A 142,155-nucleotide genomic window follows, 5' to 3' on the forward strand; every position below is an offset into this window, starting at 1 on the left:
CCTTGGCACCCTGATGCACTGCTGCCCTCTGCTGGTTGTTTCTAGGTAGTACTTAAAAATTCATATAAAAAAAGCAACGACCCCAGTGGAGAAATGAGTAAAGGACAAGAACAAGAAAGTCACAAAGAATAAATGCAATGGTATAATCAGCATATGAAAAATAGCCTCACTGGTAATTAAAAAGATGTAAACTACAACATCAAGGAGATAATACTCCCCTCAGTCAGGTAGGTGGCTAATGGAAAAGAATGACAATGTCTATCTAGTGCTATCCAGGGCTGGGAACACATGGTTCGTCACAAGGCACACATAGAAGTGATCACCTCAGCAAGGCACCCTGGGCTCCCCTGAGTCTCAGGGGTGGGAAGCGTTTATGCTCTTGGCACCTGTAACTCACTCGGGCTCTGGCACCCTGGCGCCCTGTTGTGAAGCTCCGGCTTGCACAGGTTGGAGGGATGTAACTGAGCAAAGCTTTCTGGAGGAGTAGCTTGGTTCCCTGTGGCAATGGCCTTTAAAATCCAAACTACTCTGAATCTCAAACATTCCACTTCGAGGAATTTTTCCTAAAGCAGTTATCAGACAATTGAGTGAAGGAATTATAACCAGAAGAGCCAATCTTCATGCCTCCACGTTCTCAGGCAAGGTGCCCCCATTCTCCCAGAAGCCAACCAGGAAGCCATGTCAAAATTCACAACCAGGCATGTGGTTTCTTTAAGGCTGACCTCCGAGAGGCTGTCTTTGCTGCTTGAAACCCTTCCCCAACCTTCCCTCCACGCTCACAGGAATGGGGCCAGTTTTTAGTTATTTTTCTCTTATTTATTGCCCATCTCCCCACAGAACAAAAGCTCTATGAAGTCAGAGATGCAGTCCAGGAGTTCCAAGGGGTGATCAGCAGCGGGATAGTGACCTGAGGCCCCAGGAGCCAAATGAGCGCTGAGGAGCTACAGTGTTAAACTGACCCAGGTGGGTGAAGGACCACGCGCTCGCCTCCCAAACATGCTAGAGGAAGGTGACAACCTGCGAAAACAGAAGCGTGACTTCTGTGTTATGTGTGTGTAAACCCCTGCGTGAACAGGGATTTTTTTCACAGGGTTATTTATAATAAAAGACAATACTGGATGACCCTTTACAAATTGACATCCACAGGTGGAATTCAAAACAAGGGAGTAGCATTATTCTTATTGACAACTATTCCAGGTAGCCAGTGCTGAGTAACAAGCCACTCCCAAGCTTGTAGCTTAGACAACAGCAGCATTTATTTTCCTCACCAATCTGCAGTCTGCAAGGGCTGGGCAGGGAGACCTCGTCTCTGCTCCATTTGGCCCTTGCCTTGAAGGCTGGATGCTGGAATCACCTGAAGGCTCACTCACTCCCAGGTGGCACCTGTACTCTGAAGACCCTTTGGGCATCTCTCTCCCTCCTTCTTTCTCTCCTCTGCTCCAGCCCTTGCCCCTCCAGGCGACGGTCCAGCAGGGTAGCTTCAGCAAAGCCAAGGGACCCCAAGGCATGCATCCCATGAAAGACAGAGCTGCATGGAAGCTGCGTCGCCTTTTCTAATCCAGCTTCAGATGTCATTCAGCATCACTTCTGCCACATCCTATTCAATAGAAGTGTGTCACTGAGACAGGCCCACATTCAAGGGTAAGGGAATTGGGCTCTCTCTTTTGTGGGAGGAGTGTCCAAAAATTTGTAGACATATTTTAAAACCACCACAGCATGGAAAGACGTTCACAATACATTAAGAGAAAAAAGCAAATTACAGAACAGTGTGAACAGCCTGGCAGAGCTAGTAGCCCCTTTGCTGTCCAACCACACCTAGTCCCAGGACCTAAACCCGGCCACCTCAAGCCTCCCTGCCTCCCAGCCTCTGGAGGTGCGGCCATGCCTGAGCTTCAGGCTTAGTCTCGGAGTGGGATCTGGATATAAACCCAGCTCCATCATGTCGTTACTCAGAGCTGTTTCCTTAGGAGTAAAACCAGAGTTATAACAGAACCGACCTTAGAGTTGCTGTGAGGGTCCAGTGAGCTACCCTAAAAGCATTTAACCCAGCACCTGGCACATAACAAGTGCTCAAGTGCTGTGGCTCCACCTACACAAGCCTCGCCTGGTGGAGGCTACACAACTGGAGCCAAGCCCCTGGTGAACAGCTTGCGGCAATGACAGGATGCCGCGCCACTGCTGTAAGCCCCCAAACGGCGAAGTGCGACTCCCACTCCCCGGAGCTCTGGGTAAGCAAAGACGCCACCCTCCATCCACAGCAGGACCAGATTGTGCGTCCGCTAGTTCCCTCCCATAGGACAGGCATTGTTCTGCGTGCTGAGCACCCCACCACGCAACGCAGACAGCAGAGGAGAGCACAGCCCCTGCCCTGGAAGAGTTCACACTCTGGCAGCGGGTGCAGATGACTGAACACAGGGCTATACTGTAGGCAACAGGCGGGGGCACAGAAAACGATGTGGGGCACCAAACGTGCAGAGGGAGGCACTATCCTCGGCAGCGAGAGGTTACAATAGGGCTTCATGGACGAGCATGTGCCAGGTGGACGAGGAGGAGGGGAGGCAGGAAACCCAGGCAGACGGTACAGAGGCACAGAGGTCATACGGGCAGATGGGCACCCAGGCAAACGGTACAGAGGCACAGAGGTCATACGGGCAGACGGCATGGCGCTTCTGAACAACCGTTCAGGGAGACTGGAGACTTGGGGTGAGGAGAAGAGGGACACGTGACACACAGCTCGAGGGATTTCTCAAGCTCTGACAAACTTGGACTTCATGGAGGGGAGGACGCTGGAGGGTGTGCAGCAAGGACTAACACTGAAAGAGGACTTGGGAGGCAGGGGGAGGCTGCACTGTCTGCAGGAGAGGCTGCAGCCATAGACAGGGAAGTACGGAGGGGCTGAGAGACGAGGGAGGCACAGGGGGGAGCGGGGGAAGGGAAAGGCAAGGAGGTGAGGGTGCAGGGCTTGGGGAGGAGGGAGGACCAGCCAGCACAGGGATAGAACACTGGGACGTGGCAGATTTGGGCTTGCAGAGCTATCAGCCTATTTCCTGGGGTCCACGTTGTTGAAAGATCTCCATTTTAACCCGAAAGCATCAAGATAGAGGGTTCTGAAATGAAGTGTGCCAAGATCCTGACCACCAGTGGAACCCAAACATCTACAACAAAAATACGAACATCAGTTAACAACCACTAACACCTGTGCTCATGGCAAGTCTGGCTTTGCCTCCTGTAATCCTCACAATCCCCCTTAGAAGGGGTGTTACTATTGTGCTCCCTTTGCAGAAGAGGGAAGAGGCCAGAGCGGAAGGTCACACTGCCTGCTACAGGTCTCTTTCCCCTAACCATCAGGACACACTGCCTCTCACTGGCTCTGCTTCACCCAAGACTTCAGGTGTTCAAGAAACTTGTCAGGTGACTGAAGGGCGCTTTCCCTGCACCATCAGTCACCATTCAGATTCACAGCTCATTCTGAATGGCCAGCAGCACAGCATGACCACTGCTTTAGTGGGAACACCCTGGTGTATTTACCGAAATGACAATGTGGTCCCTGGACTTACTATACATAGTACTTTATCACGTTAAGGAAGCATCTTTTCCTTAGCTTCCTAAGAGATTTTATTAGGATTGTATATCTAACTTTAGAGAATTCTTTTCATCTATATTCATAAACCAGATTAAGAGAAAAAAACCTATCTTTGTTAGATTTTGGTAATAAGGCTCAACTAGAAACTTTTTTTTTTTTTTTTTGGCCGCATGAGGCAGCTTACAGGATCTTAGTTCCCTGACCAGGGATCAAACAAACCCGGGCCCTCGGCAGAGTCTTAGCCACTGGACCACCAGGGGATTCCCTAGAAACATTTTTGTGTGTGTGTGTGTGGTACGCGGGCCTCTCACTGCTGTGGCCTGTCCCGTTGCGGAGCACGGGTTCCGGACGCGCAGGCTCAGCGGCCATGGCTCACGGGCCCAGCCGCTCCGTGGCACGTGGGATCCCCCCGGACCGGGGCACGAACCCGTGTCCCCTGCATCGGCAGGCGGACTCTCAACCACTGCGCCACCAGGGAAGCCCGAAACATTTTTTTTTAATTGAGTTTTCCATTCCTTCTTTTTTTACAAAAACCTGTTTAGCCTATGATGATGAAAGGAATCACCGAATCCTTTAATAACAAGAATTCCCCCAGCAAACAACATGAACCCAGAGGCTTGTTAGATACATCCTCAGGAGCTTTTACATTTCATTTCTTGATTTTTAGCCAGTTCCAGTATTTTATTTCTTGAGTGAATTACAGTCACTCAATTTTCCAGAAAATTCTTTTTATCATTGAATTTCAGATAGATTGATAGTGGGTAACATCTTACAGTTTTAAAATCCTAACTGTTCCCTTTATTCATTTATTGTCTTTTATTAATTAGATTTTCCAGGTATATATCTTTTTCATTATTTAAAAAACCCCTTAGACTAACTTTTGATCTTGCCGGTTAATTTGTTTCTGCATTTATCTTCATCATTTCCTTCCATATACTTTCCTTAATCTTGTATTTTTTAGCTTTCTTTGGCTGCCTTCCTAGTATATAATGGGTATCCAAAGAGTATACTGAATGAATGAATGAATGTTCAAAGACGTGAAGTGGCAGAAAAATGGGAAAAGGATGGGTTCAAAAAATATAAAAATAGAATTGTCAGGATGTGGTGAATCAGACACAGGGTAGGGAGGAGTTAAGGATGAACCCCAAGTTCTGGCTCAGGTAACTGTTTTATGGACTGAATTATCTTCTCCCCAAACTCATATATGTTGAAGCTCTAACCCCAATGCAACTGTATCTGGGGCTAGGCCTTTAAAGAAGTAATTAAGGTTAAATGAAGTCATAAAGGTGGGGCCCTAATCCAATATGACTGATGTCCTTATAAGAGGAGGAAGAGACACCAGGGATGCACATGCTCAGAGAAAAGACCATGTGAGGACACAGTGAGAAGGTGGCATCTGCACTCAAGGAGAGAGGCCTCAGGAGACACCAAACCTGCCAACACCTTGATCCTGGACTTCCCAGCCTCCAGAACTGTGAGGGAATAAGCTTCTGTTGTTTAAGCCCCCTGGTCTGTGGTGTTTTGTTATGGAAGCCCTATAAAATAATACACTTGGTGAACTGTGGGCACCATTTGCTGACTATGTAAGCAGACCTGGGAGACAGCAAGTAGAAATGCCCAGTTGTCTGTTGACCATACATGTTGGCAGAATGAGCCAGAGATAGAGATTTGGGTGTTATAAATGGAAGTGGAACACCATGGGATGTTTACACAGAAGTAAAATAAGACAGTCACAATGAAACTCCAGCAGACATCTCCACAGGACTCTAAAGGAAGAGACGCCCCTGAAGAAATTTTAGAATAGGCAGAAAAACACATGGAAAACCTAGAGAGATTATTGGGGCCGTGAAAACTAAGAGAAGAACACATAAAGAAGTGGACTCAACATTGCCAATTGTAACGTAAAGATCAAGCCAAATAAAGACCAAAAAGGTTAGCAAGTTGGAGATCTATGGTCTCCTTGACAAGAAAACCATCAGCAGATGGCTGGCAGTAGGAGTCATGTGGCAAAGGGTTCAGGTGTGGATGAGGGAGGAGGTAGAGACAGAAAGGGTAGACAACTCTCAGGAAGCTTGTTTGATAAGAAGAAAAAAAGTGGTGGCTGCAAAGGGACATCAGGCTCAGGGAGGGTCTCCTTAACGTGTAAAGTTCTCCATCACATACAGCCACTAGAGGAGAGGCCAAAGACACGAGTGAAAACCCTTGGGAGAAGAGGTGAGGCAGATCAATACCACACAGGTGGACAAACGACACTCCCATGGAAGGAGGGTTGCCGTTTCCACTGTGATAAGAACAAAAGTGTAAAGGGTGGATGTAGATGATTCTGTAGGTGGAAGACAGAAACTGACAGTTTCCCCACCTAGTGTGATTTTCACTCTGAAGTAGTAATAGTCATCTGCTTAGAGTGAGAGGTATGGAGTAACTGGTTTTAAAAAAACAGGGAGGGCTTCCCTGGTGGCGCAATGGTTAAGAATCCGCCTGCCAATGCAGGGGACACGGGTCTGGGAAGATCCCACATGCCGTGAAGCAACTAAGCCCGTGAGCCACAACTACTGAGCCTGTGCTCTAGAGCCCGCGAGCCACACCTGCTGAGCCCACGCGCCACAACTACTGAGCCCGCGTGCCTAGAGCCCGTGCTCCGCAACAAGAGAAGCCACCGCAATGAGAAGCCCGCACACCGCAACTAAGAGCAGCCCCCGCTCGCCGCAACTAGAGAAAGCCCGCATGCAGCAACGAAGACCCAAGACAGCCAAAAATTAAATAAATTAATTTAAAAAAACAAAAGAACAGTGAAACTTAACAGCTATAGGGAATGAATGAGAGCTGACAAGGGGCATATGACGTGATGGCCCAACAGCTCTGAGGAGCCAGTTTAGAGACGAGTGTAGTGGCACCACCCTGCGGTTGTGTGATTTCTCCAGCGGTTGTATGAGGGTGTTGTATGAGGCCCCAATCTCTTTAGATCTTCCTGTGTTTCTCTGCCTGTTCTAAAATTTCTTCACGGGCATCACTTCCTTTAGAACCCAGCTGAAGGTATTTGCTAGGGTTCTGCTGTGACCTTCTTATTTTACTTCTATACATTCTCCATAGGTTATATGATTCACCCCCATGGTTCCAGCCCATTTCCTATGACTCAAAAGTTTGTAAAGGTAACTAACTGGATGAATCCATAGTAGGGTTTTGCTAGGAAAAAGCAATGTAAAGACAGGCACAAATGACCCCAAGAAGATCTGGGCTGCCTCCTATCTTGGCTCTCCCCATCACTGCATTGTGGGTTTCATCCTTAACCAAAGGACAACAGTTCTCATCCCTAATAGACCCAACATTCTTTTTTTATAATGAACACGCATTATACCCACTTTTATTGCCCTGAGGTCATTATAAATAACCTGCTTAACAGACATAGGTTTAAAAGATCCATTTAATGCCCTCAGGGTAATGTAAAGGAAATGTAAAATGAAATTTATAATAAAAAATATATTTCAGGGCTTCCCTGGTGGCGCAGTGTTAAGAATCTGCCTGCCAATGCAGGGGACACGGGTTCGAGCCCTGGTCCGGGAAGATCCCACATGCCATAGAGCAGCTAAGCCCGTGAGCCACAGCTGCTGAGCCTGCGCTCTAAAGCCCATGAGCCACAACTACTGAGCCCACGTGCTACAACTACTGAAGCCTGCACGCCTAGAGCCTGTGCTCCACAACAAGAGAAGCCACTGCAATGAGAAGCCTGTACACTGCAACAAAGAGTAGCCCCCGCTCGCCCCAACTAGAGAACGCCTATGCGCAGCAACGAAGACCCAATGCAGCCAAAAATAAATTTTTTAAATATATACATATATTTCAATCTGTAAATCTCAAGCATAACTACAAGAAAAGAATTAATAAAGCAGTCAGATGTTCATGGCTGTATACAGATCCCCAGGAAGACAGGTACAATCAAGTACTGAGCAGGGTATGCTATACTTGAAACTCAAACACAGGAGCACTGTGACATTCCATCAGGTCCAGTAAAAATCAGCCAATTGCTACATTAAAAAAACAAAAAGTGGGCTTCCCTGGTGGCACAGTGGTTGAGAGTCCGCCTGCCGATGCAGGGGACGCGGCTTCGTGCCCCGGTCCGGGAAGATCCCACATGCCACGGTGCGGCTGGGCCCGTGAGCCATGGCCGCTGAGCCTGCGCGTCCGGGGCCTGTGCTCCGCAGCGGGAGAGGCCACAGCAGTGAGAGGCCCGCGTACCGCAAAAAAAAAAAAAAAAAAGTTTTGAAGTCTCAAGCTATGAGAATAACGACTTTTAAGTACAAAAACTGGAATGTGGTTTGGTTTCAGGCAACCCAGCACATGAAAGATAGAGCAAACAGCAAATACGTAAAGTATCACAAGCTGTTTGTCATATTAGCTTCTTTGATAACTACCCTTTCCTGCCACTCTAAAGTTTGGGGATGGAAATCCGTGGCCAGTGGTGGTCATCTTGGATTTGGAACACAACAGCCTGTACCTGGGGGCTTTGACCACCTCCCTAATGTTACCCAAGAAGAACCATAAAGCCTCTCATCTGGAAAGAGAGTAAAGAAGGCCAAACAGGCCCTCAGGGAGCAGACAGCTTAGAGTAGCCAGAGCCAGGCGGTAAGCACTGCTACCAAGCAAACTGTTCATACTGCAGTGTCTCCCTCCTGACCTAAGATGCTTCCCTGTTGCTGAGGACACCTCTTCTGAACACTGTATTTTTATGTCAAACACCTATGCACATTTCAGACCCAAGCCCAGCTGTCACAGCATACTAGACGGGAAACTGCAGAGCTCGGAGGCCAGGCCTCCTACCAGAGTCCGACAGAGCAAAGAACATTCCAGCTGTTCCCACAATTCCTGGAGCCCCACTGCCACACTCTCTGCTTCCATATAAAGGGGCTGGGTGGGTTTGGGAAGCAGAGGCTGCGATGTGTTGGGTGTCAGTTAAGAGCAAGATGAGCCCTCAGAGGAATAAGCAGCTAGAAGGGTACCAAGGGTCAGTCTGGGGAGCAAACTCTAAATCAGAATGCAACACAGAGAAGATGGCAGGGCACATAAGTAAGGAGATCCAGGAGGCTTCGTTTTACCACTGAACACCAGGGTACTTCTCACATGTAAAGTGAGGATGACTGTAACAATACTTACCCTTACCAACCTCAGGAGATTGTTTGGTGGAAGGGATTCAATGACTTATTGTAGATGAAGACATTCTGTACAGCACTTTATGAATGTTGTTCTTATTACTGTCATTACTCTTTTTTAAGGAACAGCAGACCCATGGAGAAGGTGAACCTAGAGCTTCCTAGGGCCTGGGGCAGTCAAACAACTAGTGGTCACACATTTCATACCAGTGAGTCACGCTTCCTACCTAGTCCACTCCCCAGTGGGAAAGATAAGGATGGAAGACCACTTGCAAGAGTGAGAGTGACTGTTTTGTGTCTGGAAAGAATAGCTGGAAAAACCTATAAGGCTGGGAGGTGTTTTTGAGAAATACGTTTCCAAAAATTTCCCCAAAATGTGTTCCACTAAATATTACCAAAAAAGGATTTGGTGGTGAAATCAGTGTTGGGAACAGGCTTCCTCCCCCAGGCCTTCTTTGAGACCTTAACAATGAATTTCCAGTGAGGATATGGGATGCAGGATGTGCCGAATTTATTTAACAACAGAACCCCTTTTCCACAGAGCATCTATCAAAGGGTTTCATGAAACATACTTTGGGAATTAAACCCTCCAGCTGGGCATAATGTTATATGGGGACATAAATCATAAAAAGGGAAACAAGAGTATTTTGTTAACATTTGATCAATGGTAGGCAGCTGTTGGACATTTTGGAAAAAGGAGAAATCCATTTTTTAACCATGGCACTGAAACAGTATCACATTTTCCCTGAACCACCCTAATTCTAGCCCCTCAAGATCTACCAGCTATGCAACCTCACATTCCACAGTCACATACATTAAATCTACTTTTATTTTGTTTTCTAAAATGTGCTTTTTCTCTCTTTAATATCAGTCCAGGACCTCCACTTCCCCTTAAAAAAAAAAAAAAACACCACCACACACACACATACACACACCCCACCCTCCAACCAGGTGAAACTCCCCGGCGATTAGTCTATAACAAATATTGACACGAGGGGGGAAAAAAGCATGTTGAAATGTATTAGAATCAGAACCTGTACAAAAAAAAAAAAAAAAAATTAAAATATAACCTGAAACTGTTCAAGTTCAGAAAGGCTAGTCAAGTCCTTTTCTCTTGCCAGGAGAATGCCATCATCAGAGGGCTCTGGGTCACCAGCCAGGGAGGGTGGGAAGAAAGAAACAGAAGCAGCAACAGATCCTTCACCAGATAGAGGGGCCTCAACACCACCATCCCACCACGGATGCAGCCGGGAAGAATTAAAGATCTCGGGAGAACAAGTGTTGGCAGACAACCCCAGTGGGCAGCCGGGGCCTTGACACCAAAAACCAGTCTGAGTAGTCAGAGGCAGCAGGGAGCGAGGCCAGCAGAGAACACCAAGCCGGAAGAAACTTCCGCCACCCAGCAGACCCGCAGTGACCCCTACAGGTGCTCAAATTCCAGAGGTTAATCAGCCCGGTGCTCCCAACTAATGAGAGACTGGAGCTGGGCGTAAGAGGCTGAAAACCCGCAGGTTTAGTAAACATAGCCCAGCATCACATCCCTCCATGGCCTGATCTGAGCTGCCAACAAGGGATAAGGCAGGAGAGGGAGAACAAAGCATTCTGATACCTGGCTAGAGCGCCTGCACCATGGTGGGCACTGTGGCACATGGGGCTGGAGAAGGAGTGCCTCCCGTCACTCAGAGAGGGGCCTCCTTCGCAGTCATCCCTGTGGGCCAGTTAAAGCTGCTTCCAGCTTATGACCAGCCTGACAAAATGACACGAAGCAAAAGAAAAACTGGGAGGGATACAAGCCCTTAGACAGAGACAAGAACCTCCTGGAGGGAAGCTGGGCAGTGTCTGGCCCTGTTGGGATGGCATCCGTGGAGCCCCTGAGTCTGAAGGGAGCAACTGGGGAAGAGGGAGTGGGAGAGGGAAGGGAGTTAACGGTTCTTCTGGAACAGTACCAATGTGGGGGGAGGCGCTGGTGAGGGCATGGGCAGGTCTGGAACTCATGGAAGGTAGACAGGGGAGGAAATAGGCCCTTGGTGTCCCCTCCCCACCTGACCCAGGCCTGGTGAGTGCCAGCTGCCCCAGCCGGCCCTAGTGGCGGCTGGAGACCAGACCTTTCACTTTGGACATCTTCTTAGTGGGCTGCCTCTGCTCAGCATGGGGGGGACACTCTCGTTCAGCCAACTGTTGCTCCATCTCCTGAGCTGAGGAGGACGCAGTAGCTTTGAGTGTCTTCTTGATGTTGGTAACCTGGAGGGAGACACAGAATTGGTGTGGTCAGCTTGTAAGCGCCAGAAACTCACTGCAACTTGTTTTCGCTATAAGGGGGGCCACTCAAGGGAAGAAGCCAGAATCCTCTGCAAGAAAATCTGAGATTATCTTCAGAAACTCAGATGAGGAGAAACAAGCAGGGGCTGCTCATGGAAGATACATGGAAATGAGTCAAGTAAAAAAGTGGAACTAATGCTTTCTTGGTTGAAAATGGGGAATAAGCCAAGTGGTAGTGGACCATTTGGCAAAAAGGTACAACACAGCAAGTGAAAGAAAGCACTGGTTAAAATGGCCATAGAAAAAGAAAGGGTGACACAAGATGCTATACTCAGCTCATTACTGTTCACATATGCAACCACAGATATTTTCACCAGAACTTTGGGAATACAATTCCCGAATTCCCACGAGCCCTTCTTGAATAAGCAACTAGAGGATAAACTTCAGCCAACTAAGTGACAAATGACAAAAAATGTAGTAAAAGAAAAATGCGACCACAGTACTGTTTTCAGCATTCCTTTCTTCGATTAACAGAGAGGCTCCGAAATATTTAAGCAACTCCTAAGCATATCCTATGCAATATCTGTGTACTGCTCTAGGATGAATGTTCTACCATTTTTTAATTAGTTCCCAGTTTGTTTTTCACTTATGTATGGTGCTCCTGTGAACAGCCCCCCATGTTTACCTTTGCATACTTTTGTGAACACCTGTGGAGGACATATTCCTAGAATTGAGCTTTCCACATCAAAGGGTTTACACATTCTACTTTAGTAACGATTGCCATACTGCCTTCTGAAAAATGATTGTACCAACTTGTCCTTCTACCAATCGTGTACTCCTGTGCCCGTATTTATACACATTCCCCAACACCAATTCTAATGGACTGTTCATGCCTTTGCCCTTCATCTAGTTGAGGTGTATTGGTGCAGAGTGAGGTGTATGTTTGTCGGTAAGAAAGTAAAGGCGGGGACTTCCCTAGTGGTGCAGTGGTTAAGAATCTGCCTGCCAGGGCTTCCCTGGTGGCGCAGTGGTTGAGAGTCCGCCTGCCGATGTAGGGGACACGGGTTCGTGCCCCGGTCCGGGAAGATCTCACATGCCGCGGAGCAGCTGGGCCCGTGAGCCATGGCCGCTGAGCCTGCGCGTCCGGAGCCTGTGCTCCGCAACGGAAGAGGCCACAACAGTGAGAGGCCCACGTACCGCAAAAAATTTTAAAATTAAAAAATTTTAAAAATTTAAAAAAAATTTAAAAAATCTGCTTGCCAATGCAGGGGACACAGGTTTGAGCCCTGGTCCGGGAAGATCCCACATGCCGCGGAGCAACTAAGCCCGTGCGCCACAACTACTGAGCCTCCACTCTAGAGCCCGCGAGCCACAACTACTGAAGCCCGCGCGCCTAGAGCCCATGCTCCGCATCAAGAAGCCACCGCAATGAGAAGCCCGCGCACCGCAACGAAGAGTAGCCCCCGCTCACCTCAACTAGAGAAAGCCCGCATGCAGCAATGAAGACCCAACGCAGCCAAAAATAAACAAATAAAAATTTTAAATAAATAAATAAAAGAGATATTTGTTTTTGTTTCACTTCAGTGTATTCTGATGGCCTTGGGGGAAAGGTTAAGAAATGTGATTTCTCCGTTATCACCGCTTTATAAAATAACAAGGTTTGTCCAGTTTGATATGTTTTCTAAGCATTCATTCAAATGCCTATTTACCTCCTCAAGCAGCTTTTTCTTATAGAAACTATCTCCCAGTAAGCTATTATTTCAGGTGCTCAGTGACCCTGGTAAGCCAGAAAAAGAAATGAGACTTACCCCAAGGAAAAACCTAGTTTGTTCTGCACTTCTGACACGCTACTCAAGACCCTGTATCTTCCTTCCCTTCCACAACATGTGCCCTCCACTCGAGCCACGCTAGTCCCCGGCCTCACACCCGGAAGCAGTCATTTCTTCTGCCTTGTTGCCTTTCCTGCACCCTGTTATTCCAGCCTGGGCAAGCCTCCTCCTTCGCTAGCCACCTCTGACCCTACCTCTTCCACAAACCCGTCCTGACCACTAGCCTCCCCTCAACCTATATTGCCTGGCAGCGCCCTCTCACTCTCGGGTGGCGGCATCCTGTGTGCTGTGTCTCCTCTGTGTTTCAGGAGTTCACATCTAGCTTCCAGTAAGACTACGTACTGACAAAGTTGAATCCTCCACAGTCAGGTAAACATGCCATAGGGAAAAAGAGGGCTTCTTGGGCAAGTGTCTCTTAGCCTAGGAAATGAGGCCCTTTATCTTAAACAAGGCCTCAGCCTGGATGGGGGGGATGACATGGCTCACAGGGGCCCTATTATGGATATGTCATGCGCAATCAGTTTGACTGTTAGCATTTTAAACACAGGGAACTCACAAAGTAGACTGCTGAGCCAATAACAGACTCTCATAGTTGAAGGGGAGTTAAGAGTCAACTAGCTTTTTGTAATAGCTGTGCAGGTCTACCTGCAGATAGCTCCTTCCGGGACCCAAGAGTGGCCACTCATGTAGGTCCACCAGTTAAGCCCATCTCAGCTTCAAGAAACAATCCTGAGAAGTCTAACTGCTCTTGCACAGAGCCGCCCTTTAAACGACGACTAGTATCCCGCAGACTTGTCTTCTTTGGCCTAAATGCCCCTGATCCTTCTAATTTTCTTCCTTGAGTAGTCTGGCTTGCAGGCCATCCCCATCCCATTACCCCAGATGACCTAGAGTTTGTCAAGCCCCTCAAATCATGGGCCTCAGGAGTTTTCAGGTGGGACTGCGCCTGCTAACAAAATCACAGCCTAGTTCTACTAGAGACGTTAAATATTCAGGCAAAAGGAGAAAGAAGAGAGTCTTAGGGTAGGAAAACCTCTTTGAGCTATGGGGCAGAGCAAAGGGAGACAACAGAAGTAGAGTGCACAGTGGGGAAAGGGTTACATAGAAAAGAAGAACGGGGAGATGGAGAGAAGCACTCCCGGAAGCACCGAGAAGCACACTCTTGGCGCACCACACAGCCAACAGGCTCAAGATCTGTCACTAACTTAACTCCTGGGGCATTTTCTACATAAAGAAAAACAGGGCTTACTTTGTCCAATTATGCTCTATTACCTACCTGACTGGAACACAGCCTATTTTGTGAATGCAGCAAGAACTACAGACTGACATTCCAGAGAACATCAGACTTATAAGCGCACTGAAATATGAAGAAAAATACACTCCAAAATCAAATGTAAATGAGGAGGTGCTTTGTGGAGGTGATCATTACCTCCCCTCCAGGGTATTTGCTCAGAGGTAATGACACAGCTCATAATGTTATTGTTCTATCTCCTCCAGGTATGCTGGAATTGTAACTAATTATGCGCTATTTCTGTGAAAAACTAAAAGGAGAGAATATTCTTAGGCAGTTTGTGATAGGGCTGACTTCGTTAAGAGGGAAGACTCTTAAAGCTAATACTCAACAGAAGATAGCTGCTGTTATAAGATTTTGGGAGAAAAACGTCAAGATTTCCCCTCTGGGAACAAGCAATCTAACTTAAGGACAAGTAAAGAAAAGATCAACTCAGTTGAGAAAATGACTATAAAAGTTAAGTCAAGGGCTTCCCTGGTAGCGCAGTGGTTGAGAGTCCGCCTGCCGATGCAGGGGATACGGGTTCATGCCCCGGTCTGGGAAGATCCCACATGCCGCGGAGCAGCTGGGCCCGTGAGCCATGGCCGCTGAGCCTGCACGTCCGGAGCCTGTGCTCCGCAACGGGAGAGGCCACAACAGGGAGAGGCCCGGGTACCGCAAAAAAAAAAAAAAAAAAGTTAAGTCAAGAGTAACGGAAGCATAAATACAAGCAGAATAGGACAGAATTACAGCTGTGTTTGTGGTAGATCTGTTTTATTTTCAAGTCAACAAATACTTAGTGAGCACCTTCCATGTGCCTTCAGCTGGGGGACGGTCAGCATCCCTCACATAGTAGCCAGATCATGCATCTGTGAATGGAAAAACTGTCAAGGCTCTGGGCTTTGACCACACTCCCACTCTTCTCATACCTGTCTGTTCTAGATTTCCTAGAAGATTATTAAATTAGTAAACTGTTTTAATTGGTAGTGGAGGTGACCTTGGAGGTTTCCTCAAATTTCTTTCTCTCAAACTTAATCAAATCTTTACTGCCACCTGGTGGCAGCATCAGGCTCTGCCAGCTGTGTTTTCCAGCAGTGGGCCGCCCGAGCTAATCCATGTGTGCTGGCTCTCATTTAATAACCATAACCTAAGGAGCCCACACTGTTGTCTACGTATTGGTCGTGCCTCAACATTAGGCAGTGCCTTCTTTCATCAGATGCCATTTTTTCTGGAAATAAACTTGAGCCATTCAAAATTCTAGAACTAGTATCATTCAGTTTTGCAAATGACCACAGTCAAGCCCACCACCTGCCACACAATTAGCAACAGTCCGAGCACAATGGGGCAGCCAGTAGCGATCAGACTCCTCCTCCTGTGCCACCAACCAGGTTTAAGAGTGTTTCAGGCTATCCCAGGTCAGGTGGGCATTTCGCCTCCAAATCTACTGTTTCCAGGGTCTGATGTACAGGGAAGAATCAGTGAATACTGTCCTACTTTGCTCAGACATCAATCCCAGGTCAGAGAAGAGAGCAAAATATTCAAGAGGGGGATCACAGAGCTTATTAGAGAAGCTGCAGGCTTACTTTCCTAATTGCATCTGTCTTTGACTAATGCTAAATTAAATATAGTTCACACTTCTTTGGCTAGAAGTAGAGTTAAAAATTTACAGTGGATGGAACATTCACAGCGTAGGTATGCATATATATACAGGGATGTGTGTATCTGAAATAAATGCACTCTAGTTCATGGAAGCAGAGTTCAGCAGTCCACTGACACCTATAGGGTGTGCCTGAAATATAAACACTCATTTGAGCACCTATTATGTGCTCATTAGGCATGGGACAAGGAGCTGGGCTTACAAAGACCAGGTTTTATTTTCAAGGAGTACATATAACAGAGCAGGGGAAATCTTCAAATTTTACAAATCCCCCTTAGAAAGGCACAACTACTTATTTCTTATGTTCCTTAGCTGTAACTCTGGGTCCCATTCTGCTACACTCTAGGATACCTGACTTCTAAAATTCATTAAATACCATTAATGCTTCAAGCTCCATCACGCTAGAAAAGGACTTTCAGCGCTAAAATTCTGGTCTTCAGGGCTCCAAACAAATTGGGAGATGGCGCCACAGGTGTCCAGGCTATAGGCAGACAAACACCCACTAACTCAAGGGCTGGAGCCTGCGTCTCTCCCAGAGGCTAAAAATGTCCTGAACAACCAGGCATCTAACACCACAATCACACACTTTTATCTTCACCTGCATTTCATCCACCAAATCTTTTCCCTTTTTTCTTTTTTCAAGATGAAACATATCATGCATTTTAAATGGTTACAACATACACATACAGATTAGAGAAGAATACAATGAACACTGTGCACCCACCACACAACCTAAGAGGCAGAGCAGCACCGGGGCCTTGAAGCCCCATGTGCCCCAGCCCAGCCGCACCCCGCCCTCTGCCCCGCCTGGTAACCACCATCCCTCCATCCATCTTTAAGACCCATCCCCAAACTCGTTTCTTTTGCTCTACAGCTGCAAAGTGCATGTAAACTGAGGAATTACAACATTCCGCCCTCCGAGCCCGCTCATGCTCTGGTGACCAGGAATCAGAAACGAGACGGACAGCACCAAGAGGAGGGCCTGGGTCACACTCGCCTCTACCCCAGCACCTCACCCAGTGCCCACGAGAGAGTGAGTGCTGTTTCATCTACGCCAAGATCACAAGACAAGGGACAAACAGGGATACCCTGGAGTGGGGACAGGCGTTCTCTTCCTCACCTCGGCCTCTACCTGCTGCTGAGTTCGGCTGTGGTTTTCCTTGTACTGGTTGGCTCTCAGAACTTGCTGCTCGATGCCCAGCAGGACTGCCTCGCAGCCATCGCACCTATATAAGAGATAACCAGCCCTGAGCCCCAGAAAAGCCTGGTAGTTGTCCTGCAGCCTCCCAAATCTCCCTCCCCGATTCCTTAGAGACTTCCTGTAACACTCCGTCTGCCAGCGCTCTTGCCCCTTCACTCCTTCCAAAAGACAGGTGTTTCTGAATACATAACATAGGGCATATGGAAACAAACATGGAGGATGTGGGGCGGTTTCTTAGAATACAGCTTTAATTTCCAACCTTTGTATCCCATGGGAAAGCTTCACGGACTGCGCAATTAAAGGAATTAGGAGGGACTTCACAGATGGCACTGATTAATCAGTTTTCTCAATAGAAAAATTTATTTTCTAAAAGCATCCTATTTTGAAGATTGCCCTTTTTCTCAGAAGTGTGTTACTTCCCAACTGCCACCCCCTCCTCATTATATCATTTTCCCCACTTTTTATTTTGAAATTTTAAATACGTTAAAAAAAAAGTTGAAGGTATAGTACAATAAATAGCCACATACCCTCCACTTTAGAGTCAACAGTTGGGAACATTCTGTGTATTTGCGGTGCCGCTCTACATACCAATTTTGTTTCAAATCTAACTCCAATGCATAAAAACAAGTTGTAGGAATTCATACGAGTAAACATCCTGGAATGGGGGCTAGAATAGGCCCTCTGGATGCAAACACGTTGAAGCCAGACTATGGAGGTGAAAGACGGTGTCAGTCATCTCAAAAACGGAAAAAGACAGCCAACTTTAGTGGGACTGGAAACCTAGATTTTGTATGCCAGACCATTTTCATGTTAGGGGTGTTTTCTAAGTTTATTTCCCATTTAGTCTGACTTCATCGTTTTAAAATCTTTTGAAAGTTACTGCTTGTGTCAGATGTTGTAAAGGGAAGGGGTCTGGAGTCACACTTGGGACAGAACCTGGGGTAAAGGGTGGGCAAGTACATGCCTGGGGATCCAACAGTAGCTGAAGTGAGGGAAACTTAGGGGGCTGTGGACCCCCAGAGGGTCAAAGCTGGACTGTACATCCCTGGATACACACCCCTAGAGGCTAAGCCAGAGAGTCAGTCTGTTTAAAGACAAAATGAACCCCAGCCCTCTGCACAAAGTCTGCCTACTCTGCTTCATGGCCTCCGACGTGCCATGTGCCGCCTGGGAACACACTCTCCTCACCTCCAATTATACTCTCACCCTGGCCCTCCTTCACAACTCAGCCTTGAATCACACCATGACAAATCCATGTAGAACGTGCAACAGCTCTTGCAAACATCAAATTCCATTAAAATGGAGTACATGCAAATGTTCCACTTCCTTTTATATACCAGAATATGGTTATCAAATATTCAGTATATGAGTCTGTGTTCCAACTTAGAATAACCCATGCCTTGTCTTTAATATCCTTCACAATGTTTTACAAACACTAGCCCAATGTTACTGATGCCGAACTTGGTTCTCTTATCCAAAGAATCTTACCAACACTAATTCCCAAGCTTGGTCAAACACTGAGGGTGAGTCTGCAAAGCACAGGATCAGTGTCACACAGCGAGGCTTCAGAGGCTCCACCTGCCAACTCTGGGCATTTTACAGCCTGCTACTAAACAGCCCCCAACTGCACAGGACAAGAACTATTTTACAACCATGGCACTAGGAAGCCTGAAGTGATTCCTACTGCCACACAGCTGTAGTCACAAATGCAGCCCCACTCCCTAGCTTGCTGTCCCAAGGCCCCAGCTCCCAGGCAGCCCCAGCTGATATCTGGAGATCACATTTCCCCAAGCAGAGGCATAGAGGGCATGCTGGGTATCCCCTCCCTATAGAGGGGGGCACCTCCTTCTTTGAGCCTCACCATTCATGCAAGGTCTTGACAATATTATTGATATCTTTCTTTCGGATGTCACGGCCAATGCAGAAATCCACTTCTAGCAGCTGGTTTCGCTGATCCAGCTTGCCCTGGATGATATCAGTGTAGACAGCCTCGATGATGAGGTCTTCCAGTTCCCGGAGATTCCGCATCTCCAGGTCCTTCAGCAGCACGGAGTAGGGGATACACTATAGATAAGGTACATGTGATGTTTACAAAAACCATTGGTAAACATTAAAGAAAATTCAGGTTATTACTCAGATAGCCAACATATGCCTCAGGGCTTTGGGAAATGCAGTCTAGTGGTAATTATTAACATCTATGGCAACAAGAGATGGATAAATGAGCTGTGAGACCTGTGGGATCCAAACAAGACCCACAGCATCTAGGAATGCGTTCTCCTCCATCCCCTGCCTCCTGGACTTTGCTCAGCTTCCAGCTTTCATGCTCTGAAGCACACTCTTAGAGATCCCAAAGACTCTTTCTAGAGGAAAAAGAGATATCCTCAGTATGTGGCACTCTGCTGCCTCTTGGAAGCTGGCAGAATTTGTATAAGACGCCAGATCATCAAAAAAACTCAAAAGAATCTCAGATACTGGACACACAAACTGGCTGCTTGCCCAGCAGAGCACAATTAAAAATCTTACAGTCTAATGCATCCACCTACAGGTGGCCAGTGGATACTGCAAGCTCAGAGGTCATCCTGAAGTTTACATGTTTTCTTGGTCTCTGACAACCAATGTCAATTCCCCAACAGTAGTCCTGTAATGGACTGTACCGACATTCTGCATGACTCCAAGACAACTGGATTATCTAAATACCAGTTTTCTGTAAATCCTATGACACTTCACTATTAGTTTGAAAATTAACACAGCAATCAAATCTGCAGAAACAGGAGGAAGATGTATGAGGAGAAGAGGGCAAACATACCTGGGGGTTTTTCTATGACTAAAGGTCTGAAATCCAGGGTTGGTACAGGGGCTTAGAATGACAGGTTGGACAAAGGATTAATCTCCAAATTATACAAGCAGCTCATGCAGCTCAAGAGCAAAAAAACAAACAACCCAATCCAAAAATGGGCAGAAGACCTAAACAGACATTTCTCCAAAGAAGATATACAGATTGCAAACAAACACATGAAAGGATGCTCAACATCACTAATCGTTAGAGAAATGCAAATCAAAACTACAATGAGGTGTCACCTCACACCAGTCAGAATGGCCATCATCAAAGAATCTACAAACAATAAATGCTGGAGAGGGTTTGGAGAAAAGGGAACACTCTTGCACTGTTGGTGGGAATGTAAATTGATACAGCCACTGTGGAGAACAGTATGGAGGTTCCTTAAAAAACTAAAAATAGAACTACCACACAACCCAGCAATCCCACTACTGGGCATATACCCTGAGAAAACCATAATTCAAAAAGAGTCATGTACCACAATGTTCACTGCAGCTCTATTTACAATAGCTAGGACATGGAAGCAACCTAAGTGTCCAGCGACAGATGAGTGGATAAAGAAAACGTGGCACATATATACAATGGAATATTATTCAGCCATAAAAAAGAAATGAAATTGAGTTATTTGTAGTGAGGTGGATGGACCTAGAGACTGTCATACAGAGTGAAGTAAGTAAGAAAGAGAAAAACAAATACCATATGCTAACACATATGTATGGAATCTAAAAAAAAAAAAAAAAGGTTCTGAAGAACCTAGGGGCAGGACAGGAATAAAGATGCAGAGGTAGAGAATGGACTTGAGGACACGGGGAGGGGTAAGGGTAAGCTGGGACGAAGTGAGGAAGTGGCATGGAAATATACACACTACCAAATGTAAAACAGATAGCTAGTGGGAAGCAGCCGCATAGCAAGATCAGCTCGGTGCTTTGTGACCACCTAGAGGCATGGGATACGGAGGATGGGAGGGAGACGCAAGAGGGAGGAGATATGGGGATATAAGTATATGTATAGCTGATTCACTTTGTTGTACAGCAGAAACTAACACACCATTGTAAAGCAATTATACTCCAATAAAGATGTTAAAAAAAAAAGAATGACAGGTTGCAGAAACGAGGGAAAAAGTCGCTCCTACTCTTTGCTACACTTGAGAAGTTCATGATCAGGACAAAAAAAAATTCAGGTCCTCATTTCCTAACAAAATAGGCCTCCCACCTGAAGTGCCCAGCTGAGAATCAGAAATTTGTGATTAGGCCAGATAAAATAATTTTAGCACGTGAAACAGCAATCCAAGAACAAATATACATCTCTCCAGCTCAATCACAGAGGGGAAATGCAAAAAGCAAACTTTTTCAAAGGCACAGCCCCACAAAAATTTATAGACATTTAGGCTGGGATTGGGCAGAGAGCCAAAAATCAACTATAAATTAATCAAACCTGGATCTTCTTTGTTAATGGCTATAAGCAGCTGGTTGCACGTCTTCTTCTAAAAAGAAGAACTCAGAGATATAGTGGAGTGGTATCTTACAGAAGGTTAGGGTCAGAAGTTAGCAGAGAAGGCAAAAATTCCAATTAGTAAAATTAATCTTGAAAATCCCCAGAGGAAGGCAGCATATTAAAAAATCTATCTCTCAGTAAGTTCAACATAGCAAGTTTTTCCTCCTGCACAGGAACAGTTCACTGTGCACTGAGCAACAGCTGAAGCAGTTAACTTGCCTTGAGATGCCTTGATGTTTGAAAAATCTGTATCTTGAAACAGCAGTCTCCTTTAAGCATGGCAAAATGCTCACAGCACGTGGGGTACCACGGCATGCCAGAACTGAGACCTGCTGATTCACAATCACTCCTGGGCATACTTTTCCTAAATGGAATGGTGAGTAATTATCTACACTATTTTAACTGTTATCTTTTTCTCTTTTGTCCTTTGCCAGGCAAATTTTATGCATTTATGATGCAACTCAACTGTGTGTAGCTGGGAGTTCCCACACTGATGCCAATGTGACACCTGCCTCGAGGTAAGGAGGAAGACAGGAAAGGGTTTGGATCGTACCTTCATCCTTGACGCCAAGCTCACGATGGTAAGGTGTTTCAGCTTGTTCTGCTGAGCTGTGCTCAGTTCTGGCAGGCTCTCCTTGTTGGCTGCTCAGTCCCACCCACCACAAAAATCAAGACACAAAATAAAATTAGGATTTCTTCATGGAATAAGCACACCAACTCCCCACATCAAACCTGCTATTGAATCACTGTCATGACTCTGCACTTATTCACTAGGCAAATGTTCCATAAGCACCTCCCATCTTCTCTGAAATACCATGTGCTACCAAAGAAGACAAAACTGAATCTCTACACACAAGAAGCTTAGTCTCCTAAGAAGCCGGGCATCAGTGCACAAAACGGCATGACAATTCTCTTACTGGAGTACTATTTTCAACATGTCTTCACTGAGCGTCTGTTATGTGCAATGCACTGTCTTAAGTGATTCAAGGAGAACAGACGGGGCTTGTCAGGGCTGCTACACTCCGCAACTCCAGGAGCACCAACTACCACCCAGAGTCGTGCAACTCAATGGCCCTGGATTTGTCCTCAGTCTTACCATCCAAAGTTTCAACAGCTACAAATGCAAGAGAACTACCAGAAGAAAGGTACAAACTACCAGAAGAGAACAAAAGGGTGAGGAGGTGGGGGAGAGGCAGAAAGGGAAACAGGGGGAGAGAAAAAAGAGAGAGTGCAAGTGAGTGCAGTCACACTGGGGAACTGGGGAGGTACAGGAGACAAAAAGAAAGAAAGGTGGACTATGAGATGATCCTTGAAGGACAGGCAAAACTTTAGCAATAACAATAATAGCAACAGCAATGGCACCAGCCAAGGCAACGTATATGGCAAGCTTTACTTAGTGTAAGTGCACACACATCCAGTTAGTCCTCACAACAGCCCCACAAGACAGATTCCAAATGTCTTCAATTCCTTATCCATAATGCTGGATTCCAAAAAGGTGAATCCACACTGCTTTTGCTCCCTTGAGCACGGTGCTGAAATTCATTTGGTGGCAAATCATGACCTAAATTGAGTTAGGCTTTTTATCCCACTTGTTGTGAATATTCATTTGTTTTGCTGCAAAACTGTGAATGTGTTTGACTACCGGTGCTGCCCACATCTCTCGAGGGTGTTACATAAAAAAGTATATGCATCATATTACCTTTTTAAAGTCCCCAAAATTCTAAATTATGAAACATCTAGCCCAAGAAGTGCAGATAAGGGATTGTGGACCTTTTTATTACTCCCATTTTACAGATAAGGAGACTGAGGTACAGAAGACCATTTAATTTACCAAAGAACACACAACTATTGAAGTGGACACAGAATATAATGCAAGAATCCTGGTTCTAGAGTCTGTAAAATGCTGCTCTTTAGTGAGGATGGAAACAAAGGATACACACACTGGAACAAAGTGAAGGTCAGAAAAAGCTGGCAAGTGGCAAACTGTCCAGTCTGGCAGCAGCACCGAGTAAGTAGAAGTGACCATGGAGAAAGAAAATGAGAAAAAAGGGGAAGTCGAGGACATAGTAGAGAAGACCCTGAGTCACACCACTAAAAGAAACTGCCAGGCCTATATCATTATCACTAAAATAAACTAGGGAAGCCAGACAAAAATGGCTTGGGTGGAAGGTAAGTTAGTGTCTGGACATTCATGCACCTCATTCCTGATATTTAAGATTCTAATTTATCAATACAATGACTCAAATGATCTACAAAAGAGAAGGGGGTAAGTAGATTATGGAGTATTCGATTATGGAATATTAAAAATGACTACAAAGACTTAAAACATGGATAAATGCCTATGAAATAAGTGAATAAAGCAAGATATAAAATGGTACACATAATCTACTTACACCTACATATCAGAAAGCACAAGCACAAGGAAGAAAAGTCCAGCACCATAATGCTAACAGCAGTTTAATGGGAGTACAAGTGACTTTTTTCCCTGTTTTCCAAACTTTCTTCAATATGATGATAGTATTTAGATAATATTTACAACGCTTAAATACTTTACAAAGTATTCCGACATTTCACAACACTCCAAGTGTTCTACAAACACCAGTCCTCAAGAATCTCATCTGGAAAATAAACAAGGGCTATATTCGTGGATGAGCATAAACATAGTCCCCATTTACCCACTAGGAAATAAAAGGCGGGAACGAAAGTCCTCATGCGAGGTCACTTACAGAGCACAGTAGAATGAGAAACAGCCAGGTTAGGAAGATACCACCCCATGTTTTATATCCCAGACCTCAGTGACCCTCATGAAGGCAACATATCCAGACAGAGCAACAAAATTAAGAAAAGTCTTTGGAGGATCTTAACCAACTCACCTATGTAATCTGGGTATGTTCCATAGGCAAACAGATTCAGCAACTGCAAATAAGCAGCATTACCTCCTTCTGCAAGCTGAGGAGGAAAAAAAACAGCAGTTCACAGACCGAGCTACCAATCACTGCAGTGTTCAAGAAGAGGGCAGGTGATCACATGCCACAGTTCTGACCGTTTTATTGCTTGGTCCCTGAGGTCCCTCCCAACTCTTTGAGTCTTTGGGAAAAAATAAATAAGGCCCCAAGTTTAATTTTTCTCTCTGAGGAGTACATGCTTTATACTGCACAGAGCATGCCCAGGAGCTACTTTTGTCACACAGACGCACACACACACAGCAGTAAGCACTGGGAGCAGTTCAGGTTTGCTCAGGATTCCCCTGCCATCAAAACAGACTGGAGGGACTTCCCTGGTGGCGCAGTGGTTAAGAATCCGCCTGCCAATGCAGGGGACACGGGTTCAACTCCTGGTCCGGGAAGATCCCACATGCGGCGGAGCACTAAGCCTGTGCGCCACAACTACTGAGCCTGCGCTCTAGAACCCATGCACAACAACTACTGAGCCCACGCGCCTCGAGCCTGTGCTCCACAACAAGAGAAGCAACTGCAATGAGAAGCCCGCGCACTGCAACGAACAGTAGCCCTCGCTCTCCACAACTAGGGAAAGCCCGTCCACAGCAACAAAGACCCAACACAGCCAAAAATAAATCAAATAAATAAGTTAAAAAAAAAACAGACTGGAGCAGTCTTGTCAATATACCAGCTTGGCGGGTACAGCACAAGCCACTATCAATCCAAACTGAAAAAAGTGTAGGGTTGGCTCCAAGCTTCAGGACTACATGTGGACTGTGAATGCTGGAGATTAGCACAGCATAAGGCGTGACAGAACAGCCCAGCTGCGACAGGAAACCAGGATACCAGCCCCAAATAAAAGTTTTCATTAGAATTACTTATTCCTCGCTAATGCTAATGGCAAAGAGCTCTCTGTAGAAGAAAAACGAAAGAGATACTGTTCTGCCAGGAACTGCTCTACTCTGCTCTGCTGCCAGTTACCGTAACTGGGTGTTTCCCTTACTCACAAATAATGTACCTGTTACTCTTCCAATTTACCAAACTCAATAAAGTCTAAACAGGAACCAAGTGGTATTCTGTGGACACCAACAATACCACTTGATTTTAACCATCTTTTAAAAAAAGCTTCCAAAAACTATGTCTGTAATTTCTGACCACTGAAAGGCAGCTAGCTTATTCCCAGCTCACATATGGAAAAAAACAAACTATGGGAAGATAAGGGTGATTTGCTAAGCACTCCAACAAGAACTCTAGCATCTGAATACCCCAGCCTACTGTCTCAGGTTACCGAGAATCTCCTGAGGCCCTGAATCATAAGTGGAAGAGACCATCAAATCTAGCCCCCACTTTTCAGACAGACGATTACAAAACTAGCCATAAAAGACTATTTTCTCTAAAGCAGACACTCCAAAATTTCTCCCACTGGCCTAAGTCAACAAGGTCTTTCTGGCTTTAATTTTCATCCATCTCCTCTTACCCAAACTTCCATATGAAACAACCACCTGGCATATTCATTCAGGCTTTTCACAAACTTGAAGAAACACACTACCCTTTGGTCATCTCTTCTTTTGAAAAATGATGAGCTACCAAGCCATGAAAGAGCAGGGAGGAAATTTAAATGCAATATTACTAAGTGAAAGAAGCCACTCTGAAAAGGCTCCATATGTATGATTCCAACTACACAACATTCTGGAAGAAGTAAAAAGATCAGTGGCCAGGGATTAGAGGGGAGGAAGGGATGAAGAGGCAGAACAGAGGACTTTCAGGGCAGTCAAATACTCTGTATGATACTGTAATGGGACATGTCATTATACATTTGTCTAAACCCATAGACTATAAAACACCAAATGTGATCCCTAATGTAAACTATGGTCTTTGGGTGACAATGACGTGCCAGTGTAGTTCCACACTGGTGGCAGGCTGTTCATGTATGAGAGCACAAGGTATATTAGAACTGTCTGTAACTTCCTCTCAACTTTGCTGTGAATCTAAAACTGCTCTAAAGAAATAAAGCCTATTAAAAAAAAAACTCAGTTTTCTTAAATTTCCCTCACAGGATTCCTTTTCTATCTCTGGTAATTAAATTTTTACTGAAAGTCTACTGTGTGTCAGGCTACAAAATAAGCTCTAAGGAAAACAATGGTGAGCACAATAGATCTTACCGTCACGGAGCTTACAATCTAGCAAGACAGGCTGACATTAAACAAAAATTTACAATTAAAAAATAAAACTAGGTGCTCCCCTGGTGGCGCAGTGGTTGAGAGTCCACCTGCTGATGCAGGGGACACGGCTTCGTGCCCCGGGAGGAGCCGCGAAGCGGCTGGGCCCGTGAGCCATGGCCGCTGAGCCTGCACGTCCGGAGCCTGTGCTCCACAACGGGAGAGGCCACAACAGTGAGAGGCCCACGTACCGCAAAAAAATAAATAAATAAATAAAACTAGGTCTTCCTGTTTCCAGCTATTGCAGGGAGAGGAAATGATGCCACTCCACACACCTGCAATGGATGATCATGGGGAACTGCTCAAGTTTACTAACCAAGAGGAATAAGCAGATGTACAGCAGCAAGTCCAGTAACGTGAAGACCCATACTCCTTCTGCTACAACGGGCTGATTCACAGCAGGGCTACAGGCATGGAGCCGGCAGCCAATGGCAAAGGTGTCCTAGTGTCATGAAGAGAAGATCTGGCCAGCAAAAGTCAGCCACCCCATATGTGTGGACCACCATCAAGAAGAATGCCTGGGCGACACTCAGTAGCATCGCGCACATGATCCACAAGAACAAGTACTGCCCAGATCTGCACATGGTGGCCGTCAGCAGAGCAGGCACCACCCTGGGCAGCCAGGAAGAAGCTGTGATGGTGAAGAGGAAGCCAACCCACCCTACCAAGAGCTCCTGAGCACATCCTCCAAAGTAAGAAGATGTCACCAGACTTTTCGATCAATCAATATAAAAGTATCAATCAATAAATATAAAAATATCCAAAATGGGAAGTAGAGGTTGAAAAAGTATAGGTTGCTTTACATGTCTGTTCCACCTGGTTACTCTTCACCAGATCTTCTCATTTTTAAGGCACAACAACCAAAAGTGATACCCAAGGTTTTAATAACAACATCAAACAAGCAAACAAAGCAAAAAGGACTACTTCCCAGCTTTTCATGTCATATCTTTTTTTTTTTTTTTTGGCCAACGTTGGGGGAAGATGTGGAATCTTTTTTTATTTTTTTTATTTTTGGCTGTGTTGGGTCTTCATTTCTGTGCGAGGGCTTTCTCTAGTTGCGGCGAGCGGGGACCACTCTTCATCGCGGTGCATGGGCCTCTTACTATCGCTGCCTCTCTTGTTGCAGAGCACAGGCTCCAGACGTGCAGGCTCAGTAGTTGCAGCTCACGGGCCTAGTTGCTCCGCGGCATGTGGGATCTTCCCAGACCAGAGCTCGAACCCATGTTCCCTGCATTGGCAGGCAGATTCTCAACCACTGCACCACCAGGGAAGCCCTGTCATATCTTTTTTACACACCTTCTTCAGCACAACACTGCCCTTTTCACAGGAACAATACATTCTTTTTTTAAAATAAATGTATTTATTTTTGGCTGCTTTGGGTCTTAGTTGCTGCACAAAGGCTTTCTCTAGTTGTGGCGAGCAGGGGCTACTCTTCATTGCAGTGCACAGGCTTCTCGTTGAGGTGGCTTCTCTTGTTGCAGAGCACGGACTCTAGGCTTGCCGGCTTCAGTAACTGTGGCACGCGGGCTCAGTAGTTGTGGCTCGTGGGCTCTAGAGCGCAGGCTCAGTAGTTGTGGCGCACAGGCTTAGTTGCTCTGTGACATGTGGGATCTTCCTGGACCAGGACTCGAACCCATGTCCCCTGCACTGGCAGACGGATTCTTAACCACTGCGCCTCCAGGGAAGCCCAACAATATATTCTTTATTCATGCCCATCTCATGTTCGATAACAAAAATTTTCTGCTATGTATGTATCTGACCAATTTTCAATGTCTATATTTGCACTGGAGGTTTTTTGTCCCTAAGAATGACTGAAACTACCCCTGTTAAACATCAGTCCATGCTTATACTCTACTTTTCTAATTCATCAGGTTCAGTTGGATTTTTTCCCCTATCTTTCGAATTACTAGCAACCCAATCAAAATTTGCCCCAAATTCAGATAAAAATATTGACCAGAAGGAGCCCAGGACATTATCCTTGCTCTCTTCCCCTGCCTCACCAATTCCTCAAAAGGATATCTCATGGGTCCACAATGCTTCAGCATGGAAATTCCTTGGAAACCTGGAGAATCACAGGAAGGTTGAGAACAAAGAAGACAGAAAAATTGTTCAGAAACTGCTCTTACCTCCTGCACATTGGCCAGCTCCAGCAGTTCTCCGAAGACATATACTCCAGGAGCCTCCAAAACTTGGCTTATGAGAGCAGTGAGGGCTGAGCCACTGGTACCTTTGGCTAGTAAGATAAACTGTTCCAGGAGGTTACTTGAGGGTTTCTGTTCGCCTGCCATTCTCTGGTCTTGAGATCTGTCCAAAGAAAAGTATTTCATTCTTCCTTCTCCTTTGCAAAGTCTATGCCTATTGAATGCTGGATTAGACATCAGAATACTTTAATTTTACAGTATTCAAAAAGGAAAAAACAGCTCCTCAGTCCAGATCTCATTTTGTGAGATGGGTAGCGTTTAACTGGGAGTTAAAGGGATTTTGTCCTTATTCTGAGGTTTAAAATACATTTAGTAAAAGCCATTTCATTCCATCTGGCCCTTTGCCAAAGGCAGCACCTTCTAAGCCCTTAAACCTAACCAGGACCTCAAGAAACACACAGGAGTATCTCAGTAGGTGTCTTATATCTACCTCATTTTTAGACTCTGGTTAAGAAGCAGAGAATCTTGCCAAAACACAGACGCAGCAAATGTAAGCAAAAGCAATCAGTTACAGCTTCGGTGTGTCATTAGAATCCCACCTATAGCCAGATGCAGATAAGGAAAGACAAAAAGCAGACAAGAAAGATGGCCCATTTATCAAATAAGTCATTGATCAGATAGAAAAAGGGGGAAATCATCTTGAAAGATAAGCAGCAACATATTCAAACTAAGAAAATACACACATACATGCTGTGTAAGTCCATGAGGAAAATCCCTTTATTTGGCCTCCTACTGATATGTGACATTTTACCAAACACGACTTCAGAATTTGTATAAAATCTCAAGAAAACAATAAAAAGATTTGAGAAAACAATGAAGATATACTATTGCCACCCTGAAGACATTAGGACAGGAGGGTCCCTCAACTGTATAATCTACTTACTACAAGCTGGGTGTGTGAACACACACACTGCGTATCTATTCTACAGGAGTTCTCCATGAGAAAAGATTACTCCTCCAAAAATGATAATATACTGGGCAGTGTGACAAAATGAAGAAGTATAGTACAGTGAAAAAAACAATAAATCAAAAAAGGTTAGCTTCGTGAGAAACTAAGTTTTCCTCTGGAGGCAGGCACCAAGAGTGGCAGCCCTTTCACAGTACTACAAAAGCAAGTATGTCGCTTCATCCAGGATTACCTAAGGAGGTCTTGTCGGAAGCAGCAAAAATGAAGTGCTAAGGAATAAAGGTTGCTGAGGGAAGGGGAAACTGAGGGGAGAGGGTAGGAAGGAGATGTCGGGGGAAGGTGATGGTTAGGAGAGGAAAAACAAAAACCTCGCTTCCAAGTGGACACGTGCGAAGACATTGAATGACAGGGCGTGGAGATGGAGAAGGGGTAGAAAAACGGACAGAACTTCGGTCCCTCAAAAAAACCTCGGCCTAAGGAGCAAAGTCCGCGGGGGCAAAGAGATGAGGAGGCGCCGATAATCGCTGTCTTCTGGAGTGGGAGAGCCCGAGGAGGCGGCTAGGAACTCAGGGGAGATGAATTCCCGTCCTAGGGGGAGGCGCTATTTTGATGGACGGCAGAGGGGCAAAGGAGCAGCCTTTACGGGTGGGGAAGCGAGAGCAACCGCGGTGCGGATGCTGAGAGTCGAGGACTGGGGTGTACTTCAGGGCGGGTGGCGTGTTCCAAGCAGAGCCGCGGGTGCAGGGTGATGAGCCGCGGATCGCGCTCCCCGGAGCGGGGGCGGGGCGGTGTGGCTGAGGGCTTTTCCCACGGCTGGCGCTAAGCCTGACGGCCCAGACGAACCTGGCACGCCGGGCCCCACCCTCTCGCCGGCCCCTACCTGTCCTCGCCGCCTCTCCGTCCTCTCGGTCGCTGGCTTGGCCTCCCGGCGCCTGCCCGCAGGTTGTCAAGCGTCCATGATCGGCCCGGCGTCCGACGCTTTTCTGCCTCCGCCGACCCGTTGCCCTTGCGGCTCCCCCGGAAGCCTCCCGCCGCTGCACTCGAGTTCCGCCCACACTAGGTTCCCCCGCCGCGTTTGCAGCCTCAGATCTCCAGGGCGGCCCCGGCCGGGGAAAGTGGGTCCCGAGCTGGGCTGTAGCCCAGGACAGGGTGGGGGCCCTGAGGAGAGGAATATAGCCTAGGCAGTACTTGGCCCCCCCCAACCATCGCCATCACCATCCTGGGCCCTAAATCCATCCTCTTTGGCCGAGCTTTACCCTCAGAAGTTCCGTAGGGCGACTGTGGCTACCCTCGGGGTACAGAGACATACTAAGCCTAATAACTACCGTTTACTGAGCGTTTTTCCATGTGCCAGGTGCTGTACATTGTCTCACTGAATTCTCATAATAACTCTCGGCCTGTCATATTATTCCCATTTTTCAGGTGACATAACTAAGCCTAAAAATCCAAAAGCCAGGGACTTCCCTGGTGGCGCAGTGGTTAAGAATCTACCTGCCCATGCAGGGGACACAGGTTCATAACCCTGGTCCGGAAAGGTCCCACAGATCATGGAGTAACTAAGCCCGTGAGCCACAACTACTGAGACTGCATGCCACAACTACTGAAGGCTGTGCACCAACAGCCTGTGCTCCACAACAAGAAAAGGCACCACAATGAGAAGCCCGCGCACCGCAAAGAATAGCCCCTGCTTGCCGCAACTAGAGAAAGCCCTCGCGCAGCAACATAGACCCAACACAGCCATTAATTAATTAACTAATGATTTAAAAAATCCAAAAGCCGGTAAGTATGAAAGTCTGCTTTGAGGGCTTCCCTGGTGGCGCGGTGGTTAAGAATCCGCCTGCCAATTCAGGGCACATGGGTTCGAGCCCCGGTCCGGAAAGAGACCACATGCCGCAGAGCAACTAATCCCATGTGCCACAACTACTGAGCCTGCGCTCTAGAGCCTGCCAGCCACCACGGCTGAGCCCACGTGCCACAACTACTGAAGCCCGCACACCTAGAGCCAGTGCTCCGCAACAAAAGAAGCCACCGCAATGAGAAGCCCGCGCACCACAACGAAGAGCAGCCCCTGCTCGCCGCAGCTAGAGAAAATCCACGCGCAGCAACCAAGACCCAACTCAGCCAAAAATAATTTTAAAAAAAAAGTCTGCTTTGAAACCCAGGCTATCTGAAGCCAAAGACCATGCTCTTCATCTTTATTCAGAAAATATTTTAAAATAAGCAGAAGATGGGTTGAGCCAACAATGGTTCTGTGACCAAAATGACATTCGTGGCGTTGCATTTGGTACTTACCAACTCCCCTGGAAGATGGATAAGAATGCCATGTAACTGAACACTTAGGCTGGTTCCTTTAAAGTATACACCACAGACTTTCAGGTCTTGAAGATGAGGAAAAAAACCCTATTACCTTTCGTGCATTCGAGTGCAGAAATTAGACAGATACAAAGGAGCCGAGCACCAACGCATTCATTTATTTTAAAATTTTCTTTAGCACATATTATGTTCTAGAAGTTTATATGAAGATAAGACAAGGTTCTTGCCCTCAAAAAGCTTCAATGTGTTAAGTGCTATGAGAGAGAGATGACACTTCGGAAGCACAGAAGAGAATGTGTTGAGGAAGAGAAAGTGGACATCTTATGGGCAAAAAGGGGAAGAAAAGAGGGCAGTGACCATAGTCACAGAGGCCTGCACTGTGCAGCATACACTAATGCAGAGAAGAAACCCACAGTGACTGGAACCCAGGGTTCAAGGGTAAGAAATGAGGGCTACAGAGCTGGAGTCAGGTCAAGGTTCTTGGAAACCACATGCACAGCCCTATACTCAGTAAAAATCTAAATACAGCAAAGTTCCTACCTGGGAGAGCTCAAGGTTCCTGGGAGAGACAGGTCCATCTGGCTAGGACAGATGATGCCACAAGGAGCCCCAGGGGTACAGATAAGGCTCTCCTGGCTGTGTCCTGGAGAGAGGTGGTTTAAGGAAGCCTTCTGGAGGAAATGAGGCTTGAGTTGAGCCTGGAAGAAAGAGCAAACTCTTTTAGAGTTTGTTTGTTTGTTTTACCTTAAGGGCACTGGGGAGCTATTTAGGGTTTTTAAGCTGTGGAGGGGTCTGGATAATTGCCATTTTGGACACTAGCTGCTATAGGAATGTATTGGATGTGGACAGAACTGGAGGCTGGGAAACCCTTGAGGTGACTGATGTATCCCAGTTACGAGATTGTGAGATCTTGAACAAAGGTAGCTGCAGCTGGGCATGAAATAGAAGGGACATTGTTGGAGACATTTAGATACCTCAGAACCTATCAGACCTGGTGACCAGTTGAATGCAGGGATAGAAAAGGAAGATACCCCCCAGGATTCTGGCTGGGGAGGCCAGAGCTGTCTGGAGGTGGTGTTAGAGGACAGGGCTGCAGAGGAGAAGGAGCAAAGTCGGTGGTAGAAGGAGAACAACTAAGTTCTGTTTAAGTTCATAAATATTCCAGCTGTGCCTCCCCGGCCTCCAGAATAATGTCCAGACTCCAAGGCTGCAGTTAAGGCCCTTCTCAGTGTGCCTCCCTCCTACCTATCCAGCTTTGTCTCGCCCCACCTCATTAGAGCCCAAACTCCATGCCTTCCCGGCCTAACAGGACTCACATCTTCCGTCTCTGACACCAGGGCCTATGCTCAAACTTGCTCTCTCTTCCTCTTCGCAGTGGTCTTCCCTCATATTTCTCTGTTCAAATTCCACCAACCATGTAGGCAAAGATTTAAACAATGCAAAAAGCACTAATCATAAAAAGGAAGCACTGAACTACGGCACTTGACTAAAATGAAGAACTTCTCTTCTCAGAAGACACCAGTACAAGACTAAGAGGCAAGCCACAGACTTGGAGAAGATATCTACAAAGCATGTATCGGACAAGGAACTCCATATCCAGACTATATAAAGGACAACAAATCAATAAGAATTAGCCCAATTAAGAAAGTGGGCAAAAGACCTGAACAGGCACTTCACAAAAGAGGACATCAAGTAGCCAACAAGCATGTGACAAGGGCTCAACACCAAAGACAATGTAAATGAAAATTATAACGAGATACCACATTTAGCCAAAATGGCTAATATTTTAAAAACTGACACCACCCTCTATTGCCAAGGGTAAGAGTCAACTAGAACTCTCTTATGTTGCTGGTGAAGGTGAAAATTGGTACAAACATTTTGGAAAACTGGCAATATCTACTATTGCTGATCGTATGCCATCCACACAAGCCAGCAACTCCTCTCCTAGAAATAAATGCATGAATCCACAAAAAGAAACATTTAAGAATGTTCACTGCAGCTTCGTTAATAAAAGCCAGAAACTGGTAAATGAAAACCAAAATGCCCATGAACACTAGAGAAGGTAAATGGTGCTACACACACACAATGGAATACTACTTAGCAATTTAAAAAAAAAAAAGCTACTGCTACATACAACATGGATGAATCTCACAAAAATATTGATGAAGGAAAAAGGCCAGACTCATATTGTACTTACTGTATGATTACATTTAAATGAAAGTCAAGAATAGCAAAATTGATCTATGGTAATAGAAGTCAGAAGAGTGGTTATCAGGATGGAAGGATGCAGCACTAACTGGGCAGGGGCACCCTGGGAAGGGTGCTGGAAATGTTCAGTATCTGGATTTGGGGGTTGGTGACAGGTGTATACATATGCCAAAACTGTGCTCTTGCTGTATGTGTTACACTTCATTAACAAAAGAAATTTACAGATAAAACTTTTTAACACAGAAAAATATCCTACCCATGCCACCTCCTCCATCAAGTTTTGCCAGCTGAAATATATCTTTCCATGGGGGCCTCTGTAGCATTCTAATGTCCTTTCTTTTGTGCCATTCATCACAGTTCATCTTGAATTTCAGTGGAGTCTCTTTTTTTCCCTAACTAGATGGTTATCTTGCTTGTGGCAGTGACCATGCCTTTCACCTTCTACCAACAGAGAGTCTGGCAAATAACAAAAGCTGAAAAAGGTGTTTGTTGAATTACATGGAAGGAAAACTTGGGTGGGTGCCCAGATAGGCGAAAGGGGTACAGGAAGAGGAAGGAAGGCCTAGGAAAAGAGATAGCAGATCTCCAAGGAAACCTTAAGATACAATTTTACCTAGTTTCTGAAATCGTATTAAATGTCACCTTGAGTAAAAAAGAACAAATCAAAATACCAAGTCTTACCTAGACTGTGGATAAACAAACATTGCACTCCTTCACTTGCAGGAAAGCCACCAAATAAATGTTTACCTAATGTCGACTGAAGAAAAATGCACAACCTAAAAGTTGTGAGTTATGTTTTATTTGGGGACCTTACTGAGGACTATAGCCCAGGAGACAGCCTCTCAGATAGCTCTGAGGAACTGCTCCGAAGAGGTAACAGAGGAACCAGGATACAAAGGACTTTTTGCTGAAAAGAAAATATGTAATTCAACACCAAAAGATTAGTGCTAATCAACAAAAAACAGACATCTCAAATAAATGATTTTAGTGCTTTTCTATGTATGGGAAGATGCAAGTGTCTGAGCTCATTGAAATTATTCCTTAGATATGCATCTTAATTATCTGGGGCAAGTATCCTGTTTTTCTCCATCCTGAATTCCCCTCTGGGCCCATCTTCAAGGGTGGCTTCAGTGGCTGATGGCTTGATGGTGGCCAAAAGTTGTTGTTGTTTACTGGAATGGCAGGCAACATTGTTTACTGAAAATGGCAGACAACACCTCTGGGTGTTTCAACGGTGATGGGAAGACTTCACCAAGGAGCGTAAGATCGCATAGCCATGCTGCTAAAAATATCATCACCCTAGTGTAGTGGAAAAAGCCCAGACTGCAGGAGACTTAGAGCCGAATTCTAACTCTGCCCCAACTTGCTGTGATCCCTCAACAATCTCTTTGCCTCTCTGGGCCTCAGTTTCTTCATATATAAAAATAACAGGGGTTGGATTAGCAAATTCTCTTAAGTCTAACTGTACTGATATTCTGAGTATACAATCGATATCTCTCTCAGTCCAACGCAGGAGCACACCAGAAACCCCTGCAAAACACCTAAACGGCGCCCCAGGCCAACGAACAAGTACGACTTGAAGGAGTCATTTGTTATATTATCTTTCATAATTTAATCAGTGTTTGTGTTTGTTGTTTCGTCCTTACCATGATTTGCAGGAGATTTCTGAGTTCCATGCAAATAGAAGTTACCTCTCTGTGGGCTGTCATCTTTTGAGGCTGAAGAGGATCTTCCCGCCTGGTTTCAAGTCTAGGGATTCAGAAACCACGAAACCTACAAGCAGGTTTATGAACTTGCGCGCACTGCGCGGCACACTGGAATCTAAGTTACAGAGGAATTGAGTGCAGGGGATGCTGGGATTTGTAGTCCCTGGGCTTTCTGTTGCGTGTTGGGATCTGTGGTCCCCCGGGCTCTCCCCTGGAATTCTGGGAAGTGTAGTCTCCGCCACATCGCACAGGGCAACCTGCCGTTATCTCAGAGCCCTACTGTGCCCAGCGGCAGGAGCGGGCTCGAAGCGAGCGTCTGCAGATCTGAAGCCAACCCTCCGCAGGGTCAAACTCTAGGCAACAACACCAAATGAAAATTTTGTCCTACGGGACTTCCCGGGGAGGGCCCTTCCCATTGACGCTCTCCGTCCCCCTGCGAAGCCGCTGAATGTTTCTATTGGTTGATCAGGATGCCAATCGCCGAGGCAGGCTTTCCATTGGCTTCAGAGCGGGCGCTCCGAGGCTAGAGGGAAGGAGAAGGGATCAGGAGCGGGAGCTGAGGGAAAAGAGGTCGGTCCGGGTCTGGACGCTGTCGCTGCTCGCCCGAGGTCTGCAGGCCGGGCTGCGGCTCAGTCCTCGGCTCCTGGGCACAGTCTACGGAGGCTCCGCCGGGCCAGCGTGGGAGAGCCGCAGGCGGCGGCCGCCGCATCATGTCAACCAAGGACGAGCGGGCCAGGGAGATCCTGAGGGGCTTCAAACTGTATCCTCCCGGGAGCGGGGCTGGGCCGGGAGGACTTGGGAGGCGGCCGCTCACTGAGGAGACCGGCCGGGGGCGGGCCGCGCCAGGTGGGCACCCGAGGAGAGGGCGGCGGGAAGGGAAAAAAGGAACGCCGTCCCAGGCCGCCGGCGGGACCGGGCGCGGGAGGCGGGGAAAGGGGCGTCCGGAGGGAGGGAGGGGAGGTTGATGGGGGCCCCGTGGGTAGAGGCGGAGGAGCCGCGGAATTGGGCTGAGAGAGGGGCCGGGCGTCGGAGACAGGTGTCGAGAGGCGCGCTTGGGTCCGAGAAGAGAGGCCGGGAAGGGGCTGCGGCCCGCAGGGGAGGGCCGAGGGGGCGCGGTGGGCTGGCCTCGAAGGCTAGCTGCCTCTTTGGCGGGAAGCCCACCAGGGCAGCAGGGAAAAGTGACTTGGAGCGAGTGACCTTGTGTGGGACAAATGCAGGCGCTGGTGTTGAACTCTCTCGGGTTCTCCCCTCCTACCCCCCACCCCCACCCCGGTCTTGTTTCCACAACTTCTCTTGCTCACTTGTGGCTTTTTCCAGGGTTGGAGCGGAGGAAGGTGGGGAGTGAGAAGTCCGAGGTGGACCTCATCTTAACTCTGTCTTGGCCCTTGGAGGCACTGGACGGTCGCTGCTTCTCCCTCAGATCCTCAGTTTTCTTTCCAGCGGAATGAGAACCCTAAATTTGCGCGTGCGAAGCCTTGAGGAGTTATGGTTTTGCACTGGGACTCCTGGCAAGGGTGTCTGCTCCCTCGATTTTGTGTGGTTAACGCGTAGATATGGTGGAGCTGTCCAGCAATTATTTGATGACGTTGGGGACACGGTAGCATTTAGCAGCATATCGAAATCATTGCCTCAGGCCTGTGGTGGTGCCGCGGGTGCAACCTTCTCCCCTTACGTAGTGAAGCTTTGTGTTTTAATGGAATGTTAATTTGTGACCATATGATGCAGATGAAAAAACCCAATCTCGTTCATTCCAGTCTTACATTTTCCTGCTGACCTTAATCTCTTCTTACATCCTATGGCTACAATATGGAACACTCTTAAATTCGTCTCTCAGTGACGATGTAGGGTTCCTCTCCTGGAGGTTTCGTCAAGCACCGTTCTCTGAGCTGCCAGTGTGTTTCCACAGTGTCCATTTCACCCCTGCAAATTTTAATTGCTTTGTCATAATCAGAAACCAAGTTGGTAGTAAGTTTTAGAACACAACAGCAAAAAAGTTACAGGAAGTTTTGGATGTACAAATGAAACTTTTCAAATGGAAGCTGACCTGCTGTGCTTTTTTTTTTTAAGGGAAGGCCCTTAAAAAAGGCCTTTACATACTGCCATTCATGATGAACTTTCAGTACTTTTATGCAGTGATGTTTAGTAACAGCCTCTTTTATAGCTCCATGTACCTTCCCGTGTTTCTCTTCATAATAGTGCCTATAAGTAGATAGGCATGGCTGAAGTATTAGAAAAGCTATGACATGGATTTTATTTTTCCCTTAAGTAATTTATATTATTACTTAACGTTTATGCTGTAAACAGTAAACTGGAGACTGGAGAATTGAGAGATTTCACAAGCCATGTTTTTGTCTGGAGTTAAGATTGTTGCTGAAAGTAAGAGTCTTTTTAATGGCTCTTGAACACCCCAAAAAGGGAAAGTTTGAGCTTCTCACCTTCAGTCTTGTCTCTTGAACCTTGTTCAAGAGAAACTTTGGCTCTTGAGAAAGAGGCTAAGGGACAAATATGGAAAAGAATAGAAAGCAGAATCTGTGTTGTTTAGTGCATCAAGAAGCAGGTTTTCAGGGAAAATTTGACCTGGGCTGATTAAATCACAAGGGAAGCAGCCACCAAAAAACAGTTAGCATGGGAGCAAAGGAATGCTCATCCTCTGGTGGCCTTTATTGGCATCTGAGAATTAAGAGAGAAAAGGAAAGGAGTTCTAGGATTTGTTACTACCTTCAGGAGAAAATAAAATTAACATTTTAGTAAGAAACTACCTGACTATTGTCCACCTTTTATTGCATAAATTGTTTTTCTGAACTTTCACAGCATCTGTTTCTGAAGAGTTTTTACTACAAAAAGAAATCGCCATTTTATTCTTCTGCCAACAATGTTGATAATTCTCATTTGCCACATTGACTATGTTGGGCTTTTTTATTTTTGTCAGTTTGAACAACAGATGACATCTTGTTTTAATTTGTATTTTCCTGATGCCTAGATCCCTGGAGAGGTCATATAGGACAGTGGTTCGGTGCTATACTGGCCTGTAGAGCTACACTCTCAGCATTGGAATTCTAGCCCTGCACTCCTGGTTGTGTGTCCCTGAGCAGCTTCTTTAACTGCTGCCACAATTTCCTCCACTGTAAAAAGGGATAAAAATAATACCTTATCTCCTAGGGTTGTTGGGAGGATTAAATGAGTTGATATTGAAAGCACGTAGCCAAGCTCCTGATGCCTAGTAAGCATTATGTATTAGCTATTATGGTTGTCGTTGTTGTTAGTAGAGAAGTCACGGAATCTTCTGTTTGGCCATTTCTTTTTCTTCGTGAATTGCTTGTTGATATTGAATTGTTTATTTTTCTTACTGCTTTGTAGGTGTTCTTTCTTGTAGTATCAATCCTTTGCCTGTATTGTACGTTGCACATCTTTTCTCTCAATGTATTGCTTGTCTGTTTTTTGTTGAACAGAAATTTTAAATTATCACTTCAAATTCATCAATATTATTCATGTGGCTTCTGAATTTTGTGTCTCGTTTAAGAAGACCTTCCTTATCTTCAGGTTAATTAAATAGCCTATGTTTCTTTCTCTTTGTAATGTTTAGCTCTTTAATCCATCTGAAATGTATTTACACAGATGGTATGTGGTAGAAATCTAACTTCCTTTGCTATTTGGATAGCCAGTTGCCCACTACTGTTTCCTAAGTAGTTAGGCCATCCTTTCCCCTCTGTTTTGAAAGCTATCTTTGGTGTCAAATACTCAGTCTTCATAAGACATGGGTTTATTTTTGGAATATTTCTGTTTCATCGGTCTGTTTATATCTTCCCATTCCTTTCCTGTACGCATTAGTTCAATTATTATAGTTTTATAGTATGATTTAGTACAGTTTACAATAGGATTGATATGTCATGAACAGGGTTATGTGTTTGAAGTCATATTATAAGTTCCTTGTAAATATTCATGCCCTTTTTATACAAATAGAAGCTTGCCCATATGCCCATAATAGATACTCAGTAAGTATGAATAACATACTTCATAAATCAGGGATAGTCTTTGTGTCTGAGAGAATTCAACATAAACTTTTGTATTTGTAATAAGTCTTTTCAAAAATAAAATATCTAAAAAAAATTTTTTTTTTCTTTTGGCCACACGGGCTTGTGGGATCTCAGTTCCCTGACCAGGGATCAAACCTGTGCCCCCTGCAGTGGAAGCTCGGAGCCCTAACCACTGGACCGCCAGGGAATTCCCAAGATTTCTTTTCCACATCATCTCCACCCCACTGCTTTTAGCTCATACACATTAAGAGTCTTACATTTATTTCTTGTTTGTTAAAAACATAACATTTTGTAGTTATAAACTAAAGTTGTGAATGAAATATTACTTGAGGAACAAATATGATTCTCCTGCAAAGTTTTGAATTTGAGTATTTTAAGTAGCTGATATGGAGATTTTGTTTGTAAATCCTGTGTTCCCCATTTCATTCATTCAACAGAGGTCTTTCGGGAGACTTCTGAACAGGCACTGTGCGCTTAAAGGACATAAAAATGAATGAGTCACAAACCCTTATTTCCAGAAGTCTAACCATCTTTGTGTCTGTTTAGAAGGGATATCTTCAAAAGCAATGCATTTTTTAAAATAGTATTGAATTTTTCTTTTACAAACTCCAGCTACCTAGAAATGACCTTTGTTAATATTTCAATATAGCCTTCTGATGTACCTAATGTTTAATGTGTTTCCTTTTATTAAAATGGAATCATAAGTATTATTTTGAAACTTTTAAACTTAATAAATTTACCACGTTCATAATTTTCGAATATAGTTGCTTTCAGTTGCTTTCAGTGACATAGATTTGTCACTGAAAGTCTTATACTAGTTTTCTAGTATAGGCTGAAATGCCCTGTTCAGCCTGTTCAAATTACTTTTTCCTCAACATAAATCCATAATTTTATTAAATTAATACCAAGAAACTGACACATTGCCATAAGAAAGGATTATGCTTTTATGATTTCATTATTTTTGATCCATCTGGAATTTGCTTGGGTATAAGGTATGAAGCAGATTTAATTTTTTTAAAGATTAGCTAATTGTCTCCATTTCTTTCTTTACTTATACTCCAGATATTAATATAATATCCAGAATATAATTGACTGCCTGCAAATCAATAAGATAAATATTTAACTCAAAATGGGCAAAGGATATGAACAAATAGTTCACAGAAGAAAGGTGCAAATGACCAATGAATAAATTCAGAGATGTTCAACCCTATTAAAACAACAGACTATCCCTTTTTTCCCAATTAACTGACAAAAATTTAAAAGACTGATAATATTCAGTGTTGGCAACTATTGCGGAAAAGGGATGCTTCATTTGCTCTGTGTGTGTGTGTGTGTTTGTGTGTGTGAGTGTGTGTGTGTGTGTGTGTGTGTGTGTGTGAGAGAGAGAGAGAGAGAGAGAGAGAGAGAGACCTTTATGGAAAGTAATTGATATCTATCAAAAGTTTACGTGTAAGTGCAGTAAAGCAGAGAGCTGTCATCAGTAGACTTTAGGTTCAGACTTTATTACCCCACCACTGTGACCCGAGGCGGAGCACTCAAACTCTGAACCTCACTATCCATTTCATTTCTTTAGAGGGTTGATATGAGCATTAAATGAGACTGCATATAAAATGCTTAGTACAGTGCCTCGCATACAGTAATAAATGTTAACTGCTGTATTATTTTTTTATTAATACTTAATATTATTAACGATAATAATAGCGTTAATATTTCTGTAAAACCACTTATTTTTCTGAGGTATAACCAATGACTTCATGCTATTATTCGCTTTCTAACTGAGCAACTGTAATATCTGTTTTGCCTCTGAAGAAATTAATCAATTGAGAAGCATTGTTGTGTACCTAGTGTTTAGCTTGTTTTCTAGCAACTAATCACATTCCAATTTATGGCAGGTGAGCAAGAAAAGAACCAGTTTGGCTCAGAAGGTTTCTGAAAGCACCTTTCACTTGTGTTCTTGCATTTCCTCTCCATAGTTTGCTCCTGGATCTCCCACATTCTCTTTCTCACAGCACCTTGATCTTTAACTACCTCCAGTCAAAAATAGTTCGCTTTACATCTTCTATTCACTTAGATTTCCTTGTTAAGAGTAGTAGACTGTTGAACTTTTCTTGAATGTCAGTATTGCCTGAGAGGTGCCTTGGCCAAGTGTTAAAAATGAGTCTGGGGTTTATAATTCCTAAAATATAGTTTTTATCTTATCAACCCAAATTTTGGGAAAGCAACCAAAACATACCACCCATACAGCCAATAAATACACAGATTGTGTTGATCACAGATTGTCTAGTAATAGACTTCATGTAGATTGTGATCAGTAGTTTGTTCTCCAGAATCCTCCTGCATGGGCTCCGAGAAGTTGTTATCGTTATCCTAAATGGATTAAATGACTATAACGTCCTATTGATTTTGTTATTTAGGATTTTTAAACAGGAATTGCTGCTTTTGCATTTGGGGGAGGAATTTGGAATATAATTAGATACTTATAGTCTTCTTCAGACCTTCTAACTTTCTTTCCAGGATTGTGTTTCTAGTGAAATATTAACCTCTGGAAAAATGAAACAGAATATGGTAAGACTCTCATGGAAAATTCTGGTCGTATCATCACTATATTTGATAAAGGACTGTCAATAGGGCTGAGGTTTGCCAGCTCTAGATTCTTACTAGGCATGACCTCACTTTTGCCTCACAGGCTTCACTTGTCAGCACTCTGCATCCACAAATCCCCATGTTAGAGGAGGCCTTGACTTCTTAAAGTATGGACCTGTCCCTATTCCTGAGCTTTAGCATCATAGGAAGATATTGTAAAGGCAAGGCCATCTTTCTAGTAATCTGACTGTTCCAGACAGTCAGTCTGACAGTTTCTAATATAAAACTCAAATTATCAAGATTTTAGGAGCAACATTCTTCTTTTGCTTTTGATCTGCTGATAATTTTGAAGCTGAGAGGAAAAGCAAATATATTTTCTTATAGTCCAATATCCATAAAGATCTCAGTGGATTGGACTAAATAAGCACGCTGTTTATAGAGGAATTTGCTTAGGCTGCTGTGGGCGGGGAGGGGTACAGCAAAGTGGAACTGGTCCAGAGGAGAGGCACTTGAAACATGTCAGTACAATAACTGGAGAACTGAGGAGGATTAACCTGAAGATGAGTTGGGCAAAGGATATGAGTGTTCTAAAGTTTAAAAAACTGTACTAGGGGCTTCCCTGGTGGCACAGCGGTCAAGAATCCGCTTGCCAATGCAGGGGACACGGGTTAGAGCCCTGGTCCAGGAAGATCCCACATGTCACGGAGCAACTAAGCCTGTGCACTACAACTACTGAAGCCTGTGCTCTGCAACAAGAGAAGACACCGCAATGAGAAGCCTGCTCACCGCAACAAAGAGTAGCCCCCACTCGCCTCAACTAGAGAAAGCCCGCGCGCAGCAGTGAAGACCCAATGCCGCCAAAAAAAAAAAAAAATCTGTTCTAAAGAAGAAAAAGTAAATGTGTTCTGTGTGGCTCTCAGAGGATACAAGGTTAGAAGTTACAGGGGACAGAGTTTAGCCCAGTTTTAATAATTAGAGTTACCTGAAGAAAAAAGTTGTTTCAGAAAATATTTTAAGCACCAGATGGATGCCTGTCCATCAGGAGTATTGCAGAAGGAAATTATGTACGCATCAGATAAGGCATTAGAGTAGATAAACTCCAGAAGGACTCAAATCCTTTCAACACTGCAATTCTTTGATTTGGTGACAACCTTTCTTAGTTAACAAGGACTCTTTTCAGCAATATTTCTATTAAGGTATGTACTACACCTAAAATAGGCAAAACATTTTTTTGTGTGATTTGATATAATTAAAACATGATATTGTTTCCTTTTTGTTTTTCAGACAACTCTTTTTAGATTAATACTACTCAGTATTAATGATGTATTTTGTTTAGTGCATTGCGGATCCACTGATTTCAAAGTTAGGGAGAGCAATTTTTGCCTCTGAATTTGGATAAAGTCTAGAGAACTAAACATAAATAGCTCTAATATAAATAACACTTTAAATATAGCCACAAGAAGAAGGGGGATAGCCTAATAATATTTGACATTCTTGTAGTCTTTTTCAGTTTTTCAAAGCACTTTCACATATTATTACATTATTACAACTCTACACATTATTATCCATACTTTATAAATGGGGGTAATAAGGATTGACAAGGTTGTCACTCAGATAAAGTCAGAACCTTAATTTAAACCTTGGTTTGTCTTTCTACAAACTACTGTTTTCTATAGTATACCGTGATTCCTCTCTGGAGAATTTATTTTTGTTACCGTATTATCGATTTTGAGTTTAAAATTTTTCCTCAGTGTTTAAGTCACAGATTTATTTTTCACTTGAAAATTATTCTCTTCCATAGTGATCACATCCCCTGTATTCTTCTTTGTTTTTCCTCACCTCTCAGATACAGAGGGCAGGATTTAGCTTGGGATAAGGAAGAATTTTCTAACAATTAGCGTTAGCTGAAAAAAAGACATTTTCCAGAAACTATTGAAGCAGCATGTATTTTTCTGCTAGGGCTGCCACAACAAAATACCAAAATACAACAGACATTTATTTCTCAACAGTTCTGGAGGCTAGGAAGTTCAAAATCAAGGTACTGACTGATTTGATTCCTGGCTTACAGATGTCCACCTTCTCCCTGTGTCCTCACATGGTAGAGAGTGGATGGGCAAATTGTAGGAGTCATAACTATTATACCATGTGTGGCACTGCTACCTGTCTGACTGTTCTACTTGGAAAGGGTGGTTCATAGATCACTGCAGGGAAAAGAAAAAAAATTTTTAAGGGACTAAATGTGAGAATCAAGCCTGATCACTTACTTTCATGGAATAAGAAGTAAGAGATTTAAAAGCCTTTGCTTTTGAGCCACCTTCTGTGAGAAGGATAAAGGCAGAGGCCTTACTGCTGCCACTTATCTGGTGGTTCATTCAGACATGTGTTAACAGGGTCTATAAGTGCCAGGTAATTTGCTAAACCCAAGAGATACGAAATGATAAGCCAGTTTCTATATCCTAAGAACTTTTATGAGGGAGGGAGGGAGAGACAGAGACAGAGATGATAACAATCAAAATATAGTGTGATAAGTGCCTAGTAGTATGAAGTACTGTGGAACCTCAGAAGTAATGTGGGACCCGCTGCTGAAGGTGTTCTGGAAGACTTCAGAATTATCATTTGAATCGCATCTTGGATAATGAGTAGCTGTTGAGCAGTTTAATTTTAAAGATACTGGGGAGGACTTCCCTGGTGGCGCAGTGGTTAAGAATCCCCTGCCAACGCAGGGGACACGGGTTCGATCCCTGGTCCAGGAAGATCCCACATGCTGCGGAGCAACTAAGCCCGTGCACCACAACTACTGAGCCTGTGCTCTAGAGCCCGCGAGCCACAACTACTGAGCCCATGTGCCACAACTACTGAAGCCTGCATGCCTAGAGCCCACGCTCCGCAACAAGAGAAGCTACCGCAGTGAGAAGCCCGTGCACCGCAACGAAGAGTAGCCCCCGCTCACCACAACTAGAGAAAGCCGGCGCGCAGCAACGAAGACCCAACACAGCCAAACATAAATACATACATACATACATACATAAGTAAAAATAAAGATACTGGGGAGTAAGAGAGAAAGGAAGGTGATGGCATGAAAAATGAGGGAAGAGAGGATTTCAGAGGGGAGTTGGGGTCAAGAATGAGGAAGAATGAGGATCAAAAACAAGTCCTTGAAATTGCTGGAAATTTCATTCACTCATTGAATATTTGAGACTACTGAAAGTCCCATAATACCTTGTAGGTCACTGGTGATCTTTTTGAGAATAGCAGATTTTGAGAATAGTAGCTATTTGGGGAAACAAATTAACTATCATTTGCCAGGATTAAAAAATGGATACTAGATGAGGAAATAAATTCAGCAAGAATAGATTACTCTTCCAAGAAATCTGGTGACTTGAGAAAGCAGATATTAGGGGAGTAGGTAGAGAGATTTTACTAAAGGATGGAAGTCACTTATTTAAGCTTATCCAGCTTTGTGCAAGTTGCTTAACACCTGTAAAACAAAGATGCTTGCTCTGTCTGCCTTACAGAGGTGTTATGAAATTTGAGTGGAATAATATATGCCAACTAACTTTAAAAACTATAGCTCTATAGATGTATTATGCTTACTATAACATTGTTAAAATTATTTAGTTATCTTTGTTTTGAAGTTCAGGGTTGCTTTCTATTTTGCAAATTTGTAGGTTTCAGGTTTCGGGGTGTTGATAAAGCCAGAGTCTTAGTGATCCTTTTTTTTACTCCAGATTAGACATCTGAAGCCTTTTTCACAATTCTGGGAAGTAATTATGGCTGTTGGAGTGATAGCAAAATAAGCCCCCTAGGGCTTCCCTGGTGGCGCAGTGGTTGAGAATCCGCCTGTTGATGCGGGGGACACGGGTTTGTGCCCCGGTCCGGGAGGATCCCACATGCCGCAGAGCGGCTGGGCCCGTGAGCCATGGCCGCTGGGCCTGCATGTCCGGAGCCTGTGCTCCACAACGGGAGAGGCCACAACAGTGAGAGGCCCGCGTACCGCAAAAAAAAAAAAAAAAAAAAGCCCCCTACATGACACGTATGTCCCATTTGAAAGCCAAAATCATCTTTGGCTTTGCTTTTTTTTTTTTAAAAGATGGTTGTAATTTGAGGAAGTTGATTTCTCAGTACTGTAGCATTTTTAAAGCTAGGTAAAATTCAGGATCTCCAAATGTGGATTTCGATAGGATTTAAGGTAATATCCCCATTCTTCTGAATAATGTATAAGAAACAGTTGCTGACCCTTTTGGGAATGCACCTCAGGAAAGTGCCTTCTGTTATCTCTCCTTCGATCAGGTAGTTCTGGGAAGCAAATAAAAATGCAAAGGGAGTCGCTATGAATCTCTTTGGTTATGTCTATTCTAGTTTGTTTCTGAGCAGTTTCAGGCACATAACTGCACATATATCAGTAGAATAATAGACCTACTAGAAAAAGAAAGGTTTGTTTCACTGTTTGACTTTGCTAGTGAGAGGACTGTGTTATGTTTCAAATAGCGATCTTTTTCTCATTACTAACTTTCTTGCCTCCACTGGTTCCCAGACCAGTTTGAATTTTGATTGTATGCTTTCCAAGCATAGTACCTCTGCCAGGGCCAGAGTATCATTTCACAGGCATATCACCACTGATTACAGTGCTGCATATTATGTTTCAAGGATACTGAAACCAGGTTTCTCAGGGATCCGTTTATATTTTCTCACCTTGTCCCCATAAATAGGAAAAGTACCACAGGGAAAAATCACTGGGAACTTATTGGTCAAAGAAAGATGTTTAACTGCCGATCAATTAGAACTGGTTCTTAAAATATACCAAAAAATAAGATGCTCTGTATAACCAATGCTAGTGCAGGAGGAGCCTAAGAGGAGGGCTTTGATATTTAAGAATTAATGAAAGTGGGAGTAGGAGAAGGAAGTGAGTTCAGAGAGTGAACAAAGAAGAGAGAGTTTGAGAGGGGAGAGATCATAAAGGCAGAGTGTTAAAGGACAGAGAACAAGAACAAAAAGAAAAAAACACAACCAAAAACTAGGTAAGCAGAGCCAAGGAAGGCATTCCTGTGATGAAAATGTTCGGGATACCACTAAACAGAAACTCCCTTTGTTTACTGCTGGTCATTGCAGCTGCTTCCACCCCAGAGGAATGAGAGGGGGAAGTTTTTCTTCATGCCTGTGACCTTGGTATTGGAGCTTTGCCTCCTATTACTCAGGTCTGCCATAGTAGACATTAGCATATGTCATTTGTGCTTAGTCAGCCATTCTGCCTGAAAATTCTAGCCACCTTGAAACTCCTCAGACTACAGGTAATGAGCCACATGCCCATGTATAATTTACAGGTACTCTGCCAAGTCGTGAATACAACTTCAGAATGGGCTTTTAAACTCGAATGTGTTTTTACCTGCAATTTAGCTTCCTGACTTAACTGTTCTCCTTAAGGAGAATGGGGGTGTTTTGGTTTGTTGGTTTTCGCTGAGCTCCATCTCTAGTCTGGCCTTTCCATAGCCTGCTGAACCCTGAATGAGCAGCTCTCCTTGTTTGGCTTCTAGACACTCTTCAGTGAGCCTTGATTTCTGGTTGCTCAGCCTGAATGAGAATTCTAATCAACCCCTCTGACTCGCTCTCTGATGCTCAGTGTGGTTCAACACATATTTGAGAGGCAATTACGTGCTGAGCACTGAGAAGAGAAGGATAAATAATATAGTGCCAATGGAATTTGACTTGCAGACTTATATGCATGGTACGTTCTGATAAGTACTGTGATGCGAGTATAAACAAGTGTACAGGTGCACTGAGGAGGAACCAAAACTTTGCCTCAGGGTGTACCAGGGAACGAAATCAGAGAGGTTGACAATAGCACTGGGTTCTTAAGGAGAGTACTGGAGGGTGGGATGCCCATTCTGGTGGGAGCGGAGCAGCGGTCTGCTAAATACTCAAGCAAAAGAAGATATTGTCTTTGGGAAGTAGAGCAGTTAGGGATGGCTGGAGGATAGGCTGTGCCTAGGAGCTAGGGTAGGAGGTGGCTGGAGAATGCAAAGGTTGGCAGAGACTAGACTTGGTGTCTTCCTCCCTCCAGTAAGGCTTGAGTTACCCTCTTAACTTCTTCACTCCAGACTTATAGCAGTTCATTATACCTGCTACCCTCCTGGTTGCCTGTTGATTTCCTGTTCTTTATTAAATTGTCCTTTCTACTTGACCTACCTTCCTATCTCACCCTTCTCCATTGTTCTTTTAACCTATTATTAACTTACAACCTTTTTTAAAAATCAGTATTCCCAAACCTATTTACAAAGCCTGAACTTATATGTTCCTCAGAAATGTGTGTGTCTGAGGATGGAAGGATTTTTTTTTTTTTTTTGGACAGTCACATAGGATTAACCGTGCCCATGTCAAGCAAGAGCAGAGGTCTTTCTGTCCTCTAGAACAGAAGTTTAAAGCTTCTTAAACTATTACTGGTAGCAAACCAGGTTTTTACTTCTAATCCTTTACAGACTGATATTTTTATAAAATAACTAAAATGAATTATTAGAAAAATGACATAGAAAATAAAAGTCAAAAATTTTATTATTAGAATCAACATTCAAATTACTCTGCTAAATTGCTATTAAAATTTTTAAATACTTGTCACATATATGCACTACCAAATGTAAAATAGATAGCTAGTGGGAAGCAGCCTCATAGCACAGGGAGATCAGCTCAGTGCCTTGTGACCACCTAGAGGGGTGGGAGGGAAACGCAAGAAGGAGGGGTTATGGGGATATATGTATACGTAGAGCTGACTCACTTTGTTATACAGCAGAAACTAACACACCATTGTAAAGCAATTATACTCCAATAAAGATGTTAAAAAAATAAAATTTAATTTAAAATAAATAAATTAATACTTGTTGCAAACTGGTAACCAATGCCTTCACAAACCAGCACCAGTCTGTGGACCATATTTTGAGTAACACATCTGTAGAATCCCCAGTACAACGAGTGCCTGATACACAGTAGAATTCAGTGCATGTTTGGGGAATAAATATGTGGATGAGATGGTTAGCGTGATTATAGTATAGGAGGGGAAAAATGATAGTGGCAGCTCTCTTTGGAGAGTTGAAGGGAAATGATTTAGTGAGAAAGTAAAGAGTACTCTAGTAATGTTACCTTCCATGTAAAATAAACTTTTTGTCATCACTCTCAGAGCATTGTTCCTTTGGCTCTCTCGTGAGGCAAATATGTACTAGTAAATCACCTTTGTGAATTTATGAGAAATATTAGTTTTGATCTTGCCAAAAAATATAAAAGTTACTCTGAATGTTTGCAGAAAAAATGTCAACCTGCTTATCTGAACTAGGTTTTAGGAGCAGTTCTACAGTTGGCAAGGATTGATTTCAAATACTAACCCCTGCTCTTTAAATGAAAGTATTTCTCTGTGTTATAATGTGGACCATACTGCCAGATGCTTTGCCTGCCTGAGATTTTCTCATTTCCTTTTGCATGTTCTCAGAAGATAAGCTGAATAGGATAAGAAGTCTTTATATCAAAAACTTTGTAATAAACAAGACTTCTATGTCCATTAAGGTAATTTCAGGTTGCTTATAACACTGCAAATTTTCAGTACTTAAAAGCAAATTGTAAGGTCTTGAATCCCTTTCAAATAAGGAATTCATGGCATCATTCAGGGAATAGAAAAGCAAGAGGTGTACTTTTTAGTATTTGAACACATAGCTGCATTTCAAGGAGATCATTAATTTGAAATATTTAATTAATTGAATGCAACTTATAACAGGGAAGTTTTATTATCATAAACAGAGTTTTGTTTCCATTGTGGATCAGTAAAGTCAGCCCTCCATATTTGTGGGTTCCACATCCTGGGGTTCAACTGCATATCAAAAATATTCAGGAAAAAAAATTCCAGAAAGTTCCAAAAAGCAAAACTTGAATTTGCCATGCCAGTAACTATTTACATAGCGTTTACATTGTATTAGGTATTATAAATATTCTAGAGATGATTTAAAGTATGCGGGAGGACGTGCATAGGTTGTATGCAAATACTATGCCATTTTATATGCAAATACTATGCCATTTTATAAATAAGGGTCTTGAGCATCCACAGATTATAGTGTAGAGCTATGTTTACCAGCTGTGAGTTCCTGAGAAAGGTGTTTAACTTCTGAGAGCAGTAGTGTTTCATGTGAGTGTCATTATTAAGTGAGATAAGATTGAAAAATAGAAAAGGAGGGGCTCTTAGGACAGTGCTTAGCATGTGCATTGAATGTGGGTACTCAGATATTAGTTCTTTTACCCTGCCTCCTCTTTCTTTGAAAGACCAGCTTTAAGCGATTAATGTAGCCAGATGCCAGATAAGGCTGGAAATATTATTCACCTTTTCCCTGGCCTTGTGTCTGCAGTTATCAAGTTGAACAAGACTGCTAGGAAGCTAGCTCTGAGAAAGGCAAGAGTTAGGACTTTCTTTATCTGTCTGCACTGGTAATGAATCATAGATTAAGAATTATTTGACCTTTACAGCATTGTTAGGCTACTATAATCAGTGGGGTTTCCCTTAGCCTTTGGAGATTTTATAGAAACTCAGAAGAGAGACAAGAACCTCAATCTGAAACTGATTTCCCCCAATCCTGACTGGACTGGATTGTCCAGCAATACCCCTTATCATTTGAATGTAGAAGAGACCAACCCCTCAACTAGTACTAGATCTGTTATCTGGACATTCTTGTGCCTTTATTGATTTTATATAGTTAGAGTGGTTCAGTAATTTCTGGAAAGCTTGCCTAAGCTAAAAAAAAATTGTGTCTCTAGGCACAGAGCCTATCCTCTGTAATATGTCATCTATCCATCAAGGATATGTAAAGGATCAAGAATCAGGGACCCCCAAAAGTAAATGAGTTCTGACCTGTGGAATACACTAACAGCATTATCTGAGCTGGCGTTCCACACCAGAAGGCATCCTGTATTCTGCAGTGTTTGAAGTGCCTTTCTAGCCTCGTGTCCTGGAAGAACTGCTTGTCCTGTACCACAAGCTTAGGGATCATGACTTACTCTTCTTCTGTCCCCCAGTCTTGAGTGTAGTTTCTCCCTGGTACAGACTGGGCATGCAGGAGGCCTGTTTATGTCATATAAATGTTAAGAGAATGGTTGTTGAAATCAGGTACTCAAAAACCAACTTTATGACTTATTGGCTTTGTGACCTTTAAGCATGGTACTTGCCATCCCTAAACCACAGATACCTCATCCATACAAGGGCTATAATAATAATACCTATTTCATAGGGTTGTGAGGATTGATTTAGATGTGGATAAAGCACTTAGCCAGTATCTGGCACTCAAGACATGTTAACTATCACCATTATACAGTAAATAAGTGCTGAATACAAGGATCAGTGGGACTATTATGGTTGTGCGTGATTCTGCCAAAGATTCTTACATCCAGGAGATGTGTAACATGAATCATCTGGCATCAGAATTCTTGCATTTCTTGGTAAAGTCTTCCCCTTTAGTTTCTTCTGTTTATTTAAACAGAGGTTTTCTCAGATATGGCCCATTTGATAATGTCTGATAAAGTGTACCAGCTGATTCATATAATGCCCCAGATAATTTTATATGAAAGTTTTCCTATTTTATTGGTTTTAGAAATTATTTTGAAGGAATAACAGTCTGATGGTGACTTATGAATACTTTTATATTAAATACTTACTTTGTCATTCTAAAAAATATGCTAAACATTTCTAATTTCCATGGGAAAGCCCTCAGGAAAAAAAAAATCCCTCTGCCGCCTTTTTGTTAACGTCTCTAGTGAAGTTTAGAAATTCGAAGAAGAGTATTGCCAAGAAGCTGCAAAGAGACCCCATGTTTGAGCTTCCCACGTTCTTTCTGCACACAAAGAGAAGCATTTGGGCAAATAGTCCACTGTTTGTTGTTGGTTCCTAAAGCACTGCCAGGGGAGACTTATGCTCCTGGGGTCTCTTATGTCCCAGGAGGGAGATGATGGAGGATGATTATTAATCTACACCAACTTCAGTTTATTAGCTGTACTGGTTCCCAAACATGGTGTTTTTTTTGGTGTTTTTTTTTTGCGGTACGCGGGCCTCTCACTGTTGTGGCCCCTCCCGTTGCAGAGCACAGGCTCCGGACGCGCAGGTTCAGAGGCCATGGCTCACGGGCCCAGCTGCTCCGCGGCATGTGGGATCTTCCCGGACCAGGGCACGAACCCGTGTCCCCTGCATCGGCAGGTGGACTCTCAACCACTGCGCCACCAGGGAGGCCCCCAAACATGTTTTTGACAGTGAAATATTCTGCAGGTTCTCTTGTGGTGTTTCTCTATCCATTTCCAGCACGGCAGCCAAAGATTTTATTTTTTCCATAACAATGTTTTACACATTTGATTTTTTTTTCTCATACTGCCCACCTCTCTTGTCTTCTAAGCTTGCTTGCCCTTCTTTGTGCACACAACTATATAAGCTCCAACGACTGTTTTCCCCTGAAAAATGTAGTTATTCCAAACTTTCTTTCAGTCCCCTAAAATCTTATTTCCTAGAAACATCTTTTTCTCCTCATATCAATTCCTTGTTCATCCGCTGTAGATTACCCCTTCCTGGCTGGCATAGAATGTGGGCTTCAGTGGCTATAATTTTTTCTTTCCATTCTTTAAAAGAGTTTTCTTTCCCAGAACCCTACAGCTACTCAGAGTATGATCCCTGAGCCAGTGCAGAATCTCAGGTCCTATCCTGAACCAGAATCTATATTTTGACAAGATCCGCACATGATTTGTATGCACATGAAAGTTTAAGAAAGCACTGCTGTAAATCATGTTTTGCTCAGAAGGGGGAAAGCTGGCAAGTAGTGGTTCTCAACCCTGGCTGTTCAGTGGAATCACCTGGGGAACTTTGAAAAATACTGATGCCTAGGTACCATCTTCAAAGATGCTAGTTTAATTGGTCTGGGGGGTGGTCCAGAAATTGGGAATTTTAAACGTTCCCCAGGCAATTCTAATATGCAGCCAAGGTTAAGAACCACTCTAGTGCATGAATCTTAAAATTTGCCCTAGTTTCCTAGAATAGCAGTATATGTAAATCAGTGCAAAACTAATGACTAAGTAAAAGACTATGTTTTTTACATTTACATTTATTGGGAGGACATATATATACACATAGAAAAAATTGGAAATATAAACACTAAAATATTAAATGGTAATCTCTGGTTTATAGGATTACAGCTATTGTTTTTTTGTCCTCTATTTTCCAGACTTTCTATAATAACCATGAATTCTTTTGGTAAAAAATCCTCATATGTGTATATATACTTTTTAACAAATGTGATCACATTATATGTATTTTGTAAACCTCCTCATTTTAAAAAAAAGTTTATCCTTTTTCACACATCAGTATATTACAAATATTTTCTCATACCATTAAATATCATTTACATAGGCTTTTATATTGTTTAAAGTGAATCTTGACCCAGGATGACTGGATTTTTACTTAAAAGGTATGTTTATATACTGACTAGAGTCTTTTGAGAGACTGACTGTTTAACTCTTGGAAACCTTTAGTGCTTGGAAGCTTTCCTTGTCCACAGAAGGGAAGATGTTTAAATGGAGATGTCAGAACTGCGGTGAGGTCAGAATCAGACCTTCCCAGAGGCTTTTGCAACTGTCATCAATTGAGTACCAGCATTTTTCTGAGCACTTAAACCTAACACATAGAACTTGACTTTACCATCCCAGAAGATGCTGTACCCTAGGGAATCCTTAATGATGTTTGTCTCGCAACCTATGTGTCCTATTGGAGGGCATTATATTTCTGAACTTCCTCTTCAAATCGTTTTTGGTTTAGTTGGAATTGTGCTTCAAGACAACTAATATCTATTACAGTTTGAGTTTCCTCTGCATTAATGTGTACATTTTGATATGAAGAGCTGGAATATCCTTTGAGCAACATCTTGAAAACATCAGTGGTATATAGTTGGCCAGGCTATGTTGTAATTAAAGAAAGTCAAGTACCTCTTTTTTCCTGAACTTGGGAATAAATACCAGTCCTCCAGCTTAAAAAAAAAATGATCTGCCTTTTCCTCTTGGCTGTTCTATTCCTGACCCAGTCCAGTTGCATTGTATGGGAAAGGAATAATTTTGCTAGTGGTCTCTTTACAATCAGAAGAAAGGAGATACATTCTACAGTTGGGGAACCTTTTAAAAGATGCACAGTAGCTGACTCTGCAGGGGAAGAGTTCTGCTTGTCATCTTTTTTACTTCATTTAACCTTTTCTCTACCAGAATCTATATATAAAAGGTTCAGAAATATACAGTTTTTAATTTCAGAGAAATAGGCTAAATGTTTTATTCACAGATTTGTAGTTCTGACTAACACAGCTTTTAAACTTAGCAGTTCTTCTGAGGAGAAAGATTCCACAACACTTCACAACCTAAAGACTTCAGGAGCTGTACCTACTGACTAAGGTCATGAGGGGATGTGTGTTCCTTTGAGTAGTGTTTGATCTGAGGTTGTGCCTAACCTGAGACAGTAGTGCTATCGACCTTGGCTATCTTGCCTGGTTATGCAAATCAGGAAGAGAGGCGACACCTGGGTATGGCACAGTATTGAAAGATGATACAAGTTAGTGAGTGGATATTCAGCTTTGGAGGCATGTTTTAGACACTGATACTTATCTTATCTCACAAGACCTGATCACAAGCAAGCCAAAGACGATACTTTGTACAAGCCTCCATTATAGATAGTACTTCTCACATTGCATTGTAATTATTCTTTTACCTGGTGGTTTTCCCTACCTGGAGGAGAACTCCAGAGAGCATGTAGAGAGTCATGTCTTATTAATCATAGTATATCCTAGCCCTGAGCGTAACACTCATAAGTGTTCAGTAAATGTTAGGCAAATGAAATGTCCAGTCAGCCATGTTATAATCCAAAACCCTTTGGTCATTCAAATGTGGATTAACATTTTTTTTTTTTTTTTTTTTTTTACCAATTGTAAGTTGATCATTACTTCACACCAGTAACTGTTTAACAACTGTATAGTAGATGACTATTCTGGACATTCTGGAGGGAAAATAAAGAGGAAATAATTAGGAAAACTTCTATCTAAAATTACATCAAAATTTGGGGATTCAATTTTTAGACCACATTTATTTATGTTCAGAATGGCATTGTGTTTTGGAGGATGTGCATATACTGCACTACGTGTCATTATAGTACCTTAACTCTTAAATAAGATATGAAAACACAAATTAAGAAAGGAATATTTCCCTGGCCACTGATGTTAGTATATAAGGTAAATTAAATAGATGAGACACATGTTTGATGTTTGGATGCCTAGCAAAATTATTGCACAAAAGCATTATTTTGACTTCTTAGCTATTAGTCAGAAACACTGTAGTAGTCAGCTTAGAATTTGTTCATCCTGAGTAATTGTTTTTTTTGGTCATGCCATGAGGCTTATAGGATCTTGGTTCCCCAACCAGGGTTGGACCTGGGGCCAAGGCAGTGAAAGCACTGAGTCCTAACCACTGGACCGCCAGGGAACTTCCCGAGTAATTGTTTTTTTATTTTTTAAAAATGAAATATATGATTGAGATTAGTGTAGAATAAATATATGTTATAGTACATATTAAACTATGTTTCAATATGTACCAAATTGCTATTTTAAATTAGTTCCTAACACTATATGTAAGAGAAAATTCAACAAGAAAAAAAGTGTATTTACTAAAGGAATATTACTAAAGGAATATTCTATACAAAAGAGCAATTCCTTTTATTTTATTTTATTTTTTTTTGCGGTACACGAGCCTCTCACTGTTGTGGCCTCTCCCGTTGCAGAGCACAGGCTCCGGACGCGCAGGCTCAGCGGCCATGGCTCACGGGCCCAGCCGCTCCACAGCATGTGGAATCTTCCCGGACCGGGGCTCAAACCCGAGTCCCCTGCATCGGCAGGTGGACTCTCAACCACTGCACCACCAGGGAATCCCAGAGCAATTTCTTTATAAACTTAGAAGGTGGCTTAGTAGAGCAAGACCCGGGTTCTAATCTGTCTATACTTCTCACTAGCTGTGAGGCTTTAAGTGCCTGTTAATGTCTCTGAGGCTGTTTCTTCATCTGTAAAATGGGTGTGATACCTGCTTCAAGAGGGTCAGCTGAGATAATAGGTATAAAAGTGATTTATGAACTTTAAGGTACTACACAAATGAATGATGGATTTCATTGATGGCCTTGGTAGATTTGATAGCCTAATTCTGTATTTTTTTTATTATTAAAGTAATGGTTCAGAAAACATTAGGGTGGAAGGTGGATTTGGCATGAGAAATTACTACTAGGCTTTTCCTATATCTAAAGAGTTCATATGCAAACCATCCCTTTTTTGTCATTTATAAAATAAAACTTCAAAAAAAAGGTAGAACAGGTTGTGTTAGACTCTCCCGCTCGTGTTTTTTAAATTTTTTTCTAAATTTATTGAGATAGAATTGATATATAATATGTTTTGGTTTTTTTATTGAAGTATAGTTGATTTACAAAGTTGTATTAGTTTCAGGTGTACAGCAAAGTTATATATATATATTCTTTTTCAGATTCTTTTCTATTATAGGTTATTACAAGATGTTGAATATAGTTCCCTGTGCTATACAATAGGTCCTTGTTGTTTATCTCTTTTATATATAGTAGTGTGTATATGTTAATCCCAAACTCCCAATTTATCCCTCCCGCCATGTGTTTTTTTGTTTTTCAGAATAGATCCAGACCAAGAATATTTTAACTTTCTGCTGGATCCTTTCTAGTCCTACAGATTCCTTTTCCACATACTTACCAAGTGTCTCTCTGATTCTTTTCTGGATTTTTGCTTTTTGAAACATTTTATGATCCTTTCATTAATTTTGAAGGCTTTTTCTGATATCTCTATAGTTCTTTTTAAAGTACGTATTTAATAGCTTTATTAAGATACAATTCACGCATTTAAAATGTACAATTCAGTGGTTTTTAGTGTATTCACAGTGTTGTGCAGCCATCAACACAATCACTTTTGGAACATTTCATCACCCTGAAAGAAACCCTTGTACCCATTAGCAGGCATCCCCTGTTTCCTCTACCCTCCCACTCCAGCTCTAGGAAACCATTAGTCTACCTTCTGTCTCTATAGATTTGACTATTCTGGATATTTCATGTAAATGGGACCAAAGAATATTTAGTCTTTTGTGACTAGCTTCTTTCACTTAAGATATTGTTTTCAAGGTTCATCCATGTTGTAGCATGTATCAGTACTTAATTCCATTTTAATTCCAAATAGTAGTCCATTGTGTGGATATACCACATTTTGTTTATCCATTCATCAGTTGATGAACATTTGGGTTGTCTTCACTTTTTTTGGTTATTATGAGTAATGCTGCTATGAACATTCATGTACAAGTTGTTGTGTGAACATATGTTTTCATATCTCTTAGGCATATACCTAGGAGTGGAATAGCTGGGCCGTATGGTAACTCTGTTTAACCTTCTGAGAAACTGCCAGACTCTTCCAAAGTGGCTGCACCATTTTACATTTCCAACAGCAGTATATGAGGGTTCCAATTTCTCTACATCATCATCCACGCTATGTCTTCCTGAGAATACTTATCCTAGAGGGTATAAAGTAGTATCTCGTTGTGGTTTTAATATGCATTTCCCTGATGACTAATGATGTTGAACATCTTTTCATGTGTTTTTGGCTATTGGTATATTTTCTTTTTTTTTTTTAATTTCTTTTTTTAATAAATTTTTTTTTTTGTTACTCATTTATTTTTGGCTGCATTGGATCTTCGTTGCTGCGCGCGGGCTTTCTCTGGTTGCGGCGCACGGGGGCTACTCTTCATTGCGGTGTGCGGGCTTCTCATTGCGGTGGCTTCTCTTGTTGTGGAGCACAGGCTCTAGGCATGCAGGCTTCAGTAGTTGTGGCTCGCAGACTCTAGAGCACAGGCTCAGTAGCTGTGGCACACGGGCTTAGTTGCTCCATGGCATGTGGAATCTTCCCGGACCAGGGATTGAACCCGTGTCCCCTGCATTGTCAGGCGGATTCTCAACCCCTGCACCACCAGGGAAGCCCCTTTTTTTTTGAATTTTATTTTATTTATTTTTTTATACAGCAGGTTCATGTTAGTTATCTATTTTATACATATTAGTGTATATATGTCAATCGCAACCTCCCAATTCATCCCACCACCCCCACCCCGCCACTTTCCCCCCGTGGTGTCCATACGTTTGTTCTCTACATCTGTGTCTCTATTTCTGCCCTGCAAACCAGTTCATCTGCACCATTTTTCTAGGTTCCACATATATGTGTTAATATACGATATTTGTTTTTCTCCTTCTGACTTACTTTACTCTGTACAACAGTCTCTAGATCCATCCACGTCTCTACAAATGACCCAGTTTCGTTCCCTTTTATGGCTGAGTAATATTCCATTGTACATATGTACCACATCTTCTTTATCCATTTGTCTGTTGATAGGCATTTAGGTTGCTTCTATGACCTGGCTATTGTAAATAGTGCTGCAGTGAACATTTGGGGTGCATGTGTCTTTTTGAATTACGGTTTTCTCTGGGTATATGCCCAGTAGTGGGATTGCTGGGTCATATGGTAGTTCTATTTTTAGTTTTTTTAAGGAACCTCCATACTGTTCTCCATAGTGGCTGTATCAATTTACATTCCCACCAACAGTGCAAGAGGGTTCCCTTTTCTCCATATTTGTATATTTTCTTTGGAGAAATGTCTGTTCTGATTCTTGTCCATTTTTTAATTGGGTTATTTGTCTTATTATTGAGTTGTAAGAGTTCTTTATAAATTCTGGATACAATTCCCTTATCAGATTTATGATTTGCAAATATTTTCTCCCATTCTTTGGGTTGTTTTTCCGTTTTCTTTTTTTTTTTTTAAATACTTATTAATTATTTATTTGTTTTTATTTTTGGCTGCGATGGATCTTAGTTGCGGCACACGGGATCTTTGTTGAGGCATGCAGGATCTTTCCTTGCGGCATGTGGGCTCTTCGTTGGGGCCCGTGGGCTCCTCTCTTATTGTGGCGCATGGGTTCCAGAGCGCATGGGCTCTGTAGTTTGCAGCATGCAGGCTCTCTAGTTGAGACGCACGAGCTCAGTAGTTGTGGCACACGGGCTTAGTTGCCCTGCAGCACGTGGGATCTTAGTTCCCTGACAAGGGATCAAACCCACGTCCCCTGCATTGGAAGGTGGATTCTTTACCACTGGACCACCAGGGAAGTCCCTTGTTTTTGCATTTTCTTAATGGTTTCCTTTGAAGCATAAGAGTTTTTAACTTTGATGAAGTTCAGTTTATTTTTTCTTTTGTCACTTGTGTTTTTCTAGTCTGTCATATCTAAGAAGGCTTTAACTAGCCCAAGGTCACAAAGAGTTACTCCTATATTTTTTCTAAGAGTTTTATAATTTTAACTCTTACATTTGGACCTGTGATCCACTTTGAGTTAATTTTTATGTATGGTGTGAGAGTTGGGGGTCCAACTTTATTTTTTTTTTTTTGCATGTAGATAGCCCATTATCCCAGCACCATCTGTTGAAAAGACTATTCTTTCTCCCATTGAATTGTCTTGGCACCCTTGTTGAAAATCATTTGACCATAAATGTGAGGTTTATTTATGGACTCTCAGTTCTAGTCCATTGATATATATGTCTATCCTTATGCCAGTACCACACCATCTTGATTACTGTAGCTTTGTAGCAAGTTTTGAAATCAGGAGGTGTGATTTGTCCAACTTTGTTTTCTTTCTCAAGATTGTTTGGCTACTCTGAGTCCCTTGATGTCCATATGAATTTTAGAATCAGTCTTTCGATTTCTGCAAAAAAAGCCAGCTGGGATTTTGATAGTGATCAAGTTGAATTTGGGAAATATTGCCATCTTAACGATATTTGAACAGTCCTCGTAATTCTTTTGACCTACAGGAGAGAATAACAAAAAGCACTGTAGAGAAAAAAATTCTTTGCCCTCCTTCCACAAGCAAAGAGCCTCTGAGCAGAATTTGACAAGTGGATGAATGAAGGGCAAAACCTCAGGACCCCTGTTGGTCGTCCATCAATCCCAGTCTCCCAACTCAGGGAGTTAACATACACTGAGCCTTAGCTCAGTGTATGTTAACTCTCCGAGACATGAGAAGTCTGCTTTTTGTTGTTGTTGTTTTGTTGTATGGCTGTTGGTTTCTTTTCTGGTTGTTTTAGAGGAGTTCTTTAACCTTTATCAGCCAAAACAGTTTTATCTTTAGTTAGGGAGATAAAATTTGCAGGTTTCACTCAGAGGAAATGCTTTTTCACAGTCTGGAAACTATAGGCTCCTAAAGAGGCCTAATGTGTAATGATTCCACTGGAAATCAGTTTGTAAACATAATTATAGTATCAGTTAATATAATGGTTCATTTTTGTCTTTCTTCAATTCTTACCAAAAAAGAAAAAAGAAATTCTAATTGTATGTACTGGCACTGTCATCGGAGTGAAGAATAAATTAATAGTGAGGTCTGTCCTTCCCTTGCCCTTTAGGGTTTTGTCTTTCTGACTCTTATGACTCACACTCTTTTAAACGTTACCTTTGGGAAAAGTTGGCCTCTTCTGTACTCAGAAGGCTTGGCTCTTTCTAATAAGAGCCTCCCTTTTTTTCTCCTCAGAAAGGGTGCTTTTTGCTGATGGAAACCTGGTTTTTGTTCTTGATGCCTTATGGCATGATTTCTGACTCTGGAAATGATCTTCCTCTCTTCTTGTAACAAAACATGGGGCTGCTAGTATGCTTTCTTTCTGAAAGTCAAAGGGTCATGGTGGTCCCTGGAGGAAAGCCCAGGCTCTGGCTGTTTGGAGAGTGATGCTGAAGCCGGATCTAGTGACAGTGCTCAGTTCTCCCTGGGAGAAATCTCCAGGTGAGGGAAGACCAGACCTGACTCATTAGGACTGCCCAACCATCATTCATGAAAATCCTAGGCAATTTTCCATCTTAAAAATAGACCAATCAAAGAATCACCTGCATCTTCCTTCTACTCTTTACTAGCTGTTTAATATTAGGTAAGGGTTTTTTGTTTTTTGTGTTTTTTTTGCGGTACGCGGGCCTCTCACTGTTGCGGCCTCTCCCGTTGCAGAGCACAGGCTCCGGACGCGCAGGCTCAGCGGCCATGGCTCACAGGCCTAGCCGCTCCGCGGCATGTGGGATCTTCCCGGACCGGGGCACAAACCCATGTCCCCTGCATTGGCAGGCAGATTCTTAACCACTGCGCCACCAGGGCAGCCCTAGGTAAGGTTTTTAATATCTCCAAACTTAGTTTTCCCATCCAGAAAGTGAAGTGATAGAGCGGTACCTAACTCATGTGGTTTTGTGTTTGTAAAGCCCCTAACACAGGGCTTGGCACATTGAGTGTTAAGAAGTATAAAAAGTTTAAATATAAGAGAGAAAACAGCAGTGCTCACAAGCTATTACCAGCTAGTAAGAAAAACTTTACACTCAGAGAAAAGAGGGTGTTTGGACAATAATAATGAATACCAATCTAGTGAGTTTCCAGGCACTACTACTAATCTACTCTGTTCCAGGCACTGTATTAGTTTTACGTACATCAGTTCTTACTGAATCTTCACAAAAGTCGTAAAAGTATTTATTACATTTTGGAGTTGAGGCAAACTAAGCCTTAAGAAACTAAGCCCAAGGTCACAAAACCATTAAATGACAGAGCCATGATTATAACCAGGGCTGTGAGTTTCCACGCCTGTGCTTTAACCACATTGTATACTGATGAGGGAATGAAACTGAACGTGAAAGGTTGCTAGACTATGGAGAAGTAAAAAGGAAAGGGTGTTTGAGTGTGAAATCAGCTTAGGAAAAGCACAAAAAAGGTTTTGGGGGTGGTGTCACATATAGGGACAGGTCTGTGATTGAACCACTTTGGCTGGAGCAGATGTTTTTGAAGTGAACCGGAGACACCTCAGGGTGGCGGATGAGTGTGTGTGTCTATACTTGATCCAGTGACAGTAGAAAGCACTAAAAGGTTTTTGAGCAGGGAGGAGACATGATCCAAGTGATACTTTAGAAACAACAGTCTGGCAGTAGCATGCAGATTGGATAGGGGGGAAAAATATGAAACTGCATTTTAATGGAAGAAAATAGCAGGACTTGGTGACTGACTGGAAAGGAAGGTCAAAAAGGTCAATGCCCGAAGAAACAAAGCCCTTGGGCAATTTTGGCACCAAAATAATTTTGTAAAGTCAGAAACCTTGAGAATAGGCTATAAATGACTCAGTGACTCCATAAACTTCCTGTACCCTCCCAAAATGCAGGCTCCTCCAGGCACCAGTCCTTTCTGGTAGTCTCATCCCCTTGCCTTACACTCCACCCAGTCCTCCCCAACACCACCCTGTCAGAAAACCCTTTTCCATCCTAAAAACAGTCTCTTCCGTCCAGGAGCTCTTCCTGGAGCCCCCACCACGTCCTGCCTGCTTGCCTCTCTGAAACCTGATCCTCCCCCAGGGAGGCACCTCCCTTGGAAACCCTGGGGAGACAGCTCTTTCTCCCTCACCTTCTCTGAGGGCCAGGCTCAGGGGGCCCGTTTGACAGGTGAAAACTTGCATTTCCCCCATGTTTTGCCTAGTGTTCTTTTGAGCCATTTTGTCTTTTTCTTACATACGTGCTCCTTGTATAGTAAAGACCTTGTCCCTTTGCTTGTCATATTATAATTTTCTAGTTTTTCATTTGACTTAACTTTGTTTATGATGATTTTGAGGTAGCAGGTGTTCTATGGTTTTACTTTCTGAGATACTTTTTAAATTAACTTAACTCAAGTAATAAACAAATATATTCATCTTGTAAAAACTTAAAACAGTTTGAATAAACTAGTCTGCTTTAATCTCTGTCCCCAACCCTAGTACTCTCCCTCTCTGGCTGAAACCACTCGGGTCTTGAACTATTGTTTTTCAAATTGTATACTCTTTACTCCTTTTATGATTTTTTTTCTTTTGCATGTCTGTTTAGAGGGCTTTTTCATCCTTAGGTCACATAAATATTCACGTATATTTTCTTTATATCTAATTCTTGAGGCCAGTTGTAGTGTGTTATAGTAAAGAATGTGAGATAATTAGTCATTTTTCTTCAGTGATTTGGAATATAGCATATAGTATAGAAGTTTTAATATACGCTGGGGTCACGGCTATGGTTTCTAGTATATCGTTGTGCCTATTTTTATGCTAGTTCCATAACTAATTATTGTAGCTTGAAGTATTCGTTAGTGTACTTCCCACCTACATGTTCTACATACTTTTTCATCCTTGAGGTTTTTGAGGGGCCTCCGTGTTGCATCCTCCTTTGCCATACCGTTACCAACTCTTTTCCCCTCCTCTCGAAAATAAAATTCTTTTTTTTCTCTTAAATTTTTTTATAAGGTACCATTACTTTTCTAGTTACCTGGGTCCAAAACCACCACCAGCTGTTTAACTCAGCAGCTGGTTAACTGGTTAACTCTTCTGCATCTTTCCCCCACCCCGAAACCTATAATTCTCAGCATGAGAGATAAACCACAAAGGAGGACAAGAAATCTCCTCCTTGTGACCCTTTCTACAGTTTCTCTTTAACTTCATTTGGAAATAAGGCCTCTGTTTGCCTTATTTCCCTATTGAAATCTTTGTTATATTACTGAATATCATTTACTTCGTTATCACTAAGGAAAAAAACTAAGTGATAAAGTTTAAACATAAGTAAAGTAAAACAACAATGGAATATTGAAGGCCATAAAGAAAAGCACAGCCTTAGAGTCTTAAATGCTGTCTTAGAAACTAGTAGTGTGGATGTACATATGGGTGTCTGTTTTTTTATCTTTAAACTTCGTTTTGAAATAATTTTAGCTCACAAGAAGTTGTGAAAATAGATCAGTGAGTTTCCTTGTACCCTTCACCCAGTGACCCTCAATGATAACAGCTTACATAGCCACAGTATATTACCCAAACCAGGAAATGGACATTGGTACAGTACCATCAACTGTTGTTTCCCCGGGTAACATACGTTCTAGGATTACCCAGAGAGTCCATTTGGTGAATAACCATGCAAGACAGTTGTGGAACCAGCTGCTTTTCAGCTATCGTATTTACAGTCAGACTCAGCAATGTGTATTAGAAGAAGTGAGAAGTGGAGCAAAGAAACATAGAGGGTAACAAGGAAGCTAGTGGACCTTCTTGTCAAAGCCAGCTCTACAGAATTTCCTTATTTTCCTTCCTCTGACAGACATCTCCATGTTCCCCAAGTGGCCAACCAAAAGTTTCATGGAATAGCAGATTGCTCGTCCTGTTTGGTATGTTCTGTCCCCAGTTTTACCCTGTTTCCAGGAGAGGAGCCAGTAGTCAAGTTAGGCAGGGGAGGGAATCCATAATCTCTGCTGTTGTTTCAAGTGAAAAGCAAACCCTGTAGCCTCCCCTGTGGCTTCTGTCTGAGACAAAAGAAAATAATGTGACAGGAGCAAATTGACAGCAGCCTCCTCTGCCAGCAAATGCTAATATAGCAGAGAATTTCAGGTTCTCTTGGTAGTATAAAGTTAGTGCTGCCCTGGAAGTTGTTTCCCATATAGATAATTTGGTCTTGGCCCTTGCTTGAGGCCATATTGAAAGTGTATGCTAATTATGAGGTGTCATTGATGTGACAGTGATGCACTCCAGGTTCTTTGGCTTAAAAACACACAAAAAATGTAACTTTATGAAGACATCAAAGGAATTCTTTTTTTAAGAGAGAGGTCTTGTACGGTAGGGAAAGATATATTACAGTGGTGTGACAAATTAAGTTCTAGCTTTTAGGTGGTTCAGATCTGAAATATGACTGTATCTAAGTGGGGTATAATCTTCAGAAGTTATCCAATATGACTGACATTCTTTCCTATCACAGTGAAGACTTACCATAGATGTGCCCTGCCTGAAGAAATCACAGTAAACAGAAATTCACTTATAACTCTCAAATTAGGGCTTTAAACATTAATATTACAGAAAATTTACTCCATTTATAAGGTAACTTATTTGGTACCTTTAAAACAGTAAATTCCTGCAGAGCGTTTTAAACCACTTAATTTTTTTTCATTAAAAAAAAATACCCTTCATTTTCACACAACTGTTTTAAATTGCTAACATTAAATTCAGATGTATGAAAAAGCAGGCTCACTCTCTCTGTTTTTCTTTCTTTTTCTCTCCCCCTCTCCCCCTCCCCCTTCTCTCTCTCTCTCTCTCTCCCCCCCCTTCTCTCTCTCTTCTCTCTTTCTCTCTCTCTCTTCTCTCTCTCTTCTCTCTCTCTCTCTCCCTCTCTCTCCCTCTCCCTCCCTCTCCCTCTCTCTCCCTCTCTCTCCCTCTCTCTCCCTCTCTCCCTCTCTCCCCATTCCTCTCCACCTCTCCTCTCTCTCTCTCCCTCTCTTCTCTCTCTCCTCTCTCCCTCTTCTCTCTCTCTCTCGTCTCTACCTTTCAATCTCTCTCTCCTCTTATATTAAGGAATCTCACAGGATCTTAGATGTGGTACCTTTTTCTAGTTAAATGTGTGCATTCAAATGACCAGCAAACATATTTATCTTTACAAACTATCCAATCTCTAAAAATAGTATGAAAATATAAAGGAGACTGTGCTATTTATTTATAATAATAATTGCCCATTTAAAAATGATTCCTGGGCTTCCCTGGTGGCGCAGTGGTTGAGAGTCTGCTTGCCGATGCAGGGGACACGGGTTTGTGCCCCTGTCCGGGAGGATCCCACATGCCGCGGAGTGGCTGGGCCCGTGAGCCATGGCCGCTGAGCCTGCGCGTCCGGAGCCTGTGCGCCACAACGGGAGAGGCCACAGCAGTGAGAGGCCCGTCTACCTCAAAAAAAAAAAAAACGAGAAAAATGATTCCTTATTGTAAAGCAATTATACTCCAATAAAGATGTAAAAGAAAAATTATTCCTTTGTACTCGGTCACATTTCAAGCTAATAGAGCTAATGGTCTTTGTTGTTTTCTCTGGCATAGTTTAGGAATGTGCCCTTGTTTTGACTTTGGTAGCATCTTTAAGAGATTACATTTTCCAAAGTTTATAATTCTAAATTGTTACTACAATGGCAGGAAAAGATTATTTCTAGAATTTGATTATTTTTTAAGGAAGACTGAAAACGATAACCAAGTTCTAAGTAAATAAGAACAGTACAGTAGGGACCCTCCTGGCCGTCCAGTGGTTAAAACTCCACACTTCCACTGCCGGGAGTGGTAACTAAGATCCCGCATGCCACAAGGCACGGCAAAAACAAACAAATTAAAAAAACCCAACTATACAGTAACTCTAAGATACCTGTTAATAAGTGCCATGAAAAAGAGATAAATTGTACTTTACAAAGTAGAATAAAAATAAAATGCTAATTAAGAAATTAGTCCCTTTTTTGCCTTAATTCAAGCATAATCCTAAAATAAAAATTCTTCCTAAGAAAATGTACCCTATAAAAAACTAATATTGACTACCATTATGTAGAGTACCCTAGACCTAATAATTTGTAAGCGATTTCTTCATTGTTCATCCTTCTTAGCCCTATTACCCCCCCTCCAAAATAAAATTTTTGCTAATTACTTTTGGCACACTGGAAAGGTACTGATTGATGTGACACAAAAGCCAGGAACTCACAGCCAAAGATTTCCCTGTTTTTGCTATAAACTCAATGATTGGGAACACTTCTGCCCTCAAGAAACCCATAATCAAATTAGGGAAACAGTAACTAGTACACAAAACACCTGCTAAAAGCCTATGAGAGTTCAGAATAAAGGGAAGTGTAATGGGGAGCAAGTACTAGAAAATCAGACAGAGGAAGACAAAAATAGGCATTGAGGAGGGCCGTTTGGCAAGTAGAAGCTCATTTTTAACTCTTGATTCGTTCGGAGATGTCTGGTTATAGTGTCTGTTTTAGCCAGGAGGTACAAACATGTGGCCTGGTAATTCTGCCCCTCTGTTTAAAGAAGCCGCACACACTGCCTTTAGTGAAGTGAAACTAGTGACACCAGAGTTGACATGGCAGAAGCTGCTGCAAAGATTAATCTGATCAAATTCAATAGATCCTACTGGAATTCTCTCCTTCTGCAGAAGTTATTATATATTAGAGTAGTGAGGAACCCAGGTCCAAATCATCACTAAAGAGAAAAGCTTCCAAAGAAAGAAAGAAATTCAAATGACCTAGAGCATGAAAAATTAGGCCTGTCCTTTGGTTAATAATTAGGAAGTGATTATTACCAAAGTTATTTGTGCTTTTATTTTTAAGTAATATACAGATTAAAATTTTTTCAAACAGTATAAAAGGTTATATAGTGAAAACTAAAACTTTCTTGCAGTTTAAAAGCTGGACTGTTTTTTTTTTAAATCAAGTGGAGAAATAAATTATATATGAAATAGGGAGCCTCTACAGGCTTTAAGTGGGAGGAATATAGCAATGACAGAGGAAGTGAAGATTTCTGGCAGTTTGCAGGTTTGGTCAGAGAAGGAAGAGAATTCCTATAAAGCCTTCTGGATTTTTCATCACATTAGACCTTTCCCACTCCTAGATTATAAAAAAGATTCCCACATTTCCCTCTGTATTTTTCCCCTTCCTTCCTCCCTTTATTCCTTCCTTCCTTCCTTTTTTAACTTTGATCTATCTGAAATACATTTTAATGGAAGGAGTGAGTTAGAGATTTAATTTTTCTGTATGGCCACCCTTTTGTCCTAACACTATTTATTCACTAGTCCATCTTTTTTGCCACTGATTTTAAATGTCTCTATTAATATATACTAAATTCCGTATGATTTTTTCTATTCTCTTCCATTGGTCAATTTTCTGTTCTCTTCCATTGACCTGCCTAGTCACGTTCAGCTCTACACACTATTTTAATTACTATAGCTTTATAAGTTTTAATATCTGGAAGGATGTATTTCTTGTTACCTTTTGCTTGTTACTCTTCAGGATTTCCCTGATGATTCTCATATTGTCCATATGAATTTTAAAATCAGTTTACCTGGTTTTTTAAAAATCCTATAGTTAAACTTATTTGGATTGCATTAAATTTACAGATTAATCTTCATGACATTAATTTTTCCATCCAAAATTAGGGTCTTTCCATTTATTTAATATTTCTTTTGTGCCCCTCAGTTGCATTTAGAGGGTTTTTTTTCTTGCAGAGCTTACAACTTTCTTGATATGTTTCTTCCTAAGTATTTAACTTTTTTGTTCCTTTTGCTTTGAGATTTTTCATTCCATTATATTTTCTGCTATTTGTTAATATAGTATTAATTTGGGGCCAAGCATCCTTATTTGTTTATTATTTACAGTAGGTTTTCTTTTGATTCTTTTGGGTTTTCCAGATATATAATCATATCACTTGCAAATAATGATAATTTTATTTTCTCTTGTCCAATTTTTATATTTCATATTATTTTCTCTTATAATTGTATTGTCTAGTACCTCCAGAATAAAGTAAATAATAGTGGTGCTAGAAGGTATCTCTGTCCTACTTCTGACTTCAAAGGGAATGCTTCTGGTGTTTCCCCATGGCTTACTTTATACTAGCATCTTTATTTCTCCTTACTCAACACTTCTTGACCCATTCTCTTCCTTGAAAACAAAATATTTCTTTTCATCCATTGTTAAAAATGTATATTCCTCTTCCATAGCCTAATAGTCACCCTCAACTCTGCATCATCCAAAGACTGCAAACTCAGGGTATAGGAGAATGAGCAAACTAAGGGAGACCTGAACTACTAATAGTTGAAAGAATTAAAAGCTGTATTTTACCTGTGAATCACTTCATGAGCAGTCAGCTTCACCTAGAATAGGAACCAGTGACTGAAACCAGAATTGCCATTGGCTTGAGCAGTTTGGTGTTTCTAGAAGTGCTGAAGACTTAAGAGTTTTTCTGAGTCTTTTTACAAATAAGTTGTTTTTCATTTCATTAAGAAAAAACATGGTAATTTTTAAAGTTGTAATAGAAACAAGGGTGAATTTTAATCTTTGGAGGAAAGGGTAAGAAGGAGCACGAAGACTAAGACAGTTGTTTTATCGTTGCTTTATTCCCTTTCATGGGGAGGCAGCCGGAACAGTGGAAGAAGCTTAAGCTTCAGAGTCTGACCATCTTTCCAAATCCTGGGCTGCTGCCTCTCAACTGTGTAATGTTGGTTAGGGTACTGAACAGCTCTGCTTTGTTGCCTTTCTCTTAGTCCCATCACATGATGAGAAGCTGCCATTTTTGGGAACAAGTTTTGCTCTACAACATTTACGGCATTATATGAAAAGGACAAAGGGTGTTTCCTTCTCTCGATGGAAGTAAAGGCTGGTCACACTTGATGTATTTTAGAGAGATTTTCTTGAGGTGATATGGGTGCCTTTGCTCTGCAATTGGTACATCTGGGGCAATTATAGCCAGCTTCTGCCAATGATAATTATTGTGTCTTTGTTACTCCCATTTTCCTCCATCATGGTTACCTCCACAGGGGTCCTCTAAGCTAAAGAAAGGTTTCTTCCCACCTCCTTTTATCAGCTTGTCTGGTGTGGCCTTGTGGTGATCATAACACTTGATTAGGTCCCCAAAAGGCCACTCAACTCTCTTGATCTTTCTGGTTCCTCTCCTGAGAGACTTCAAACAAGTGCCCAAGCTGACCAGAGAGCGTAGAGTTGCATGAGGCATAGTATATTCACTATGCCTAGATGAGAATGGGGTACAGGAAGGGATAGGAAGGGCTGTGAAGCAGAAAGGGAGACTAGAGAGATGTTTGTGCCACAATGTAAAGAATTTTAAATGCCAAGCTAAGAAGTTAGGAAGTTTTCTCTGAAGTGAAAGTCTTTTGAAGGTTTATGAAGAGGAAGTAATGATATGATCCAGCTCGTACTTTAGGAATGTAACTCTAGTCACAGTGTATTAGATTGTAAAGGCTAGACAAGTGGAACTTCAATTTTATTGCACATAGAATTGCTTTTTTATTTATTTATTTATTTTTGGCTGCATTGGGTCTTCCTTGCTGCGTGCAGGCTTTCTCTAGTTGCGGTGAACAGGGGCTACTCTTAGTTGCGGTGCACAGGCTTCTCATTGAAGTGGCTTGTCTTTGTTGGGGAGCACAGTCTCTAGGCACCCAGGCTTCAGTAGTTGTAGCACGTGGGCTCAGTAGTTGTGGCTCACGGGGTCTAGAGCGCAGGCTCAGCAGTTGTGGTGAACAGGCTTAGTTGCTCTGCGGCATGTGGGATCTTCCTGGACCAGGGCTCGAACCTGTGTCCCCTGTATTGGCAGGCGGATTCTTAACCAGTGTGCCACCAGGGAAGTCCAGAATTGCTTTTTAAAATGAGCATCCCCTGGGACTTCCCTGAAGAACAAAAAAACCCCAAAGTTAGCAGAAGGAAAGAAATCATAAAAATCAGATCAGAAATAAATGAAAAAGAAATGAAGGAAACGATAGCAAAGATCAATAAAACTAAAAGCTGGTTCTTTGAGAAGATAAACAAAATTGATAAACCATTAGGCAGACTCATCAAGAAAAAAAGGGAGAAGACTCAGATCAATAGAATTAGAAATGAAAAAGGAGAAGTAACAACTGACACTGCAGAAATACAAAAGATCATGAGAGATTACTACAAGCAACTCGATGCCAATAAAATGGACAACCTGGAAGAAATGGACAAATTCTTAGAAATGCACAACCTGCCAAGACTGAATCAGGAAGAAATAGAAAATATGAACAGACCCATCACAAGCACTAAAATTGAAACTGTGATTAAAAATCTTCCAACAAACAAAAGCCCAGGACCAGATGGCTTCACAGGCAAATTCTATCAAACACTTAGAGAAAAGCTAACACCTATCCTTCTCAAACTCTTCCAAAATATAGCAGAGGGAGGAACACTCCCAAACTCGTTCTACGAGGCCACCATCACCCTGATACCAAAACCAGACAAGGATGTCACAAAGAAAGAAAACTACAGGCCAATATCACTGATGAATATAGATGCAAAAATCCTCAACAAAATACTAGCAAACAGAATCCAACAGCACATTAAACGGATCATACGCCATGATCAAGTGGGGTTTATTCCAGGAATGCAAGGATTCTTCAATATACGCAAATCAATCAACGTGATACACCATATTAACAAATTGAAGGAGAAAAACCATATGATCATCTCAATAGATGCAGAGAAAGCTTTCGACAAAATTCAACACCCATTTATGATAAAAACCCTGCAGAAAGTAGGCATAGAGGGAACTTTCCTCAACATAATAAAGGCCATATATGACAAACCCACAGCCAACATCGTCCTCAATAGTGAAAAACTGAAAGCATTTCCACTAAGATCAGGAACAAGACAAGGTTGCCCACTCTCACCACTCTTATTCAACATAGTTTTGGAAGTTTTAGCCACAGCAGTCAGAGAAGAAAGGAAATAAAAGGAATCCAAATCGGAAAAGAAGAAGTAAAGCTGTCACTGTTTGCAGATGATATGATACTATACATAGAGAATCCTAAAGATGCTATCAGAAAACTACTAGAGCTAATCAATGAATTTGGTAAAGTAGCAGGATACAAAATTAATGCACAGAAATCTCTGGCATTCCTATACACTAATGATGAAAAATCTGAAAGTGAAATCAAGAAAATACTCCCATTTACGATTGCAACAAAAAGAATAAAATATCTAGGAATAAACCTATCTAAGGAGACAAAAGACCTGTATGCAGAAAATTATAAGACACTGATGAAAGAAATTAAAGATGATACAGGTAGGTGGAGAGATATACCATGTTCTTGGATTGGAAGGATCAACATTGTGAAAATGACTCTACTACCCAAAACAATCTACAGATTCAATGCAATCCCTATCAAACTACCACTGGCATTTTTCACAGAACTAGAACAAAAAATTTCACAATTTGTATGGTAACACAAAAGACCCCAAATAGCCAAAGCAATCTTGAGAACGAAAAACGGAGCTCTAGGAATCAGGCTCCCTGACTTCAGACTATACTACAAAGTTACAGTAATCAAGACAGTATGGTACTGGCACAAAAACAGAAAGATAGATCAATGGAACAGGATAGAAAGCCCAGAGATAAACCCACGCACATATGGTCACCTTATCTTTGGTAAAGGAGGCAGGAATGTACAGTGGAGAAAGGACAGCCTCTTCAATAAGTGGTGCTGGGAAAACTGGACAGGTACATATAAAAGTATGAGATTAGATCACTCCCTAACACCATACACAAAAATAAGCTCAAAATGGATTAAAGACCTAAATGTAAGGCCAGAAACTATCAAACTCTTAGAGGAAAACATAGGCAGAACACTCTATGACATAAATCACAGCAAGATCCTTTTTGACCCACCTCCTAGAGAAATGGAAATAAAGACAAAAATAAACAAATGGGACCTAATGAAACTTCAAAGCTTTTGCACAGCAAAGGAAACCATAAACAAGACCAAACGACAACCCTCAGAATGGGAGAAAATATTTGCAAATGAAGCAACTGACAAAGGATTAATCTCCAAAAATTTACAAGCAGCTCATGCAGCTCAATAACAAAAAAGCAAACAACCCAATCCAAAAATGGGCAGAAGACCTAAATAGACATTTCTCCAAAGAAGATATGCAGACTGCCAACAAACACATGAAAGAATGCCCACCATCATTAATCATTAGAGAAATGCAAATCAAAACTACAATGAGATATCATCTCACACCAGTCAGAATGGCCATCATCAAAAAATCTAGAAACAGTAAATGCTGGAGAGGGTGTGGAGAAAAGGGAACCCTCTTGCACTGTTGGTGGGAATGTAAATTGATACAGCCACTGTGGAGAACAGTATGGAGGTTCCTTAAAAAACTACAAATAGAACTACCATATGACTCAGCAATCCCACTACTGGGCATATACCCTGAGGAACCATAATTCAAAAAGAGTCATGTACCAGAATGTTCATTGCAGCTCTATTTACAATAGCTAGGAGATGGAAACAACCTAGGTGTCCATCATCGGATGAATGGATAAAGAAGATGTGGCACATATATACAATGGAATATTACTCAGCCATAAAAAGAAACGAAATTGAGCTCTTTGTAATGAGGTGGATGGACCTAGAGTCTGTCATACAGAGTGAAGTAAGTCATAAAGAGAAAGACAAATACCGTATGCTAACACATATATACGGAATTTAAGAAAAAAATAATGTCATGAAGAACCTAGGGGTAAGACAGGAATAAAGACACAGACCTACTAGAGAATGGACTTGAGGGTATGGGGAGGGTGGAGGGTAAGCTGTGACAAAGTGAGAGAGAGGCATGGACATATATACACTACCAAACGTAAGGTAGATAGCTAGTGGGAAGCAGCCACATAGCACAGGGAGATCAGCTCGGTGCTTTGTGACCACCTAGAGGGGTGGGATAGGGAGGGTGGGAGGGAGACGTAAGAGGGAAGAGATATGGGAACATATGTATATGTATAACTGATTCACTTTGATATAAAACAGAAACTAACACACCATTGTAAAGCAATTATACTCCAATAAAGATGTAAAAAAAAAAAAAACTACCTAACTCTTAGTTAATACATATCAGTGTAAAATGTGAGTGAAGTAGAAAACCAGAAGGAATTAAAGTTAGGTTTTATTTGAAATGCTAAATCTAAGGGAGCCATCCCTGCCTTTATTTTTTCCAGGTTAAGCTACTCAAACCCCTAAATACAATTTCTGCTCTCTGTATATCTAATATTTAGTATAAACATATTTAGAAGTATAGAGTAGAATTAGGTCTTACCTGTTCTCTTAAACAGATGAAGATGGGAAAAGAAATGCTGATTAATATATGAGCAACAAAAAGCACTGCAACAGATATTCTGGGAATTATAAGGTTTTGAGTGAGTAAAACCAAAATCAAACATTAACTAGGGCTTCCCTGGTGGCGCAGTGGTTGAGAGTCCACCTGCCGATGTAGGGGATGCGGGTTCGTGCCCCGGTCCGGGAAGATCCCACATGCCGTGGAGCGGCTGAGCCCGTGAGCCATTGGCCGCTGATCCTGCGCGTCCGGAGCCTGTGCTCTGCAACGGGTGAGGCCACAACAGTGAGAGGCCCGCGTACCGCAAAAAAAAAAAAAAAAACCATTAACTAATACCACTAACTTTTAATTTTTCCCTATTGAATATTATACAGCGTTTAAGATAATGTGCTTTTATTAGAGAATTTGAAATAGCTCAGAAGAACTTCCTTTTTTTTTTTGCTTTTTCCAATCCTGAATAATTATGATATAATAATGTCCTACATTTGTATCATGTTTAACAATTTATAAACCATTTTTGTAGGCATTTCATATAATCCTGCAATAACCTTAAGGCTTTGGTATTATCGGTAGTTGACAAACAAAAACTCAGGCAGGATAAATGACTTATCTAAGATCACACAGCTATTATGTGGTAGAATTGAACCCTAATCCAGGTGTTCTGCTCCAAACTAATTTTGTTTTCTTCTCTGTCAACTTTTCCTTGTGACTATATACTAATATACATTGTGGTCTCTATCTTCCCCCCCACAGTCCAAATGAATCCCTGAGACTTACAGGTGAACGCCTTAAATAAATATTTTTAAATAGATCACTTAGTGTTGAAACATTTTCATGTTGCAGATAAAAATTTAGGTATCAGAGCACAGTCATTTGATAATAAAACCAACTGGACTGATATAAATAAATAATTGGATTTAAAAATAAATGGGAGAAAAGACCAATCTCCACTGCATAATTCCAAATAATTTATATAGTTAGTCTTACCATGGGGAGGTGGAGTATAACTCCCACACCATAATTTAGGCTGTGTACAGCAGCTACCTTCTAAGAGTAAAATATGGAAAGAAGGGAAAAAGACTGTTTACAATGGAGAAGACTGACAAGCACTGCCTCAGCCAAGCGATTGAGGTCAACATCATGTTGGTAGTATGTGCCCTTGACACGATGTGATGAAAATGGCACTTTACATCAGTGATCTTCCTCCCCAAAACCCACAATCATGAGAAAAAACATCAGACAAACCCCAACTGAGAGACTCTCAGGAAATACCTGACAAGTACTCCTCAACAAGGTCATCAAAAACAAGGGAAATCTGAGAAATTCTCACAGCCAAGAAGAGCTACAGGAGACATGACAACTAAATGTAATGTGGGATCCTAGGACAGAAAAAGGACATTACATTAAAACCAAGGAAATCTGAACAAACTGTAGACTTTAATTAATGATAATGTATCAGTGTCGGTTCATCAGTTGTGACAAACGTAAATGTTTATAATAAGGGAAACTGGTGTGGGCTACATGAGAACTCTACTATTTTACAGCTTTTCTGCAAATCTAAAACTATTCTAAAATTAAAAGTTTATTTAGGGACTTCCCTGGTGGCACAGTGGTTAAGAATCTGCCTGCCAATGCAGGGGACACGGGTTCAATCCCTGGTCCGGGAACATCCCACATGACACGGAGCAACTAAGCCCGTATGCCACAACTACTGAGCCTGTGCTCTAGAGCCTGCGAGCCACAACTACTGAGCCCGCGTGCCTAGAGCCCGTGCTCTGCAACAAGAGAAGCCACCACAGTGAGAAGCCCGCGCACCGCAACGAAGGGTAGCCCCTGCTCTCCACAACTAGAGAAAGCCCACGTGCAACAACAGACCCAATGCAGCCATAAATAAATAAATAAAGTTTATTTTTTTAAAAAAGACTAGAATAGAATAATACTTGGTAAACCAATTCCCTTCTTGGTGAATTGCTATGAATCAAAATGTTATATATCTTCCATCCTTAGATTGGTGTCAGAATGGGAGTTAATATCACTAGAGAATTATCTCAATATCATTGCAAATTATCCAGCTTGAGTATGAATTATCTTGAAGGAAATGAGTAAAGTTCTTTGGTTTTAAGTAAAGAAAACCCACAACATTATCAGAATAATGCCCAAATATAAGGTGACCCTGAGTATAAGGCAATTTCTTATCTTTCCAATGAAAACATATTTTTACATACATATTTAAGATCATAATTTTAATAAAATAATATATGAATTTAGAAATATTATTTCCCTCCACTTGTCCCTTTTTATGAAACAGTGTTGCCTAAATTTTTTTACATGCAACTTTGATGTCAATATTTGGCACCTAGTAGGTTGTCAGTAAGCATTTATTGAATGAATGATAGTTTGAGATCATTGAGATATATGGAGAGCCCTGGATCACTCTGAGGATCCACTGAAGGTTTTTGACCAGGAAGCTAATACACAAAGGCGGAGTGGTATTTAGCCTTTTCTCAGGGGAAGTGGAGATATCACAAATCTGCTTAAGGGAGGCCAAGGTGTAGCCAGGTGTTGGCCTAGGGGCACAGACGGGGCCCTGATTTAGGAGTCGGGCAGATTTGGATTTAGAAACTGCTGGAACCTGAGTGGTCCCAAGAGTCTCTCTGAGGAGGTGCCACTGAAGCCAGGACCTGAGGGTGTAAAGAGTAAGGGCAGAAGCTCTTGGACGGGCATCACCCAGGCAGAAGAGACTACTGTCTCAGAGACAGAGGAAGGAGCCCACTGTGACCAGAGGATAGTGACTGGGGACCTTGGAAACCATGGAAAGGACTCCATTTTTTTTTTAAGTGGAAAGGAAAAAATGGGATTGACATCTAATTTGCAGTCCTAAAAAACCACTTCCTTCTGTGAGGAGAATGGGTTGGAGGAGGAGTCAGGAATGGAAGCAAGGAGGCCAGATTGGAGATGATAATTAATAATAATAATAATAGTTAACACACTGCTTACTAAATGCCCAGGGACTGTTCTAAGCACTTTACATGAACCAACTCATTTAAGTGTGCTTCCCCGTTAGCACCCTCTTTCATTCTCGAAAGTACCACACATTTTTTTGAAGTCTAGTTGCTGTACAATATTATATAAGTTACAGGCATACAATAAATATAGTGATTCACAATTTTTAAAGGTTATACTCCATTTATAGTTATTATAAAATATTGGCTATATTCACCATGTTGTTCAATATATCCTTGTAGCTTATTTTATACCTAATAGCTTGTACCTCTTACCCCCCCTACCCCTATATTCCCCCTCCCTATTCCCTCTCCCCACTGGTAACCACAGTTTGTATGATAAATTCCAGGAAACTATGAATCAGCCAATTAACATTTTCAGAGGGGCTGATAGTTGGAGTGTTCAGTCTCCTCTACCCATCATTTTCAAATCATCCTATGAAAGCCACTAACCAAGACAACTCTACAGTACAATATGAAGGTAGGAAAAGTTGTGGAATCTCATCTCTAAACTTCCTGAGGCCCTTCCTTTTTGTTCCCTTCTGTCTTAACCCTGTCTCTTGGTTCTGAGTTTATGTGGGCATTTCTATTTGTCTCTTTTTCTCAGTGTCTTTTTTTTTTTTCCTTTAACTCTCTCCCTTGAGTCTCTTTCCCTGTTTGTGTGTGTTCTGTGTTTCTTTCCTCTTTACCTTCCCCATTCCCTCTCTCTATTCTCTTCCCTTCCCCTAATCTCATTCATTCTTTCTTCCTCCCTCAACTGGCCGGTGAGTTACTGGCATGTACAGTGAATGTGTTCTGCTTGATATATAAAAATTGATATTGACAATTTCCGTTTAAAACTAATTAAGGCTCCCAAGAGCCAGTGTACTCCTTCCAAAATGCTTCTATAGATGATTGTTACAAAGTATTTTAAATCTTTTTATCCCAGTTCCTGCCTTCACATCTCTGGAGGAAATTTACCTAGTACGCCACTCATCTAACTGGTTTCTTCCAATCCCCACGCCTTCCCTTCTTACTCCACCACTGCTTAGGACTGCTTCCTTTGCCTGCCTAGTTCCGAATAGCGGCTACCAGGGACAGCTCTCTTCCAAGCAGAGGCTCCCTTGGTAACGAGCATTCCTTTGTGCTCATCCTGCATATAAATCACCAGGGAGCTTTTAAATGAGAAAAGACCTGGCTGACCCAGAAGGTGGTATTTATAAATAGTCCTCCAACCCCCCCTCTTTAAAGCTTGTCCACCTAATCCTCTCCTCTCTCAAGATTGGAAGTGACTTGACCTTTGAGTCTTAAAACTCAGGCTCTTTTTCTTTTAAAAATCTGGTTGGCAAAAAGCTGTTAAAACAAAAATGTTCTCGGCAGGATGATGATCAGTCATGAGAGCTTGCCTTTCATTTCTGACATTTTCAGCCAAATATGCTTCCTCTTCTGTGGACCAATTTTTCACATTGTTATTATTTTAAGACACTTACCTCAATAATTTTTATTTCTTTTTACTGATAGGCTATCATGGATTTGTATTTTTATGATTTAGAAAGCTGTTCCCAAATGACTGCAGCTCTATCATGAACTAAGAGCCTTCCTTTTCACTCCTAAAATCACAGAACTTGGAGGGGCTCTAAGTAGCCTCAATCCCAGCATCACTGGATAGAGCTCTGTTATATTTCCCTAATGTTGTATTATTTACTGAAGCTAAAATCTCATAGGTTTTTGTTAGGATTATGAAATGAAGCACATGATATAGACACTAATAGATAGTGTCTATTTACCTAGTACCCCACTCATCTAACTGGTTTTTTCCAATCCCCATGCCTTCCCTTCTCACTCCACCACCACCTGCCAACTGCCTTCTCTACCTGAGGTCTGTCCCCAGCTCCTGCACTGGACTGCACCTAAATCATATCAGACCACATATCTGATTAGGGTACATGCAGGAACTGCCTAATTGTTGAATTGGCCAAAGATTTTTTTTTTACTATCTTTCCCAAAAAGATAATTAAGTCCTTAATCTGATTATTTATAAAGAGAAGAGATGCTTATATTAGACAAACCATGTGTTTTTAGCAGCCTCTCTCCCTTGTTATAAAATGGAGGAAACTTAAATTCACTATCCACTATCAGAGAGAATACTCTAATTTAAGGCTGTTTTCTTTTCATCCCCTAACAGATGGAAGAGTAAGTCCTGGTCCCAGGCTTTTCTTCGCTGACTTGGGCCAGGGGTAGTAATTCTTTTTCTAGAAGCTACTAGGTCTGATCCATCTGTTGCTTTGTGGGGAGAACCCCTTCCCCAAGGCTTTTCTTGCAGTCGTTTTGCTGGAATGTCCTACTTGCATGTGAGCCTGGAACTTTAGAAGTAATTTTAGTTCTGTTATTTAATTTAAGAAAGTTTGGTGTCCAGTGTGGCTGTATTTGTACATAAGAGACTATCTGTAGAAAAAGAATAAAAAACGTGTACACAGCAGGTTGAATAAATACTGTGTCTTCTGAAAACCTTGGGCTTAAGTGTCTAAGGCAGTTCTGTTTAGATCAGCGCTCAGCGTGGACTTGCTAGAGCGTAGTATCTGTTGTTTTATTTCTCCAGTTGGGGAAGCTGTCTCTTAATATATGGAGACTCTAGAATGGGTAAGAATATGTGTAAAAAAAAAAAAAAAAGAATATGTGTAGTAATTAGAATTGTAAGACATGGCCTAAGCAAGTATGGATACTTTTGACTTGCGTTTGGATTTAGTTGTTAAAAAAAAGTGGAGTGTAGAAATATGAAACAGAGGAGAGAAAACCACGTAGGTACAGCAGAGCAGCAGTATTCAGCAATACAGTGAGCATACAAGGAGGGTTTATTAGGATTATACACACGGAGAGGAGAGTAGCACAACGAACACAACTTCAAAGCAATGGTGGGTTCATGTCGGGGGACAGTGCACAAGCAGACCAAGGGCATAGGAAGTTTAGGGTACCCATCACATTCAAGGCACACTACTAGATAACCCTTGGTTCTCTTTTGTGACTTCTTTTTATATAGCAGCAAAACTTAGAAAGAATCTCTCTAGAGGGTTAAATGTAGTACCATTAAGTACATAATGATGCTAATCAACTGTGTTGTTCAGGGTTCTTCACTGCAAGCTACCAAACAGTAGGAAAGGCGCTCAAAGGCTCTCTGGTGCTTTCAGAACTGACTGAAGTTGGAGGAACAGGGGAAACACTGCAGAAAAGGTGGGGTTGGCACTACCTGCTGCCCCACCCTGAAGAAATGCTGACTTTTCCTCAAATCCTTGTGTGACTACAGCTTCAGGGTCCCAGGTGTCCAAGCCTAGGTCACGTGCTTGCCCCCAGCTGCACCATGACCAGGAGAGAAGGATCTGGATCTTCTAGTTGCTGTAGTGCAAAGCAGTCACTGCCTCCCATGGGGGAAAGGAGGCTGCAGGGTGCTGGTTTGGAAGAAGGTTTGGTTGCTAGACAGCAAAAAAAAAAAATAAGGCATGTAAACTGTATCTATCTGAAGCTCAGTGTCTTCACAGATATTAACCATCTTTCTCAGGCTCAGCCAGCATGCATGGAGAATATTAGTTTCATTTTCCTTTAATGATTTGTTCATTGTTTTTAAAAACAAAGACAAAAAAAATAACAAAAAATAACTTGGGACTATCTTTTTAAATTCAGTCTTTATCAAAGTTGTATGTGTACATCATTTAGAGTCATAGTTCTACCCAGTTTCTAATGAAGAACAGCATTCCATGTGCTCCCATTCCTATTTTCTACTCCCCAGAGAAAACTATTTTCAATTCTTTCTAGCTGATTTATTTGGTATTAATCTTGATATTTCTAAATAGCACACTGTGGTGATGTCTTAATGTTTCCGTTTGGGGCATTATTTATCAACTTCCCACGATGGAAATGAGTTTTGTTCTTTCTCAACACTTTATGCTTAATCACACATACACTCTCTTCTCCTTCCCCCATCCTCCCAGGATAATTGTATTGGATCCATAGCCTGTGTTTTTATTATCATTACATCGACACTGTTTGCAATGAAGCCATGTAGTATAATGTGACTACTACTTTCTCCACCTTTGATTTTTCCCTGATGTTAATAATTGTCTTGGTTTTTTAATTCATTTGCTTCAATTTTCTATACTTCTCACTGACGTGACCCCCAAATCTCCCCTAACTGAATAAATCCTCTTTCCATATAAACACATTAGATATTCTATGAATTTCATCTTTTTTTTTAAATTTCATCTTTTAATTTTGGGGGTTTTTTTGGCTGCACTGGGTCTTCATTGCTGCGCGCGGGCTTTCTCTAGTTGCGGCGAGTGGGGGCTACTCTTTGTTGCAGTGCGCGACTTCTCATTGCAGTGGCTTCTCTTGTTGCGGAGCACGGGCTCTAGGCGTGCAGGCTTCGTAGTTGCAGCAATGCGGGCTCAGTAGTTGTGGCTTGCGGGCTCTAGAGTGCAGGCTCAGTAGTTGTGGCGCACAGGCTTAGTTGCTTCGTGGCATGTGTATCTTCCCGGACCAGGGATCGAACCCATGTCCCCTGCACTGGCAGGCGGATTCTTAACCACTGTGCCACCCGGGAAGTCCAAATTTCATCTTCTTAAAAAGAAATCTCTTCCTAAGTGTTCTGACTTGCTCCTATCTGGACCCTGGACCAGTCACCCTCCAAGCCTGCTAAGGAGCTATTATTGTCTTGGGGTCTCCTTCAACATCACTCTAAGGACCCCTTTACCTGTCTCTTGTTTTAGATCCCTTGCTTCCTCGATTCAGTGTCATCCTCTTCCTTGGTCTTCCCTGTCATTTTGAAGGAGCATGTTACCATTCGTTTCTTTTTTTTTTTTTTTTTTTTAATTATTTATTTATTTTTGGCTGCGTTGGGTTTTCGTTGCTGCTTGTGGTCTTTCTCTAGTTGCAGAGAGCAGGGGCTACTCTTCGTTGTGGTATGCAGCCTTGTCATTGCGGTGGCTTCTCTTGTTGCGGAGCATGGGCTCTAGTTGCGTGGGCTCTAGTAGTTGTGGCCCATGGGCTTAGTTACTCCACAGCATGTGGGATCTTCCTGGACCAGGAATCGAACCTGTGTCCCCTGCATTGGCAGGCAGATTCTTAATCACTGTACCATCAGGGAAGCCCACCATTCGTTTCTTGCGAAAGTAAAGGTTTTTTTAGTTTTAGGAATCATTTCCTTGAGAATTTTAAAGGCACTGCTCCATTTTTTTCTGTCCTCCAGAGTCCCTGTTGAAAAGTCTCATTCATTCTGATTTTGACCCTTTGCGTAACAACTTATTTTCCCTCTGGAAGCTTCTCGTTAACCTTGATGTTCTGCAAGTTCACAATGATGTGAGTTGGGCCCTCGCTGGACCTTTTCTTGAATTCATTTGTTTGATGACTTCCTCTCCTTGGTGTTTTCTGTTCTTTCTCAAATTCCTGCTAGTTAGATGTTGAACCTCTTGTACTGATGTCCAGTTTTTGCATCTTTACTCTCCTGTTTTTTATCCTTGTAGTCTTTTTCTTTTTCTTTCTGAAATAATCTCTCAACTTTGTCTTCCAAACCTTGTGTGGAGTTGTTTGGTTCTGCTATCAAAATGTATATTTTCCTAGAGTTTTTTTTGTCCTCTGAACATACTTTTTTTATTTAATTGGTATTGTTGATGCATTTATTGTATGATGAGCAATACAGAAACAAGAAAATATAAATATGTAAGTTAGAAGGCATTTTCTGACTGAAAGAGATAATCAGTTGACCAGTCTCAAAAGTTGTAACCTTGAGCCAAAGAAAAATCACCTAAAATACACAAAATTCAATGGTATACAATTTTTAGTACAGTATTTATAAGGATTATGTTTTTTTTAAGTTTTTTTTTTTTTTTTTTTTTTTGGCTGCTTCGGGTCTTAGTTGCAGCACACGGGATCTTCGTTGAGGCATGTGGGATATTTTGTTGCAGTGCACGGGCTTCTCTCTAGTTGTGGTGCATGGGCTCCAGGGCGCGTGGGCTCTGTAGTTTGTGGCACTCGGGCTGTGTAGTTTGTGACACTCGGGCTCTCTAGTTGAGGTGCATGTGCTCAGTAGTTGTGGTGCACTGGCTTAGTTTCCCCGCAGCATGTGGGATGTTAGTTCCCTGACCAGGGATCGAACCGATGTCCCCTGTATTGTAAGGTGGATTCTTTACCACTGGACCAGCAGGGAAGTCCCTGTAAGGATTATGTTTTGCTGGTTGTTTTTGTGTTTGTTTTTAATGCTCATTTTTAAAAGTTTATATCTTCCTCTGTAGTCTTTTTTTCCCTCTAAGTTGCTTTTCTTCCTCTTTGTTTTGGTCTGTCTTTCATAGTAAATGCTTTCTTGAGTTTCTAGTGATCCTTGGTTATCTTCTCATATTTAAGAGCAGGCCACTAAAAAGCTACTTGAGAGGTCTGAACTTGTGAGTAAAGCTTATGGACTGTGATCTTCACTGTAGGGCAATCTGCCTGAGTCATTTACTGGAATTTCTCTCATATCTGTTTCTTTAGGTCTTTTATCTTGGCTGGTCATATTCTGTTGGAAAATTTTAAATTTTGCACTGTTCATTTTCTACCTCTTTCTTGCAGTTTCTAGATGTGTACGGTCTGAGTTCTCATGTTGTAGACAAAAATATCTCCCCTGGGTCTCTGCTTTTTCCTTTAAATGCCTTTTGTACTCTCCTAAACATTCTTTTTTTTTTTTTTTTAAATAAATATTTATTTGGCTGTGCCAGGTCTTAGCTGCGGCAAGCAGGATCTTCATTGCCGCATGCGGCATCTTTAGTTGCGGCATGTGGGATCTAGTTCCCTGACCAGGGATCAAACCCGGGCCCCCTGCATTGGGAACATGAAGTCTTAACCATTGAACCACCAGGGAAGTCCCTCTCCTACACATTCTTATTGGCTTTCTTGGCACTTAGCAGTTAGGCCCACTTGCTAAAAAATAAACAAGAGTTGATAGGAGCAAATCTGAAACACCTAGAGTACAAAGTAGGAGTCACTTCAGTGCCTTGTTTTTCCTTAATATATTGATCAGAAATTGGATGAACCTTCGGGATGCTGAGACAGGGAAGATACTCTGGCAAGGAACAGAAGACCTGTCAGTCCCTGGAGTGGAGCATGAAGGTACTTTCCACCCTTTGTCTGCACAGGGCTGATGACGCAGAGCAGGCCTAGGCATCAGGGAACTGAGTTAATGGAGACCCACCAGGGGACGGGCCTCTGCAGGCATAGCACGTCAGTCCACGTGGTGCTGAGATGTCTAGTTTCTTTCTTATGTTTCTTTCTCCTACTTCCCAAAACCCACCTCGTGCTGAAATTTTAGCATTAGAACATACCCAAAGATACAAAGATCTCAACTTTTTTCTGAAAGAAACTTTGTGTTTTTATCTCCCTGAAATAAAAGAAAAACCAAGGGAACAGAATAGAAAGAAGGTTCCCATTCAGCCCCTTTCCTGATAAGAGGAGCTGGGTACGGCCTTTAGATGCACTAAATCTATTGTTCCTTGAAGATCTTTCAGTCAAATGCACTGGACCAGTTTGGGACCTCTGCCTTTAATTAAAGTGTAATTCTGTTACCAAGGCATTTTATGAAATTTAACATAGATAATATACGCTCTAAATCATCTCTAAGAAGCTCCCAGAAATGCTTTCAATATTTCTTTTTCTTTACCAGCCCGTGTTCCCAAGAAAATCCTCAAGTGCAAGGCAGTGTCTCGAGAATTGAACTTCTCTTCAGCAGAGCAAATGGAAAAATTCCGCCTGGAACAAAAAGTTTACTTCAAAGGGCAATGCCTAGAAGGTATTCTGCTGCCAACATGCCTGAAATCTGGGCTTAGGGACAAAATCTGGACAGGGACAGAAGTCAAGACCCAGTGAACTAAAGCACTGCTTTGATAACATTTATTTTGCAACTCAGTTTGTGATAGGGTTCCTACACCCTGGCAGACTGGGGAGCCCTGGCGAAAAGAAGCAAAAACAAAGCTGGCAACTACAAGGGGCTCTGAGCCCAACAAAAGGGTTACTGACCCTGGAGGGCCTGAGGGTGGTGCCTGCTTTGTCACTGGCGTGGTATTATAACATGGTCACAAGGAAGCTGCTGGTTAGGGCCTGGTACAGTGCTCTCCATACCGTCTTGTACAGATTTGACTGGCAAGGCCACTCTGCATTGAGTTTTTACCGTGAAGTCTAAGAGTGTACATATGTGTCTTAGAGCTGAAATTCCAAGTGAAAAGGCCTGTTCTGTACTTCCATACTTCCTGGATGTATATAATTTACATCCAGCCTACTGCTAAGAAAATATTGCTGGCCCTAGTGCTTTAGATCCCAGAGCATAGGGAGCAGGCCTCTAGTGTGGTTCAGGGGACACAGCCTGAAGGGGGCTTCCATGTCCTTTCTTATGCCTCTGGCCTGGGAAGTTTCTGATGGCTTCAGTGGTGCTTCCTGGGGTAGGAAGAGGCTTGCCCTAAAGGATGGGGACATGGAGCCCTGAGACTCTGCCCAGGGTGCCAGCTCACCTGCTTTTCCTTCTTCCTTCAGAATGGTTCTTCGAGTTTGGCTTTGTGATCCCTAACTCCACAAACACCTGGCAGTCCCTGATAGAGGCAGCGCCCGAGTCCCAGATGATGCCAGCCAGCGTGCTAACGTGAGTGAGCGGGCCGCAGGAACTGTGGAGGTGTCTAGAAGCAGGAATTCCAGGCACGTGGGACTCGTGGTCCCGTTCAACAGGCAGGCAATCTAGGTTGAGAACAAGGGTAAAAGAGTATCCAGTGGTATCCGAAGTTACAGCTTACTGACTTTTGTCATGTGAAAAAGACAGTGTGATAGAATGGAAAGAATTAGAAACGTCAGATTAAACCTTTAGACTAAATTCCTGATTAACCATGACTAGCTGTGTAATCTTGGACAATGTACCTTACCTCTCTGGGCCTTATTCTCCTCCTCTCTAAATGTAGAATTAATAGTTATCTCTTACAGAGGTATAGTGAGGATAAAATGAGATGATATGGAAGGAAACTGGCATATAATATATATTAAGTCTATGCTAATTGGCTCCCTTTCCTTACTATCAAACTTCTGCTGCTCTGTACTTTGTTTGAATGGCCTTCAGTGGAATCTGGCAAAGTCCTAATTCTGTTTTAGAGGATAATATTTGGTTATAGTTTTTCAGAGACTAGCTTACAATTTTAATAGATATGCCTCCAGCTCAAAGAATAATTAGTTTGTCCTTTGTCCCCAAAAGTCAGTCAATAACTGCCTACCTACCATTTTTCTCTTGGGAAAAGATTTTAGTCTTTTAAAAGTTTTAGCAATATTGCCTAGTAACAAATTATTCACACAGATAATTGTGCAATATTGGATCATCTCTTTAAACAGGTCCTTTATGAAAGCCACATTGAATTTGTAAATAGAGGTTATTTATTTTATAAGTCTTGAATAGATTTTTAATTTGTATAATAGTACGTATTTTTATATTCCATCAACCAGTCAGATCTTGAGTTCCTTATTTACCTATTTTATAATTAATTACTAGCAAGAAGATATCTGCTGGATATTAATTACCCTGGGAAAGTACAGTGTCATATGTAGAAGGGCATTTTTTAGATTTTATTAACCATTATTTGACTTATTCTTGTCCAGGCCTGATTTCTTTCAGGTATTAACACCACTAAGTCTGTGATAACATATTTAGTTTATTTAAGTTATGTCTTACTTTTTAGAACCCCAGAGTAGTACCACTGTTACCTTTAACTTAGTACAGGAGTAGTTTGATTTGGAAACACTGAGATAACCACCAAGAAAAATGAAATTGCACACTGTATACAATACAGGTGTATTGTTTGAGGTTCTTAAGCCATAAGCCATAGAAACTGACTCTGGCTTACAGGACAGTGTTGAAAGGGTAGGGCCGAGACCTGAGAAACTCGAAAGATGCAGGTGGCAGGAACTGTGGATGGTTTCCTCAAGGAGCAGCTGTGGGAAGGATCTTGCTCAGGGGAGAGAGTCTGATTGGCCCAAATTACATCCTGTGCCCACCCCTTTGCCAGGTGAGGGGGGAGCCACTTGGTTGACCCATGGACTGGAGATAGGGTGGTTCCCCAAGAGAAGAACAGAGTGCTGTTACTCAAAGTGAGGAGAATAGATGCAGGACAGGCCAACCCACAGCTGTCCACCAGAGTAAGTTTTATAGGAGAAGATACGTCCGCAGGTTTCCATGTGAATCAGAAAGTCAGTCATATTTATAGGCACTGCTGTGTGCAAAGCACTCTAAGGGCCTTAGGTATACTGTGGATTAACACTTGCTCCCTCTTATGATTTCTGAACTTGAAGAAGACCTACCTAGTCACATAAGTTAAATGTCATGTTAGACATCTAACCCCATATGGACACAGATTTTAACATCCCCAAGCCAAGGTTATAGGTGGGTGCATGTCCACAGGCCCAGCAGACCCAGATTGAAACCACTTTGTGGAAATGAGATCTGTTGTCTAACACGCTCGCTCTTTCGCCCTCTCTTCTTACTTATAGTGGAAATGTTATCATAGAGACAAAGTTTTTTGACGACGATCTTCTTGTAAGCACATCCAGAGTGAGACTTTTCTACGTTTGAGAGAAGAATATGTGTGCATTTCAAGAATTCATTTTTTTAGGGGGAAGGAGGAAACTGTTTACTTTTTTCCTCTATACATTTGATTTTTGACACTTCCACCCCTAATTCCCTCTACGGCAAAACCCACCTGCAGCCACCAGGGGACCAGCTCTGTGTAGGTAACCAGATGGCTTTTTTCTCTCAAGCCACCATCTTCAACTGACCAGATTAAACTCCCAATCCCGGACCAGGGCAGAGGGCATGCCTCAACTCCTTCTTGGAGTAGACACGGGGACAAACACATACCACAAGCTGTTCCCGTCACCCTGCCTCCTTCTTGGGCCCTGCAGGCAACACATCTTCCTTTGGCCCCTGGTTTTGGAAAAGTTCAAGTTCCTGACCCACGTTTAGTTTTTTCCTACCATTTCTATTTCATACATTCTCATACATTTAACTTGTAAAATAGACTGTGATATTATTGTTACATAGTGAATTAAAACATATGAATTAAAATATTCCTATGTCTTTAGCATGGCATTGCTTTCATCTCTCCTTTTTTTGGAATGTGAACCTGGCTCCATGATGGGAAGAAAGACATTTAACAGACCAGACAGTAGGATCACAGCTATATTTTACTCCAGAGATCAACTGATAGATCTTGTGGTTCCTGAGTGCTTCAGTTGCTGCTTTCCAAGAAGGTACAACATACCTGAACAAGACCCATGACCTTGACATTTGTCTTTTAGATGTGATATTTCGTGGTTCTCTTCCACAACATACATGCACCCTCTGCTTGTTTGTACTGTTTTTAACTTTTTCCCTTCTTTTATAATGTGCATTTGTTCAAGAAGTTTCCAGAAAGGTTAGAAGTTCTAAGTTGGTAGAGTAAGGACTCTTATTCCTAAATGAGAAACTAGAATTTTCAAAATGAAGAAAAGATCTCCCTAAACTCAACTGGAGAACAATGGGAAGGCATCCAGGATGGGGTGGGATGCTGAGAGGCCTTAAAACCAGTGGTCAGAGGAAGCCCATGTGACAGAGAAGTAGTTATATCTGCAGTGCTTCCAAGTCTGACAATAGAGAGAAAACTAAAAAGGGCTCTCTTTCAGGAACTTAGCTCTGAGCTACCAGTAGCCTTCACTGTCCTTTATAAAATACCAACAATTAAAAGTTTTCTGGTTCCTCCTGTACTAAGGTCTGAGGCCAGAGGAGGGAAAATACACCGAGAGATGGGCTCTCCTTGGTGTAGCCCCTGCTCCTAGATTCCTGCTCTCCTTCCATCTGTTACCGCAAAGGGCCTGTTTGCATATGTGGGTGGGGAGGAGAAGCAGTACATTTTTAGTACACTATCGCCATCTTTCAGTGATGACTCCATTCTTCACATTAGATCTGTTATCTTCAAAAGCTAATTTTTAAATACCAAAGGTTGGATAAAAAAACAACAACAAGGTAAAAGTGAATCAAGCTTTTCTTTTGCTTTCCAAAACTGCCATGTCTTTTCTCAGAGTGGACCTGTCTCCTTCCCTTTTCCTGGACTATATCTTCTCCCCAGAGTCCCATCAGGGAAGGCTGTCAGGGGCCTGGACACATGCTGATGGAGAAAGGACTTCCCAGGGAAGGCTTCTCCACCCGCTTAGACCTCCTTCACTGCCCTTCTCCACTCACTCACCCAGCCAACAGTCAGGGACACACTTCTTTGCTAGCCGCTCTGAGAAAAACAAAAAGAATCGTAGTCCAGTCGTTCTTAGAAGCTTGCCATCTCTCCAGGTACATGTGCTCAGGCAAAATTGCTCATTTTATCATGAAACAAGCAAGACAAAAGAAGCGTGTGCCTCAGGCACAATACTGATCAAGGGGTTGCAAGCGTGGGTGGGATTTGAACTGATGGGAAGGATCGCTGAATGCTATAGTGGGAGGAGAAGGGAAGTGGTACAGGCCAGGGAAGAAGTCAGGCAGAAGGAGAGGGAGGACACGGGAGCTGCAGGGACCAGGGCCCTAGGTAGGTTAAGGTCAGCCCTTGTAGGGTGGGTGCTGGTCCAAATGCCTGAAAATATGGAGGGTTTGTGGATATATTAAAGGCCACAAAATGTTATTGGAAGGAGAAGCATACAGATCAGGCCTGGCACAGTGACAGCCACTGGTTCTCAGACATCTATGGCACCTGCCCACACCCAGAGATTCTGACTCAGTATGTGTGGGTCCCAGAAATCTGCCTATGGAAGCACCCCAAGTGATTCTGCTACAGGTGTTCTGTGGACCGTATTTTGAAATACTGGTAGAGGCATTTAGTGAATATTAGAGACATACCTGTGTACACTGGTGGCCATAAGATAAACTGAGATCTCCAAGCATGCTTAAGGAACAGAAAGGGTGGTCCCAGTTCTGCCCTGTGCCAGGGAGGGGAAGCTTTCAGTTGCTCAGGGCAATCAAGAGGAACTTTAGCGTCTTCAGAGGAGAGGACAGAAGAATCCCAGGCAGCATGGCCTTGGAGAAAGACTTGAGAGAACTTAGAGGATCTGTCAAACATAGATTTCCATTTAGAGAGTTTTGGTTAAGGTTTCCTGTGTGATGTGAGTAAACAGTCTCGTCCATCTTCCCATCTGTTCTACTGGCCAGTGTGCTGAGTGACTTCTGTGATGGAGCACATGGGGAAGCACTGAGTCTGGCCCTGGTTGGGCATGAGGGGGTGGAGGAATCACAGTCTACCGAAGAGGATCTAGCCACATTCAGGCCACACTTACAGGCCTGTTATGTATATCAGTAAGATGTCGTGTGAGGCACAGGCCGGCCTTTCCTGAGCTTTGTCCCTAGTTGAGCAATTATAAGTGCCTGCCATAAGAGAAGGACAAGGTGGGCATTTAAAGGAAGAAGAGATTACATGCAGTTCAGAAAAATCAGGAAAGCCCTCTCTTCTCTGGATCCTTCAACTCTCAGCCTACAAAATATGTTCAAGTTGCCCTAAAAAAAATAAGCTTTTATAAAGAAGGCTTTCCTTCAGTCCCGCATGGCCTTCAGCTCCCGCTCCCTCCTTTTCTTTCTCTACAGATTCAAACCTCTCGGAATTGTCTCCACTCACTCTCTGCACCCCCTACCTCTCATTGACTCCTCAACCCACGGCTTTCTGGCTCTGGCCTGTGGCTTCCTCTCCTTCGAGGCATCAGTGAACTCCACTGAGCCACTGCCCCCATCCGGTCCTTCTTGCTTTATCTCCTGGGACTCTGGGAGCCTCTTTGCTGAGTGTCTGTTCCTTGCCCCTTTGCAGGCTCTTCATTTTCCTCCAGCTGCCTTGTCCCTAAAATGTTTGTTGGTGGATTTGGGATTTTTTTTTTTTAGCTATTATATATTGAGAAAATGCTTGTGCAAATTCTTCTTTTTTTTTTTTGGCCGCACCTCGCAGCATGCAGGATCTTAGTTCCCCAACCAGGGATCAAAGCCATGCCCCCTACAGTGGTAGCTCGGAGTCCCAACCACTGGACCACCAGGGAATTCCCACTTGTGCAAATTCCTTAAGCATTATACATTCACTGCATGCATATTTATTGAACACTTTTTATGTACCAGACACTTGTTGGACAAGATGAGTGAAGTCCCTACCATTAGATTCTAATGAGAGGAGACAGAAAGCAGATAATTTCAGATAGTAGTCAGTGCTCTGAAGAAAACAGGACAGTGCAAGGGCAGCATGTCTGAAATGAGGAGGTGAAGAAACAGAAAGAAGTCAGCATTCAGCTTTTGACCCCAAAACAGGATTGACGAGTCCCCAGCAAGTCAACAGTCTGGAAAGCCAGGATTTACTCAAAGGAAAAGATTTTTTAAATCCCTTAACCTATCATCAGCAAAGTAAGAACCAGATGTGCCACACTTGATACTACAAAGGACTCAGGGTATGACAGGGAAGGCCCTGCCTTGTGGGAGGAGTGACAGCCTCCCCTTCCACCCTGCGAAGGATGGAGAGGAGGAAGCAGGGCAAAGAGGCCCAGTGCTGATGTCCTCGCTTTCCTCCACCCATCAGGCCTGGGTGGAAAGGCTGGATAGAAACATCTGCCCAGGTGTGGGGGAAAGATGAGAACTTCCTAGAGGTTAGTGGGGAGGGTTGGCTGCCCAGCAATCCAGTAGACGGAGGCCTATTCACTTAGCTTCATAACCATCTCCCCTATAGTGTCCTCCATGCCTACCACCCCGGCCGCAGTTCCTATATCCATCTGGGGCGAGTCTAGCTGATGGCATGGCCTCCCCTTGTGATTTATCCTTCACATCACAACCAGAGAGCCCCAGGATGTGCATCTGCTCACCAATTCCTGGGTATTGTCGAGTTTATTTTTAGAACTTCTTGCTAGTGACCTGGTAATTGTTTTGCAGCATTCAAAATGCACTGTTAAAATGGTCCTCAAAGTGAAAACATTAAATGGCTTAGCAGTTCTTTTTGGTGCTTTTGTTTGGTCTGAAACTGAGCAGCTTCAACTATAGCTTTGAATAAACTGAGGGATGCAATGCAGTGGACTGAGAAGCAGAAATCTGGTAAATATACTTGGTTCCCAAACCATATACACCGAGGCACCCCGGGCACTGCAGCAAGTTCACAGGGCTGCCGTAGGATCGTTTAGTTTTTTAAGGACATGCAGTGATACGGGACATCTGTCATACACTGCTCAAAATCAACGTGAACAGGAAATGAGGGGAGTGGTGTCCAATCTGATTCCAGGTTTGAGAAGCTGTGCAGTGCCCAACAGGCACACACACTCCATTAGTAAGTCACTGTGATGATAAATGAAATAAAAATATTTTTTTCTCTCAATCTATGTGGCTTTTCTTTTTCCAAAATAATACAACAGCTACTAAGTTAGGACATAAATACTTAATAAGTTGTTTGGACCTAACTACTTAAGTAGAATTGTTAGTTATTTGTTTTGACCTAGTTGCACCGTGAAAAAAATTGCTGAGACACAAAGATTACTGTAAACAGAGAGCGTTCGGGGATCTCTGATAAAGCCCTTAGTTTAAAATTATGCCTTTCAGAGGATTAGAAACACACATGCAGGGACTTCCCTGGTTTCCCAGTGGTTTTCTGTGCTCCCAACCTCGGGGGCCTGGGTTCAACCCCTGGTCAGGGAACTAGATCCCGCATGCGGCAATGAAGATCACACATGCTGCAACTAAGACCCAGCACATCCAAATGAATTAAATAAATAAAAAAATTTTTTTAAAAAGAAAAGAAACCACACGCACACAAACATCACTGGCAGCAGTAGCATCAAATGCGTATTGACCACCCAGCTCTGAACTCTGAGACAGCCTTTGGTTCCATGGAATGCTTTTTTTTTTTTTTTAATTTATTTATTTTGGCTACTCGGTGTGGCATGCGGGATCTTAGTTCCCAACCAGGGATTGAACCCAGGCCCTCTGCATGGGGAGCACAGAGTCTTAACCACTGGACCACCAGGGAAGTCCCCCATGGAATGTTTTTATTTTTTTTTAATTAATTTATTTTATTTTATTTATTTTTGGCTGTGTCAGGTCTTCATTGCTGCACACAGGCTTTCTCTAGTTGCGGCGAGCAGAGGCTACTCTTCATTGTGATGCACGTGCTTCTCATTGTGGTGGTTTCTCTTGTTGTGGAGCTCGGGCTCTAGGCACACAGGCTTCAGTTGTTGTGGTGCATGGGCTTAGTTGCTCCGCGGTATGTGGGATCTTCCTGGACCGGAGATCAAACCCGTGTCCCCTTCATTGGCAGGCAGATTCTTAACCACTGCGCCACCAGGGAAGTCCCCCACCATGGAAGTTCCCCACCATGGAATGCTTTTAAATTGTTGCACTTATTGAAGGAAATGTATTCAAAGTTAAAAAAAAAAAAAAAAGGCATTTACTCAAATTTCTTAGAATGACTTTATAAGTGACTTGGTTTATTCAAATCATCCCCCAAATAACTCCTCTCAATTACAAGAGGATAAGCAAGATTATTGTCACTTGAATGTTTCAAATATATTATAATGATTACTTTTGTGTTGGGCTAAAGTGTGTATTTTGAGCTATACAGTACGCTCTCTGAATGGTGCACAGGACACCCCTGTATAATCACGCCGTACATGATTGGTCTACCTATTTACAGAACTGGAATTTCATTTCACTGTTTTGTGTTATTACAGAAGCTGATAATAGTCATTGGTTTTCTTTCATGGTACATTGTTGGTCATACGTATTGGTTACTTGGGGCCCAACCCTTGGCCAGAGTTGTAATCCACATTATCTCTTCTGGCAGATCGTCTACTGATTATTACTCTTTTAATTGGCTTGTATTCAGCAACGATCTATAATGCATCTGGTAGAATTAGGCTAAGGTTTTTCTTGGAGGGTTCACATTTACTTAAAAGTAGACGTTTTATGATATTGAAATGATTTTATGACCATAGTGATCCTCAAGCATTTCCAGGCTCAAATGATATCATTATGGCACAGAATTCTGGGAGCTCAGTTGTGGATCTGGTGGCATTTTGAAGGAGGCGCACAGTCATTTGCAGAGGAAAACCTTGCCTCTGTCCACAAACACCTCCTCTGCCTCCCAGGCAGTCAAGTAGCCACTGGGAGTGCCCACTGAAAAATGTCATTGCATAACAAGAGACTACCATTCAGAAGTCAAGGGACTTCCCTGGTGGCTCAGTGGTTAAGAATCCTCCTGCCAACGCAGGGGACATGGATTCGATCCCTGGTCCAGGAAGATCCCACATGCCGCAGAGCAACTAAGCCTGTGCGCCACAACTACTGAGTCTGCGCTCTAGAGCCCACGAGCCACAACTGCTAAAGCCCATGTGCCATAACTACTGAAGCCCGCTCACTCTAAGGCCCGTGCTCTGCAACAAGAGAAGCCACTGCATGGGCTTCCGTGGTGGCGCAGTGGTTGAGAGTCCGCCTGCCGATGCAGGGGACACGGGTTCGTGCCCTGATCCGGGAAGATCCCACAGGCCGCGGAGCGGCTGGGCCCGTGAGCCATGGCCACTGAACCTGCGCGTCCGGAGCCTGTGCTCCACAACGGGCGAGGCCACAACAGTGAGAGGCCCGCGTACCGCAAAGAAAAAAAAAAAAAAATGGATTCAGACCACACTGTCTCCAAGGAAAGGAATGAGCTCCTGGGGAGACATGCTCACCACGAGGCTGACTAGTAGAGCAGCTCACCAGGGACAATGTTGACAGAGGGGTCAGAATTGTAGAAACCACTGTCACTTCCTCCTGCGACTGGAACCCACCCTTCCTCAGCCCCTTCAAGGCTAGGTGACTGCCCAGCATCGCTATCCAGCAGGTCATGGCCCCGGGCTCCAGTGGAAACCACAAGAGTCAGACTTGGGACATTGGAGGGAAACTGGCAAAAAGGACCCAGAGAATAACTATGTGAGAAGGGGTAGAAGTTTTCCTAGGATACAGAATGGCATTGAAGCTGAATTTCTATGTCAGAAAAGTACGTACATATTTTGTGAATCTTGATATATAGGGTCAAATGCTTTCTAGAAAGGTTTGTATCAGTGTCCACCCTTTGCTGTCCCTCACCCTACTGATACCAGTCACCTCCTGGGCTGTGTTGACAAAGGGCACTGCCATGAGCACAGGGCCTCCAACCACCTGACCACCTGCAGCCGAGGGAGCCTGCATGAGGCTCATGCAGGCCTCTAGGAGCCAGGCTGTGGAACCGCTTCCCAAGAATCCTTTCCCAAAGTCTGCTTAGTTCAGCAAATACTCCCTGAGCCCTGGTGATGGTCCTTGTGCAAGATCAGCTTTTTCTAGACATGACTGTCCTTCAATATGTTAATAGGCTTTCTGTGAAAAAATTCCAGGTCAAAAAAACTTGGGATGAGCTGCATGCTAAACCTTATTCTTGGCAACTCCTTGGTATATTAAAAACCCAGTGAGTTCCATGGAAGGAAGACACTTTTTAACACTGTTTAGCCCAGCACTTTTCCAAACAGGGGATCTCACCTCTCAGGCACAACTTGGGGCAGAGAGACAGTTGGGAGGCACCAGGCTGCATAAAGATGACAGGTCTCACCTCTTATCCAGGAGCCTCCCAGAGCAATTGAGTTAGTTAAATGAGACTGTTTGGCTATGAGGCACAGCTGGGAACACTGGAAGTTCAATGAGTCCCTGGGAGATCAGAGGACCAGAGAGTACTGGGGTTAGAGATGAGGGAAGGGGGCGCTCCAGGCTGGTGATGCAAGAGGGGCAGCTCAGATGACCCTGGGCCCTCCCTTCCCCCCTGGCTGGGAATGAGTGGAGCAGTACTCTGCAGTCCTGCTGAGAGATGGACAGCTAGCATCATAGGCTCTTCTGAGGCTGATTCACCTCCCTCTGTTCCCTCTCAACCTGGAAACCACACCAGAGAAGCGATCCCCCACACATATGTGCTCCTCCCTCTTCAAGCTGTCTTTGTTCATGGAGGCCTGTTTGGCCTTGGAGACTGGAACCTGGAGCCCTGTATTCTCCTGTTTCCTAGTATGACTCAGAGACCACAGAAAACCCACCCTGAACCAGCCCAAGCTGGGAAGAAATTTACTGACTTGTATAATTAAAAAGTCCAGAGATTGTTCTAGCTTCAGGCATTGCTGGACTCGGGCTCAAGCAATGTCATCAGGACTTAGGGTTCCTCTTCCTCTTGGCTCAATTCTGCTCCTATGTGTGTGGGCTGCAGCCTCAGCTTCTCACTCAGCTGCCTCAGTTCAAGGCTCAGGCCCAAGTTTTTTCCCTTCCCAGCAACTCAATCAAAGATCTCAGGGCTCACTCTGATTGGATCAGCTTGGGTCGTGTGCCAGCTCTGAGCCAATCAGCAGGCATTGGGGGGTGGGAAGGCTTCAGGTACTGTTTGGCCAGGACTGAGTCACATCCTGCCTGTGGGGCATGATTATGATTGGGGGAGAGGCAATTCTCCAGGAGGCAAACTGGACAGTTTCAGGAAATTATTGCCAAGAGAAGGGTGAAGGCTGCTGGTGGCAAAAACAACAGATGTCCCGAGTACCTTCTGGAATTCTCACCAGCATCTGCTTCCTGCAAGGGATCTGCTCCCTGCCGAGAGCCTCACAGCTGGGCCCCAGCATGGGTGCCTGTGAAATGAGCTTGTCTCAAATGACCACCTGGCACTTCTTGTTGCCATGGGCAGCAGGCTTGATGGAGAGCTCATGAGGGCATACACCCTTCCAAGCTGGGTTCTTGGCTATGCCCAGGACTTCATGGAATCCACACCAGCCACTGGCTGCTAGGCCCTCTCCATAAATAATGCACACATCATTCACCCAGTATATAAGGTCAATGTCCCAGGCAGCCTTAGAATGTTTCAGCCGCATTTTGTAATTTGAGCTTTCATCATCTCTCTGAGCTCAGATCAGACCCAGGCTGAGGTCTCTGGAGAGGAGGTACCTGAGGACAGCCCTGCCCTTGCTTTCAAAGGCTTGAGGTTGGGAGGGACAAGCAGCCACACTGCAGAACTGGACTGCCCCAAGTAAAGCTGTTACCGGGCTTTTCATCCTCCTGAAGCAGCTCCCACCAGGAGGGAACCACAGGGTGGCCAGGGGCCTGAGGCAGGGCAGGGCTGGCCTGCATCCGGGACACAGGAAGCCACAGCAGAGGCTGGACATCAGGGCCCTGGTAGGACTGGATCTAGGAGGGCTTTGGGCCCCTGGGCCAGCAGTGGAGCTGTGGAGAGGTGACCCCAGATGCTGACACTCAGGTCTGGGGCAGACTGGCAGGCAGCTCAGAGTTCCAGGGAGTGCAGCTGGGAAGCCCGGACCCCCACCCCCAATTCCAAGCAGCTGAAGGCCCTAAGGCTGCACTCAGGGCAGCAGCCACTGTGAGCCGTCCTACCATAGGGCCCAGAGACAGCCAAGAGCCGGGCCTGCCCAAGGCGGGTGTTCTGCACACGAAGCCTTTGAACAGAACTAAACAAGAGGGAGCCCAGGGGTCCAGAACCCAGGGAAGGTCCATGGCTCCACAGGAGCCAACCCTGGCCTCAGCTCTGGCTCTGTCTGGGGAGGCCTGGGGTCTCCCCTCCAGGAAAAAAAGGACCAGACCCCTGAGACGGGCCATCAGCGGCCCAGAGGGAAGGCTTCAGAAATGAGCACCGACTTTCATGTCTGACTGAGGTGCCAGCAACAGAGAGGGAGGAAGAGCATGTTGCTGGGGGCTGGGAGTTGCTGTGGCTGCGTTTCCTAGGTCCAGGGGCCACTGAAGGTCTCTTTCCTGGACTGAGCAGAACGCAGGGCAGCCGCATGCAGTTCCCTATGCCCACCAGAGGGCGCCTGTTCCTCACAAATCTTCCAACTTGGGCTCCTTGGGCGCCCTGTGTGCCCTTGGAGGGGACGTTAGGAGTAGGATCAAGGTGACCCTGGGCCCTGAGGGTCCCAGGTAGTGATAAATTGTGTACTAAGCTCCGGACTAGAGAAAAGTGGGTTCTGCTGAAGGCAACAAGGGCCGTTCCAGACCAAACCTTTGGAGGTATGAGGCAGTGCAGATGGGAAAGGGGAGCTTTCCCGGGAGCTCAGTGCAGACGTGAGACCCTCAGAAAGGCAGCTCTGGGCCATGGCACATGCCTCATGCTATTCCCTTCCTGAAGAGGAGGAGATGATAGAGGCCCAAGAGTTCAGTTACTTGCTCCATACGAACATGGCTGCATGTCTGTGTCTGGACAGGGCTAACTAAGCTTCTGTCCTCCTTTCTGGGGGGTTTGGGGGTTATAGTTCCAAACTGGGTTACACCTGATCCCAGCTCCATATGTCATCTGTTATGTGGTCTTCCTAGACCCCTTCCCCTGCCTTGGAGACCGCCTCTAGGCCCCCTCTAGGGCCTGGGGAACATCCTCAGGACGAGCCGCCCTGGGCAGCAGGACAAGGAACATCTGGTCTTGCCTCGAGGGGCCAGCAGCCCAGCCTGGCAGGGCACGTGGGATGGGCACACAGGGTCAGAGGGTCCCTGGTCCCAAAGCCTTGGTCAGGCCTTGACTCAGCAGTTAGGGGATAGCTCAAGGGAACACGTGCAGCCTGGGGCCTCCACACTGCATCCTCCCTCCACACTCCACAGGCTCCAGCTCCTGTGAAGGGCGAGGCCCTCCCAGAACACGGGTGCCTGGCAGAAACCACAAGTGTGGGAGAGATGAGGTGTGGAATGCCATCCCACCACCAGGAGGTGTCCTGCTCTGGCTTTCCTGCTCCTCTCCGGATCTCTGGAGCCTAGAACAGCGCCTGGCACAGACAGAGCATTTGGTAAATAAGTGAGTGGGGGGATGAATGAACAAATGAATGGAATGGACAGAATACTTACCATGTGCAGGAAAACTTGGTGAGTAAGAAGTGGCCCCTGACCTCAGTGGCGGACAGCCAAAAAGCACACAAACAGGTAAATATACAAGCTCACATTGCTTGTATGAGAATTGCTGTGCGGCCAAGGGAGAACTGGGGACTAGGGAAGGCCTCTCTGGGGAAATAACGTTAGTACTGAGGCCTAACACGGAGCAAGTAGTGAGAAGTCTGGGAGCAGGCATTCCTGGGGCGGAAAGAGCAAGTGCAAAGGCCCTGAGGGAGGACCAAGCTTGCCACGGGCACAAGGAGGCTGATGTGGCTGGTGAGTAAGGGAGGCCGGGCAGAGGGAGAGGTGGCCCTGGTGTCGGAGCTGTCACTTACTGGGAGGGACTGTGCCCAGTTTGGTGGGCTCCCTGGTGTGACTAGGCTTGTCTCTCCTGGCTATGCCCTCGCCCTGGCCCACTGTGTTCACACCTCAGCCTTGGTTACTCTGGCCTGCCCAGGCCTCTCTCCCGCCCTCCAGACCTGTGCACACAACAGCCTCAAACACAGTGAGGCCACCACGTGGCACCAGACCTTCAGTTCCTGCCCCTTTCAGGTGTACCAGAGGGCTCAGGCCTGAGCCTGGGATCCTTGGTGGGAACTGCGTCCAACATCCAATTATGTCATCCGAGTCTAGACGCTTTACCCCACATGATGACCCAGTTCTCTCCCTCCCAGCACCTTCCCTTAATCCAGTCCCCTCCCCAACACTACCTCCGCAGATGTCACTTTAGTGCTTCCCTGGGAGTTTTCCTATTTAAAATCTCCACGCTTCCCCAAATCCTACCTCCGTACCTGGCTCAGATTGCCTGTCCCTGCCTCTACCTTTTGCCCATGTGCCCTCTGTGGCCTCCTGAATCAGGGCTGCCCACGCACTGCTCCTCCCCCACAAAAAACAACCCCCACACACATCTTTTTTTCATCCTCCTGACCCTTCCAGTCTCAGCGTCAATGCCACCTCCCCCGGGAAGCCCTCCCTGCTTTGTCAGTTCCTCTTGTCCTTGTGCCGAGAGCACCCGTATCAATAGCCCATCTTAAGGAGTTGTAAATTGATACCTGGTTATTAACATTTGCTCCCCCCCATTCACACACCTCACCAACTTGTCTTGAAGACAGATGACTCCTTAATGCAAGTGGTGGGGGCCTGAGAGGGAGGGAGGGAGGGAGGGAGAAGGGTGTAGATGAAATAGCCCCCAGTCTTCTTCCATCAGGAGGCGCTGGGGTCCCAAGGCTATGCAAGGAATGCCACGTGGCCAGTGTCAGAGGGCAGGGGTGAGGAGGGAGAGTGTGCAGCTTCTGGGTCCCTACCCCATCCTCTGCCCAGTCAGCCCCCCTGCAGGACAGACTCGGGTACTCCAGGCTGAGGAAAGTGCATTCAGGAGGGACAAGAGGCAGCCAGTGTCATCCAGCTGGCAGAGGTGGGTCCTGCAGCCTCTCCACCTTAAAATCAAATTCCAGGCTCCAACCCTGCGGTTTCAACCCTCCCTGACCCCTGGAGAAGGCATACCACACACCATGGGTGCTTGCAGGGAGCTTCAGCCCATGAAGCTCATCTGTGGGCCCCAGAAGTTTCTTAGAGTGCTCTGAACAGTCACCTCTCTCCCTGAGGGCCTGAGTTTGAGGTCACACTTCGTTTGCTCTGACTCACTGCTTACCTATCAAAACAGCTCACCTACCACCCCTGTGTTTAAGAGGTAGGGTGCTGCCCCCTGCCGCCCCACCCCACCAGACACCAAGGTATTTGTTTCTCCTGGAGGCCAGAGTTTGGAAAACGAGGGCAAGGCTGCATTATTGCCCTGGAACTATATCCTAAGGGACCAGAAGGTACCACATGTCACCACCAGGGGGAGCCATTCTGTGGCCAGGAAAATCCAGTAAGGCCTTTGAGGTGAAGGACCAGCTACCAGCTGCCCACACTGGGAGGTGGCATCTCTGGGATCTTTGGCCCTGGGCTCACACACACCCCACCCCACCCCCTGGTTCCACAGAGGGCAGCCCCACTCATAGCCCGTTCCCCCAGAGTGCCTGGAGATGTATACACCTCCTGCCAGGGCAACCGGGTTGACGTGGCAGCACCCAATGACAGGGTCCTGAGAAGAGGCTCCCAGTACAAATCAGTAGGAGGGGACTAACCTGGTAAGTGGCTCCCCTTCCAGCCCAAAGCCCCAGCGGTCCCACCACATCCCACCAGCCAACTGCAGCTCAGTCTTAGACTAGCATGGCCACCCACCAGACCCTGCTGCCCAAGGGGCACATCTCCCCGCCCCCCCGACTGGTGTCTTCAAATCCACTGTCCCCAGGAAGGACAGCTGGGCCAGAGCTCAAGATCCTTCCCTCTTCTCCTTGCCCCCGAAACCAAAAGAAGAAAAACAGAAACCAGAAGAAACCAAAACAGAAAAACCAGGCTTGAGACAGCTTTGTTAGAACAACTCAGCAAAATAAAATTCCGGTTTATTGTTGGACAACATTGTTTCACACATACATCAAACAGGCCAAAAAAAATAAACAGCAACTTCATAGACAAAAAAAGGAAAAAAAAGAAACCTTTTATCTTTGGCCTTTTTAACCATCTCATACAAACCAACTACTTATAGTACAGCTAAGTACATACACAAAAAAAGTTACTGGAATGCTCGGAATAAGATTGTTTTTTTGTTGTTGTTTTTGCTTTTTTTACAAGGTTTTTTTTCTCCTTTGAGATTATAATGAACATGGTCACACCACAAGTAAAGTCAGAAGTAGGACAGAGAACGCTCCGAAGGCTGGTTTGGTCATCCGAGATCATTAAAAATGGCTGACCCCCTAACAATATGTACAAAAATATAAAATGTAAATAAAAAATACAAACAAATTTTCCTTTTTAAAGTACTTTAAGAAAAAAAGCAGGGCCTTGGAAGTTTTGGTTCTTTTTCCCTCCCCTGTTGCAAATTCGCGTTGTGGTTTTGGTTGGGTGGTGGAGAGCGCGTGTCATCTGCGGTGGCACTGCCCGCAGTGGGCGGGCGGGCAGGCGGGACTCTCTACTCGAAGGTGACCACGTTTAGATTCTGAGACGGGAAGTGGAGGGTGAATAGGTCACGGTGGCCTTTTAAGTTTAACTTTTCCTTTTTTGCTGTCTAGTCATCCTCATCGGTCTTCTGCTTCTTGGTGTCAACATCGTCATCCTGGGAAGGGAAAGATGGTCAAGGTCCCTTTTCAACCCACCGGGCCCACCCACCAACTGCCTCAGCTCCTGCTGGCAGAGCCAAGACAGGCACAAGCAGCCCCAGAGGCCTCCGGGAGGCTGGGCCCATGTTCCTTCCTGTTCCTGCTCAAGATGAGAAGGGAACCACTCGGGACCACCCACCACACCAACTACAGCTACTCAAGTCCCATCAGCCCCTCCAGTTTTAGTGCCTCAGATCCCAACCCTCTCACCGCGTCATGCCAGACCAGACCCACCTCGTCATCTTCAGCTGCCCGTTTGCCTGTAGCGGCCTCAGCCTCCTCATCTTCATCTCCATCCTCTTCCTCACCTGGAGAGAATAAAGCCCAGGTAAAGCACTCTGCCTTCCTTAGCCAACCAGGGAGGGTCTTGGTGTTCTCCCACGCAGTGGCAGCCAGAAACGGGGAGGGGACAGCAAAACTACAGCTCCTTGGGCAAGCTCCCAGTAACAGTCTTGGCAGGATGGAGTGCCCCTGATCCGTCTCTGCTGCCTGACAAACTGGGCCGTCAGGGTACCCACACTGCCCATCGCAGATATCTTGTCTCCAGAGAAATGAAGGCGCAAGCAAAAGCCAGAGAAGCCGACCAACCGATCAGTGTGTGGACGGCACTCTCCAGTGGGAGTGTGACATGGTGTTTGGGGCACAGCTCCACACCACTAACCTAAAGCAAGGAAAAAGATGCCAGCTCTGCGGGTGCAAGCCCCGTCGTAGGTGGTCCATTCGATCTGCCCCCCTGCGGGGAGCCCCCAATCCCTCCCCACTTGCTAGAGGACAGAAAAAGGTACCCCCCCAAAAAGAGACAAAGCTACTCACCATCACCTTCCTCCTCCTCCTCCTCTTCCTCCCCACCTTCCTCCTCTTCTTCATCTACCTCATTGTCGGCCTCCTGCTCCCCATTTTCCTCGTTCTCCTCGACAGAAAACAGACCAGCTTACAGATGAGGACAGAACATCACTCTGCCCCATCCCTTCTTCCAGACCCTGCCCAATGCTTCTACAGACCAGACCACCTAAGACACGCCCCCTGAAGCTCCACCGAGAGATCCTGACACGTAGCTGTCCAAGGCCTCAGCCCCCCCCGCCCCCGGATTAAGCCCAAAGTCTAAGTAAGGAATCTTAGCCAGGAGCTGCTACGGGGTCATGTCCAAGATAGACACTCACAGCATTTCCGTTAGCAGGTGCCTCTCTCCCATTCTCCGCCTCCTCCACAACTTCCTTCTTCTCTTTTAAGTCCTTCAAAACGGAAAAGGAAGCCAGTCAGTCTTTTGGGCAACCCAGGGCTGCCAAAGGAGCCCAGGTCTTCAAGTACGAAGGATGCGGTGCTGATCTGGATGGCCAAAGCTAAAAACTGAATGTTACAGGTGGACGGAGCACAGGATACCGAGTGTCTATGGTCAGGATTTCGTCCTACTTCTCAACCCTTAAAAACAAACACACTTTAAAAAAAGGAGCCCACCACGGCTGTTCCCCCTGCGGCTTTACTCATGCTCCTTAGGAAAGGAGCCATGTGGCACCACAGCCCGAAACCTGTCTGGCCGGGCGAACGAGCCTGGGAACACTTCACTCACACTCATCACGTACTTGTTTCCAACCAGAGGGAACTCCGCCTCTCACAAATCCTTCTTGGAAGACACCAGGTATGTGCCGTAAATAAATAAGGCAATGGGGGGGAGGGCCCTGACACTGCGGGAGGACTCCCGTGGGTGGACTAGCCTGGGAAGGGGATGGGAGGGAGCTAACCGGCAAAACCGGGGCAGCAGCCTCACCAGCCAGAAGCCCCGCAGCCGAGCTCGAGCTCCAAGCCCTCGGCAGCGCAGGACCTGGCAAGCGCACGGGTTTTTTTTTTTATCTGAAGGAACCGGAATCCCACCAATCCCTCCATACCCAACAGCTGTCCCAGGAGGTGGCAGACCGATGCCTGGAAATGGGCGCGGTCTCAGGGGACGCTCTCCTCCTGGGCCCGAGAGGGGCCTTTGGGCACTCAGAGGCGCGCCGCCCGCAGCACCCTATTTCCGTCCCTGCCTCTCTCGCCCGTCCGCGGGTCAGCTCTGTGTCCGTCGGACCGCGCCTCGCAAGGCGGCCACGGCCCGGGTTCCAAAGGGCAGCGCCGCCGCGGACACTCCGAAACCCCTTAACTTTTTCAGTGCGGCAGACTCCGCCGCCATCACAGACGTCGAACGGCGCGCGAGCGGAAGGCGCTCAGCCGCCGTCCTGCGAACAGCCCCCGGGCACCTGCCGGCCCCGTCCTCCAGCTTCTCCCCGTGCAGTCCACAGCGGACCCCGGCGCCGCCCGCTCCCGCCCCCTGGTGGCCGGAGCCCCGGGGAGCTGTGGGGGCGGGGAGGTCGCGGCGCGCAGGCGCGCACCCCCGCCCGGCGGGCTTTGCGCGCGGGCCTCTGCACGCACCGCGCGCGCGGAGCACGTGGCCCAGAGCCGCCGAGTGCGCCCCTGACCCCGGAGACCCGGCGCCCGCGGGCGGCACTGGCACCGCCGAGCGCGCACCAGTTGGTCTCCTGTCTTTCCCGGCCTCTGGACGCCCCCGCCGCCTCCCCGCGCAGACCTAGATGCGCGGTATCTAAGTCTCTGCATTTGGCGGGCAAAGTCCCGCGGGAGGCTGCCCCGAAGTCCGCGGGGCCTTTTCAGTCCCACAGCCCGAGGCCGTCGGAGACGCACTCCACAGGGCTATATTGCTCTTAAGGGGAAATCACCTTAGAGGAAAACGAAAGCCCGCGTTGGGTAGGGCTGACCCTCCCCTCCGAACTAGTTCCCCGGCTGGGCCCAGTGAGGGCCGGAGGGAGCCCCTGCGGAGATCCGGGTCCCAATCTCCGCTCCTTCGGGGGAGTCGCTCCTGGGAAAGAACCAGAGGTGACGCCAGGGGTACAGGGGTTAAGGAGACGCCAAGGTGACTCGCGCCCGTCCCTGCAGGGGCACGACAGTGGCGCGGACAAGGGCCGAAGGATAAAAAAGCGATCCCTCCTGAAAGTACCGTGGTCCCGCCGAGGGCGGAGACACTCCCCGGGGCAGGCAGCGGGACCGATGCGGCGCGCAGGAGCGGAGCTGCGCCAAACGCGCAGGGCCTCAAAACCGAGGGCAGTGAACCCGCAGCACCGGGCCCCAACAGCCTCTGGTGCCCGGTTCGACTCCGCAACAAGCCAGTCGCGGCCGCAGCTTTTGTTCGCCCGCGTAGCCTCCGGAGCAGCCGCAAATACGGTGCCCCCGGGCAGCCGCGGGGGGCGCCCATCATCGCCCCGGCGCGCCGCTCCTTCACTTTCCGTTTCCTCCCCTCCGGCGCGTGGGCTCGCCTCCTCCTCAGTCAAGCCCGGTATTGCTGGAGAATTATTGAAGCTGGGCGGCTGCTCCCGGCACACTGTCCCCAACCCCGGACGCCCACCCCCACCTCCCCGAGGGCACCCAGGGCGGAGAAGACCTTCACACCTCCGCGGAGACAACCGACGTCGCGGCCCGCCGGCCCGCCGCCCCACTCCGCCTTATCAGAGCTTAGTCCAGATAAGCCTCCTCGGACCCACTACAAGGCGCGAAACGCGGCGGTCCGGCGCCGAACAAAGAGCAGCGCCACCGGCGGGCGCTCGCCGCGGAGCCGCCACTTCCCGCAGCCGGTCTGCGCCCGCACACGCGCCCCCCCCAGCACTTCCGATTCCAAACGCGCCGGAGTTTCAAAGTTATTTCCGTGCGCCCCGCGGGCCGACGACCCCCAGCCCGGCCCCTATCCTCCCGCCGCCACTCAGACGAGTCCCAAACAAGTTTCGAGAGCCGTGGAGCAGCCTCCCCTCGAGCCTCTCAGCCTCCGCGCCAGCCCCTCCGGGTCCCTGAGGGGCCCCGGCCCACTCCCCGACGGGCATCACGTTTGCCCGCGGTGCTTCCCGCCCCCTCCCCCGCAAGCACAAAGAGTGGGCTGCCTGGGGGCCTAGGCTGGGGGCAGGCGGGCTCCCCGCAGAAGGGAGCAACAGCGGGCTCGGGGTACCCAGGTGCCGCGCGCCAAACACCGCTCCGGTGGTGGCGGCGCGCGAACCCCAAAGGGGCGGGCGGCGTCTAACCTCACCTTGGTGGTGATTTCGGAGCTGGTGTCCACGGCCGCGTCTGACATGATGGGGCACGCCGGTGATCCGATGCACGGATTGAAAAGAAAGCGGGAATTCGACGACTCTGGCGATAAAGCTGCCGGAGCCCGCGGCGGCGGAGGAGGCGCGCGGCGGAGGTGGCTGCGGCGAGCGCGGAGCCGGACACAGGAACAATGCAAAGATGGCTTTTCAGAGCAGCCAGTGGAGAACTCACGCGGCGCCAGAACCTTTAATATAGATTAGTGGGCGGCGCTCGGCCTCCCTTGCCCGAATGCTATTGGCTTGCAGCAGGGAGCGGGCGCTCACTCATTGGCTCGATTCCGAACAATGGGCAAGCGTGCTTAAAGCGGCAGTGCCCTCGTGCGTCCCGCGCTGCGCAGTCGCCGACCGTACTGTCATTCAAGGCCCGAGTTTGCTGGGTCTCGTCGGCACCAACGCCGTGGGGGAGGGGCGCGCGCTCGCGCTCGGGGCACGCGCTCCCGCCGCTGTTTTGCTTGGGGCTGCTGACGCAGAAAGCCAAAGCGCGGCAAAGCTGCGCGCCCAGCCCCCGGTCCTCACCCCTCCCCGCGCTTGCTCGGAAGAAGTGGGGGAGGAAAGAGGAGGAGGCTGCCGGCCCACACGACGGCTGCCAGCGAGGGGGAGGGGAAGGCCGGGTGCTGGGCTGTGCTCGCCCCGGGCGGTGCCCTGCACATTGCCCGTATGCCCACCCCCCGCGCCTTGGCACATCCCACCACGAGCTGTCCCAGCGCAAGTCGGCGGAAGCCCCACGACGAGCAATGAGGGCGTGAGGCTAAGACCCGCGTACTTGGGGCGCCCCGTCTTCTACCAAGTCCACCTCCTCTGCCCAGCTCCCGGCGCCCGGAGTCTGGGGAGGTGACCCCGTCGTCCACTCCCAGCCCCGGCGTCTGCCGCCTAAGCCAGCCTACGAGTGGGTTCCGTGCCAAGCACGCACACTCGGGGATTCGTGCATCGAGGGGACTCGAGAGCCTGTGTAGGCTCTGCCCTCGAACAGGACAGCCCGCGGGCGTCGCACCACACAACGGTCCCCGCACTTTAGGTTTCTGGTTTGCGCCTGCCCCGAGCGGTCACTGCCGTCGCGACAGCTACTGGGATCCTTCCAGGGCCCGGCCTTCGAGTCTATCGCTCTCCCACACCGCTTAAGACTCTGCCAAGGGCACATGAACTTATTCTTTGCGGGGTTATTCGAGGGAAAATAATCGTCCCTTAGACCAGTTGATTTAGTCCTTGGGGGCTCCATGAAGTTTGGGGCGCCATTTAGGGAACACGCGGAGCCCGAAGAAGGGAACCATTAAGACGCCACACTCAAGATGGCGTTGGACTCGGCAAGCCTGGCGTGACGTGGCGACCCAACCCACTCGGACTATCTGAAAACCGTCGGCGAGACTCTCCTTATCACCGTCGCATTTGGCTGTCGAACTAAGAAACCAGCTGTGTGGGAGGAAAGATTAGAATAAGTGGAAAGACGGTCCAGGAAAATACCTGTGCCACACACAAGATGGCGACAGATAGGGTTCATCCCCGTGTTGCCAGAAGGGGGCGCCCGACACGGAAGGCGGGACTCGGGAGAAGCGAGTGCACACTGGCTGAGAGTGGCGGGCGAACACAAAGTTGACGCTTTGCGTCTTGCCATTGGCAGGTTCCGCTGTCTGTCTCTTGGGGCCGCCGATTTGGGAATGGAGAAAACCCGGAGTCTGGGATTATGGAAGAGGGACGGATGCCAAGTCCTGCAGTGCTTGAAGTCGGGGGCGAGAGGAGAGGCTGAGTGGGTCGCCCTTCTTGGCTTTCTTAGCTCAGGGGCCAAGTGGCCCCATTCCCACCGCGAGACCCCGTAAACTGAGCTCACCCCGCACTCTCCCGGCTGCCTCCCCAGGCCCCGGACTCGGCTGCCCAGCCGCGAGCAGGCGCGTGGGGACACCCGGATCTGGGTCCCCTCCCACTCCCCCTGTCCCTCGCGCCTCAGGCCCGCATCCCCTTTACATCTGCCAGTCTGGCCGCTGGCCTGTGGGGGCTTTCCCAAGCGAATTGTCCTTTAGGGAGGGAGAAGCCCGGGCTCCCTGTCCTTTGGCGGGGAGAAACGTGGGGCAGGTGCTGGTCAGGGCAGGGGCACGGCGCCACCTCCCGCTGCCTGGCGGTCGTCATCCCGTCCCTTTTACGCAGCGGCGGAGGGGGCGCCCTCCGGGTCCCCGCCCTGCCCCAGGGCGCCCCAATGGCTGGAGGTGGGATTTTCCCCAGGGCGGGCGCGCGCCAATCCAAGGGACTCGCAATGGTGAGGACCACGAGTCCAAACCTTTTGTTCGGTCCACTCCCGCCCGCCATCAGTTGCCTTCATTGCGACGCGGACCTGAGGCCGCCCTTCGCCCCAGAGGAGGAAGGTTCTCCTTGGCTGCTGCAGCCGCGACCCTTCCTTTGTGTCACATTATCCGAGACGTGGAGGGATTGTGCGGTATCATAAATGGGGTAGAAGAGCGCCTTTTACCTGCGGCGCAACCATTAAACTCTGGTTACCCTGGAGGGGATTGTTTGGTCCACAAAACCCAGATGCATTGAGAGCTTGTTCTGTGCCGCATTTAAGCGATTGAGCCTTCTTCCCTGTCTGGATAGTGGCATCGGGCAGTCTTCTCTGTGTCCGCGGCTGAAGACTGGGCGTAACTCTTCTGGGTTCTGGCCATTATGGGGGGCCAGGGGTGGGGGTGGATCCAACTGGATGAATGTGAATTTCCCTCGAAAAACTGCTTTGCCTGGCCCTGTGCCTATGCAGCTAACTTTGCTAGAAGTGGGTAAGGAAGGCTCATGTCCACCTGGTTCTGGAACCAGCATTTACCTTCACTGAGCACTGACTGCCTGGTGTGTACATGGCAGTAAGCCTTTGGCTCATGCTTCAAGCATTTTCATTTATTCTCCACACCTTCCAAAGTAGGTAGGACAATTATAGGGTTGAATTATATGAAATTGATGTTTTTTATAGGTCAAAACCAGTTGAAAATCGGCAAATTTATAGGTTCAGCCTCTAATATTATATCACTCTCCTTTTAACAAGTCAAGAAAGCCGACCAAGAGGGTACTTCCCTGGCAGTCTAGTGGTTAAGACTCTGCACTTCCACTGCAGGGGGCACGGGTTCGATCCCTGGTCAGAGAACTAAGATGCCTCATGCCAGGCGACTGGCCAGAAAAAAAAAAAAAAAAAAGAAAAAAGGAAAGCAGACCAAGGGACCTGGAGTAACCAAGTGAATCAGTGACTAAGTTGAGGCTAAAAGCCTAGAATGGAGGAATCTGCGTTGTTAGATGAGCGATGGATCAGAAGTGGCCTTGGAGGACTTCCCTGGTGGTGCAGTGGTTAAGAATCCACCTGCCAATGCAGGGGACACAGGTTCGATCCCTGGTCCTGGAAGATCCCACATGCCGCGGAGCAACTAAGCCCATGCGCCACATCTACTGAGCCTGCGCTCAGTGGGCCCACAAACCGTAACTACTGAGTCCGTGTGCCACAACTACTGAAGCCCGCGCGCCTCGAGCGTACTCCGCAACAAGAGAAGCCACTGCTATGAGAATCCTGCGCACCGCAACGAAGAGTAGCACCCCCCCCCCCCCGCTCGCAACTAGAGAAAGCCCACGCACAGCAATGAAGACCCAACGCAGCCAAAAAAAAAAAGTGTACTTGGACCTCCATCTTGCCATAGAAGTGTGGTATTTGACAGCTCGTAAGTGAAGGAGTTATTTAGGCTAATCAAGAGCCTCATTCCTCCAGTGACACGCAACCCCGCCCCTCCTTTGCTGTTTCTGAACGGGGTGTTCTTCCTATCCCCTATCACTTTCACTTACTGGATGCATCTCTGCCCTTTGCTGCTTCTGTAGCCTTTCAAACTCCCCCCCACCCAAAGACAAACTGGTATGCCCTGGTAGCCCACATTTCCTGTCCCTGGTCTGTTTACAGCCTGAAGTGCACTGGGCTTAGGTTAGAGCTGCTCTAAGCCAGGGGACCCAAATGGCCTCCAGGCAAGTTTTGTTTTTAGGGAATTTGCATTAGGGACACTCTCAGTTGGACAACAGGCCTCTCTCTGCCGGCCTGAGGCACACATTTATTTCGCTTGCCTGACCCTGTAGGCACGTATGTTTGCAATTCTTGCTCCTAAGCCATTTCCAACATATTCCTAATTGTTCATCTCACAATTTTGATTCCCAAGAGACCAGAAAGAATATAAATGCTGTTAAAGCTGCCTGGGTTCAAATCCCAGCCCTGCCACATGCTAGCTGTGTGAATTTGGGAGAGTTACCTCCTCACCTCTAAAAAATGAAGGTGACAAAAATAGTACCTACCTTCCACAGTCATGGTGGGAACTGAACAAGTTAATATTCAGAAAGTGCTTAAAATAGGGTCTGGCACATCCAGGAAAACTGTCAGTGTTCTCAGGATTCCATCTTCCAGCTGCCATCTGTACCTAAGTGGGCTGGTTTCACAGTTTCGGCAGGACTCTGGACAAAGGAACAATGTCTTCAGAAAATTCTTCCCATACTCAGTGGGAAATGAGGGCACCAGCCTAGCTGAGTTTCTGGAAGCCTATGATTCAGTGCCCAACATGTTGGCAGCCCCTCTGGCCTCAGAGGAATGACAGAGTCTGAGAGGCACCCTGAATGGAACAGGCCTCAAAAAAATCCCGCCTTTAGAAACCCAGGACTTTCAGGCTGTGGTTTCCTTGCCCAGGCATCAGGGCCTGGGGAGCTTCCAGGGGCCTTTCAACTCTCCCGCCCTGCTGAGCCCAGATGGGATTGTGTAAGAGCACCCCCCACATGCCTGCTCTCTTGTGCAGCACGCCTGGGCCTGCCCGTTCTCCTGGGGAGCTCGGCCAGAAGGCCCTGGTACCCACACAGGTCTGGCCACCCAAAGGCTCCTTCCTGGCAGGGAGAGGGTGGAACATCTCTTGAAGTTCAGGGCCTGCTCCCAAACTGATGGCAAACTGGAGTCCTGGTTGGAGGCGTGCTAAGGACGCAGGGGGAGGTGTGCGTGCTCTGTACAGTGCCACTGCCGCCCCCTGAGCACACTCATGCCATGGTGTCTCCAGGAATCTTCTGCTGGCCTGTGCCATTTCCCAGTCCCTCTTCCCTGCATCTATCGAGCGTGTGTGGGCCTATCTGCATAGCTCGAGTGGGTGTTTTGCTTAAGCTCTGGGTACTGTTTGTGAGTGCGTGGGCCCAGCATCACGGTGGCAGGTGAAGGTGCCAGCTGGGGGAGCACGTGTGTGGGCGCACGCCCTGTAGCCCTGCCTGGGATTGCCTGCGACAGCAGTGCGCCTGAAGAGAGGTTAAACACGTACAAGGAGGCAACCTTGTGCGGCAACACTCAGTGTGACCACGAGGAGACATTTTACGAGGCGTCTCCACACCTGTCCCTTCCTGCCACCCAGCCCTGCATGGAAACCCAGCAAGACAGGAGCCAAGAGCGGGCCCCAGCTGAGGGTCTAGGTGCTCTAGGCCAGGCCAGAAATCCCAGTGCAGTTAAGCTTGAAGTTGGGAGAGGCAGGCTCTTTGACATCTTGAACCTTCCTCTTTCCTCTTCTCTGTTAAACTCAAATGGGGGGCTTCCCTGGTGGCGCAGTGGTTAAGAATCCACCTGCCTGTGCAGGCGACACGGGTTCGAGCCCTGGTCCGGGAAGATCCCACATGCCGCAGAGCAACTAAGGCCGTGCGCCACAACTACTGAGCCTGCGCTCTAGAGCCCATGAGTCACAACTACCGAGCCCACGTGCCACAACTACTGAAGCCTGCGTGCCTTGAGCCCATGCTCCGCAATGAGAAACCACTGCAATGAGAAGCCCACGCACAACAACGAAAAGTAGCCCCCACTCGCCACAACTAGAGAAAGCCTGCGTGCAGCAGCGAAGACCCAACGCAGCCGAAAAAAAAAATTAAAATTAAAAAAAAAAAAACTCAAATGGGTCTTTTCCACCTTTCCTTCACCCCTGGCGGAGGAGCCCCCCCAGTCTTGTTTGGGAGGAGAAGGTATGAGGGATGGAGGACCCATCGCCAGCCAGGAGTTGCTCACTGTCTTACACCAAAGGGGGGTACAGACAGGGTAACCAGCTCTCCGGGAGGCAGAACTCTCAGTGCTACAACTAGGAAACTCCTGGATGCACCACCGGACACACTGATTACCCTGGTCGGGTCCTTATTCACACACTGGTAAGTATGGCATTTCTCAAGAAACCTATGACGCACCGTCAGGAAGAAGGGTCCTGTAGCCCTCAATCCCAAAACAGCTTCCCGCTTGGATTCTGCTTCTCTACCGTGGAGAAGCCAGGTTGGCGCTGGGAGCGTTTGGTTTGCACATGGTAGAGCAGAAGGACTGAGGGGCTTAGGGAAGACCACAGAGCAAGCTGGTGACGCTGGGACCAGGACTTCCCGCACCCTCCCAGGAGGGCTTGCAGATGCCACGTGCAGTGATGGTCGCGAGCATAGGAATCTGTTGGTTTCCAGGTCCAGGTGGGAGCAAGGGTATCTAGAACTGTGGGAGGAGATTTCAGTCTCCTTTAAAAAAATGTTCTCTCCTCCAAGAGGTTTTCTGAGAATTTCACAGGGGACAAAAAGTGAGGCTCGGGCTTCCCTGGTGGCGCAGTGGTTGAGAGTCCGCCTGCCAATACAGGGGACACGGGTTCGTGCCCCGGTCCGGGAAGATCCCACATGCCGCGGAGCGGCTGGGCCCGTGAGCCATGGCCGCTGAGCCTGCGCGTCCGGAGCCTGTGCTCCGCAACGGGAGAGGCCACAACAGTGAGAGGCCTGCGTACCACAAAAAAAAAAAAAAAGTGAGGCTCTCACTTGGACAATTCTATAGGAAAATCTCAAAACAGGACGAACCATTACCCCAGAACTCAAACCTCCCCAGGGAAGGGAAAGAAAGTTGGCAGCACCTTTTCTAGGGAAGTGCAAGCCCCACGTGCATTTAAAGCCTGGGAGGAAAGCCAGAGCTCACGCACCTGAACTGAGAGCTCCCCAGGCCTCCTCAGCTGCAGTGTGTTCTCAACACGCTGCATCGTGGCCAGGCCTGGAACTGTACCGTTTACTGGCTCTTAGCAGCTTTCTCCAGGGCAGGCCACTCTCTCTCGCCACTTAGGTGCTTGAAGAGTGTTGCCTCAGAAGCATAGGCCAGACATCTCTGCATCCACCTGGCTGCTGGCAAGGCCTCCGTTTTCCCACTCGCTAAGCGGAGGGTAGAATATGACGCAGGTCCCAGGGAGACAACAGCATGGCTGTTGGTCCCCACCCCGTCCTGGCTTGTTCACAGGGCCACAGTGCTCTGAGGTGCAAAGTCCTTGGCCAACACATGGTTTTGAGACCCCCTGAAGTATTTATCACCTTGGTAGTAATCAGTCTCCTCTTGGGCCATATGTGATAGGTTGGAGGCTTCCTCAATTAAGATTTTCGGGACGATAAAATGTATTCCAGAATGTTCTTCAGAAGCCACCAGTACTATTAAACAAGGAGCATTCCATGATGGAAGTAAAATGTGCTCTGAATACCTGTAGAAACAGATAAAAGGGAAATTAGAAATTAATGATTAATGTTAACAAGTGAGCCTGCATGAGATGAAACAGCTCTAGAGCAGAGCGGGACAAGCCTTAAGAAGAAGCTTCGCTGAGAGCCCCAGCTTCTGATTACGTAAAGCTTTCAGCCTCGTGGAAGGCCGTCGCCTGGCAGTGGTGGGGACTCTCCATGATTCCTCTCCCCAGTCCTACCTCTCTTCCTCATGGGGCTACCAGTAGGAGTGGGGCGCACCAGGGGCTGGGGGACCCATTCCTAGGCTTGATGGACGCTCATTCTAAGCAAGTCCCTTTACCCTCCCCACCTTGTTCGCATCATCTGGGCTGAAACGAGAGGGGATTTCTGGGCGTATTGTGTAAGCATTCCCCTCCCTGCAGGCTGGGGTGACAGGGGCAGGTCTGGTTGTGTCCTCGCTCGGCATGGCCCTGTGCATTATACATCTGTCTATACTTCAAGAAATGACCCTTCAGTTGCTCTGAATCAAATGGAACTGTGCCCGACGACCCACTGAGCCAGCCCCGATCCTGGGCGTTAACGCCTGCCCTGTGCCAGAAGAGAAGAGAAGAATTGAACCCGCTTCAGACAGTTACGGCAAACGCCCCTGCAGATGGAGAGGATGGGAAAGAGCCTCGTTTTATAGATGGAGACCCTGGGACCCAGAATAGGAGCCCGATTTGCCACCAGCGAGGCCCCTGGCCAGGACTAGAGCCCCCTTGGCCCTGGCTGTCAGGGCTCCATGCCACCCACCATCCTTCTCGATGAATGACGGGCCCTGGCTGACACCAGCTCTAAAAACCCAAAGGCCGGGGCAGACCAGAGGGGTCAGGGGTGCTTCCTCGAGCAAGTAGGGCTTGGCAAGAGCCTGAAGTCGGGCTAAAAGGTGAGGGAGAGAGCAGGGGCGAGACAGTCTGGGCAGCTCCAACATGGAAACAAGCCACACAGGCACCCAAACAAGAACGAGGGGCAGGAGGGTCAGAGGGAAGAGGGTACTTCTGAAATCTGCCTTGCTTCAACCAAGCGGAGACATTCCAGATGTGCCCTTCCACCTTAAGGCATGGCTACTGGGCTAGAACCCTGAAGACCTGCCGCACCGGGACTGAGCAAGTGACACAGCTGCAACCCCGGCACACTGAGGTGTAAGCGGTAGAGAGGCCACGTGAGAAAGGCAGCTCCTGTTTACTGAACAAAGTCTGGGTCAGACATTGTTCTGAATTCTAGACCCACAGTAGCTCATTCAATCCTATCTGGCTTGTTATCCCCACCTCACAAAAGAGGAAGCTAAGGCACAAAGTGGGTGGGTGTTGCCCAAAGTACATGGCAGAGCCGGGCTTTAAAACCAGCTGCGTATATGGGAAAAGAATTTTTAAAAGAGTGGATACATGTATATGTATAATGATTCACCTTGCCGTACAGCACAACATCGTAAATCAACTAGACTCCAATAAAAATTTTAAAAATAAAGAATACAAGTGCCCTGTCTCTCTCTCTGTCTCTCTCTGTCTCTGTCTCTGTCTCTCTCTCTCTGTCTCTGTCTCTGTCTGTCTCTCTCTCTCTGTCTCTTTGTCTCTCTCTCTCTGTCTCTCTCTCTCTCTCTGTCTCTGTCTCTGTCTGTCTCTCTCTCTCTGTCTCTGTCTCTCTCTGTCTCTGTCTCTTTGTCTCTGTCTCTTTGTCTCTCTCTCTCTGTCTCTCTCTGTCTTTGTCTGTCTGTCTGTCTCTCTCTCTCTCTCTCTATTACATACATATATATATATATATATATATATATATATATATATATATATATATATGTAAACAGGTGCAGCCCCACCTTTCAAGGGGAAAAGTCACTGGTCACAGGCGATCCTATCCTTGTCAGCCTGTGCCCACCCCGCCATCCTCGAACCATGGACAGGATCCCGGGCTTTCCTCTGTCGATGGGTAAGGAGTTTATTTTCACCAGCTGAGGCGCTCGCCTATCCCCCAGCAGATGCCCCTCAGGTTGCAGAAGGAGCAGAGGAGCCTCCCCAGATGAGTGCTTTCTGGTTGAGGCAAGATTCTTTCTGGTGGGATATGATATCCTGGCGGGGGGGAACCGCGTTTTGCAACTGTTTGCTGCTGAGGGCTCACCGGAAAGTTAGCCTGCTGAAAACTAAGTACTCCCAGGCTGCTTCATTGAGCTTTTTCGTGACATCAGTAGACAATTGGCAACAATGCCTTAAACATTTCTCCAGGCTACCATTGACCACGGCCTTGCTCTGCGCTGTGGAAGCACAACATTGCACAATGTTCCTTTTACAGCAACCCACGGGACAAATTCCTCTCAGGCCTCAGCAGGGCAGTGTAGCCCGATGGTTAGAAGCACAAACGCCAGGTCCCCCCCGCTGTCCTCTTGTGGGGGGCAGGAGCCCATCAGACCAGGGTTCCTCCTCTCCTGCCTCTGTGTCTTAGCATGAGTTCTTGGACACGATTTAACCTCCATGAGCTTCAGTTTTCTCACCAGTAAAATGGGAATCAATCACACCCTCCTAAGACTTCTCCTGGGGAATTCCTCGGTGGTCCAATGGTTAGGACTCCTCGCATTCATCGCCGAGGACACGGCCAAAAAGAAAAGACTTCTCCCGAATAACTTGCTTCAGTTTTTCTTTATAGATCCTCCGTGTCTTACAACTAAGCCATTTCCTTCTCTGTCTGGGCTGCCAGAAGCCCAGCACCCACCCTGAGGGCCCTTCTGGGTCCCACCCCGAGGCTGATGGGACTAACTAGCCCTACCCGCTCTTACTCTTACCCTATTTTCCCTTAGCCCAACTTCTTCAGTGATTTTTTTTTCCTGTTGGCCTTTAGGTATTTTTACGAACTTTAGAACCAAGGCCTAAATTAATGACCATGATAATTAAACAAGCTGGAGCCCTTTATACCAAAGCACTTTCTCTCAGGTTACGCCCTTTAAGCCTCACACCAATCCTCACACCAATCCAGGTAGGTGCCCCATTATACAGAAAAGGAAATGGAGGCCCCCGGAGGGAGCTGGTGGGGTAGAGACAGGTCATTCCACGTCACCCCGGCCGCCCAGCGCCGGCCTCCCTTGGCCCCTGCCCTGGCCCCTGAAGAGGCTGCCCCCAACTCTTCCAGCCCTTCCCAGCATCCCCTACCTGCCCCGACGTGGCTGGGTGATTCTGCCCCTCCCTCACACTTCCCTTCCATCCCACTCCATTTCCCTGTTATCATTCTTTTGTCTTTTGGGGGACTTTCCAAGAAATGACAAAATTCATTGCATTATTTAAGGATGAGGGAAAAATCAGCCTCCCCTCTCCATGGCCCCCTCTATGGCACCTACACCACCTAATTCAGAGTTGGCGCTCTCGTGACGGGAATGTTCCGAATGCTGGCATGCTATTCAGCCCAAGGAAGTGTGGTCCAACCCTGCCAGGAACAAGCCGCAGGAGCCCAGAACAGGAGCTGCCCACAGCCTCCTGCCCCTTTCCTGGGACTTTCAATGTGGATGCTCCCTGGCTGAGCCTGGGCTGGTCCCTCAGAGAACCCAAAGGCAGGCTGGGAAGACCCACCGCCCCACCTGGCTCCCCCTCACTCCCTGAACTGGCTTCCTGGGGAAGGCCCAGGACCCCAAGGGGCTCACAAATTCTCAGTGAAATGCAGAGGGGACACTCTTCAAATTCAATTCCCAGCTGCCGCCTGAGGCTCAGAACCTTGAGTCCAGCTGAACATGTGAAGCCCTGGATGTGCCCACGTGGGCCTGGAGCTGAGTTGGGGTCAGATGGAGAGAGTGGAATTGCTCGCAGGATATGGGGAGGGGGATTTGAGCTCTTCCAGGACACTGGGCAGTGGTCATTTTGTTCACATCTCAGTAAGAAAGCAACCCATGCACTTCCCTGGTGGTGCAGTGGTTAAGAATCCACCTGTCAATGCAGGGGACACGGGTTCGAGCCCTGGTTCAGGAAGATCCCACATGCTGCAGAGCAATGAAGCCCATGTGCCACAACTGCTGAGCCTGTGCTCTAGAGCCCACGAGCCACAACTACTGAGCCCGTGTGCCACAACTACTGAAGCCCACGCGCCTAGAGCCTGTGCTCCACAACAAGAGAAGCCACCACAATGAGAAGCCCTTGCACCACAAAGAAGAGTAGCCCCCGCTCGCCGCAACTAGAGAAAGTCCGCGCACAGCAGCGAAGACCCAATACAGACAAAAATAAATTAATTTTTTAAAAAAAAGAAAGAAAGCAACCCACAACTTAGAGCTTGTTGGTAACTTTTATTATTGTTACTTGGTGGTAATTTTTGTTCTCAGCTTACGAAGCTCATGATTGTTGCCTTTCAAGAAACTGTGGCCATGAGGTTGATGGTGTTAGCCCCAAGGTCACCCAGCTCTGCCCTGAAGGCTCTGAACCCTGCCCTGGGGTCCCGCTCCCAGGGGACCGCAGTTCTTATCTGTCCACAGTGGCTGCAACCGTGTGTAAGTCACCAGGAGCCAGGGCTGCCTGCTGCCTCCAGGCTGCTGGAGGGGATAGGAGGCAAAGGGGCCGACAGGAGAGGCCAGGAAGTGTCACAGCCTGAAACCCCAGAAATAGCGTCAGGGAGCCCCAACCCTGGTGCCTTACTCATGGGCTCCCGGTGATGGGGGAGCCCACCTCGCCTAGCAAGACAGAGGCACGGGGTGAGAATGGCAGCCGGGGGCAGGCCTGGTGCTGGCCTGGAAACCCTCGGCAGACAGGCACGCCCCTGGCCTTGGCCCAGCTTCTCTCTTCTCTGGTCCAGGCCCCGTTCCAGTCCTTCTACCTCCCGATTACGAGTGTGCACGTGCCTTTAAGTGCAACCGTGAACATGTAGCCATGTCTGGTGACATGTTTCGTGAGTGTGAGCCAGACGTGTGTGTTCACGCATGTGCAGACATAAGTGTGTGCTTACAATGTTTGTAGTCATGCAAGCATCCCTCCCATCTAGGGGCTGGAGCACAAAGCCAGTCTCTGCAGGTACACAGGCGTTTGCTTTATTCTCCTTTGTACTTTTCTGTATTTTTAAACCTTCCCGATTGTCAGCATTCACACACACACACACTCCCTGCCCTGGTCACCACCCAGTGAGGGAGGCAGGCACAGAAGGGAAGGTACACACTGTGTGTGATGAAGGCCACAGCAGCGAGAACCTAGGGGAGAGAGCAGACAAGCTCTGCCTGAGCAGTTAGGGAGGGCTTCCCAGAGGAGGCATCTTCTGAGCTGGGACTCAGAGATGAGGAGGCTGCTCCGGGTGGGTTGGGGGCCTTCCCCGCTGATCGCTCCTCCCTGCCCCACCCCCTTTCCTCCAGCAGAACCCTCCCTCCTGTGGCCCCTTGCTTTGCTGTCTCCATCTCCCATTCTCATTCGCTGTGCCTCTGGGACAAGTCCACGTACCTCCCTTGTGCCTTGGTTTTCTGACCAAAACAACAACAGCAAACAAGCAAATCAAACAAACAGCTAATAATGCAGCATATCTGGGTGAGAATGGATCCTCAGCTCCAGTGGAAGCGTTTCATTTGGCCCAGTCTTTTTCTAGAAGGTGCCGACTCACCTAAACCCAAGAACAGAAAGGGACTGTGGAGCTAACCTAGTTCCACTTCTCACCCTGGGAAGCATGATCCCTAAATAAGCCCCCTTTGGGGGTCACCTGGTCTCAGCCTGAACGCCTACCTGCACACACAGGTGAGCACACAACCCTGCACTGATGCCCTTGCGCCTAGTGAAATGCCCACCTCCCCACCGGCCATCAGCTCCCAGGTAGCCTCCTCGCCTCCTGCCAAGCTCCCTCCCGGTGCCTCCCTCCCCTGCCTGGAACTGAGGACACAGTGGCCTGGGGCCCAGTAGGCCCTATAGCCTGGGGAGGGGTGAGCTAGGCCGCCTCCTCACTGTGTGGTCTTAGAGAAGTCAATTAACTTCTCTGAGCCTCAGTCTCTTTTTGTAAAGGTGGGAAGGGGATGAGGGAAGAGTTACAGTTGCCAACTGTAAACTGCTCTGCAGATGCTATTTATTATGATTAAACCATTTGAGAGCAATTACAGAGCGACCATCAACGATTATAGAACAATAGAGGGGAAATTGCACACATATGTGCTAGAGAGGCCCCCCAGGAAGAGCACTTTGAGCGAGTCCTCTGTGGCTGCCTTTGGGTGGTATCTCTTGGCCTGCATTCCCTGCACAAGATAAAACGCCTCTAATCCTCACAGCCAACCTGGAGACGGACCAGCCCCACATGATGACGGGGACCTGTTGGCTCAGAGGAGTGATCAGCTAGCACATGGACCTCAGGCCGGCCCCGGAATTCAGGTTTCTGGCCACGAAATGTGGGTGCTTTCCACTCTGTAGCTGCAGTAGGACAGTTTTCAAGCCAGAGAGATTTGACAAGATATGAGTCACATGCGTTGATGAAGAGAAGTCGCATTTGCGGTGAGGGAGGGCAGTCATTCATTCAGCAACACCTGCTTCTGAACATCTATCTCCTGTTGAGTAAATGACAGCGAGGAGGGGGGCCATCAGAGGATGCGTGTGGGCTCCTAAGGGCTTCTGTGGCAGAGACCAAGCTTGTGCCTTCCCCGCCCGCCTGAGTTCTAAGCAGGGCCCCTGCCCGAGGCTGGCAGGGACTAGCCCCAGGCAGTTACCAGGAGCCTCCTATACATGGGCAGAGCCTCTGGTTTTCATCAAGACCAGTTAAGTGGATCCCAGGGCTTCGGTTGAGGGGGGCAGGAAGGCACAGAGGGAGGAGGAAAAAGGATGAGGGGGCCTCCCTTGGGTCACTCAAGGTGCCCGGGGGACAAAGGGAGTGGGATACAGAGACTGGTGGGGTGGGCCAGGTTGGCGGAAGCAGAGCCGGGCGCAGGTCCAGGGCCACCAGGCCTGCGTGCGGGAGGGGCCCGCGGATGGATGCAAGCACCACCCAAGGGAGTGGGGAGCAGCCTGATTAATAGGATGGTGGGGCAGATGGACGGGCAGCCTGGGCTGCTCTGGGCACCAGCCTCCTGCCCCCCAGTCTCCAGTCTGGCCAGTGGGCTGGGGGGCAGGGACTCTGCTGGCCTCTGGCAGGGGTGAGGCTGTGGTGAATGAATCACTGGCCAGTGCCAGGAGTCTGCAGGCCTCAGCGCGCACTCCCCGAGGACCAGCTAATTCACTTGGAGCGAGGCCGGCCGCTAATGCTCAGAGCAGCCTGCCTGGGCCCTGCCGAGCCCCACGCACGGCTGACCGCTGAGCAAGGGGCCAGGCAGCAGGAGACAGGAGGGCCCACCCCTGCCGCAGGCTTGGCCAGGGCTCCCCACCTGCCTGCAGAAGGGGCAGCACTGCGCTTGAGGGAGAGGAGACCCCTTCTCTGGGCGAGCCTGAGTCTGGGAGTGGAGGGGAGGCACGGACATCCTCTCCTGAGCTGCAAAGAGCCTAATTATGGTGGACAACTAGGAAGGGAGTGGGGAGGAGCGGATGCGGAGGCCCAGCGTCGCCCTCCCCTCCTGGAGAAGAAGGAGGAAGAACCAGGTTGAGAGCTCAGCCCCACCAGGAATAGACGCTCACATCCCCGAGAAACCAACCGCTTGCAGAACGTGGCCTGGCGTCTTGCCAGCCTCTCCCTGACATGTGCTGTCTGCTGATGGCACAGGTGCAGCATCCTCAGGCTGCCCCCATCCTGTCCATGTCCCAGGGTTTAGTGAGCACATACTGCGTGGCCCTCTGCTGGGCATCCTAATGCTGCCCCAAAGGCTCAGCCAGAAGATGGGTCAGCACACAGGAATCACAGCAGGGAGCCAACTTCTACACACTGTGTGCTGGGCCCCAAACCAGGGCTCTGCTGCCTTGTTTGTCCTCACATCCACCTGCAAGGAGGTACGAACTGTTAAGGATGCCCATTTTACAGATGAGAAAACCGAGGCTCAGAAGGGTAGAGTACTCACCCAAGGCCCTTAACTTGTAAGCAGCAGAGGCAGGTCTTGAACGACTCCCGTGTGTAATCTACTTAGCACAACCCCAGGATTCTGGGTTTCTGGGTGGGAGGTGAGGGAGACCTCAGGCGTCTGTCCTTAGGAGATCAAAGGCCTTACCGGTGGCTCGATGGGGCCGGAAGAGCTGAGCACTGGCAAAGGGGGAGGGTGTACGGCTTGCCTTTGGGATTCTTGCTCCCATTTCAGTGTTCCTGGGCAGTCCCCCTCCAGGGGAGAACACTTAAATACGCAGGGAGACAGTGGGGCAGGAGGAAGGGCTGCAGGCCTGTGAGGGGTGTGGGCTTGCCAGGCCCTGGGGGCTGCATGGTCCTGCCTGCACAGGCAGTGGGCGATGGGCCGGCTCTCCCTCCTTGTGGTCACTGCTGTTCCCGTGCCCGGCACTGGCCTTGAGCCTCGGTCCTCCCACTGGCCGGTGGCCCCCCAGGCTCATCTTCGGGGCCGAGATGAGTGTGAACGATCAGGGCCCGGAGGACTCTATGGCTGGGTGCTCCCCAGGCACATTGGCCTCCTTCCGGGTGGGGGAACAAAGGGGACCTAACTTAGGAGGGTGGGTGGCAACCGCGCACTCTCCCTCCTGCCAGGGCTGGGTCTGGAGGGAAGAGCCCTCGGGCGCCCTCTGCCGGCCTGGGGGCTCTGGGAGGAAGGAGGTGGCAGCTGCGGCCCTAGATCAGCAGTCCCTCCTCCTGCCCTAAGGCCTGGCTGTGTGTGCACTGGTGAGTCCCAGTGTGTGCACGTGTGTTCTGTGTGTGCAAGTGTATGTACATGTCTGTGAGGGTCTTGTGCACGTGTCTGCAGATGTGTCTGTGTGCATATGTGTGTGTAGGTGTGTGTATATCTGTGTCTGCATAAGAATGTGTCAGTGTGTGCACACCTGTGCTTGTATTTGTTTGTGTGTGCAGGTGTGTTTGAGTGCCTGAGTCCATGCCTGAGCGGGCCTGTGTCTCTATGTCTGGTGGGTGCCTGTCTGTGTGAGGGTGTGTGTCAGAGCACACATCTGTCCCCCTGGGCTCGGGTATGGGTGAAAGGAGCCTGGCTTGCCTTGAAGCAGTTGCCTGTTCTGAAAGCACTCTGGCTAGGTGGTCCCTGGAGTGGACAGCTCATGTGGGCATCAGTGGAAGGCTGGGAGGGGCAGAGTTGACCGCTGGCCACTCTAATGTTTATTCGGTGCTTACAAGGAGAAAGAGAGGAAGATACTTGAGCCCTCTGTCCCTAAGGAGCTTTGCATGTGAGCAATTATAATCTAGCATAATAATTAAGATGATAAGGACACTGGAGGTGCCTGCAAAATGCAGGGAGAGCCCAGAAGGGCCTAAACTGGCCTGGAGCAATCCCAGAAGGCTCCGTGGGGAGGGCAAGCCTGAGCTGAGGCTTGAGGGGGAGGTAAAGCCTGAGAATTGAACAGGCGGGCAAGGTGGATGAGCCTGTGAGGGCCCAATGGGCTCAGGACACAGAGAGCAGAGAGTCAGAGAGGGAGGCGGGGGGCGTGCCAGGGAGGCGGAAGCTCTTCTGGGAGTCCAGTGGGAAAAGCAAGACCTGAGAGGTGGGCCGGGCGCAGGTGCCCTGATTCTGCCTGGTGGCGGAGGGTCACTGAAGGAGTCTAGGCAAGGTTGAGACTGTCCATTATGAGTGTAGATGGGGGCCCTCTGCCTCCTGGCAACACCTGGAGGGAAGGCCCAAGGTTTCTCCTTCCGGGGTGTGTGGGCCCTGAGTCAGGCACCCCTGCCTGCCACACGGAAGCATCTCAGGATGAGGCTGCTTGGGGCACACACACTGACCACAAATGCTCAGACTTGGGCCCCGAAGTCTGATGGAGGTTGAGTGCTGCGGGGATCATCGTTCTCCCCCTCCAAGGCCCAGCGGTGCCCACGTTGCACCAGCTGCAGAGGCCTCCGGGCGCCTCTTTTGCCATCAATGCCTCCTCTGTGGCCTGGGCCTGGGAGGGTGGGCCGGGTAAGGGCTTGGGCCGCAGCCAGCCTGGTCCCCTCTCGGGGTGGCACTGGGCCGGCCTTCTCAGCACTGGCCTTGGGGTCTTGTGGGCATTCTCCATCCTTAGGGCTCGGTGCCCCTGAAGCCTCCTGCCAAGGCTGGTCCTGTGCTCACTTGTGAAATCCCTGAACACACACTCATTCAGGCTCAACAAAACGGGCACCTGTGCACACACTTGGGATGGGAGAAGAACAGCTTTATTTCTCTGCCCTCCAACAGCCTTTGACGTCAAGCCCCGCTCACCATCTAGAACATGGTGGGGTGCTGCCTTCGTGATCCCACCCCACCTTTTCCCTGTGGCACCCAGGCCTTGCCCGGGGCCCTGGAGCAGCTGGAAGCGGTTTGCTCTGCAGGCCGCCACCCCAACATCCCTTGTTCTTACTCAGCCCCGCCCCTGCTCAGGCTGAGCTTGGGCTCAGGGACACATCCTGAACTTCTGGACCGGCCCCTGCCTGCCCGCAGCCCATCAGCACTCTCACTGTGTGCGCCACCTCTCCCCACCCCCAGGAAGGGCAGTAAGCAATGGCGTGCTCCTCTGACCACGCGGAGGCCGCCGTGTGACTCAGGAGCCCGAGCCCCCATCCAAGCCACCCTTCCCTCCCACTAGTGACAAAAGTTCGCTTTCGGGAGAGCTCCCGCGTGCGTTACATCATCCAACCCTCCCAACTAACCTGCCAGGGAGGCCTCTTCGTGCCCCCAAATTACAGCTGGGGGAGCTGAGGCCCAGAGAGGCTCAAGGTGTGGATTGGAACACAGGCCTGTGTGACACCCAGGACCCCTGCTGTTACCCCTACACCAGGCCCACCGCTCCCACACATCCAGAGCCACCTTCCCTCCTCCCACTGGGCTGTGGTCACGGTCTCCCCACTGCCCTGTCCATCTCATTGCTCCTTGCTCAGCATCCTCTGTGGTTCTCACGGACTCCAGGATAAACAAACGCCTCATTCACCTTGGCATTCAAGGCCCCTCTGTCGCCTGGGCCCAAGCCTCTTGCTGGCTGCGCTCCTGGGCCCCTTCCAGTCCCATTGCCAAGCCTTTGCACTGCTCTCCCGCCTCCCTGGACCTCCCTCTCTTCCCTTCCACCGCATCCATTCCCATTCCAGTCTTGAGAGGAGAGTGAACCGCTGAGAAGGAAACTGAGGGGAACAGTCCTCTCCCCAGCTGTGTTCTGGCCACAGGGTGGACGTTTCATCGAGGCTGCTGCCCGCGAAGCTTGGCCCCCCGCTCCTTAGGGACCGGCCGCAGAAGCCCAAGGCCCCAAGGCGTGCAGTTTGCCAGGTCCTGCCTCTGTCTTTGGAGCCTGGCGCCAGGCTGACCCTCTTTTGGAGCAGGTGTCGACAGGGAGCTCAAGCATCAGGGTACAGAGGAGTGGTGAGTGGAGGCGAGTGCACAGGAGCTGCCATCCCCTCCTGGCGCTGCCTTTCCCAGCCCCTGGGAGCTGTTGCTACGCTGGCACACACTCCTGCACAGGCACAGCACGTCAGCTGCACCCACAGCCCGCATAGCACGAGCTGGCTGTGGGGAGGGGGCAGCTCTTCCCCCTGGGGAGAGGCCAACAGGCCAGCCAGACCCTGGGTGCCGATGGAGCAGGGACCTTCCGTGACCCTTCAGGTGTGCGTCACCGGTAGGCGTTCCCACTCCTGACACCCAGGGTCCCAGCTGGTCTTCCTCGGGCCTTGCTTATCTGCACCCTGTCTGATGGGCCACCCAGGGGCCCTCCTGGCATTACTGGGGGCCAAGGAGCTGCCAGGAGCCTCCCAGCCTTCCCCCCAGCCCTGGTCTACCATTTGCCCCTGTGGGGAGGCCCCAGGGCCAGAGAACTCTTCCAGGTCTCACGGCTGGGAGCCTCCTCTCCTCTCCAAGCTCCAGGCTCTCAGAGCTCCTCTAAGGGCCTTCATTCTGACCAGGAGCTCAGAGACTGGGGGTCTGGGCCCGCTCTGAGTCCTTGGGCACCCTTGGGCTCCCCTGAGCTCCAGCCCTTCCTGTGGGCTTCCCCAGGGTTGCTCTCAGGATGTGTGTGGCCTAACGGGGAGGATTTGAGCCTTGGGCTGAGGCGCCCAGATCACCCACATTGGGCCCTTCCTCCCTCCCCTGCTGCAGTCCTAGGAGCAGATGTACAGCTGGGTGCGAGCAGCGAGGGCCCAGAGTGGGGGGCGGTGGAGGGAGGGGCACGATGGTGCTGGGCAGACTCCTCAGCTGGCAGAGGCTCCTGCCAAGACATTGCCCCGCCCCTCCCCCCGCCCCTCCACTCATTATCAACTTGGGGTTTGTGTGCAAACAGCAGCTGGTCTCTTTTGTCAGCCTCCCCTCCTCCCCCCTCTCTCCCCTGCCCCTTAGCTCCTCCCCCAGGCCTCCCGACTGGCTCTGCCCTCCCAGGCCCTGCCCAGCCCCCAGGTGATTTAGAAGCTTAGGCTCTGAGGAGTACCTGGGAGGCGAGGCAGCCTCTGCCCATCCTTGGCCCTGGGCCCTAAGTTCTCCTCTAGCCCTTCAAAGACACGATATTAAACCCATCTGGGACATGAGAGCCAGAGAAGGTAACAAAGCCAAAGTCACAGAGTGGGCAAGTGCAGAGCCAGAACCCAGACCCAGGTGTGCCTGTTTGCAGAGCCTGTTTGCTGAGCCAGTCTACTCCCCAGCCTTAGCTGTTCCTCTGGTCGCCCCAGTGCCTGGCATCACTCCTTTTAGGGGCCCTGGCAAGGTGGACCCACTCCCAACCTCCTGGCTGTGTCAAGGGCTTCAACTGAAGTACTGTGTGCCTGGGGCTGTCCCAGGAAGGCAGGGCCCCGTCAGTTACACCCAGGATTTGAGACTGGATGCTGAGAGCAATGGGAGGAGGAATCTTGCAAGCAGTGGGCCCTGCAGACTGTGGAGGCAGAGAGCAAGAGGCCAGTTAGGAGAAATGGCGAAAGGAGAAGAGCGTGGGCCAAGGCACTGGCCCTGAGAGAGTGGGGCAGCCAGACCTGGGGCCACAGACGTGGTCACAGTGGATGGTGAGCAAGGGGGTGGGGAGGGGATGGCACCTGGGTCTCTGGGCTGGAAAATAGCAAGGATGTGAGTCCTTTACAGATATAGGGGCAGGTGTGGCAGGATGAGGACCTTGGGTTTGCGACAAACTGGGTTTGAGCTGCTTGAGTGATGTCCAGGTGGAGGTCTCCAGGGGACCCAGGAGACAGGTGCGGGCAGGGCAGGTGGAGTTCTGGGAGTGGATGAGCTCACGGAAGGTGGAGGAAATGAGGGGCGAAGGGGACTGAGGGTGGAGTTCACGGGAGGGGACTGAAAGGAGGGGGAGGAAGAGCAAGAGGAATGTCCACTGTTTGGGAATTTGGAAGTGGCAGGGACTCTGGGAGGACAAGTCCATGGCATGGCTGGGGCTGCAGCCTGTGTGGCGACCAGGCACTCACTCTGTTCTGCACAGATTTTAGCTCTTTTAATCCTTACAGCAGACCTGGGGTAACAAGCCTCAGCCTCAGTTGGAACCAAGATTAGGCCTGAAGGTGCTGTGTGACCCCCGAGTATCTGGAATGAGGGCTTGCTGCTGCCGAGTCTCAGTCCCTCAGTGGTTGATGCAGATGCCGCAGACCCAGACTAGAGGGGACACGTGACGGGTGAGTGAGGGGGACACGGGAGGGAGGCATGTGCCACCCCACAGGCGTCACAGAGGATGCAACCGCCAAGGTAGGTCTGGAAGGAAGGCTCTGAGTTCATTAGGTGCAGGGATCTGAAAGGCAGCAGTCAAGGAAGCAGCCTGAGCAAAGGCAAGGAAGCGGGAGAGAGCGAGGAAAACCGCGGCCCAGGAAGGAAAGGTGGGGCCTGAGCTGGACCACTGCCCAGTCCTGGTGCTCACTCGTAGCCCCCAGCCCGTGATCAAACTCCAGCCTCTCCAAGGAGCTTTTCTGGGGCTTTGGCCAGGCCAACTAGGGGCAGCTGTGGGCACACGAGTGTGCAAGGCCTGCGCTTGGCGGCCGGGCCCCGAGCGCTCCTGGGGCAGGCAGGGCGGACCCGGCACACACGCGCGTGCACACACCGCATACACGGACACTTGCATGCAGTCTGGTCCGAGCTGGGCGGAAGTTGCAAGGCCGGAGGCCGGGAGCCCGGCCGCAGGGGCGGCGCCGGGGGCGCCGGGGCTAGCGGGAACAAAGGACGCCGTGGGGTGGGGGTGGGGGGGGCGGCCGGGCCGGGCCGTGATTGGCTGCTGGGGTCGTGGGGGGGCCGGGTCGGGCGGTGATTGGCCGCGGCCTCAGCGGGCCCCCCGTGGCCAAAACCCCGAGCACCGAACTGTGGCCCGGGACAGCTTGTACCCCTCAATCTGCGCCGGGGGTGGGGCGCAGGCGGGGGTCGGGTTCCTGCCCAACCCCCCCTCGGCTGGCCCTTCTCAGAGCCTCGCAACCTGTGCACGCAACCCCACCCTCACCCCACCTCGCGCCCAGCTGCGCGCGGGGTCTCTCGGGACCCAGGCGCGGGGTCTCTCGGGACCCAGGCCGGGAGGCCCTGGGCCACCGCCCCGCGGGGACGCCCGAAGGGCAGGGTCCCCAGCACCGGAGGGCCGGGGTGCCCAAGTGGAAAGGGGCTAGGGCCCAGGAAGCTGCCCCTTACGAGAGGCTGGACTGGGAGAGGGGTCAGAGAAGAGAGAACACTGAGGACAAGCTGGGGTTAAAACGAGTAGAGGCGGCCATGAGCTGAAGGAGGCTCAGAGGAGGGTGTTTGGATGACCTGAGGCCCGGGCACCAAAGCCTGGCAGCTTGGGGAGTCGCTGGGGCTGATAGCGCCGCCCCAACGCCAGGTAGAGTCCCGGCAGGGCTGGGAGCAGGGGAGGGAGTTAACTGAGCTCACTGCCAGCCAGTCCACCGCTTGGTGCTTAAAGTTTTAGGATGAGGGGACTTCTCTACTCCAGCCCTCTTTCCCAGCTGCCTGGGAGGTGAGAGAGAAGGGGTGGAGCGAGGGAAGCAGGCCACCAATCACAGCCTCGGCTCCTCTTTGAATCTGGCCTGGCGGGCTCGGGCTGCCGGGCGCCAGGTGTGCTGCCGCCCTCTGTGTCCCCGCTTGCCTGCCCAGGCATGTCCCACTCCACCACCCACCCTTTGGGAGGCCCTGTGCCCCACCCATCTGGTTCCCCTATCTGGGACTGAAGCTGGACCCTGCTTCTGTCCAAGGACCTGAGTGACTCCAAACCATGCCCCTCTCCCAGCCCCATTCTCAGCTCTGCACAGAGTCTTAAGCTACAGGGCACAGCTGCCTCCATCTCCCCAAGATGGCCACCAAGGGTCCAATGGTGCTGGGAGTGGAGAGGGTCAAACCCCATGATTTGCAGCAAGAGTTCTGGCAGAGGGCTGGTTCAGGCACAAGCTGTGGGACCCAGGGCAGGCCCCTTACCTCCAAGGTGGCTCCTTCAGCCACCAAGATGATAAGGGCCTGATTCCAGGTTGTTGTGAGGATTAAATGAGAGCCTGGGAAGGAGGGGGCTTTGTGTGCCGGAAGCCTCAACGTTTAGGAGGGGAAAGGGATGTTAGCACTCTGTCCCGGTGCTGGGGAACAAGTAGCCAGACAGGGTGGGTGGGACTCCTGGGTCCTGCCCTGTGGGCAAGGGCCAGGGTGCCAGGTAGCATGGGAGAGACCAGTGCAGTGCCACCCCTGTGGAGCCCAGAGCCCCATGGGCCCTAACCAGAAAGGGAGCCGGAGTTGAGGGTTCCTGGCCCTCACACCATTCCCAGGCTCTCTGGGAAAGATGGGGCAGAAGGATCTGGGGTCTGCTTTTCCTTTATCTTCAGCCCCAAGGGTATGGCGCCCTCTCCTAGGTCAAGGCCAGCAGGCAGGTGGGGGACCCACATGCCCCTATCCTCTCCCCACTCTGCTTCCCCATCCACTGCTTTCTGCCTCCTCCTTCCCCCAACTCGGGCATGAAATTGGGCACCAAGACCCTCCAGGCTGCTTCCTTAACGTCTCTCAAAATCTGTCTTCTCCTTTCTCCCCTCCACTGCCATCCTAGTCATATCTGGGACCTTGCTAACAACCTCCACCTGACCAGTCCCCCTCCCACCAGGCTGCCCACCCTATGGCCAGCATGAAATGCAAATTAGGTCTTGTGCCTTCCCTGCTAAAATTCTCTCTCCCCAGGAACCCCTGATTGGACCTACCAGGGAGTTCTGGTAACTGGGTAAGTCCACACTCTGGAACCAGCCTGCTTACGATTGCCTCCTTGTTAACTGGGCCTTATTTTCCCCATCTGTAAAATGGATATGATGATATGAAGAACTGGGCAGCGTTCCAAGTGCTTTGCACATAATCATATCGGTCCATTTACTCCTTATAGCAACTTTATGAAGTAAGTAACTATCATTATGCCTGCTTTACAGCACCCACAATAAAAGTAGAATAACGTAGTACCTATTTCATACAGTTATGGATTAAATGAGTTAATGCATATCAGAATTTCCAAGACCTCGGAACACAGCTGGTGCTCAGTACAATCTAGCTGTTATTCTTGACCCAGCCTCTTCTGCCAACACCTTCCCCATCTAACCTCCAGTCCTACTGAAGCATAGGTACATGCCTGGTCCCTTGCCCTAACCACTCCCCCCCACCCCGCCCTTTCTTCTCTGGGTCCTTTCACCTGGCACAGAATACGTACTTAATACATATTTAGGAATGAATGAAAGAGGTTTTGGAAAGAGGCTGTGCTGAAAAGGATTAGTCAATGCTCGTGCCCCCCCTGGTGGCCATCCTGGGCATTCCGGGCCTTGGCCCATTCTTTTTTTTTTTTTTTTTTTGCGGTACGCGGGCCTCTCACTGTTGTGACCTCTCCCTTTGCGGAGCACAGGCTCCGGACGCGCAGGCTCAGCGGCCATGGCTCACGGGCCTAACCGCTCCGCGGCGTGTGGGATCTTCCCGGACCGGGGCACGAACCCGTGTCCCCTGCATCGGCAGGCGGACTCTCAACCACTGCGCCACCAGGGAAGCCCTGGCCCATTCTTTAAAATAAATGGGAAGGCAGAAAACAGTCTCAAACCCGGGAAGGTGGGAGGCCATGCCTGAGAACAGACTGCAACCTGGGGGGTTGATCCCAGGGCTTAGGCACAAATGTCTGTGGCTGCAAAGATTCCCAGACCCTAGCCAGCTTGACCTTTCTTCCCCTTCTCTGAGGGGGGTGGGTGGGTGTGTGGGTGTGTGTGTGTGTGTGTGTGTGTGTGCGCGCGCGTGCTTGTCAGTGTGAGCTGGACTGTGTGCCCAAGAGGCCAAGAGTTCAGCTGTGTCTACACAGAACAGATGGCGGCAGCAGGTTCTGTCTTCAGAAGATATATGTGTTGGTGGGGCATGTGTGACCGAGCCTGTGTTCATGTGTGTGTCCCCTGCTTGTGTGTGTCTATCACCAAAACCTGTCTGGGTTGAGAATGCTGGGCCTCAGCCACCACTGAGCCGAGGGAAGGCTGCAGCCCATCCCTGGAACTTTCTGGATCTTAGTGTACGGCATGGTGTCCAGGTGACACAGTACCCAATATTGGGTCACCCTGGGCCTGTCTGTGCACCTAGGAGGGAAGATGATTTAACGCCCCCTTTCTCTCATATATGTGTATTCACTGTGCTTGTATGACTGGCCTGTTGTAGTTCCACTTGCTTCTGCCGAGCACCTGCTGTGTGTGCTCCTGGGGTGGGAAGGAGTTGTCTACCCTCATTCATGAGCATCTCATGAGTATACTCATGTCTCTCCTAGTTATTTTGCCAGATTATCTTCCTATGAATAGGCAGGCTTGCGTAAGAGCAAGGAATTTGGAGTCAGACATGTTTGAGTTCAAATTCAGACTTCACCTAGCTGTGTGATTTTAAACAAGGGATTTAAACAACTTCACCGAGCCTCAGTGTCCTCGTCTGCTAAATGGGGATATTAATAATGCCACTTCCTAGGTCGTTGTGAGAAGTAAAGAGTTGAAGGATGGAAAGCCTGGGGCATGGTGACAGGCACACCAAAGGCTCGTGATAAATGGTAGTGATTACTGGTGCTGGTGTGCTTTTGGCTTCTTAGCTGGGCCTCTATTCTCTGCTTCCTGTCCCCATGTCTGCGTCCTGTCACCCATGACACAAAGAAGAGTGTTAGGACAGGTCTTGCAGACAATCCTCTACTGGTGTTCAGAATGGCTGCCAGCAGTTGCCTATAGCCCGGCTAAAAGTACTTTACACCTGGACTGCACTCATTGCTTTTTTCTTACAGCCGTGAATACACATCCAGGTGACCTGATTTTCTGAACCCCAAACTGGAACACCTGGTCTGACCATGCGGATGTATTTATACGGCTGAAGGGGCAAGATGTCTGAAGCGAGTCCTTGCACACTCCCCAGATTCAGGCCCTGGCACATTTGGCCACCTGGGGGAGCCCTGTGCCCCCTTCGGTCAGAGGGAGTGGAGGGGGGATGTGTGAAGAGGGGAGGGGTGCCAGCTGCTTTGGGGACCAAGGAAAGGCCAGGAGTGGAGGGGCGGAGCTGTGTGCCCTAAGAAGCATCCCTTCCAGGACCCCAGCCAGGAGTTAACCCATCTGCTGCCAGCCTCCACCCCTTATGCTCCAGGGGCCTCCGGCTTCATGGTGGGGTGGGCTGGGGGGGGGGTTGACCTCCTTGGGAGCAGTGGCAGCAGAGGGGAGAACCTGGTATACTGTGCCAACGACTGAGCCCCGCAGTTGCACCCACTCCCGTGGTGGCTCAGGGAGAGTAAAGCATGGGTGTGTGTGTGTGTGTGTGTGTGTGCGTGCGTGCGTGTGTGTGTGTGATTCCCAGGTCAGCCAAACTGTCTGCCGCCCTGGGACAGCCTCAGTGAAACTTCGTCGGGGTCCTGCAGGCAGAGCTCAGAGCTGGTACTCCCTCCAGCTCCTCGGAGAGGCAGCTGTCCGGGGCCCGCCCAAAATGAGGGAGGGCAAGTGCTTCTAGACCCTCATGGGACCTGGCAGGTCACCTCCATGTTGTCCTCCCACTTTACAGCTGAGGAGACCGAGGCGCAGAGGGTGAAGGAACTTGCCCACGGCCACCCAGCTGGTAGGCAGCGAGGCCTCGTGGAACCCAGGGTGTCTGACGCCAGTGCCCTCGTCCGCCCCCCAACACACACACCTTCTGCCACTCTAGCACCGAGACCCAGGCAGACAGAGGGAGCCGCAAGGAGGACAGGAAGGGCCGGGGAAGCAGGGGAGAGGAGGGAAGGGGAGCACGGCGAGCGGGACATGGCCCTGCAGAGACAAACCTCTGAGTGGTCCCAGGGCGGCCTCGGGCTGAGGAATGAGGAGGCCGGAAGGAAGTAGAGGCAGGCATGGACAGCTCTTTCAGGAGGGTGGCTGAGAGGAAGGGGAGCCAAGGGGCAGGCTCGGGGCACTCCCGTTAACATGCAGGGACTTGGTGGCTTCAGTGTAGACGGGAAGGAGCCGCCATTGAGATCGAATGTGGAGTCGGTGCCGGAAAGGGGTGGGGGAGGGGAGCCAGCGCAGTAGCAGGGCCAGCTCAGCTTCCTCCTTGGGGACAGGGATCTGAGCTGTGTGCAGGTGACAGAGGCAGGAAGTGGGATGCCCTGTGGGGAGGGGTTCTCTTCTCTGGGTCCTGGATGGTGGGGACAGGGGACGGGGCGGGGTGGGGCTTTCTAGCTGGGGCAGGGCTGTGGGGCGGTCAGAGGTGAGAGCCCTGAGGGGCCGTGCCCAGAGACAGCCTCCCACCCCCTGTGCCTCCTTCCTCTGAGGCTCTCCAGAGACCCTCAAGAACTAAGGCTCATTGATTTGGGTGGAAAATAAGAGTTTCAGTAAAATGGGGACCCCTGTCCTTGTCCAGGGCCTGAAGGGGCTTTGAAAATGCCAGGTGGTCTAGGTCCAAGGTGTTTTTGGTGCCCTCTATTAGGCAGGGGGAGGGAAGGAGCTGGGGTGGACCCCCCCATCTTCCCATGGGGACTGACCCTCCTTTCCTGGCCTCGTTCCCTCCCTCCCCCAAATTCCCAGGGGCTTGCTCTGTGCAGGTCTTGGAACATATCTCTCAGCCCCTCAATCCACTGAGCCCCCAACCATGACCCCCTGGAGCCCATTCCCAGAGGAATGAGGCCTGAGGGGCAGCCCTGCATGCTGGTGCTTGGAAGGCCCTCCCTGTAGCCCATTCTGCTCCCTGAAGCCTGCAGCCTGGGGAACAGATGGCCCCTGCTCCCCCTCCCCGACTCTTAGTAAACCCTGGGGGGTCCTTTGGTTCCTCCTTGTGGCCTACCCAGTCTCCTCCTCCCACTTCGGGAAGCAACGAGCTGAAAACAGACAACATCTGGGTCTCCCCGCGGCCCCAGGGGCCCAGCTGTCTGACCGGCCAGCAGCCTCAGCATTACCACCCCCTCTCCCAGTGCCGGTGTCACCCTGCCTAGTCTCATGTGACTGTCTGGCATCCTTTGAGGCAGGGTCTCAAGCTTGGCCCCAGGGAGACCGCTGCCCAAAGCCACAGCTGTCCCTGCTTTAGTGGGTGACCAGCCAGCTCCTCAAAGTTCGTTGCCATATGAGCCCCCAGACCCACAGGGCCAACTCAGCCCCAGACTGAAAGACATTCCACTCTGAGCCTGGGGTGAGGACAGATGCCACCCACAATCTGTGGGATGACACAGGACACAAGTGACTGCAGAAGGGGCAGAATGCTTGGGCTGGGGACCAAGGGCCGTGGGCTCAGGCAGCGGAGGGATGGTCAATGCCACCATGACCCCAGGTGCCCAGCCCACTTCTCTCTGCGAGGACACCCAGGTGCGAGGTCACAGGCACTCTTTGAGGCATCTGGGTCTCCCTGGGTCTTGTCAGAAGAGAAGGAACAAACACTGACTGATTTACATATTGGGCTCCCATTTGCTTTTCACCCAGGCTCTGATCTTGACCTTCTCCACCCTGCTCCTTCCCAACGGGGCAAGGCTCATACGGCCCACCCTCTGAGAATCAGAGCAATTACACATTGGCCAGCAGAGCTGGGATCCAGGGACTGAGGGTCAATGAGCAGAGTGACCTGCCCGAGGTCATCCAGCCAGTTAGGGTCAGAGCTGGACCTCAACCCTGGCCCTGAAAGCCCATCCAGGGTTCTTCCCCACCGCTGCCCCACAGCCTGCCTAAGATGGACCACCAAAGGTCCCAGGGTGCTCTCTCAGGCTCTCTAAGGCCTGGGGCAGGACCAGAGGTCTGGGCCTGAGCCTGTCTGCAAATCCATACCGCTGTCAGCAGGCAGGGAGGGAGGCACCTACGTGCACTCAGAGTCAGCCCAGTGGAGAAAGGTTAACAGAGTGTCATCGAGAGGGAGCTGGGTGGCGGGCAGGGGATGAGAGGAGGCTTCTGGGTGAGCTCCTGCCCGCCCTGGCACATCTGGCCCCCCACCGAGCCCTGGGGGGGGGGGGGATGGGCTGAGCCGTTGTCTTCCTGGAGCTAAGCTGGGCCCGTGGCCCCAGTGCCCTCCCTGCCCTCTGCCAGGACAGAGCTGGATTCTGCTGACCTGTAAGGGGCCTCCCCCAAGCCTTCCTTTCTCAGACTCCGGTGAATTTTATCTTCCTTTCCGTTGCCCTGCACTGACCTTGTTGGTTTCCGGGGTTTCCTCTCTGTCACAATGGTCCTGCAGTGGGTGTCCGCAGGAGAAGTGATCTGCCCCCTGCCCTTGTGCCCTCTCCCGCTGGCCAGGCCACCATCAGGCTCCTGGTGATCTGGAATGCCCCCCCCCCCACCCGGCTGACAGTCATTCTAGAGGGTGGGCACTCTGGGTGCCATAAAGCCGCTTCAGGGGAGGAAAACCTCTCTGCGCAGAGCCTGCCCACACCCACGCCCCCCCCCCCGAGTCCTTCCTGCGGGGGCTTTGTAGACCTTCACCTGCCTTCCGTCGCAAGTTCAGGCCAGGCCTGGTCCCAGGAGGACTCCCAGTCCACCCGAGGCAGCCTCAGGGCCAGAGCCTCCCCTCTCCACCCTTCATCAGATCCACAAACTGAGGCAGGAGGTGTGCTTTTGGCCTGGCCCCAAACTGCAGGGGTGACGGGGGGTGGGAAGGAGCAGGTGTCCAAGGTGTGGACACTGACCCAGGACTGCTCCCCACTTCCTAGCTATCCAGGAGTCAGTCAACAAACACATATTAACCCCTAGCTGTGTGTTGACAGCTCCCCTGCACCTGTTCGGCTTTGTGGGAGGGCAAAGCTGAGCCACGGCGTCCAGAAGCCCTGGGGCCCTGGGGAACTCCACCAATCATGCTCAGGGATCTGCTCATCACCTGATTATGGGTCTTAGCTTGGGGTCTTGGGGAGAGTCCCAAAGCTTGCTGAGCCAAAGTCACGTTCTGGCATCTTCTCTGCCCACGACCAGAGTGTCGGCCTCACGAACAGGTCCCGCACAGGGGCACGGGGGCTGCCGGTCCCCAGCCCTGCCCCCTGAGATGCCAGCTGGGACAACGGGCCCTTCCCGGGGCGCGGCACCATTGCCACGTGCAGCAAGCAGCCCTCCTCTTCGTTAAAACTGTGAAAGTTAAAGTCACAGCCGCGCCGCACAAAAGGCAAGTCTCGGGCTCAGAGAGAAGCGACCACGGCAGGATGCTGAAAATAAGGCCTTCCAGGGGCAGTTTGTGTGGATGACAGCACGGAGCGCACAGGGAGAGAGACACGCCCCACTCCACTGCTGCGCTGCTCGCTTCGGGGGGCGCACAGCCGAGAAGAAACACTGCCACCTGGGTGTAGCAGCTTGGTGGGAAGGATGAAGAATGTTCTGGAACCCGCATGACATATGGGATGGGGGAAAAGCTGGTGTGGTTTAGCCCAGAGTGGAGGGTTTCAAGGTGGCACTTGGGCAAACATTCAATATTGCTTCATCATTCATTCTGACAACACGTTCACTGAACACCACTGTGCTCCAGCACTGTGGGTGGCAGCAAGGCTCACAGGGACCCTGCCTTCACAGAACACACAGTTCTGAAGATGGATGTTAAAGAAGGCATATTTCAACTCTGTATAAGATAGAACACGCTAGGGACCTCCCTGGTGGCGCAGTGGTTAAGAATCCGCCTGCCAATGCAGGGGACATGGGTTCAAACCCTGGTCCGGGAGGATCCCACATGCCATGGAGCAACTAAGCCTGTGCGCCACAACTACCGAGCCTGTGCTCTAGAGCCCGCGAGCCACAACTACTGAGCCTGCACGCTTAGAGCCCGTGCTCCACAAGAAGAGAAGCCACCGCAATGAGAAGCCCACGCACCACAACAAAAAGTAGCCCCCGCTCTCTGCAACTAGAGAAAGCCCGCATGCAGCAACGAAGACCCAGCACAGCCAAAATTAATTAATTAATTAATTTTTAAAAAACCAAAACACACTGAAGTAGTGAGTTTCCTGCCACTGGAAGCAATCCAGGAATTCAGTAGAAGAGATTTCTGCTTCAGGTATTTGGGGTGAATGAGGAGACTACTAAAATCCCTTCTAATCTAAGACTTGGCCTTTTCATCCGCATACGGATTACAGAGTGTCTCGTGCTTTTGAGTATCCATTTCCCCATCTCCCTTCTTCAGATTCCATAGGGATCTCTCCCCGGTGTGAAAGGAGAGTCTTAAAACTGGACAGTCTATCCACTGATGTACTGTTTCAGTGCCTTGGGAAAGGACAGCCATTGCCATCCTACTGACAGGATTCTTTAGCTCCTGGAACCTAATGTCCCACAGAAGAATGTTCCTCTAACTGGGGCGCTTGGATCCTGCCCGGTCCCACTGAGCTAGCACAGGGCTGGAGATGATTTTCCCAGTGTTGGGTAGTTAGGACAATAGCTGGGGAAGGCAGCTTGGGCATGAGTGCCCCGAGACTCCTGAACAGAGCCCAGGGAGCCAGGGATCAAGGGGCTGTCGGAGGAGGGATGGGAGTCACAGGAAGCTGGTGCCCGCGCAGCCTGGTGGGAAGGGCGCAGAGCAGGCAAATGCCTCCCTGGCTGGATGAGGATTCTCTCTCAAATGCAGCCTCAAATTACACTCCCTGAAAAAAAAAAAAAATTACACTCCCTGAAATTAGGCCTATTAGAGATTCACTGAAGTGAACGTCCCACTAAAAGCCCCATTTGAAAAATATCCCATAGGGAACTTGCCTTGTCAGATATCAAAGGCTGCAGTACCGGAGAAGTGAGATACTGGCCCCAGAATCCAGGATCATTCAGGGAGTCAGAGCAGACGTCCCAGAATCTGGCCTGGGAGGTGTCAGAGACAAGGGTGCACTCATCAGGCTCTGGGAAGCTGGGGTGCTTGCACAGGTCACTGTCCCTGTGCCCCCAGTGCGGGGACCCTGGAGTCCTGCCCTTGCAGTGGGAAGGCAGCTCCTTCTCCATGTTTTGGTGCCAAGCCCTCCTGGAGGGCGAGAGCCTGAAGCCCACCTGGAACAGAAACGAGGAACAGAAACCAACGGCGTTTCCAGGGACGCAGCTCATCTTCTTCCCACCCCCGGGCCGTCCCTCCCATGAGTCACCCTGTTATCCCCCCATGGCCAAATACAGCTCCCAAGGCAACGGAGGGTGCTGCATCGTGGGCATTGTGCGGACGGACCTGGGAGGCGCCAAGGTGGTCCCTGCTCCAGGGGGGCAGGCAGTCCACACCACCAGCGCCCAGGCCCGAGGTCTCTGCCTGAACCTCAGCCCTCAGGGACACTTTCCCACAAACGCAGGGGAAGCTGGGGAGAGAGAGGGTCCGGCCGAGTAGCAGTGACCACTTCCTCCTAGGGGAACGTGGGACGTGCTCCAGCGGAAAAAAGAACAGGGCAGGGGGCCTTTCCTCTCTGTCTAGTCCACCGGACGAGGCCGAGATCCCGAGAGCTGCGATCACCCGGGGCGTGTCCGGCCGTCCTCGGCAGCCCCCCGGGCGCCGCCCTGGCCCTCGGAGCCACCACATAAGGCAATGTTTGTGCCTGGGCGGCGCGGCCTCTGGGCAGTGGCTCGGCTCGCCCTCTCCTTCCGCCCCGCCCCGGCCGGCCGCCCGCCTGCCTCCCGGACGGGCCGGGCTGGGGCGGTCTAACTCCCGGAAGAACCGCCCTGAGGGGGGCGGGGGGACCCGCCCAGGGGGACCCGCCCAGCCCCCGACTGGCCTCGGCGGAGGGCGGGGAAGTGGGCGGGCAGGGGCCGTGATCGGCGGTCTCCGTGCCTGGCTGCCCGAAGGGGACACCACGCCCGGCTGGGAAGAGAGCCGCCGGAAGCCTTAGCCTCCGCCCCCTACCCCCAGCCAACTGCCTAGAGCCCAGGCTGCCTTGGTTGGGGGCGGGGAGAGGGCCGGACACCACTGGGACCACCAGGACCTGGCTTTGCAATCTGAGAGGCGCCACACCCTGGAGTCTCCACCCAGACCCGCCGCGGGCAGCGAGGACCGATGGTCTCCCTGAAGAAATCCACACAACCCCCCCGCAAGCTGTCCCTCCCCAAGAGCCCAGAGTTCTGTTTTATTTCTGTGGGTTGTGACTGAGGCATCCTGACTCCCAGCCACAGCTTAGAGAGGAAACATTTTATAACCTGTCTGCTGGCTGGCAAGGTCAGGCTCATATGGGCTGCGTCCCCTTCTGGAGTTTTCCATTAAGTTATTTACACAGAACAAGCCCACAAGCCTCTGCAGGAAGTTGGCAGACACAAGGTGGCATTCATTCTGAAAACAGTCTCATTTTTCCGAGGGATCCCTCCTCTCTCAGATGTGACCCTTTGGAGGAAAGAAGCTGCCCAAGGGTGGAACCTTCTAGGTCCTTGTGGTTTATTCTTGGAAAACTAGAGAAATTCCTCACCAGGTGTTTCTTGGGCACAGACTCAATGCCCATCACAGAATTCTGAGGGGGCAGCTCTGGCCCCTGGTCAGGGGCAGGGGGGCTGGGAGACCACTTCTGGAGCCCATGCTCCAGGAAAGGGCCATTGAGGGAGGGTGACATCACCCAGATCCTTGGGCCTTTGGGAAGAGTGAAATGTAGAGCAGTGATCCAGTACAGCTTGCCGGTTCAGCAGAAGAGGTGGGGCTACCTTACCTACTTCCAGGTTACACAGAGTTTACTGAGATCAGATCTCGGGCTTGGAAGCTCCAGCCTGTGGCCCTGCTGGTAGATTAAAATGGTGGCAGAACTTGCCCCAAGCCTGAGTGACACAGGAACAACAAATGGCTGCTGATCCGCAGGCCCCAGCTCCCAGGCAAGCGGGGCTGCCCAGAAGTGGCTGCTGAGAGCGCTCGGCAGAGGCAGCCCATCCCACCCGTCAGGACAGCCGGGGGTGTTCTCCGTGCCCACAGTCCCCGTCTGAGGAGGGCCCCTGCCGGTTTTTTCTGCATAAAGTGTTTGGTGCTTCCGAGCATGCGTCAGCTCCCCTGACCCCCAGTAGCATGGACTATGGACCATGCCCTGAACAGGGTGGGGGAGAGGGAGGCTGTGCTTGACAAGGTCACTCCCCTTGTGTGTGTGTATGTGTGTGGGGGGGGGGGGGGCGGGGTGCGTGTGCCCATCCAATCCCCACCCGCACAGCCCCCTACAGTTTTAATTCAAGGTGCATCGGGCAGCCCAGTGTGCGGTGGTACACACTGCATGGACTTCCAGCATGAACATATCAAGTATGATGCAGGGGACATGGGTTCGAGCCCTGGTCTGGGAAGATCCCACATGCCACGGAGCAACTAAGCCCGTGTGCCACAACTACTGAGTCTGCACTCTAGAGCCCGTGGGCCACAACTACTGAGCCCGTGAGCCACAACTACTGAGCCTGCATGCCACAACTGCTGAGGCCCACATGCTTGGAGCCCGTGCTTCACAAGAGAAGCCACTGCAATGAGAAGCCCATGCTGTGCAGCGAAGGGTAGCCCCTGCTCTCTGCAACTAGAAAAAGCCCGCACACAGCAACCAAGACCCAATGCAGCCAAAAATAAATAAATTTATATTAAAAAAAAAAAAAGGAGCTATCTGTCTGCTCTCGGAGCCCGGTATCCTGCAATTTGGGTCTATAAGCGCCTGGAGGGAGGAACTGTTTGGTTGCTATATTCCTAGCCCTAACACACAGCATGTGCTCAGAAAGTACCTTTTGGGTGATGGGGAATAAAAGCCATTTCAGATTGCAAAGATCTGGGTCTCACTAAAAAGACTATCCTGTGAAGTGGCCCTTTCTCCGTCATGAGACATTCAATGGGGGAGTGGGGGGTGGGTATGTGTGTGGGCGCTCCATGTTTTAGCGGGATTCTCAATGGGAATGTTAGAAGAGATGGACTTTTATACCCTTAAAATGTACCTAGGGGGCTTCCCTGGTGGCGCAGTGGTTGGGAATCCGCCTGCCAGTGCAGGGGACACCCGTTCGATCCCTGGCCCGGGAAGATCCCACGTGCCGCGGAGCAACTACTGAGCCCCTGCACCACAACCACTGAGCCCGTGCTCTAGAGCCCGTGCTCTGCAACAAGAGAAGCCACGACGAGAAGCCCACGCACTGCTTGCTGCAACTAGAGAAAGCCCGCGCACAGCAGCGAAGACCCAACACTGCCAAAAATAAAAACAAATAAATAAATAAATATATTAAAAATGTACCTAGGAATACTGAGCACAACAGGAGAATATCCCTAACCATAGGAAAGATACACAAATGAGGTGGTTCTCTGATGGAAGGGAAAGGAGAACCAGACAAGGGGACTTGCAAAGTCGGTCCAGTTCAAGCGCTAGCACCCCATGTTCACTGAACACTTCCTCTGTGCCTGCACTGTCCCCTTGCAAGCAGTAGCTCCCTCCATCCCCACTGACAAAGATGCTTGAGCAGGGGCCCACCTGGTAAAGGGCAGTGCTGGGGCTTGAGTCTGTGCCCCTCCCCTGGGGAGAAGAGTGTGTGCAACACAGAAGCAGCAGGAGGTGTAAACCAGAGACCACAGTTCCCCATCCTGCTTTCCCTTCCCATCTCCTCCCTGGGGAGGCCACTTCCCTGCTGAGCTGGGTCCCCAGGTCTTTCGCCTCCTGGGCTCCACAAAGAGGCCTCCTTTTCCCACACACTCTCCTCTCCATCACCTACACACTTTACTTCAACCCCCTGTGCTCTCTCAAGTGCGAATTTGATGGTATCTCCGGTCGAAATGCCTCCTAGAATAAAGTTTTCAGTCCTGAGCCCGAACTTGGGGCTTGACCCCTGATACCCTCTTCAGCTAAGGCCTGACCGGCTAGGCTGGCCTTGGTTCATGGCTTCCTCCAGGAAGCTTTTCTTGACCTTTTTGGACCAGGCGCCTCCTTCAAAGCTGCAGCATGATGCCCTTAACTGCCCATTTCTGTTTCCCTCACTAGCCCTGCATCATTGTCACCACATGCCCCCAGTGCAAAGTCAGGTCCACAGCAGGAGCCCGATAAACGGGGCGGAAACAACAAAGAAAAGGTTAAGAACAGCATAGGGTAGCGGACAGGTGGTTATGTG

The 142,155-nt window shown here is 47.6% G+C and overlaps 3 protein-coding genes, 1 long non-coding RNA gene and 1 pseudogene across 10 annotated transcripts; 2 read left to right on the forward strand and 3 right to left on the reverse strand.

The window, feature by feature from the left end:
• Window positions 1-776: 776 nt before the first annotated feature.
• On the reverse strand, window positions 777-35,860 carry COPS7B (COP9 signalosome subunit 7B). 5 transcript variants are annotated; one of them, XR_011246536.1, is made up of 8 exons: window positions 30,420-30,554; window positions 28,558-28,735; window positions 24,147-24,222; window positions 21,827-21,915; window positions 18,805-19,007; window positions 16,863-16,968; window positions 10,337-10,968; window positions 777-1,017 (listed from the first exon to the last, which is right to left on the reverse strand). XR_011246536.1 is itself a non-coding variant. In XM_060015931.2 (8 exons), the coding sequence occupies exons 1-8, from the start codon at window positions 35,767-35,769 to the stop codon at window positions 10,810-10,812; spliced, it is 1,032 nt and encodes a 343-aa protein (XP_059871914.1). In that variant the 5' UTR covers window positions 35,770-35,860; the 3' UTR covers window positions 9,727-10,809. The 5 variants fall into 5 exon arrangements, 3 of the variants coding, with proteins under 3 accessions (XP_059871914.1, XP_059871912.1, XP_059871913.1); XR_009520099.2 differs by lacking the exon at window positions 777-1,017 and adding an exon at window positions 9,727-9,761; XM_060015931.2 differs by lacking the exons at window positions 777-1,017; window positions 30,420-30,554 and adding exons at window positions 32,393-32,550; window positions 35,707-35,860 and having other exon boundaries at window positions 9,727-10,968.
• LOC132428715 (large ribosomal subunit protein eL28 pseudogene) lies at window positions 26,704-27,122 on the forward strand (annotated as a pseudogene).
• A 422-nt stretch (window positions 35,861-36,282) lies between the features above and the next one.
• Window positions 36,283-88,272, forward strand: PDE6D (phosphodiesterase 6D). The gene is made up of 5 exons (XM_060015486.1): window positions 36,283-36,526; window positions 84,174-84,262; window positions 84,813-84,938; window positions 85,676-85,781; window positions 87,665-88,272. Exons 1-5 carry the CDS (start codon window positions 36,477-36,479, stop codon window positions 87,744-87,746), a joined length of 453 nt encoding a protein of 150 aa, XP_059871469.1. The 5' UTR covers window positions 36,283-36,476; the 3' UTR covers window positions 87,747-88,272.
• A 13,178-nt stretch (window positions 88,273-101,450) lies between these two features.
• PTMA (prothymosin alpha) lies at window positions 101,451-106,531 on the reverse strand. 2 transcript variants are annotated; one of them, XM_060015933.1, is made up of 5 exons: window positions 106,296-106,531; window positions 103,399-103,470; window positions 103,052-103,145; window positions 102,473-102,546; window positions 101,451-102,195 (listed from the first exon to the last, which is right to left on the reverse strand). In XM_060015933.1, the coding sequence occupies exons 1-5, from the start codon at window positions 106,338-106,340 to the stop codon at window positions 102,148-102,150; spliced, it is 333 nt and encodes a 110-aa protein (XP_059871916.1). In that variant the 5' UTR covers window positions 106,341-106,531; the 3' UTR covers window positions 101,451-102,147. The 2 variants fall into 2 exon arrangements, with proteins under 2 accessions (XP_059871916.1, XP_059871915.1); XM_060015932.1 differs by having other exon boundaries at window positions 103,052-103,148.
• A 30,599-nt stretch (window positions 106,532-137,130) lies between these two features.
• LOC132427954 (uncharacterized) lies at window positions 137,131-139,998 on the reverse strand. 2 transcript variants are annotated; one of them, XR_011246527.1, is made up of 3 exons: window positions 139,761-139,998; window positions 137,860-138,141; window positions 137,131-137,750 (listed from the first exon to the last, which is right to left on the reverse strand). It is a non-coding gene; the product is annotated as an uncharacterized lncRNA (long non-coding RNA). The 2 variants fall into 2 exon arrangements; XR_011246528.1 differs by lacking the exon at window positions 139,761-139,998 and adding an exon at window positions 138,311-138,656.
• Window positions 139,999-142,155: the final 2,157 nt, after the last annotated feature.

The sequence above is a fragment of the Delphinus delphis genome, chromosome 7 (assembly GCF_949987515.2).
Source record: "Delphinus delphis chromosome 7, mDelDel1.2, whole genome shotgun sequence".
In the NCBI taxonomy this organism is placed as follows: domain Eukaryota; kingdom Metazoa; phylum Chordata; class Mammalia; order Artiodactyla; family Delphinidae; genus Delphinus; species Delphinus delphis.

Coding starts and splice junctions, on each gene's coding strand:
- PDE6D (XM_060015486.1), top strand. CDS start 36,477: ATGTCAACCAAGGACGAGCGGGCCAGGGAGATCCTGAGGGGCTTCAAA. Junction 36,527..84,173: donor ATCCTGAGGGGCTTCAAACT/GTATCCTCCCGG, acceptor TATATTGATCAG/AAATTGGATGAACCTTCGGG. Junction 84,263..84,812: donor CCCTGGAGTGGAGCATGAAG/GTACTTTCCACC, acceptor TTTCTTTACCAG/CCCGTGTTCCCAAGAAAATC.
- PTMA (XM_060015932.1), bottom strand. CDS start 106,340: ATGTCAGACGCGGCCGTGGACACCAGCTCCGAAATCACCACCAAG. Junction 102,547..103,051: donor GGAGGAGGAGGAAGGTGATG/GTGAGTAGCTTT, acceptor TATTCTCTCCAG/GTGAGGAAGAGGATGGAGAT. Junction 102,196..102,472: donor GGGCAGCTGAAGATGACGAG/GTGGGTCTGGTC, acceptor TTCCCTTCCCAG/GATGACGATGTTGACACCAA.
- COPS7B (XM_060015931.2), bottom strand. CDS start 35,769: ATGACAGCCCACAGAGAGGTAACTTCTATTTGCATGGAACTCAGAAAT. Junction 24,223..28,557: donor AGCTGGCCAATGTGCAGGAG/GTAAGAGCAGTT, acceptor TTTCCTCCTCAG/CTTGCAGAAGGAGGTAATGC. Junction 21,916..24,146: donor AACATACCCAGATTACATAG/GTGAGTTGGTTA, acceptor GGGACTGAGCAG/CCAACAAGGAGAGCCTGCCA.